At 48.2% G+C, this 140,392-nt stretch overlaps 6 protein-coding genes and 2 non-coding genes across 9 annotated transcripts; 3 read left to right on the forward strand and 5 right to left on the reverse strand.

Moving 5' to 3' along the window:
- The first annotated feature begins 39,650 nt into the window (after positions 1-39,650).
- ZNF629 (zinc finger protein 629) lies at positions 39,651-48,270 on the forward strand. The gene is made up of 3 exons (XM_052658628.1): positions 39,651-39,806; positions 42,215-42,322; positions 42,478-48,270. Exons 2-3 carry the CDS (start codon positions 42,250-42,252, stop codon positions 45,006-45,008), a joined length of 2,604 nt encoding a protein of 867 aa, XP_052514588.1. The 5' UTR covers positions 39,651-39,806; positions 42,215-42,249; the 3' UTR covers positions 45,009-48,270.
- Positions 48,271-51,764: 3,494 nt separating this feature from the next.
- Positions 51,765-64,339, reverse strand: RNF40 (ring finger protein 40). The gene is made up of 20 exons (XM_052654966.1): positions 64,291-64,339; positions 63,979-64,182; positions 63,397-63,564; positions 62,837-62,978; positions 61,990-62,196; positions 61,343-61,464; positions 61,075-61,221; positions 60,902-60,976; positions 59,678-59,797; positions 59,402-59,581; positions 59,079-59,214; positions 58,140-58,261; positions 57,629-58,056; positions 57,425-57,542; positions 57,150-57,299; positions 56,749-56,961; positions 56,543-56,668; positions 55,318-55,458; positions 55,124-55,225; positions 51,765-53,038 (listed from the first exon to the last, which is right to left on the reverse strand). Exons 2-20 carry the CDS (start codon positions 64,108-64,110, stop codon positions 52,862-52,864), a joined length of 3,006 nt encoding a protein of 1,001 aa, XP_052510926.1. The 5' UTR covers positions 64,111-64,182; positions 64,291-64,339; the 3' UTR covers positions 51,765-52,861.
- A 528-nt stretch (positions 64,340-64,867) lies between these two features.
- CFAP119 (cilia and flagella associated protein 119) lies at positions 64,868-68,564 on the forward strand. Its single transcript, XM_052636133.1, has 9 exons — positions 64,868-65,071; positions 65,401-65,432; positions 66,006-66,071; positions 66,246-66,415; positions 66,935-67,005; positions 67,200-67,316; positions 67,397-67,466; positions 67,544-67,633; positions 68,386-68,564. Exons 1-9 carry the CDS (start codon positions 64,868-64,870, stop codon positions 68,562-68,564), a joined length of 999 nt encoding a protein of 332 aa, XP_052492093.1.
- A 133-nt stretch (positions 68,565-68,697) lies between these two features.
- PHKG2 (phosphorylase kinase catalytic subunit gamma 2) lies at positions 68,698-77,966 on the reverse strand. The gene is made up of 10 exons (XM_052661951.1): positions 77,831-77,966; positions 77,388-77,500; positions 73,822-73,997; positions 73,510-73,564; positions 72,288-72,353; positions 72,041-72,204; positions 69,792-69,882; positions 69,538-69,691; positions 69,340-69,465; positions 68,698-69,243 (listed from the first exon to the last, which is right to left on the reverse strand). The coding sequence occupies exons 2-10, from the start codon at positions 77,480-77,482 to the stop codon at positions 68,950-68,952; spliced, it is 1,221 nt and encodes a 406-aa protein (XP_052517911.1). The 5' UTR covers positions 77,483-77,500; positions 77,831-77,966; the 3' UTR covers positions 68,698-68,949.
- Positions 77,967-79,653: 1,687 nt separating this feature from the next.
- On the forward strand, positions 79,654-79,760 carry LOC128044118 (U6 spliceosomal RNA). The gene has a single exon (XR_008199086.1). It is a non-coding gene; the product is annotated as a U6 spliceosomal RNA (small nuclear RNA).
- Positions 79,761-83,153: 3,393 nt separating this feature from the next.
- On the reverse strand, positions 83,154-86,280 carry TMEM265 (transmembrane protein 265). The gene is made up of 3 exons (XM_052636307.1): positions 86,213-86,280; positions 85,005-85,175; positions 83,154-83,586 (listed from the first exon to the last, which is right to left on the reverse strand). The coding sequence occupies exons 2-3, from the start codon at positions 85,170-85,172 to the stop codon at positions 83,425-83,427; spliced, it is 330 nt and encodes a 109-aa protein (XP_052492267.1). The 5' UTR covers positions 85,173-85,175; positions 86,213-86,280; the 3' UTR covers positions 83,154-83,424.
- Positions 86,281-86,796: 516 nt separating this feature from the next.
- On the reverse strand, positions 86,797-117,779 carry SRCAP (Snf2 related CREBBP activator protein). Of its 2 annotated transcripts, XM_052636300.1 has the most exons (34): positions 117,506-117,779; positions 116,000-116,073; positions 115,179-115,441; positions 113,749-114,000; positions 111,487-111,672; positions 111,109-111,249; positions 110,115-110,337; positions 109,722-109,999; positions 108,998-109,088; positions 108,768-108,857; positions 108,091-108,279; positions 107,672-108,000; positions 107,391-107,568; positions 106,387-106,523; positions 105,998-106,167; positions 105,550-105,742; positions 103,912-104,048; positions 103,637-103,823; positions 102,450-102,619; positions 101,817-102,082; positions 101,316-101,603; positions 100,607-100,771; positions 100,147-100,332; positions 99,666-99,932; positions 97,827-99,331; positions 94,680-94,945; positions 94,341-94,543; positions 92,399-92,568; positions 92,041-92,237; positions 91,830-91,944; positions 91,502-91,621; positions 90,227-90,421; positions 89,993-90,076; positions 86,797-89,884 (listed from the first exon to the last, which is right to left on the reverse strand). In XM_052636300.1, the coding sequence occupies exons 3-34, from the start codon at positions 115,230-115,232 to the stop codon at positions 87,194-87,196; spliced, it is 9,723 nt and encodes a 3,240-aa protein (XP_052492260.1). In that variant the 5' UTR covers positions 115,233-115,441; positions 116,000-116,073; positions 117,506-117,779; the 3' UTR covers positions 86,797-87,193. The 2 variants fall into 2 exon arrangements, with proteins under 2 accessions (XP_052492260.1, XP_052492261.1); XM_052636301.1 differs by lacking the exons at positions 100,147-100,332; positions 117,506-117,779 and adding an exon at positions 117,212-117,340.
- LOC128044062 (small nucleolar RNA SNORA30/SNORA37 family) lies at positions 109,175-109,305 on the reverse strand. Its single transcript, XR_008199041.1, has one exon. It is a non-coding gene; the product is annotated as a small nucleolar RNA SNORA30/SNORA37 family (small nucleolar RNA).
- Positions 117,780-140,392: the final 22,613 nt, after the last annotated feature.

Raw genomic sequence — 140,392 nt, forward strand, 5'->3', positions numbered from 1 at the left:
AATCCACCTGCTAATGCAGGGGACATGAGTTCAATCCCTGGTCTGGGAAAATTAGACATGCTCCAGGGCAACTAAGCCCCTGCACCACAACCAGTGAAGCCCATGCTCTGGAGTCCATGCTCCGCAACAAGAGAAACCCCTCCAATGAGGAGTCCTCGCACCACAACTAGAGAGCAGCCCCCGCTCGTCACAACTAGAGGAAGTCCACATGTAGTAACGAAGACCCAGCAGAGCCAAAAAAAAAAAAAAAAGATTCAGGGGACTGTCACTCCAGTGAAGTTTCTGGAGATTCAGTGGCCTAGAGTATGTAAAGATATCTCCTCCAAGGTGAAAGACCAGTTGCTCCTCATACAACCTACTCTTCCTCAAAGAGGAACAGTGCTTGGTAGGCATGTATGGATTTTGGAGGCAATGTAGCTCGTTAGTAAAGGCCCCTGGGAGATGCCAGTTTTGAGTAGAGAGCAGGGCAAGAGAAGGTTCCATAACACTTTCAAGGCGCCCTGTCTCTGTACCAATGATCCAGCAAAGCCAGTGACATTCCAGCAGGCACCAAGAGCAGAATCAAAGCACAGACTCACAGGATTTTCGATAAGTGTAGGCTCTTTCGTATAGACAACTGTTCTACTTTTCAGAAACAGTCTCTGCGGAGTTCTTTGCTGGTCCAGTGGTTGAGAATCAATCAGCCTTGCTACGAGGGGACGCAGGTTCAATCCCTGGTCAGGGTAACTAAGATCCCACATGCAGCAGAGCTACTGAGCCCACGCACTCAAGAGTCCGTTGCACAGCCCCTGATGCAGCCAAATAAATATCTTAAAAAATCTGTAGCTTAAGGGACTTCCAGGTGGTCCAGTGGCTAAGACTCCAAGCTCCCAATGCAGGGGACCTGGGTTCGATTCCTGGTCAGGGAACTAGACCTAAGACCCAGCGCAAATAAATATTTTTTAAAATTCTATAGCTTAAAAAAGAAACAGTCTCTGGCTTGCTCTTAGGACATGGTAGGAACTGAACACGTAGCCAGCAGATATCGGGTGGCCAAGCAACCTGAGATACTCATCATGAAAGGGTGTTGTCTGACCAACCCAGCTGTGAGATTGGGTGTACACGGCAGCAATCCGTCATCACCTGAGATACGAGACCAACCTTGGAAAGGTCCAGAAGTTACAAGCCATTTACAGGAGCAGGTGGTTTCTTGACCTCTCCCTCCATCCCTGGCTGTGCCTTTCTAGGGTGTCCTGTTTACACCCAGCTGACTGACAAAGAAAAGACTCAAGCCTGTTTACAGGTGACTCTGGCTGATAGGCTGTTATGAGCTGTCAGTGGACAGCCACAGCTCCCCCCACCAGCTGGGTGAACCTGAAGGACGCTGGTGAAGAAAAATCCTCACCGTGGACAGAGCTTTGAGCTGCGTCTTTGGCTCTTCACTATGTCTGGTGGGTGAAATGACCAGAAGTATGGACCTGTATTAATTGATGGACGGTTGCTAAGGTTTGGCTGGCTGGTCAGGAACTTGAGAGGAACAGAATTGGAAGATGGGTGACAAGAAATTTGAGTCCTTATAGCCCTTCTATTTTTTGCACCGGTTCTTATTTGCAGCATGTGGGTGCTTTGTTGCAGCACGGGGAATCTAGTTCCCTGACCAGGGATTGAACCTGGGCCCCCTTCGTTGGGGGCATGAGTCTTAACCATTGGACCACCAGGGAAGTCCATTATAGCCCTTCTTTTAACAATCTTCCTCAATCAGTTGTACTTCAGTTGGAGTCATTTCATTCAGGGGTCCAGCTTTGTCTTCTCTCCTCTGGTTTCTTAGTCCTCATTGGGTTGTTAGCTTCTCTTTAGCTGTTCATGAGTTTATTTCCTCTGACCACTCAGAACAGCATTTTAGCTTCTCTCAAACAGCTGCTGCTGCTAAGTCGCTTCAGTCGTGTCCGAGTCTGTGCGACCCCAGAGACGGCAGCCCACCAGGCTCCCCCGTCCCTGGGATTCTCCAGGCAAGAACACTGGAGTGGGTTGCCATTTCCTTCTCCAATGCATGAAAGTGAAAAGTGAAAGTGAAGTTGCTCAGTTGTGTCCGACTCTTCAGGACCCCATGGACTGCAGCCCACCAGGCTCCCCCATCCCTGGGATTCTCCAGGAAAGAACACTGGAGTGGGGTGCCATTTCCTTCTCCAATGCATGAAAGTGAAAAGTGAAAGTGAAGTTGCTCAGTTGTGTCCGACTCTTCGGGACCCCATGGACTGCAGCCCACCAGGCTCCTCCGTCCATGGGATTCTCCAGGCAAGAGTACTGGAGAGGGGTGCCGTTGCCTTCTCCACTCTCAGAGGCAAGGAGCATAAGAGAGCAATGTTCCCCTGAACAGGCCAGGGTGTTAGTTTGCTTGGGCTGCCATAACAAAGTGACCACAGACTGGTGACTGAAACCACAGAAATTTGTTTTCTCACAGCTTTATTTATTTATTGGTGATGCAGCAAGGCACGTGGGATCTTAGTTCCCCAACCAGGCATCAAACCCATGCCCCCTGCAGTGGAAGCAGGGAGTGTTAAAACCACTGGACCACCTGGGAAGTCACTTAATCTCCTCTTCTCTTAAGGATACCAGTCATGTTGGATTAGGGCCCTCCTTCATGACCTTATTTTAACTTCATTACCTCTTAAAAGACTCTATCTCCCAACAGAGTCATATTCTGAAGTAGCAGGTGTTGGGATTTCAGCACATGAATTTGAGGGGGGTGCACAATTCAGCCCTTAAGAACCAGTACTGAACACATTTGAAGACCCTTATCCTGCTGCTAAGACATAAAGAAGAGGAAACCTCACTGACAGGGCTCCTCGAGTGACGGCAGCCATCTTCTTCAGTCAGTCTGTCTCTACAGATCCCTTCCAGGTCCTCAGAGGTGAGCAGACTAGAGAGGCTCTTCCGGGGCTCTATGTCAGGGGGGAAAGAGGGAGCCCCCATGACGCCCCTCTTCCTGAGTTCTAGGCCATGTTACTAAACCCCAGAATTCATGATTTATCCATCCACCGTCGCTGGTAGGATGGGACCATGACAGGCCTCCCCTTGTAAAACCTGGTTTATAGAGGAGTAAAGCAGAACTCTCAAGTGGAAAAACATCAAGAAACTGGAATATAGATAAATTTCTCTTTCCTAAAGTGAAAGTGGCTCAGTCATGTCTGACTCTTTGCAACGCCATGGACTCAGGCCAGAATACTGCAGTGGGTAGCCTCTTCCTTCTCCAGGCGATCTTCCCAACCCAGGGATCAAACCCAGGTCTCCCACATTGCAGGCGGATTCTTTACCAGCTGAGCCACAAGGGAAGCTCTTTCCTTAGGAAGGCGGGAAAGAGGGAGTCCTTGAAAGGATTCCCACCTCTTTAGTCAGGCTTTATTTAAAGATTTTGTTTGTTTATGTGGAGCATTTTTTAAGTCTTCATTGAATTTATTACAGTACTACTTCTGGCTTATGTTTTGGTTTCTTGGCCTCCAGGCTTGTGGGATCTTAGCTTCCCCACTAGGGACTGAACTGCACCCCCTGCGTTGGAAGGCAAAGTCTTAACCACTAGACCACCAGGGAGGTCTCTCTGGCCAGGTTCTTTCATGAAACCAAGTGTATTCATTTCCCCTTGCTCCGTAACAAATGAGCCCAAACTTAGAGTTTAAAGTGAGACTTATTTATTATCTCACGTTTTTGTTGATCAGAGACTGTGGGCTTGGCTGGGTTCTTAGCTTAGGGTTTCATAAAGTGAAAGTAGTTCAGTGTCCGACTCTTTGCGACCCCATGGACTATACAGTCCATGGAATTCTCCAGGCCAGAATACTGGAGTGGATAGCCTTTACCCTTCTCCAGGGGATCTTCCCAACCCAGGGATCGAACCAAGGTCTCCTGGATTGCAGGCGGATTCTTTACCAACTGAACTATCAGGGAAGTCTAGGGCCTCATAAGGCCCAAGTCAAGTTGCTGACTGAGGTGGGCTCTTACCTAGAAGCTGTGGGGACAAATCCACTTCCATGTGAGTTCCATTTGTTGGTAAATTCAGTTCCTTACAATGTAGGATGTCTCCATGCTGGCTCTCGGGGTGGAGGGTGGGTGTCAACTCTCAGAGGCCACCACAGGGAATTCCTTGGCGGTCCAGTGGTTAGGACTCTGTGCTTCCATTATATGGGGCCTAGGTTGGATCTTTGGGCAGGGAACTAAGATCCCACAGGGACAAAAAAAAAGGCCACTGCGTTCCTCATCACACGGGTCCCTTCCTCAGCAAGCCAGCAAGGGCTCCAGTCCTCCTCATGCTTCACACTCTGACTTCCTCTTCCGCCACCTGCTGGAGAAACCTCTCTTAAACAGCTACCTGATTGGTTGATAATCTCCATATCTTAACCTCAGCTGACTTGGATCTTTAATTACACCTCCAAAAATCCCTTCACAGCAGTACCTAGATTACCATTTGATTGAAGAACCAAGGGGCAGGAATTTTAGAGGGTTATCTTTAGAATTCTGCCTACCAGACAGGAATCCCCATCTTGGCCTTGAGAGAAAGCCGTCCCCCTCTGCCAGAGGCTTCTTAGATCCTTGTTGTTTGTCGCTAAGTAGAGAACTGAACTGAACTGAACTGAGTGTCTGACTCTGTGTGACCCCATGGACTGTAGCCCACTAGGCTCCTCTGTTCAGGGGATTCTCCGGTCAAGAATACTGGAGTGGATTACCATTTCCTTCTCCAGGGGATCTTCGTGACCTAGGGATTCAACCCACCTGAGCCACCTGGGAAGCCCTCTTAGATCCTAGCCTGGCACCAAACATAAGAAAATGTGGGCCATGTGCTCCTCTGGAGAGACCAGTCAGCTCCTCAGCTGGTTCATAAATTCTTAGCAACTTGGTGTGAATTAGGAAAAGGTGCCCTTTCCTTATACAGATCTCTGTTCACCACAATGTGAGTGGCCCTCCCCAAGAGTGATACAGTGCACGTGTACTGCTATGAGCGTAGCCCTAATCCCAGTGGGATCAGATACACTGCACTTCCCAACCACCTGCCCACACTAGCTGTTGTCTATAGAGACATTTTTTTCCCCAGAACACTTCTGACATTCATTGTGTGTTTGTTTTTGTTTTTTAATTTTTGGCTGCACTGGGTCTTTGTTGTTGTTTGGGGGCTTTCTCTAGTTGCAGTGCATGGGCTTCTCATTGCAGTAGTTTCTCTTGTTGCAGAACACAGGCTCTAGGGCACACAGGCTCAGTGGTTGTGGCACACGGGCTTAGTTCCTCTGCGGCAGGTGGGATCTTCCTGGACCAGAGATCAAACCTGTGTCCCCTGCATCTGCAGGCAGGTTCCCAACCACCAGGGAAGTTCCACTGGCTTATTTTTATCTGTTGATGATTTGTGGGAAATACAAAATAAAATGGTCATCAGTTGATTTGAATAGGGTGATGAATTAGTACTCAGAAAAAAAAAAAATTTATCCACTGGTTGGATCTCAACTGTTTGGTCATATCTAAGTAAATAGCCAAGAACTTCCAAGGAGCAAACCCTGAAGTCAGCAATATTAAGGTAAAAACAGAAGCCACCATTACTCAGAGCCCATGTCTATATACATATAGATAGATAGAGATTGGATATATAAACACAACATGTATGCACCCATATATACACATAACCTCATTTAACCTTCACAGGAACCCTATCAATTAGGCATGACATTATTCTCCCCACCAGACAGACAAGAAAACTGAGGCCTGGTTACTTGCCCAAGGTTAAGGATGAAAAGAAGCTGAGTCAGAACTCAGATCTATGCCATCTGATTGATGCAAAGCCCATGCTCCTAACCACTTAGTGGAAATTAGCTGAGTGTCTATGCCCTGAATCGAGGCCTCTGCTCTCTGCCTCTTGCATCAATGCCAGGGATACCCTCTGGTGAGCCCAGTGGCCCAGTCTGGGACAGGGAAGAGGCCAGGTGGAATGTCTTAGTTGTATCATAGGAAGGGTTTCCCAGGTGGCTCAGTGGTAAAAAAAAAATTCCTGCTGCTAATGCAGGAGATGTGGGTTCAATTCCCTGGGTCAAGAAGATTCCCTGGAGAAGGAAATGGCAACCCATTCCAGTATTCTTGCCTGGAGAATCCCATGGACAGAGGAGCATGGCAGGCTACTGTCCACGGGGTGGCGAAGAGTCAGACACAACTGAAGCAACTTAGCATGCACACACATATGTATTCATGGGGATGACCTGCAGGGAAAAGGGTGGTAGTGAGTAGTTTGTGGCTACAAGAGAGAGATGGCCAGTGGGACTTGGTAGGAGGAAAGATGGTGGGCTTTGTCTTGTTCACCAGGGTACCTCCCATGCCTGACACCTTGTTGGCCCACAGTTAGTGTCTGCTGAATGACTGAAGAGCCACCTGTGACAGCAGGCCTGTGATAGTTCCTCGCTGTGTTCTGTCTCTCTGGCGTCTGCTCCTGCTACCAACCTCTTCCCTTTCCAATAAGTTAGCATGTGAACTGGATCTGAAAGCGTCCTAGATTGCAGGCCCTGTGGCAAGTGTTTTATCTACATTTTCTCCTTTAAAGTGACACAAGAACCAGGAAGTTCCCTGGTGGCCCAGTAGTTAGGATTCCAGGCTTTCACTGGTGTGGCCCGGGGTTCAATCCCTGGGTGGGGAACTAGCTGTGTGATGAGATTACTTCATATTTCAGGAGGCTTCTGGGCTGGCAGAAATATCTACTACTTTAATGCTCAATTTATTAGACTCCATTAAACAAAAAAAGGGAAAAACTGAAAGTCATTTTTTATGAGGGATTTAGGCTTTGATTATAAATTTAACCAATTAAATTACCTTAAGTAATTTAAACTGCAAATACAAATTCAGTAGTCAAAAGATTCTTTTGATTACTTCATATGCTTTAAGGATACACAAATACAATAACAACAGAATTTATTAAAACCCATCATCAGGACTTCCCTGGTGGTCCAGTGGTTAGGAATCTGTCGCCAATGCAGCGGTCATGGGTTTGATCTCTGATCCAGAAGGACCCCACATGCCACTTGCCTAAAAAGTCCACCATCAAATCGGGTTATAAAAGGGCTAAGACTATGGATTTAACTTTGCCTTATCCTTATTCTGACACCTTCTTGAGGTTCCAGTTTTATACCTTTCTAGAGTTTCAGTAATTCTATCAGTTATTATTTTTATACCTTCTTGGAGTTTGGGTAATCCTACTCGATCCAAAAGAAAAAGGCAACTGTCTCAGAATCAGCTAAGGCTGCAAGTTCCGGTCAGACATAGGACCAGGATACACTGTTCCAAAGAGGCAAACCTGAGCTGACCATTCATTGGCCCCAGCACCTGTTCACCGTAAAGATTTTCCTGTTTCTTATGGAGCTTCTAGGGCTTCCCTGGTGGCTCAGACGGTAAAGAATCCACCTGCAGTATAGGAGACCCAGGTTCCATCCCTGGGCCAGAAGATCCCTGGAGAAGGGAATGGCAATCCATTCCAGTATTCTTGCCTGGAAAATCCCATAGACAGAGGAGCCTGTCCATGGGGTCCTGAAGAGTCAGATATGACTGAGCGATTAAGCATGCAAGCATGTACAGGGAGCTTTTAAGTCCCTCCTTTCCTCCATCCCTCTCTCCTTCCCTCCCTTTCTATCTTCTTCCTTCCTCTCTCTTTGTTTTGTATGCTTTTAAAAAAACTTTTCATATGGAGATTTTTTTTTCCCCTCTTTTGGAGATTTGTGTAGAATCTTACTTCCCTGACCAGGACTCGAACCCAGGCCCTTGGCAGTGAAATTGCAGAGTGCTAACCACTGGACAAACAGGGAATTGCCCTTTACAGGTTTATATTGATCTTTCCAGTTTAACAAAGGTGTTCTAGGCCCTGCCTTCCTGAAGGCTTGTGGCTCCCAAGATACTTCCCGTACTATTGTCTCCACCTGATTGCTGAACAAACTGAGGCTTTGTAAAAAGTTATGTAACTTGCCTAAAATCACACTGCAAATAAGTGTGGAGCTGCCCGGTTCTATCCGATTTTAGAAACAGCTCCCACAGGACCCAGCCTCACCCTCTGCCTGCTGTCAGAAATGGGTCGTTTACAGACTGTCCACCAAGTTGCCCAATTTAGGGCTCCCAAGGGAAGGTCTTCCTAGTCTCGGGTGGGCTGCGGAGAAAACACAACAGATTCTTCTTTCCTCCCTGCAGGATTCGGGAGTGAGGGTGACCAGGAGAGCCCTTCACGAGAAAGGCCTGAAAACAGAGCCTCTCAGGCGGCTTCTTCCCAGGAGAGGCCTCCGGACAAACGCCCGGCCCAGTTCCTCGGGGCCGCCGCCGGAGCCCAGAGCTCCCGGGGGAGGAAGCAAGGCCCCGAGGGCACCCCGGACGATCCCCCAAGGGAAGGGGAGGTGAGCCGGCTCCCCAGGCAAGGCAAGGCCCCGAGGCTTCCCTTGGCCGCCCCAAGATCCAGCCACCCACCCGCTCCCCCCGAGGGCGCAGAGAGCTTCCCAGCTCCACGGCCACCGTGGGATCATCGGGGGCACGCGACCCCAGCCTGCCCCGAACCTAAGGTCACAGCACCCGTCTGGCTCGCCACCGACACCCGCACAGAGCAGGATCAACGGCCCCCCAAGTGCGGGAAAAGCTCCGGGCACAATCTGAGCGCCTGAGGACGCATCGCAGCCAGAGTGCGGGCGGGGCGCTGGGCCTCCACCCGGGGAAGGGCAGCCCGGGACGCGCCCCCTCTGCCCCCGAGGCCGGGCGCGGAGACCTTGCACCACATGCCCTCCCCACTCCCTCCCTCCGGCCTCCCCGGAGGCCAAGCTAGCGGGTGGGTTCATCCCTCACCTGACGACCGACCTGCAGCAAGACCTCCCCAAGGGGCCAGCCTCCCCGCAGGCCCCTGTGGGTACGAAGAAACCGACCTGGGCGGCCGGGGAGCGCCCAGAGCTTCTGGCACAGCCCCAGCGGACCGGAAAATCCCCACCTGGAGAAGGCCTAGGGCTTTTGAGCGGCTCACTCGCTGCACTGCTGGGCCTGTCCTAGGAAATGTCGACATCTCCGGTTGATTGAGGGCTTACCCCGTGCCAGGCCTTGCGATTTATGAGAATGATCTCATTCAATCCTCACCATATCCCTGGGCCATTGCTGTTTTCATTACATTTTACAGAAGGAGAAACTAAGTCTCAGAGAGGTTAAGGCATCAGCTTAAAGTCACACAGCCAGAATGTGGCCGAACCAGCATTCAGACCCAGGTCTGCCTGCCTGACCCCACAGCCCTAAGGAGGGCTCTGCTTCTTCTGCTGGCACATGAGTGAGGGGTGCCCGTTTGACAGGACATCTGCTTGTGAAGCATCCATTTTTCTCCTGGTGATTATGTAAAACACTTTTTATACTAAAGTGAGCAGATACTCACCGGAATGCAAGTGAACATTTGCACCAGCGATTGAGATGCAACTTGTGACATCATAGGAATTTTATGCCAAGTCCAACGCTTCAAGCTCAGCCCCTGGCTACCTGAGGTGCCCTCTTCTCAGACCTCTGCCTTCAGAGGGATGGTGACCAGGGACGCTCTGCCCTGGACCAGGTCCTGGATAGAACCTTCATGGAGGCCAAGGAAGATGGCCTTTCCCCAGTTTTTCATCCCATTGAGTTGCTTAAGGACATTCATCCAGTTTCTCTGCCCTAAAGTTTCCAAATTTCTGACAGATATCAATCTAGGATTGGGGATTGGAAACCTGGAAATCTTAGGAACTCCTGAAATCATATCATTCTGTGTATTTCCTAACTTTCTATATCTTTTTTTAATAAATAAGAAATACACTTTTAGTAGCAGTTCCAAAGAATTATAGGCTATAGCAAATATTCAAAACCAGGAAAGTACCAGAAAACATTACTGGGTAGGGTTAGGATAACAAAATGTTTTAAGCCTTCAACAAGATCAACTGCACTACACAGAATCATGTGTTGAAATTGCTGATTTAAAGACTTGTGTCTAAAAGTTTTTCTCAGCACATCATTCATAGGATTTGTATAGGGATATACAATACATTTAAACACATTAAATATTTACTTTAATTTGTGAGAATGTCTCACTGATAAGAGTAGATGGGGGCCATGAATACCTTTTTTGGTTTGTTTGCTTTTAGTGACTTGTGGGATCCTAGTTCCCTTGCCAAGGATCAAACCCAGACCCACGGCAGTGAATGCATGGAGTCCTAACTACTGGGCCGTCAGGGAATTCCCACAAACATGTTTTAATATGGCAACAACTACCCAAAAAAAACGTCATTAGACTGTGACCCATTCTCTCCTGTGTACTCCCATCCTGAGTTCCAGAAATGTCTACCTTAACCTTGGACTCTGTCAGAGTTACATTCTCGTGCTTTCTACTTGACATCAGTGGAGTTCTTCAAACCAGGAATGCCTCGATGTTTATTGTTAAGCATTTGTTCTCACGTGATTGGGAAGGACTTCTGCATCAAAATAACTCTTCTAAGCTGAGCGGGACTGGCAAGGCAGATCTGCTGCAGAAATAATTATCTCATATACAGTAAAGTCCACTCATGAAGCTTCACCCTTTCAGGAGTCTTAGGGCCGGAAAAGCCAGTTATGGATTCCAGCTCTGCCAGTTCCTGGCTGTGAGACCTTGGACAAGTCACTTTACCTCTCTGAGCTTTGGTCTAATGGATAGAACGATACCTGGAAGATAATGTACTTGCCTTGTGAGGCAGTACTGAAGATGGAGGGTTAACAATGTGGCTTTGGAGTCAGGCTGAGGTTTGAATCCGTCATTTACTACCTCTTTGATCCGGGGCAAGGTCTAACCACTCTGAGCCCCATTTTTTCCTCTTCTGTAAAATGGCAAAAAAAAAAAAAAAACTGACGGAGCCTGTTTCATAGGATTTTGGTGAGTTTCAATGAGATCATCTATGAAAACACTTCACACAGAGCATGGTACGCTGTGAATGCTTGATGCGTGTGGACCGGTGTAGTTATTATCTGCTGTATCTACCTCACAGGGCAGTTGTGAGGATGAAAGGGAGGTTACGGTGTGGAAGTGCTTCCTAAGCTGTGAAATGGTCATCCACTTGCCTCTCCTTCAGAGCTGAGATGGCCAGAAGCTACTGGCAGACCTCAGTGGTTTCTCCCAGGAAGGAGCCTGAGAATATCTACCTGTACCCACAGAAGGTAGCTGTGTTGAGGTGGCAATATCACCATGGTTACCTGAAAAAGAAGGTTTAGTTGCAATCAGGTAGGCAAACTCCAGCGTCATCTGATAGGGAATTGGAGGGAAAGACAGTCTTCAGAAGGAGGCTTTGGAAGGAGGACAGTATATAAGCCTCCCCACCTTAGGTTTGTTTAATAGGGATCAAATCAAGAGATGGGGACATGTAATAGAAAGTGGTGAGCGGGCTATTTGACCATTGTCTGAAGCCCTGTTATTGGCTGAACTTAAGAAACAATCCTATTAGCCAGAACCACCCACCCTGCTCCTGCTGTATCTGTACTTTCATTCATTCCTAGACGGCAGACCAAACATGGATCAAAGGGCTCTCCAAAGATGATCTTGGGAAATTCTGAGAGCAGCCCCATAAAGTAAATACTAGCATGAGTCCTGTTCTGCAGCTGAGGGCCTGGAGTCTGGGAAAGTTAAGTCTGTCGCCCAAAGTTACACAGCCGTTGTGGAGTCAGGATTCAGACAGTCCAAACCCCTAGCCTTCGCCAGGCTTCCTCAGCTCACCAGGTGCCAGATGCTGAGCCTGACCATGAAGAAGGAAACATAGATGTGTGGGATTCAGTGCCTCAAGGGGCCTCCTCTCGCCTTCTGTGACAGCTCTCACAATATTATGCCTATTTTTCTGGACACTGTTTCTTTGCTTCCAGAGATGGTTTCCTCTGCTTAGCCCTTAAGTCCAGGTTCTCTGGGCCCCATCCTTGGACTCTTTTTCTTTTGTACAGAACTGTGAGAGATCTTAAAGTCCACAGCTTCAACTGCCGATCGTATCTTCTTTTTTTTTTTTTTAAATTCTTTGGCTGTGCCATGTGGCTTATGGGATCTTAGTTCCCTGACCAGGGATCAAACCCGGGCCCTCGGCAGTGAAAGCGCAGAGTCCTAACCACCGGACCACCAGGGAATTCTTCATCTCCTTCTAATCTAGACTGCCCCTCTGAGCACCAGCGCAGTGTAGCCAACTGCCTCCTTGATAACCTCTCTGATGCTCCAGGCTCCTAACTGAATTCATCCTCTCCCCCTTACCCTGTCGCTCCTCCTGAGTCCCCCTTCCTTCTTACCATGGCCTCCTAGTTTCAAACACTGTTGTGGGGGTGAAGAACCCCAGAAGCCTTCCCAGACAAAGCCTCTTGAGTCAGTTCTTGGGGCTAGAGAGAGACTGTGAGGTGTGTTTTCTGAGAGCTGCCGATGGTTTGGGGGTGAACTTAGAGGGTGGATGGCATCACTTAATCAACTGTCTGCTAGTGCCTGGCAGTCGGCAGGGTCTAGTAACGGAAGTGGAGGATACATTCATGAATGAAACAGACAGGACCCCTAGCTTCAGGGAACTTTCAGGCCATAGAGAAGATGGACCTCACGCAGTCCTCCCCAAATACAGACTCTTAAAAACTGTGACAGTTATCATGAAGAAATTTTAAGTGTGCTATGAAAGAACCTGGTAACTCTATACTGGGTTGGAGGGTGGGGAGCTCAAAGGTCATTTTGAGAAAGGGACAGTTACTGTATTCCTGAGAATTGAGTTGAGGGAACAATTCCATTTAGAAGTTAACAGTAGGGTGCTGCACACAGGCCCAGAGGTGGGCAAGAATTTGGTGCACTGGGAAAACAGAAAGCAACTCTCGTCTATGGAGCTGAGTGTGCTGGGACATGTGGCTGACGCAAGACTGGCCTGGCTGACTGGGGACGGTGGCAGGTGCCTTGTGGGCCATGCAAGGAGGCTGGATTTCTTGGTTTAACTTTTTATTTGGAAATAATTTTGAAGTTACAGAAAAGTACGAAGAGCATCTGTATGTCCTTTACTCCAAACTTCTGTTAAAATTGCTTGTTCTCTCTCTATATATAGTATATACATGGGACTTTTATTCGGAACTATTTGAGACTCAGTTGCACACATCTTGTTCCTTTACCGTGGTGGTTGTTATTGTTTAGTCACTAAGTCTCCTCCGACTCTTTTGTGACCCCAGGGACTGTAGCCCACCAGGCTTCTCTGTCCATGGGATTTCCCAGGCAAGAATACTGGAGTGGGTTGCTATTTCCTTCTCCAGGGGATCTTCCTAACCCAGGGATGGAACCCACGTTTCCTGCATTGCAGGTGGATTCTTTACCTCTGAGCCACCAGGAAAGCCCTCCTTTACCCTTACATACTTAGTGTTTCCTGCCTCTGTGCAGTAAAGTTATCTGTTTCACTAAATTTCACATTGATGCAATATGGTATCTCATTTACCATCCACTTTGTCGATTGTCTCAATAATGTCCTTGATGTAGTATTTTCCCCTATAGTCCAGAATCCAGGTTAGAAACGATGTATTTTATTAAATTGTCATTTCTCTTTAGTCTCCTTTAATCTGGAATAGTAGTCTTGGTCTTTATCTTTAAAAATTCTTTTTTAATTAATTTATTTTTAATTGAAGGATAATTGCTTTACAATATTTTGTGTGTTTCTGCCCTACAGCAACATGAAGCAGCCATAGGTATACATATGTCCCCTCCCTCTGGACCCTCCCTCCCACCTCTAAGCCTTGTCTTTTATGATATTGACATGGTGGAAAAATGCAGTCTTCCCCTTTAATAGAATGTTCCTCATTTGAGCGTTGTCTACTGTTTCTTCATGATCATACATGGGTTAAGAATTCCTGGCTGGAAGACTGCATAGATGTTGTTGTTTCCTTCTCAGTGTGACAACAAGAGGCATACAATGTCTGCTCCTCCTTAGTGATTTTAATGTTGTCCTATTTCTCCAATCTCTAGTTAAAAAAATTTCCCTTGTAACTGATAAGCCGTCAGGGAGATATATGACTACCATACGATTGTTTTAGTTGCTAAGTTGTGTCCAACTCTTGTGACCCCATAGACCAGGCTCCTCTGTCCATGGGATTTCCCAGGCAAGAATACTGGAATGAGTTGCCATTCTCCAGGGGATCTTCCTGACCCAGGGATCAAACTCATGTCTCCTTCACTGGCAGGCAGATTCCTTACCACTGAGCCACTTGGGAAGCCTACATGACTACCATGCTGATGTCCTATTCCCTAGATTATTAAATAGATGAGATTGACTATCTCTTTCTGATTCTTACCTGAATCAGGTCAATCTTTATCACAATGGTTACAAAATGGTAACATCAACTTCAGGACTCCTTCCACTTGACATTCCTCTGCCTACTTATTTAATATTTATTATCAGTAAGGACTTTAAGATTTCTCTTCTTTTCCAATAATCTTATAGTTATGAGCCTTACTTACCTTGGTGCTCAGATTGCCCCAGATTTGGCCAGTGGGAGCCCCTTAAAACTAGAAGCCTGGTTGTTATCCCCACTGCACTGGAGTAGCGTACTTCTGTTTACACAGTTGACCACCTTTGAGTGTGTGACTGTGTGTTGTAGGGGCTCAGACATAGGGAGACCCTGTGGGGAAGCTCTTGTGTGATCCAGGAGGGAGATATTGCTTAGACTGGGGCGGTGACATACTGGATGGATGAAAAGAATAGATGGATGTTTGAGAAACTTCGTTGGTAGAATCCACAGGACTTAGGGGTGTGGGGGTGGGGTGAGCTGAGTGGATGGTGGAGTTTACTGTTGCAGGGAAGACAAGCTGCGTAAGGGGATCAGGTGGGAAGGGTGTTTTAGACAGTCAAGCTTGAGATGTGTTTGACATCTAAGTGAGGATGTCAGTAGACAGTGGCTTATACTGTTCTGGAGCTGACATGAGCAGTCCAGACCAGAAGAAAATCTGTCACTGCTACAGATGGATGATTTCTGAATCCATGGTCCTGGATGAAATGCTTAAAGGGGAAAACGTGGAGGAGAGAAAGGGACCAGACCGGGGAATCCTGAGGGAGTTTGCTGTTTGGGGGCCTGGAGGGATGCACAGCCAAAGATGGCAGTGGACGGCTCCTTGGGGTCAGATCCCATGGAGGCTGGAATGTCAGGCCATATCCTGAAGGTTCCTGGGAAGCATTGAAGGGTTCCAAGTAGGGGATTGAGTGACAGGGAACGATCCGAGTTTTAGAAAGTTTGTTCCGAGAGCCAAGTGGGAGTGAGTTGGAGGGTCGTGACTGTAGCTAACGCTGTGGTTCTTTCTAAAGTAAATTGGCTTCTCTTTTGCCCCTGGAGCTCACTCAGATGGAGACCTGTGCCTGAAGGCCCTCTCCTTGCCCATCTGGGCACAAACAAGATGATCTAAACATCTGCCCAGCTGCTCTGAGCAACCCCCGGCTAATGTGATGGCAAACTCCCATCTCCTTGCCTTGTTTTGGCTGGAGAATTTTTCTTGCTGGGGGGTGAGGGTGGGGGTCAACCTTTTGAGCCAGACGCAGTGTAGAATGTGCAGGGCATGGTCCCCGAGGTTTGTGGGAGTCTGCTTTGAGTTTAGTATGGTCTCTGTCACCTAGGCAAGCTGCCCATTTAAACCGGTGTGTTGTCCCCTCCCCACCCCCGCACATGCAGGGCAAGGTGGGTTGCGCCAGGAGGAACATCTTAGTGCATCCTCTTCTTACCAGGGGTGGTGCTGTGTGGAGGACCTGCAGTTCTGCCTAGATGGTGTCGGCTGCCCATTTGGATGGAGACACAGACAACCAAAGGCGGACATTTCAAGAGACCAGAGGGAGGGGCAGGTGCCCTGGAAGCCCAGAAAAGGCAAGACTGTTTCTGGTTGGAGAAGTCAGGAAAGGTCCCCGTGGGGAAGATGGTGTTTGAGTCGGGCCTTGAGGATAGAGGATTATGCAGTGAAAAAGAGGAAATAAGAAAAACAAAATCAAAGCCCCACATCCTCATGTTTTATTGACAGTGTCAGTACAGTCATTATTGGTTGCCTAACTAGCTCAGCAGGCAGATCCTCCTTTGTTAGTTCTCTGACCATGGGAATAATTCATTCCAGGCCTCATGATATAGGCTTGGGGCCTGTGACGGGGCAGTGCGGGGAGCAGAAGCAGCTTGGGACCAAATGCAACTCGGGAATCCGTGCTTGAGCCCCCCTGCTCACGCTTCCATTCAGCCAAGGACCCACCACATCCCAGGCCCTGAGGATGTGACGATGAGGAGGACATGCTCCTGTTCTGAAGATCTCACATCTGCTAGAAAGGGGGTCTCGGGTGGAGAGACTTTACTGTAGGGCACGTGTAGGTGCCACGAGAGTCACAACACTAGGAGCTGCGGTGCTGACACGGAGAAGGGGCTGAAGGGAGCTGAGGCCTTGGGAGTGGATGAGCATGTCAGGCGGAGTGAGAAGAGGGATGTTCAAGGGCACAGGTCAGAGAACCAAGTTGACGTGGAGCACCAAGGTGCTTCCCTGTCCACAGGCCAGAAGGTACATCTCTTTTCCTCTTAGGCTTCTGGGAATTCTTTTTTTTCTGTTTTCTATTTTAAATATTTCCCATTTGGGGAGTAGGGGAGTATTCTATACTCTTTCCAGAGATCTCAACTTGCATGCTTAATTCACTCGTTTTTTTCTCTTTTTTTGACACTAAAAGCATTGAATGCTATTAATTTCGCCTCTACAGGTAGATTTGACTGTATCCTTTTATTATGATTATCATTATCCCGAAATAGTTTGCTTTTTATCCTTGATTTACTTCTTGTCCTAAGGGTAATTTGAGATGTTATTTATGGTTTTCAGTTTCTGAGTGGTATGTTTTATATTACTGTTAGTTGTACTGCATTTTGATCCGAGACTGACTCCTAGAATTTCGACTTTTAAAAATTTACCAAAATATTCTCTGTAGTTTAATATTTATTGCAGTTTGTCACTGTCCATGAAACTTGAAATGAAGGTACACTATTTGTTTTCAAGGTCAAAATTTCATATGTTCCTATCTTTTTATGTCCTTATTTATTTTTTGATTATTTGTTCAGAAAACGTGTTAGAATATTTCCAATAAAATTGTTTTTCATGTTTCTTCTTGTATTACTAAATATTTTATTGAATGGATCTTTGTTGTTATTTAACACAGAGGAAATTAAGCCCCTTCACTGTGAAATACACCTTTTATTTTTTATTTAATTTTTTATCAAAGTATAGTTGATTTACTATGTTATATAACTATACCTTTTAAAAACTTCTCTGTTTATTTTTGGCTGCTCTGAGTCTTCGTTGCTGCACGCAGGCTTTCTCTAGTTGCAGTGAGCAGGGGCTATCTCTAGTTGTATTCTGTTGGCTTCTCATCTTGGCGGCTTCTCTTGTGGACCAGAGGCTCTAGGGCTCACGGGCTTCAGTAGTTGCAATGTGTGGGCTTAGTTGCTCCTCTGCATGGGGGATCAGGGATGGAGCCCGTGTCCTCTGCCTTGGCAGGCAGATTCTTAACCACATGACCACCAGCGCAGTCTGAAACTATGGCTTTCAGAGAGTGACGTTAAGCGCTCACATTCTGGAGTCCAGACAACCTGGATTCACACCCCAACCAACATCTCTCAGCTTAGATTCCAAACCCACAAAATGGAGCTAATAATGGTATCTTCAAGTTCAGGTTTTTTAAGCAAAAGCTGCCTGTTCTCTTTGGTTGGCCCTTCAGTAAAGAAAAGAAAATAAAAAAGGTATTTCCCTGTCCCTTGTATAGTTGTTGGCTTAAATGAGTTGATGAATAGAAAGTATTTCGAATGCTGCTTAGAAAAAGGTAAGTGCTCAATAAAGCCAGAAGTCAGTGTTATAATCATTGTTATGTTGCCTGGCTGACCATTCCTGGCATTGGAGGCCTTTCTTGTTGAGAAAAGGTCTCTAAGAACCTCTTTCTTTTTCTCTGTCCAGTAAACATTTGGTAAACAGGATGCTTCTTCATGCAGAACTTTAGAAGGCATTGTGGGGAATTCCTTGGTGGCCCAGTGGTTAGGGCTCCCATCCCTTGATGGCCAAATTCCAACCTGAGGGAAGGAAATAGTTGTTCCACAAGACAAGCTCTTTACTAGAGAGTAGATACCCATCCCTCCTTCTGTCTTATGAGCCCCAGTCTTTCCTTGCTGGACTGACTGGTAGCCACCACTCCTTCCCCTGCCCTTCACCATAATCAAGATTTGGTGGAGTAGACTGCCTTGGTGGTTTAGAGCGAAAAGATTTCCCAAGTGATCCTAATATGACCTCATCGTTCATTAGAGAATCACTGGGGTGAGAGGAAGCTTTTTTCCCCCATAGGACATTCTTTAAATATATATATTTTATTGAAGTATAGTTGACTTACAATGTTTCAGGTGCACAGCATGGTGATTTAGTTATACAAATATATATATATATATATATATATATATATATATATATAAAATTATTTTCCATCATAGGTTATGAGAGGAAGCTTTTTTGACCCTTGACTTAGTTAAGGAATTCTGTTATGTGCTTTGGTCACACCTGTTTCTCTGACTGAAAAACCCAATCTGTAAATACTGATTTTTCCCAAGACCCCAAGTCTGTTCCACCCCAGGCTTTTTCTATGTAAACTGATGGCAAGTCCTCCTTCAGTCATTCAATCCAAAATCCTTAGAGTGATTCTTAATTCCTGTCTTTATCTCATATTCCATTTCTAGTCTTTTGGGAAATCATTTGGGCTCTACCTTCAAAATACATCCAGAATCTGACCACTAGTCACCTCTTGTGCCACCACTACCCTGGTCCAGACCAAACTGTCATCATCTCCTTCACACGAACATTCATTATTGCAGTTACCTTCTAGCAGATCTCCTTGCTTCCATTCTTGCCCCTTCAATTGGTTACCAATACTGAAGCCAAAATTGTTTTGTTTTTTAAGTTTTTTTGGCCTCTCGGCTTAAGGGATCTTAGGAATCTTATTTTCCCAACCAGGTATTGAACACTTGCCCTCAGCAGTGAAACCTCAGGACCCTAACCACTGGACCACCAGGGAATTCCCCAGAAGGGTTATTTTAAATATAAGCCATGTGATGGTACTCTGCTGCTAGAAACCCAGAAGTGGCTCCCTATTTCAAAACAAAAGCCAAGCACACAAGACCCTGTAAGATCTGCACTCCTTTGCCCCTTAATCTTTCCCCCCAACTCTCCTGCCACTCACACACTTCAGCAACACTCTTTTCATGGCTGTTTTTCAGTAACACCAGTCAGATGTTCCCTCTTGCCTTCGGTGCTCTCCCAGATAACCCACTGGCTAACCTTCTTGCTTCCTTCAGTTCATTGTTCAGATCTCACTTTGGCACCGGTGTCCAAACTGGCCACCTACTTAACGATGTAATCTGCTTCCTCTTTTTTAAAATATAATTTTATTTATTTAAGTTTGGCTGTGCTGGGTCTTTGTTGCTGCCAGGGCTTTTCTCTAGTTGGTGTGTGGGCTTCTCACTGCGGTGGCTTATCTAGTTGCAGAGTACGGGCTCTAGGGCGCAGGGGCTTCAGTAGTTGCTGAGTTACTGAGCCACCAGGGAAGCCCCAACCTGCTCCCTCTTAACTTGCTCTACTTTCCCCCCACATTACCTTGTCGTTATCTTCGTTAGCATACAAGCTCCAAGAAGGCAGGAAACTGATTTGTTCATTTAGACCAGTGTCTGGCACCCGGCAGGTGCTCAATAAATGTTAAATTTAAACATTAAATCCCTATATTCCTCGCAATACAACCAAGAAGTATAACTAACAATACGGGGTGGCTGTTGGACTCCCACTACCTTCTTCTACACCTAGGAGAGTAGCTACCCGAACTGGAAACATCGAATTTTCAGTTATCCAAAGCTCATTCTCTCCTAGCTCAAAAGTGTATGTCCCTAGCTCACCTTTTCCAAATTGGGCGAGGTCCCGGAGCCTCAGCCCCAGGGTCACGCCAGAGATTGTACTTGACTCTTCCAATTAGCCAATCAAAATCGCCGTCCTTTTTCTTCTTTTGCCCCTTAAAGGACTTTGTTTTCCGATTGGTTGTTCCAAGAGGGGCGGGACGAAGCGGATTTGGCTGGTGGGCGCCAAGCTAAGGCGGTTGCCTAGGTCACCACCCCGCATTCCAGCAGTTGAGAGGAAAATGGGCGGGGTGGGGAGCGGACCTCCCGCCTCTACTTACGGTGGGGCCTGGGATTGGTTCGCAGCTGTCGGGCCACGCCCCCAAACCAACTATGCCGCACCCCAAGCTGGGGTTACGCGGGGACCTAGAAGACGCCTGCCTGGGAAGGGGACCTCAAAGGCCAGGACACCTAATCCTCCCCCGGAGTAATCGCCCGGGCCTGACGCAGGGAGAGGTGCCTCTGCTGGCAGAAACACTACGATCACATTCATTCATGCTACAGTGCAAGCCCGGAGGTCTGGATCCGGATCCAGTAAATTTCGAGAAAACTGGCCGGGGCTGCACCTCTTCTAAACCCCTGTTAAAAGAGGGAGTGGACTCTAGGTGATCAACGAGCCTGCCTCGATTGATAGGCCCTATTCTTCATAGAAGTCCCTGGGCTTCGACTTCCTCTAATGTAAATGAATAGGCATCGGAAAGCTACAGAACTGGGCCCCGCTCTAGCATTCATTAGTTATATCCTATTTCTAGGCCTGTTTCCGTACACTGAAGTGAAGGGATTAAACTAGATGTTCTCTAAGGTCCCTTTTAGTGTTCCTTACTAGCTGTGAAACAGCCCAAGTAGCACGTGTAAAGTTCTTCATAAAGGTTTGACCTAGTATATAAATTTTAAGCAAGTTACATTGCTATCTTCTCATCCTCCTTACATTCTGTACCTAGAAATTCCAGGAATGGATGAAAAGTCTATGATGGCACCTAAAAAGAAAATAGGGACTGTCAACAGATACCAAAAAGGCTGATTGCCTGCCACTCAGGAGATGATGCTGGAGAAAAGGGTGAAATAATCTTTAACCCCCTCATTTTACAGAGGAGAGAACTTGAGAGTAGATGAGTCAGGCTGCTAATAGGAGGAACCAGGTTTCCTGACTTGACTCCATGATTGGTCTCTTTACATGTTGTAGTATTGGCAAAGGGAAGGCATAACTGTGCAAAAACAGGTAAAGAAATTGTTCACAGAAATAAAAGCAGACAATTTAATTTGTAGCATTCCTCACTTTCATTTACTTAGGTTTTCTCTCTTCCCGACATTTGAGGTGACTTTAAAAAAAAAAAGAGAGAGAAATAGAGCAATAAAAAAAATAAAACAGGGCTTCTCTGGTGGCTCAATGGTAAAGAGTCTGGTTGCCAATGCAGGAGACACAGGTTCAATCCCTGATCCTGAAAGATCCCACATGCTGAGGAGCAACTAAGTCCATGTGTCACAACTACTGAGCCTGTGCTGTGGGGTCCAGTAACCCAACCGTTGAGCCCACGTGCTACAACTACTGAAGCCTGTGGACCGTAGAGCCTTTGCTCTTCAACAAGAGAAGTCGCTATAATGAGAAGCCCTTGCACCAAACAACGAAAAGTAGCCCCCGCTCACTGCAACTAGAGAAGAGCCAGCGCAGCAACGAAGATTCAGCACAAAATTAAATAAATAAAATAAAAAAAAAAAAAACATATGCAAGTTATTTCTCTCTTCTGCTTTTCCTTTCTGTCACCTTTGTCTCCCCAAAAGAGCTTCTCAACTTCTAATGTTCCAAACCCACCTTTGTAAGACTCTTCAGTGGTCACCCACCCACCTTCCAATAAATAAAAAGGTGGGGAAAAAAAAAAAAAAGCCAACTAAAACCAAAACCAAAGTGGGCCATTTACACAAAATGTCCAGACAAGGCAAATCTACAGAGACAGAAAGTACATGAGTGAGTGCCTAGAGTGGAGGGGGTCGGGGTGGGCGTGAAAGGGCAGGGCGGGAGATTTAGCGGGGCCTCAAGAAGTGACTCGTGATGGATATGAAGTTGATTTGAGGAGTGATGAAAATGTCCTAAACTTAAGGTGATGGTTGCTCAACTTTGTGTTTGGACTAAAAATCACAGAACGGTCCACTTTCAGTAAGTGAAGTATATAGTATGTGAATTCTATCTCAATTCAGCTGTCGGAAGAGACATACCAAGAAAAAAAACAAAACAAACCAACATGTGCCTTTGTTTCTTCTCTAGGTTCTGTGTGTTTAACCCACTCGCTCTGAGGGGATCTGGGCCACTGTCCCAGGCCATCTGCCCTGCAGATGTTTCCTGAATCTCCAAGCGTGTCACCTCCAGGGTTGCCTGCCTCCTGCCCCCACCTCCCTTCACGCTCTGCGTGGCTCCCTATCATGGAAGGAAGCAGGCTAGTTCCCCTGACCACTTGCTCACCCACTGCCTCTACCGCCTCATTCCATGGCCACTGTGGGTGGAGTTGGCCAGGCAAGGGAAGGACAGACAAGGCGGAACAGAGGTGAATCTTGCAGGAGATTGGAGAAGTGAGAAATGATCTACAGCAAAATCAGAAAGAACAAGGGAAGGTTGAGAAGGAAAAGAATCAACTTTGGGACTTCCCTGGTGGTCCACTGGCTAAGACTCCACACTCCCAATGCAGGGGCCCTGGGTTCAATCCCTAGTCAGGGAATTAAATCCCACATGCCACAACTAAGACCCAGCACAGTCAAATAAATATATATATATATATTTTAAAAAGAATCAACTTCACCCCTCCTGAAAGTTGTTTTTTCTCCCCTCCTGGAATGCTTGAAGAATTAGCAAATAGCACCTGAGTCCATTTCCTCAGTCTAAATTGTCTTCTTTCTGGAGTTTTTGTAGGGAGCAAAAGACAGGCAGTTTTACACATCTGCTTCCTATCCGTTTTTTACATAAAAGCTCATCTTCTCGGAGAAATACCCCTGGCCTCTCTCTACAAAACAGCAACATGTTCCCTGATGAGGACACTTCCTAGTTTCCCTTCCTTACTTTCTTATTTTATTTCTTTATGTCTTCCTTAAGACTTTAACTTCTGTGAGGGCAGGTTTTATTTTAATTAAAAAATTTTCTTTGGTTGCACTGTGCAGCATGTGGGATCCTAGTTCCCCGACCAGGAATGGAACCCATGCCCCCTGCAGTGAAGTGTGGAGTCCTAACCACTAGGGATGTGGTTAGTGACCTAGTGGGTCTCTAACCACTAGGGACTCCTAGGGATGTCCCTGGTGTTCCTTTTCATCTGTTCAAGTCCCTGGGTTCCTCAATTAAAAACTGTTAAAATACACATAAGATACAATTTACCATTCTAACTATACTGAAGTGTAAAGTTCTGTGGTATTAAATAAAGCCTCAGATGTTTGGAAGGAGCACAGTGCTAAGCTCAGAAGCCCTGGAATCAGCCCACATGGACTTAGCTCCTGGCTCAGCCTGTTACCGGGTGGCTTCAGGTGAGTTAAAACAGGCATTAGAACCTCTGCCATCTCTCTATAAAGAGGAGATACAGTATTGATGCCATGACCCTAGTGGGGCTGGAAGGACATGGGTGTGAAGCGAGAGGCAGGGCTTGACTCATGGGGAGCTACGGTACCTGTGAACCATTGTTGTTAATTCTAGAGCTTGGAATTCAGAATCAGAATCAGGTTGGGTTTCACGCACAAGGTCACGTGGATACAGCTCTGTTAGACATGTAACTTTGGCTGAATTTCGAGCAAAGCCTCCTGGTCCAGGGGTCTGTGACGCACTCCTGTCCGAACTGAGTAAGCTTCTGTTCCCTCTTCTCTGGGGCTGCCTCTCCATTCTTCCGCAGCACTAGGACATGGGGAGCAGGGGGTGCTGCTTCCAGTCTTGGGACTGGGCTGAAATTTGATACTTATTTTCTGTCTGGAGCATCTCCTTATGGCACTTACTTCCTTAACCATAACCACGTGTCTGCTGTGTGCCAGGAACAGTAATGGTTGCTAGGGCAGTGAAGATAGATCCCATTTGGATCCCATGCTCAAAGATCTTACAGTTCAACCAGGGGAATAAGACATGTATGACTGGGCCACCTACTAGCTGATAATTACTTATTGGGGCTTCCCTGATGGCTCAGCAGGTAAAGAATCCACCTGCAATGCAGGAAACGCTGGAGACTCAGGTTTGATCCCTGGGTTGGGACAATCCCCTGGAGGAAGAAGTAGCAACCCCCTCCAGTATTCTCGCCTGGAGAATCCCATGGACAGAGGAGCCTGGCGGGCTACAGTCCATGGGGTCGCAGAGAGTTGGATACGACTAAACACAAGCACAGTTATTTATTGACTGCCTAACATGTGTGAGATGTTGATTCAGGAGCAGCCGTAGAAGTCTCCAGGGGAGCAGAAACAGCGGTGGCTTAGTCATGCTCATCTAACCTGGTGCCCAGCCTCCAGAAATACTGATGAGATGGATGCAGGTGGTTGGATGTTTGGTTGTTGGGGAAGGTTTCATGGAATAGGACTAGCTGTGGACAGTGCTAAACAGAATCTACTCACTGGAGGAGATACTGCAAAGATATGGTTCATCTGAGAGGCTGTGAGGCAAAATAGCTGGATATGAGTGTTTCTGTGGGGCAAGTGGAAAGTTCAAATGGAAATGGAGTCCAAGAAAGAAAAGGAAAAGTGTGAAGGAGGCTGGGCGCATACTTCCTGTTGTCTTTATTATTTTTTGGCTGTACCATGTGGCACGTAGGACCATAGTTCCCCCACCAGGAACTGAACCCATGCCCCCCGTATTGGAGCAGGGAGTCTTAACCACCAGACCACCAGGGAAGTCCCTCTCTGTGTTCTTTGCACACAGATCCCTCTGGGTTTACTTTCGATTTGAGTCCTTTTGATAGAGACCTGGTCTTCCTTGGTAGCTCAGCTGGTGAAGAATCTGGCTGCAATGCTGGAGACCTGGGTTCGATCCCTGGGTTGGGAAGATCCCCTGGAGAAGAAAACAGCTACCTACTCCAGTATTCTTGCCGGGACAATTCCATGGACAGAGGAGCCTGGCAGGCTACAGTCCATGGGGGTCGCAAAGAATCAGTGGCTTTAGGTGCTATACAGTGGAAGTGACAAACAGATTCAAGGGATTAGATCTGATAGACAGAAAGCCTGATGAACTATGGACGGAGGTCCGGAGGTCCGTGACATTGTACATGGGGCGGGGATCAAGACCATCCCCAAGAAAAAGAAATGCAAAAAGCCAAAATGGTTTTCTGAGGAGGCCTTACAAAGAGCTGAGAAAAGAAGAGAAGCTAAAGGCAAAGGAGAAAAGGAAAGATATACCCATTTGAATGCAAGCTCCAAAGAATAGCAAGGAGAGAGAAGAAAGCCTTCCTCAGCGATCAGTGCAAAGAAATAGAGGGAAACAATAGAATGGGAAAGACGAGAGATCTCTTCAAGAAAATTAGAGATACCAAGGGAACGTTTCATGCAAAGATGGGCACAATAAAAGACAGAAATGGTATGGACCTAACAGAAGCAGAAGATACTAAGAGGTGGCAAGAATACACAGAACTGTATAAAAGATTTTCATGACCCAGATAACCACAATGGTGATCACTCAACTAGAGGCAGACATCCTGACTGTGAAGTCAAGTGAGCCTTAGGAAGCATCACTATGAACAAAGCTAGTGGAGGTGATGGAATTCCAATTGAGCTATTTCAAATTCTAAAAGGTGATGTTGTGAAAGTGCTGCACTCAATATGCCAGTAAATTTGGAAAATTCAGCAGTGGCCACAAGACTGAACAAGATCAGTTTTCATTTCAATGCCAAAGAAAGGCAATGCCAAAAAATGTTCAAACTACCACACAATTGCACTCATTTCACATGCTAGCAAAATAATGCTCAAAATTCTCCAAGCCAGACTTCAAGAGTATGTGAACTGTGAAATTCCAGACATTCAAGCTGGATTTAGAAAAGGCAGAGGAACCAGAGATCACATTGCCAACATCCCTTGGATCATAAAAAAAGCAAGACAGTTCCAGAAAAATGTCTATTTCTACTTTATTGACTATGCCAAAGCCTTTGACTGTGTGTATCACAGCAAACTGGAACATTCTTAAAGAGATGGGAATACCAGACTACCTTAGCTGCCTCCTGAGAAATCTGTATGCAGGTCAGGAAGCATCATTTAGAACTGGACATGGAACAACAGACTGGTTCCAAATCGGGAAAGAAGTACATCAAAGCTGTATACTGTCACCCTGCTTATTTAACTTCTATGCAGAGTACATCATGTGAGATGCTGGACTGGATGAAGCACAAGCTGGAATCAAGATTGCCGGAAGAAATATCAATAACCTCAGATATGCAGATGACACCACCCTTATGGCAGAAAGTGAAGAACTAAAGAGCCTCTTGATGAAAGTGAAAGAGGAGAGTGAAGAAGTTGGCTTAAAACTCAACATTCAGAAAACGAAGATCATGGCATCTGGTCCCATCACTTCATGGCAAATAGATGGGGAAACAGTGGAAACAGTTTATTTTCTTAGGCTCCAAAATCACTGCAGATGGTGACTGCAGCCATGAAATTAAAAGACACTTGCTCCTTGGAAGAAAAATTATGACCAATCTAGACAGCATATTAAAAAGCAGTCAAAGCTATGGTTTTTCCAGTAGTCATGTATGGGTCTGAGAGTTGGACTATAAAGAAAGCTGAGCGCTGAAGAATTGATGCTTTTGAATTGTGGTGTTGGAGAAGACTCTTGAGAGTCCCTTGGACTGCAAGGAGATCCAACCAGTCCATCCTAAAGGAAATCAGTCTGGAATAGTCATTGGAAGGACAGATGCTGAAGCTGAAACTCCAATACTTTGGCCATCTGATGCGAAGAACTGACTCCTTGGAAAAGATGCTGATGCTGGGAAAGATTAAAAGTGGGAGGAGAAGGAGACAACAGAGGATGAGATGGTTGGATGGCCTCACGGACTCGATAAACATGAGTCTGGGCAAGCTCCCGGAGTTGGTGATGGACAGAGAGGTATGGCATGCTGCAGTCCATGGGGTTGCAGAGTCGGACAGAACTGAGCAACTGACAGAGTCCCAAGAGCCAAAAACCTGCATCTCCATTCTAGGAAAACCATCAATGTGAGGACAACAGCTGATCCTCTGGCCGAGACAGAGAGGACTTGGAGTGGATGGGACTAGAGTAAACAGGGAACAGAGCCCTACCTAAAAGGGGGCAGGCACTGCTCGGTTCAAACCAGATGCTGGAGGCAAGAGCCTGGGCCGGCTGTTTCCAGCTCTACTGATGGATCATAAGCTGGAAATCTGTGTGTGTGCTTAATAAAGTCTCCCAATGTTAAAGTAAATATCAATTCGAATTTTGAAAAGAAACTCTGCTACTCAGAATTCTACTTAGGGAACCAAGAGAAATCAAGTGGAACAGAGGGGCTGAAGCCAAGTTTCAACTGGCCTTGAATGCCATGCTTACAGAGATCTGAGTCCATAGACAGCTTTAGTTTAATAGATTAAAAATATATATATTAAAAGTTGGTAAGTAGATGAGGGAAGCAGAGTGGTGTGGCAGGAGAAAAGATAACTGGGCTTCCAACTTGACTTAGAATGACCCAGCCATCTCGCAAATAGAAAGGACAAAGGGGCTGGTTTCAGACCTGCTTGGTTCAGAGAAGGTAGCCGGATGCTAACCCATCGCCCCAGCTGACCGGGTCCGGAGCCCGCGCGCCTGAGAAGGGCGACGCGCGTTCCTGCCTCCGTTTCTGATCCCGAGCGTCTGGGACAAGCCCGTTTATAAACTGACTTTATACACAGTCGCCTACATGATGGGGTCGATACCACAGGCTTCTCCGGGCAGCTGTAGAGTTAAGGAGGAGGGGGACGGGCCAGCACTAGGGAGCGGGGAGGAACGAGCGAGCGCTTTCTTACCCGGGGTTCTGGAAGGTTCGAGGTCTCGGGGAGGGGCCGGCGGGGGACCGGGAGGCTGGCGCTTCCAGGAAAAAACGGCCCCCCGCCCCGCGCCTCCCCGTTGAGAGCCTGCGACCGGCGAGATCAGAAGCCTCCCGGGGCGGCCAAGTTCACCGGCGTCTCCCCCCGCATGCCGGGGGAACCTCTGTTCTGCAGAGGCAGGCTTTCGCCACCCCAATTCAGAGTCCCCCCTTTCTAGACCCCAGGGGTCAGGGATGCCTTTCGGGGAGCCCTACCCCTCTGCCCGCCCAGGGCTCATCCGCCCCACCGTGGGGCTCCGGGCGAGGTGGGGCAGAGCGCCGCAGCCGGTAGCCAGGGCGCCGGATTCCCGATTCCCAAACCCCCGCACCGCCGGAAGCAAAGTTTCCTCCCGCCCCCAACGCGGCCTCTCTAGGAGCCCGGGGTGCGGGCGTCTCAGTGGGAATAACCCCTTCAACCCCGGCAGAAAGCTGCAACTGGAGGAATTAGTTCCCTTCCTCCCTGAAAGGGCCAAGTTGTCTAGTGTTCACTCTGGGGGACGTTTTGATGATTCTGGTGCCCAGATCAGAGGGAGGAGCAGAGCCCAACTGCCTGGGTTTCTAAACCAGCTCGGCTGTTATTCCTTTTCTCTGAGCCTTGGCTTTCTTTGCAAACATAACCAAGCTAGCTCAAAGGCTTTCTGTACGGATTCAATGAATTAACATATGCAAGCCCTTAAGTGCGCTTGACACAAAAATGCTTGTGTTTGTTTGTACTGCTGCCTTTTGTTGTGGCGGTGGTTTTGGTAGTGTGGCTTGTGGAATGTTAGTTCTCCGACCCAGTCTTGAACTGGCGCCGAGTTCTAACTCTGGAGCGCCAGCCAATTCCTTACTGCTTCCTTTTTAAAAATATCTGTTGGTAGAAGGTCAGTCCTGCGACAGGAACATCAGGAACACCATAGAGAGGATAGTAAGAGGCTGCTGTTGATTATGGACCTTCTTGGTTCCTTGTAGACCTGATCTCAGTGGCTGTGGGACACTTTTGTGAAGGGAGTATTCCTCCCATTTTATGGGTAACTGAGTGTATGTAGGTCAGAGGCTGATTTGAACTCAAAGCCCTCAAAGCCCTCAAAGCCCCAGGTCACGTGCCTCTTCTCCTCACACTGCATCTCTGAGTTTGAAAACTTTTTCTGGAAATTCCAAGCTAAAAGCATGGAAACCATTAAAACTAAAACCATGTGTGTGATGTCCCAGACATGAATATCTAGAGAGTCCAGGGCTGAGGAGGCTGTGCAAAAGCACCTCATTTCTCCCCAGGATGGACACCATTCTCACCTGAAGAAAAGGCTTTTGTGACCTTAAAAAGAAGCAAGTTTAAAAAAGCAGCAGCAGGAAGCTGCAGACATCCAAAGAGGAAAGGCATTGAGTATACATTTTAAGGATAAATAAAACCATGCTTTTACTTTCAAAAACTATTACCATCCAGCCCAACCTTTCACCCACCCTGTGGAAACCTCAGGGGCCAGTCTGATTGGCCATTTCTTCCTGCTCAGGGTCCCTCTGGGCAGTTTTCACTGGGTTCTAGCGCTTAGTCCGACTAAAGGTCTTTGGAGAGTGTGGAAGCCTGGAGGAAGTGGGCAGCTGTCCTTTCATTCCCTAGGGATGTAGCAACTAGACAGACGTGCAGGAGAGCAGCCCAGGAGAGGGTGGGTTGGGAAGCTGTGAGTGAAAGGGGCGAGGGGTGATGGGAGATGAAGATCCAGAGTTGGCAGGTGCCATCTTTCTTCCCCTCTCTTACCATGTCCTTAGCCACGCTGCTCCCTCTGCCTGGCTGAAGGTTTGAGAGGGCTGGACATCAGCGTCCATCTTGTCATTTCTGTGGGATCACTCTACGAGTCAGTGATTTAGTCAGGACTCTTCAGTCAGGACAGGATATGAATTCTCACTTCATGTACCCCAGGCAGGAAGAGGAGTGTGAGGCCACACTGGTTCAAAGACCACACACACTTTCTCCCGTGAGGAAACCAAACAGGATGCTTGCTAAGTCGCTTCATTCGTGTCCGATTCTTTGTGACCCTGTGGACTGTAGCCCACCAGGCTCCTCTGTCCATGGAATTCTCCAGGCAAGAATACTGGAGTGGGTTGCCGTTTCCTTCTCCAGGGGATCTTCCCCACCCAGGGATTGAACCCAGATCTCTTGCATTGTGGGTGGATTCTTTACCACTGAGCCACCAGGGAAGCCCCATTATATGGTTAGGCCATAATTTATTTAATCAGCTCCCCTATTGGTGGACATTTAGGTTTTTTTTTGTTGTTTTGTTTAGTTGTTTTTATTTGGCTTCATTGGGTCTTAATTGTGGCACGTGGGATCTTTTGTTGTAGCTGGCTTACTGGCTTCGTTGCTCTGCAGCATGTGGGATCTTAGTTCCCTGACCAGGGATCGAACCTGAGTGCCCTGCATTGCAAGGTGGATTCTTAACCACTGGATCAGCCAGGAAGTCCTGGACATGTAAATTATATACAGTCTTTTGCTATAGAAAAATTTCAATGCCTATGATTATGCCTACATTTTTGCATGCCGCATGTGTCTCCAAGTACGATCTAGAAATGGAACTGGTGGGTCAAAGGGTGTGGGTGTTTTGAATTTTGATCAGTTTAGCCAATTTCCCCTTCCTTCTAGGAGGCACTGAGATGGATCTTCTTACTAATCATGTTTGAGATGGCTTCTCCACAAATCATATAATCAAACTATTTATATTTGATGATTTCTTAGGTTAAGATTTCTTAGTATTTCATGGTTGTTTTTATTTGCATTATGAAATTTGTTTTATAACCAACAGTGGCAAGGGAAAATGGAAATGTGACACTGGAGGTGTGAGATTTTAAGAAAGCATTCTGCTGCTTTGACTAAGCCACATCTTCTGATCCCACTTGAATAAGGCAAATGAGAAAATCTGCCAGTGAGCTCTAAGCCACCTGATTCCTTGGAGAAGGAGGTACAAAAGATAGACAAATGAAATCACAATTTTCAAAAACGGGAAAAGATGTTAATAATACAAACCAAAGTCCAGCAGTCTTGATGTTTAACTCAGCTGGAATTCTCAATCAGACCATCCAGTGGATGACTTGTGAGTACAATGGCATGGTGTAGGGAAGACGAAAGACATTGAATCCCATCAGGCTGCAATAATCACAGCTCTTACCTAACCAGGTGACCTTGGGCAGCTACTTCATATATTTCTGAACTTTTACCTCTTCAGCATAAAATAGGGGCAACCATAGCCACCTGCCAGAACAATGGCAAAAACTAAAATAACTCATGGAAATACTTGGCGCCTACTCTTGGGAGTTCCCTGGCAGTCCAGTGGTTAGGACTTGGAGCTTGCACTGCTGTCAGTGGGTTCAGTCCCTGGTCAGGGAGATAGGATCCTGCAAGCCATGGCCAAAAAAAAAAAAAAAAAGGCATGTTAATATGGAAGTAAAGAGGTCAAACCTGAGCCCTAGACATCTGAGAAAAGAGGAAGAAGGCTGACAGATAAGCTGGAGATTGAGTAGCTGGAAGCCAGAACAACTTGATTGCCCCTGTAAAAGGCAGTCTTTCTCCAAATCTAGTGATCAGATCTCAAGTGTGAAAAATCAGACAAACAAACCTCCAAGGGACTTCCCTGATGGTGCGATTGTTAAGAATCTGCCTTGCAATGCAGGGGGTGAAGGTTCGATACCTGGCTGGGGAACTAGGTTCCACATGCCACGGGACAACTAAGTCTGTGCACCATAGCTACTACAACAAAGATCCAGTTTGCAGCAACTAAGACCCGATGCACCCAAATAAATAACTACTAAAAACAAACAAACAAACAACCCTTCAAATACTGGTTTTGTTTCAAGCCATCTTCTTATCAGCTAGGATTTCTTTTTTTTTTTTTCTTTTGGCCAAGCTGCATGGCATGCAGGATCCCAATTCACCCTCCAGGGATTGAACCCAAGCCCCCCTGCAGTGGAAGCGCAGAGTCTTAACCACTGGACTGCCAGGGAAGCCCTATATGCTAGGTATTTCTAGGGCCACCATTTCATTTTTTGTGTATGGCCCCTGGAGCTGACAAGGAAGAGATATTATCTACCAACCCCAAAGAGCCAAAAGGCACGTGTTGTAGCTAATCCCCTTATTGAGATTGTTTATGACTGGGATGTGTGATCTGTAATGGTGTCTTTAAAACTGGTTGAATTTACAATAGCCATGCTGCGTATCCTGCCCACTGGGGCTTTGTTTGCCATCTGTCTCTGTGTTGGACTGGATCCAGAATTAGGGGATGGGTTGAGGGTAATATGACCCTTGGCATCATAAAGCATCACCTTGGTGAGCACTCACAGGAGAACTTTCTCCCAAACCTTATATGAATTTTTAAATTATTTTTGGATGTAGTGGGTCTTCATTGCTGAATGCAGACTTTCTCTCTAGTTGCGGCAAGCAGGGGCTACTCTTCGTTGTGCTGCGAGGGCTTCGCATTGCGGTGGCCTCTCTTGTGGAACACAAGCTTTAGGTACCCTGGCTTTAGTCGTTGCAGCATGCAGGCTCAGCAGTTGCAGCTCGCAGGCTTTATAGCACAGGCTCCATAGTTGTGGCCCATGGACTTAGTTGCCCCGTGGCGTGTGGAATCTTCCTGGAGGAGAGATCAAACCTTTGTCCCCTGCCCTGACAGGTGGATTCCTATCCACTGTGCCACCAGGGAAGTCCTCATATGAATTTTGTAACCAGTATTTGCTGGGGCCTCTAGAAAGCTCAGCAAATCTATAACCCACTTTTAAAAAACATTTTTATTGGAGTAGAGTTGATGTACCAAAACCCACTTTGAGCAATTATACAAACAAAGCTTTATACGTATGTATTGTACACCAAGCCTGGATTCATGTTATCATTTCTCCACTTATTTTCCTTTTGCCATTTTATTTTTTATCTTGATCGTGATACTCTGCTACCACAGCTACAATTGGTAATGATGGCCAGCATTTTAATGGCTGGGAGGCTTACTAGATGCCAGGCACCTGTTGTAATACTTCAAGTCCTTTTTTGAAACCAAGCAAGGTACAAATAAAGAAACAAACACAACTGCCAGATTCCCTTATCTCCCTTATGGTTTGTTGTGATCCACACAGTTAAAGGCTTTAGCATAGTCAATGAAGCAGAAGTAGATGTTTTTCTAGAATGCCCTTGATTTCTCTATGATCCAGCATATGTTGGCAATTTGATTTCTGGTTTTTCTGTCTCTTAGAAACCTAACTTGTACATCTGGAAGTTCTCGGTTCATGTACTGCCAAAGGCTAGCTTGAAGGATTTTGTGTATAACCTTGCTAGCATGTGAAATGAGTGCAACTGTATGGTAGTCTGAACATTCTTTAGCATTGCCCTTCTTTGGAATTGGAATGAAAACTGTCCTTTTCCCAACCTGTGGCCACTGCAGAGTTTTCCAAATTTGCTGACATATTGAGTGCAGCACTTTAACGGTATCATCTTTTAGGATTTTAAAGAGCTCAGCTGGAATTCTGTCACCTCCTTGGACTTCAAGGAGATCAAACCAGTCAATCCTAAAGGAAATCAGTCCTGAATATTCATTGGAAGGACTGCTGCTGAAGCTGAAGCTCTAACACTTTGGCGACCTTATGTGAAGAGCTGATTCACTGGAAAAGACCCTGCTGCTGGGAAAGACTGAAGGCAAAAGGACAAGGGACGGAAGAGGATAAGATTGGTAGATAGCATCATTGACTCAATGGACATGAATCTGAGCAAACTCTGGGAGACAGGGGAGGACAGAGCATCCTGGGATGCTGGTGTCCATGGGGTCGAAAAGAGTTGGACTCAGTGACTGAACAATAACAACAACTCTTATGGTACCAACTTTAAAAAGATGTTTTAATATCTGAGGCCATAAATCTTAGAGAAAGGCTACATATCTGATTTCACAGTTCTCCCACATGAAGCAGTATTTGGAAATAAACAAACCTACAGAGCAAAACAAGGATCTCTCAGCAGTCCAAAGGCATCAGTTAGGGACTTTCACTTACCTGGTGGTCCAGTGGTTAGGACTCCATATTTCCACTGCAGAGTTCCTGCGTTCAGTCTCTGGTCAGGGAAATAAGATCTTACATGCCATGTAACATGGCCAAAAAAAAAAAAAAAGAGGGCATCAGTCAAGTGATAATAACTTTACAAAGCTCAACACTTAAGGTTCCCATAGGACAGTGGTGATCATTAGGAGCCCACAAAGAACCATAGAACCAGACAACACTCACGTCACTTACCCAGTGAATACAAGAATAGGGATTGACAATGACACAGTGCTCATTCATTCTGCACCCTGGTCTAAGAGGTGTCATGCATGGTCTTAGCAATATCTTTCTAGCTATGACTCCTCAGACAAGAAAAACAAAAGCAAGAATAAAGCAATAGGACTACATCAAACTAAAGAGTTTCTGCACAACAAAGGAGACCACTGATACAATGCAAAGACAACCTACACGGTTCAGTGATTAAGAATCTGCCTTCCAATGTGGGGGTTGTGGGTTTGATCCCTAGTGGGTGGCGCTAGTGGTAAAGAACCCGCCCACCAGTGCACGAGACTTAAGAGACATGGGTTTGATTCCTGGGTCAGGAAGATCCTCTGGAGAAGGAAATGGCAACCCACTCCAGTATTCTTGCCTGGAGAATCCCATGGACAGAGGAGTTTGGAGAGCTATGGTCCATAGCATCACAAACAGTCGGACACAACTAATGTGACCACACGCACACAGGGAACTAAGATCCCACGTGTTGCAGAGAAACTAAGCCTGCATGCAGCACTCCAGAGCCTGTGTGCCACAACCAGAGAGCCCACACCAGTCAATTTAAACAACGGGCAGAGGAGCTGAACAGATATTTTCCCAAAGAAGCCATACAGATGGTCAACAGGCACATGAAAAGCTGTTCAACATCACTGATTATTAACGGAAAGCAAATCAATGCAACAGTGAGCTATCACCTCATGCCTGTTTGTGGCTGTTATCAAAAAGGCAAGAAATAATATAGTTGGGATTTTGCACTAGAAAAGTAGTATAGCCATACTAAAAAAATATGTGAAAATCAAATCATACACCTGAAAATCACACAGTATTGTAAGTCAACTGTACTTTAGTTAACAAATTAACTCACTCGTTTTTTACCTGGCCCTAGTTCAACCATTTTTTGCCTATTATTATATTTCCTCCTTCTGTTTCTCTAAGCTTTAAAAACATAGTTGTCAGTTTTTGCTTCTTCATTGTCTTCACAGTCATATAGTTTAAAAATGGTTTTATTTATTTATTTTTTGTTGCTCTGGGTCTTTGTGGCTGTGCGTGGGCTTTCCCTACTTGCAACAAGTGGGGGCTATTCTTCCCTGAGGTGCACAGGTTTCTCACTGTGGCGGCTTCTCTTGTTGTGGAGCACAGGCTCCAAGCACACGGGCTTCAGTAGTTGCAGCATGCAGGCTCAGGAGTTGTGGCGCACGGGCTTAGTTGCTCTCTGCATGTGGAATCTTCCCAGACCAGGAATTGAACCTGTGTCCCCTGCATTGGCAAGCGGATTCCTATCCACTGCACCACACGAGAAGTCGTTCACAGCCACACTTTTAATAGCTGTATGTACAATTCCTTCCATACGTACCACCTATACCATATTGTGCTGAGTTATTTTTCCTGTGGTTGAATATTTACATTGCCTCAATTTTTTGCTCTTACACATAAAACTTTAGTGAACATCTCTGAGAATATATGTCACCCAATTTTTGTTGTTGTTGTTTGGCTGCATGACTTTGGGGATTTTTGTTCCCCAGCCAGGGCTTGATGGGGAAATAGGTCCTTGCTCTCAAAGCTTCTCATGAGTGCTTCTCCTCAGTCTCCGATCGCCTCCCTTTCCTAAGTAATAACTGCTTGAATCTGCCCACTGGAACCGAGGGAAGGTCATGGAGGCTGAATGAAAGCTGTTTGCTGTAATCAAAGAAGTGGGAGACACAGAAAGGCTTGGTGCTCAGGAGCTCCACAGGGCCCTGCAAGCCTCCAGCATGCATATCTTGGGGGTGGAAGGGCCCATCCTTTTCGAGTGGCAGCATCTGGCAGCCTTTCTGCCTGTGGCTAGAAAGGTGTCCTCACGGCAAAGTGCCTGGGGTGGTGAGGTGAGTGGCCTCCTCTGGCTTCACCTTCCCAGCCCTTGCCTCCTGCCTTGAGAGCATCCCTATCCACAAAGCAGGGGACTGGAGTGTCTAGTCATGGCTCCACATCCTCCCAGATGACCCAGGACATGGTTTCCTGATTCCTGGCTCTCCTGCCTACCAGGCTGAGGGCTGGGCACTCTGACAAGGAAGACTGAGGCAGACCTGGCTAGAGTGGTCAGCTCTGAATTCTTGCATCACCTCAGGTAACCCTCCCGTCCCTTGGAAAACAAGGCTCATCCTCTTTCCAAAGAAGAGGTAGCTAAATCTCTAAGAGGCAAAGTGAGTTGCCCAAGACCCCACTGGCAGTGAAGATGGAGCAGGGTTTGGACCAGGATCCACCTCCAGGGAATCACAGGGCGGCAGCAGTGATAAAGAACCTGCCTGTCAATGCAGGAGACACAAGAGACCCGGGTTCAGCCCCTGAGTTGGGAAGATCCTCTGGAGCAGGAAATGGCAACCCACACCAATATCTTTGTCTGGAAAATTCCATGGACAGAGGAGCCTGGCAGGGTGCAGTCCATGGGGTTGCAAAGAGTTGGACATGACTGAACACAGACACACACCTAACCACCTTCAGGACCTTACTGCTCTCAGCATAACCTGGGCCTCGGGGCACAAGGCCGTGTATTAAGGGGCCGCACGGGAGGCTGGGAGCTGCGGCCAAGAAGAACATGGCAGTGGGCTGTCCATGAAAGGCAAGGAGTCAATCCTCATCCTTCCAGATATTTCCCTGGCAGGAGGGTCTCCTTCATGGCTACTGTGCCAGCTGACTATAGGCAACAGAACAGCACAACCCCGCCTTCCGAGCACCCTTTGCCTCCCTAGAAGTGGGCCAGGGAACCACCCAGGGTGCCCTGCCCTTCCCAATTCCTCTCTCCAGCTTCTGGAGCTAGTGGAGGAGAGAATGGTGGGGTTGAGAGGTTTACCCTGTGGTTCCAGACACACACACACACACACACAGACACACACACACACACATACACAGAGACAACCTGAGTCCTGGTTAAGAGCCATGATGTTTCTGAAGTCAGTATGCCTGGGTTTAAATCCATCTCATTCCTAGAAAGTTGTGTCCCAGTGACTCACTCTATCCTCAAATAATAATAATAATGATTTCACGAGTTGTTGTGAAGGTTTGTGGAATTACTACATGTAAACCCTTGGGACAGTGCCTGGCATCATCAATGGAACCATGTCAGCAGATATCATCCTCCTATTTATTATTCTGAACCTGGTGAACCTAGAGCAAGGGGTACAGAATTAATAGCTACTATTATGTGGGTGCTGGAGCAACAATGAAAGATGATTAATATATTGAAACTACCTTTCAGTCTCACAGTTGGGGACACAATGGAGTGACAAGGACTGTGACAAACTGAAAAGTCAGTGTCCTACTAAAGAAGGACCCGACCACCCAGCCAGCTGTCGCCATGTGAAAATTTGGGTGATGTTGCCACATCTTTGGATTTTCCAAAATTCGAATTTTTATATGAAATGTACCAATTTGGGGGTAATCATTTAAAAGTGTATTTATTTTTGGTTGCACTGGGTCTTCGTTGCTGTGTGGGCTCCTCTCTAGCTGCAGTGTGTGGGTTTCTCATTACAGCGGCTTCTGCTGTTTGTGGTGCACAGGCTCGGGTGCAGGCACTTCAGTAGCTGCAGCACATGGGTTTAGCAGTTGCGGCCCCCAGGCTCTAGAGCACAGGCTTCAGTAGTTATAGCACACGAGCTTAGTTGCTCTACAGCGTGTGGGATCTTCCCAGATCAGTGTCTCTTGCATTGTAAGGCAGATTCTTTACCACTGAGCCACCAGGGAAGTCCTGAAATGTACCAATTTTTTAAAGGTAGCAATTTATTCAGTTAAAAAAAGAGAGAGAGAAAAACCTTGTAGGTCAAATTCACCTCTTTCTGTGAGCCTCTAGGGTACAGCTTTCCTGTCCACCACTGCCCCAGGGCCCGGTCAGACTTTTGTAGCCCTGGGAGGGCTGGAGAGAGCCTTGGAGGTCAGATCTGCCCACCAGCCTTTCTGATTCCATGTGGGCCTCCCTCTCACACGTCCCTCAGAGAGAGGGGGCGAGAGTGGGGACGTCTGTGAATGAATGTGACTGTGCCCTGGCGGATCTGCCCACCTCTGCCCCATCTGTCCAGCTTGGGGATTGATCCAGAAACAGATGGAAGAGGCAGGAGGATGACTTCACTTTGTGCACTGGGCACCTACTACCTGCCAGTTACTGCTCTAGATGGCAGTGATGACAAGAGGCCAGGCTCCTGCCTGGATGGAGCTGATCTTAACCCCCATGCGTGCAGGAGAGGCCGATAGTGTTGGGGTGAAACATGCTGTGAGAAACACAGGGGAAGGGGGCTCAGGAGGAGCAAAGACCCTGAGGTGACAGCGAGGTATCAAAGGTGTTGGAAGCCAAGGATAAGATGGAGATATGGCTGCTAGAGAAGGTGGAAGATGACAGTGCCGATAAGGAACAGAGGCAAGCCCAGCGGGGCCTCCTGTCCTGCTGGCCACACTCTCTAAACGGCAGACGTAGGCCCAGAGAAGCTGCATCCACTATAGCAATTTCTGACAGTTTGTTCCTCCTCTTTCTCCAGCTCACTCACGTCTCTGAACAGACAGAACTCACGTTCTCCTGTAATTCCTTTGCATTTAACACACAGACACACACACTCAAACCTTCTGAGTTCTTGAGGGTAGAGAGCCCAGCTTTCGTTCAGCTCCGAGGTCTCCCCACCTTTCTGTTCCCCACAGTGCCCAGAGGTAATAGGCTTCCATATACAAATGTGTTAAATTGAAATAGTGGCATGGCCTCACATCTCACACCTTAGTTTCCTGTCCTGTAAAATGGGGATGATCGTGGATTGGAGTGAGGAGGAAAAGAGATCAAGGCTATAAACATTGGGAGCCCACATAAACTGGCCTTGGGAGGCCACCTGGGTTTTTCTCTTGCTCTGAGCTGGGTGCCCCAGGAGCTACTGGGAAAGGCTGTGGCCCTCCTCCCTCCCGCCACAACCAGGCCTCAGTTCCCTCCTGTAAGGAGAGCTAATTGGGGCCAAGGGGGTGGGCACACACTTGCCAGGGAGGCACAGGTTGCCACAAATCCCTTCTGGCTGTGCTGGTCCCCTCAGCCCAAGTGCTTGCTGCTGTGACTTATTTCAACTAAGCCGTTTTTTTTGGTCTGTAGATGTTCCATCTCCAAGTGTGGCCGGCCAGCCCCTGCTCCCAACCCACAACCCAGGCATCCAAGCCCCTTTTGTGGGTCTGAGTCCCAACAAAGGCAGGCCCCAGGGGACTAGCAGCCACCAAATCAGAGCTCGGGCTTTCTGGGAGCGGCAGGCGGAGCCCCTGCGAGATGCAGGGTGGCCAGAAATCCGGAGCCCCTCACTGGCATCTCGGTTCCCCCGAGAACCAGCTCCCACTGGAGACGGAGAGAAGGGTGCCGTCTCTGCCACCTCCCGGCTTCCCCGTCCTCCTTTTTTTCCCAGGCTGTGGGAGGCAAAGGGTTAAATCCCATAGAGCTGATGCTCTGACTCCAGGCTAGAGGGGCCCGGGAAGCTGGGGTCACTTCCTGCTCCGTCCCAGTCACCCTGAACTGGTCCCCGGGTCCTCAGCTTGGGATCACCCCTTGAGAAGGACCCTAGAGTCCTCGGCATCTAGCCCGCCCCCCGAGGCAGGGCATTCAAGGGGTTAAGTCCCCTGGGGCTGGATCCTGCCTTCCGGCCTTTCCCAGACCCCAGAGCCGTGAGTGGGGGACGCCTGGGTTCCCGGGGGGGTGGCCTGGAGGGCCCGGGACGGCCGCTGGGGAACAATGGGGCGCGGGAGGCCGGGGGCCCGGGCCCGGGCGTGAGCCCCCTCCCCCGGGCCCCGGCCGCCCGGGGTAGGGGTGGGGGCCGGGCAGGGGCCGCGAGGGCCGAGGATTCTGGGAAGAGCGCGAGGGTCTGGCTGTGGGGGAGGGGAGGGCGTGAGCATTCTGGGAAGAGGGAATTCGGCCGGCGGGCCGGGGGCTGGGGCGCCGCGGGGGAGCCGGGAATCCTGGGTGCCCCCGGGGGTGGAGGGGAGGGGAGGATGCCGGGCTCAGGGTTGGAGAAAGGAAGGAGGGTCGCGGGGACCGGCTGGAGCCGGAGTCCAGGGTCTGGGCCGGTGCGGGCGTGGGGGAAACCGGGGCCAGGGTGGCTGCATTCCCGCAGCTGCCTCCATGTCAGGGTCACCCTGGGCCGCTCTCCACACCTCTCTGGGAGGCAGCCTCCTCCTCTTCTGCCCTCCCTCTCTCTTCGCAGTGGGGCTGGCCTGAGGTCGAGGCCCGTGAAGGCCCGAGCACCTCTCACCTCCCTCGGTTTCCCCACTTTCCTGCTCCATGTCGGTCTTGTCATTAACCCTTTCCCTTCTACCCCGGACCGCTGAGTTTGAATTTCTCCAGAGACATCAGGGTACATGAGTGCTCACCTGTCCTCAGCAAACACAGCAGGCCTCTTCAAAATAGGCAGGCAGCCCCCAGTTTGGCAGAGGTCCCGGCTGCCACCTCCCCACAGACGCTTACGGATGGGGGTGGGGGATTCTCAGAGCCTAAGAAGCGGCAGGGATGAAGAAATTCATTTACTTCCTAAAATCTAACTCCTGTCTCTCCTGGGTTCAGCTAGCTCCTGCTTCACTTTGGTTACCACCCCACAGCCTCTTCTGGGGTCTTTGCACATGACCACCCAAAGCCCAGGCCCCCACAGAGTCTCTCTTAAGGGTCTAAACTTTGTGGGGAGTTCTCCTCGCACTTAGCTCCTGAGGCCCTGTTCCTTCATCCCGGAATCTTATCACCGTTTTGGGAGTGACAGCTGCCTGTGTTTCACTCTGAGCTCCTGTTCCTCTGCTGCCATCCTCTCCAAAGCACTGGACCAAAGAGGTTCTGTAGGAGCAAGGGGCATCTCATTCATTCATCCAGAATTTACCGAACACCTAGTACGTGTTAGGGATGGAGTACAGCAGCAACAAAAGAGAAAATGGATTAGAAGAAGGGATGCCAGGATGGAACCATAGTGGAAGGCTTCAGCCGGGAGTGTTCTGTTTCTTGTTCAGAGCTCTGGGGCAGGATCCAACCCCTTCTTTCATAGCCAGGGAAACCTTCTGGTCCCAGGAATTTCTCCAGCCCTTTCCCATGGCCAGCAGGCTCTGACTGAGCTGTCTTTCCCCATCTGCCCACGTTTGTGAGTTTCACATGACTTTCAAGGTCATCTCCCTCTCTTAGAGGCCAGGACATGCCAGACACAGAATCTTGCATTTCTGGTCTTAGCTCTGCCACTTCCCATCCTGTGACCTTGAAGAAATCTCACTGGGCATTGGTTTCCTAACCAGGAAAATGGACAACCTGATTCCTGGGTCTCCTCACAGGACTTGGGGGTGAGATGATGAGGATCATATGGCAGGCACTGCGTCTACTGGCACATGCCAGGTGGTCTGCACGCATTCATCCTGTCTCTCTTTTCCTTTCCATTTCCCTCTCAAAGTAGTTTCTGCAGAAGCCCCTGATGGCTTTAAACTGCCCCTTCTCCCTACCTCTAGCTGGAGCTTCCCCTTTCTTTCTGTGCTTAGATAACGGGAAAGTGCTCCAGTCTTTTGGAATGCCCTGTCTGCTTGTCCCCTCAGGGAAATCAGGGTGGTTATTACTTTTTTTTTTTTTTAACTCTTTAAGTGTTCCAGCTAGTCTTGGTTCTCTGTTGGGCTCATAAGCAAAGTTTATTGGTCCCAATTAGCAGCCCTATTAAGGAGGAAAATTAGAGTCTTAATGAGCTTCCTCTGATTAACAAAATAACAGGTTTCCCAGCCTCTGGGCATCCGAGGGGTGGGGTGAGCGCCTCCTTTTACGTGGGCGTCAGATGCTTCTCCAGCCCCCAGTCTGGGTTCAAAGGGTTATGACTGACAAGCTTTTAATTACACTCTTAAATTCACCTACTTGCTTAGTGGTGGTCTTAAGCTCTGGAGCAGAAGGCAGGCCTGCAGGGGGAGGGGGTCGCGGTGAGAACCGAGGCGCAGAAAAATGGGGAGGTAGGAGACTACAGTTCACATCAGGAGGAATAAGGGCTGGGGATGGGGCAGATAGGGGAGTGGGGGTGGGGGAGTCAAAGCAGGCCGGAGCTCAGCTCCCTGCCCCACCCCACCCCCAGGGTCCCTGGAGCACTGCACAGCCCTGAGTTCCGGGATGGAACCTGAGACCGCGCTCTGGGGCCCAGATCTGCAGGATCCTGGACAGAGCCCGGATGATGCTCACCCAGGTGAGGGACGCAAGAAGGGACAGCGGTCCTGAGGAGAGAGTGGCCCCATTCAGGGAGGGGCGCAGGCTCTGGGAAAAACCCGGGGAGGAGGGAAGTGAGGCCTGCCCTGGGTTCTGAAAGGAGATGGGGCCTGGAGACTCCCTTTCTCTCTGTAGGTGCAGAGAGTGGGAACGAAGAGAACGCTCAGCAGGAAAGTTCTGGGGAGGAGGTCATCTTGGGAGATCCAGATCAGAGCCCAGAATTCAAGGACCCATCAGAGATGCCCCTGGAGACACCCTCCCAGGATGCCTCCGGCCCCCAGGATGCCCCGGCCCCGCTGGGTCACTCCAGTCCCTCGGACCACCAGACCCCTCTGGACACCCCTACTCCCGAGGTAGTCCCGACCCCGTCAGACTGGACCAAGGCCTGTGAGGCCAGTTGGCAGTGGGGGACTCTGACCACCTGGAACAGCCCCCCGGTGGTCCCAGCCAATGAGCCCAGCCTGCGGGAGCTGGTGCAAGGCCGCCCGGCCGGCGCCGAGAAGCCCTACATTTGCAACGAGTGCGGCAAGAGCTTCAGCCAGTGGTCCAAGCTGCTGCGGCACCAGCGCATCCACACGGGCGAGCGGCCCAACACCTGCTCCGAGTGCGGGAAGAGCTTCACGCAGAGCTCGCACCTGGTGCAGCACCAGCGCACACACACAGGCGAGAAGCCCTACAAGTGCCCCGACTGCGGCAAGTGCTTCAGCTGGAGCTCCAACCTGGTGCAGCACCAGCGCACGCACACGGGCGAGAAGCCCTACAAGTGCACTGAGTGCGAGAAGGCCTTCACCCAGAGCACCAACCTCATCAAGCACCAGCGCTCGCACACGGGCGAGAAGCCCTACAAGTGCGGCGAGTGCCGGCGGGCCTTCTACCGCAGCTCGGACCTCATCCAGCACCAGGCCACCCACACGGGCGAGAAGCCCTACAAGTGCCCCGAGTGCGGCAAGCGCTTCGGCCAGAACCACAACCTCCTCAAGCACCAGAAGATCCACGCCGGGGAGAAGCCCTACCGCTGCACCGAGTGCGGCAAGAGCTTCATCCAGAGCTCGGAGCTCACCCAGCACCAGCGCACGCACACGGGCGAGAAGCCCTACGAATGCCTGGAGTGCGGCAAGAGCTTCGGCCACAGCTCCACGCTCATCAAGCACCAGCGGACTCATCTGCGCGAGGACCCTTTCAAGTGCCCGGTGTGTGGCAAGACCTTCACACTGAGCGCCACGCTGCTGCGGCACCAGCGCACGCACACGGGCGAGCGGCCCTACAAGTGCCCTGAGTGCGGCAAGAGCTTCAGCGTCAGCTCCAACCTCATCAACCACCAGCGCATCCACCGCGGCGAGCGGCCCTACATCTGTGCCGACTGCGGCAAGAGCTTCATCATGAGCTCCACCCTCATCCGCCACCAGCGCATCCACACGGGTGAGAAGCCCTACAAGTGCTCCGACTGCGGCAAGAGCTTCATCCGCAGCTCGCACCTGATCCAGCACCGGCGCACGCACACGGGCGAGAAGCCCTACAAGTGCCCCGAGTGCGGCAAGAGCTTCAGCCAGAGCTCCAACCTCATCACGCACGTGCGCACGCACATGGATGAGAACCTCTTCGTGTGCTCCGACTGTGGGAAGGCCTTCTTGGAGGCGCACGAGCTGGAGCAGCATCGGGTGATCCACGAGAGGGGCAAGACCCCGGCCCGAAGAGCTCAGGGCGACAGCCTCCTGGGGCTCGGGGACCCTGCCCTGCTGACCCCACCCCCTGGAGCCAAACCCCACAAGTGTCTGGTCTGCGGGAAGGGGTTCAACGACGAGGGCATCTTCATGCAGCATCAGAGGATCCATATTGGCGAAAACCCCTACAAAAATTCGGACGGCCTCCCCGCCCACCCTGCTCCCAAGCCGCCTCAGTTCCGGTCCCCCAGGCTCCCTTTTGGAGGGAATTCCTTTCCCGGTGCTGCGGAGGGCAGAGCCGACTCGCCCGGACAACCGTTTAAAATGCCCGACGGGCAGGAGAGTTTCAGCCACAGGCTGGGGCTGCCCTCCTCCAAGTCCTACATCTGTTCGCACTGTGGCGAGAGCTTTCTGGATCGCTCGGTGCTCCTCCAGCATCAGGTCACCCACGGCAACGAAAAGCCCTTTCTCTTTCCCGATTATCGGATTGGCCTCGGGGAAGGGGCGGGCCCCAGTCCCTTCCTCAGTGGAAAGCCCTTTAAATGCCCCGAATGCAAAAAAAGCTTTGCCCTCAGCTCAGAGCTGCTGCTGCACCAGAAAGTCCATGCCGGCGGGAAAGCCCAGAAAAGTCCAGAGCTGGGGAAGAGCTCCTCCGTCCTCTTGGAGCACCTCAGGAGCCCCCTGGGGGCCAGACCCTACAGCTGCTCAGATTGTGGGGCCTCCTTCCTCGATCGCCTGGCTCTCATTCGGCACCAGGAGACCCATACCCGAGAAAAGTCCCCCATACCCGAGGACCCCCTCCCAGAGCCAGCCACCCTGTCCACAAGCCAGGAAGGTGAGGGAGAGGCCCCTGCACCCACAGAGAGCAGCAGCCATGAGGAAGGGGGAAGCCCCAAAACCAGCTTGGAAGAAAAGCCCTATTTGTGCCCCGAGTGTGGAGATGGCTTCACAGAAGTCTCAGCCCTCCTCCTCCATAGGAGCTGCCACCCCGGGGTCACCCTGTGAACAGGGTCTGGAGACCAGAGGCCTCTCTCTCCTGAGAGGAACACTGGGTCTCCCCAAAAGTTATGTGGGGAAAGGAGGAAAACCCTATCAGATTGTAGAGAAGAAGAGGATAAAGAATTGTGGGTAAAAGTAGTGCTTTTACATCAGTGATGAATAACCCTTTAAAATTGTTGGTGGGAACCACTTATAAGGCAGTAGAGAAAAACTGTTGGGTTAGAAACCCTATAAATAAGTAGGAAAAAAAGCCCTTTAAGTCTGTAGCAGAAAAACCCTATAAACCATAGTGGATAAAAGCCCTATTAATTGTAGGAAGAGGTCCCAATATGTCTCTAGACAACCCTATAAAACTGTATCGAAAACCTAGTGAAACTATAGGGTCGGGGAAGCACAGGGAATCCGACAATGGCGTCGACTTGGGAGGAGTGACCCTTAGAAGGTGTAGAAGGACCTCCCATGAACTCACTCCACAGCGTTCTCTCCCCCAAGAGTATGGGAGGGAGCCCGTCTGCCAGAGCCGTGGACGATGACACCGAGGAAAATGCTGGTCTGGGGGAGGAGCATGGGAATGAGGAGGAACCTTCTGATTCCCCAGAGGAGAAATGACCCAGGAACTAGGAAGAGAAGGTCCAGTTCAAGGCACTGGGGGTTCCATGGGGGACGAGGGAAGTCTTAGATGATTGTGTGTGAGAGAGGAAGAGGCCCATGGAACTCCTGATCAGAAAGAACCCCCAAAATGGGAAGAAAAAAACATGTCCAGCCTTTTTAAAGGCCAAAGTTTGGGGAGCATAAAAGTTTTAAGTGTAAGGAGACTAGGAAACCACCACAAAAATTAGGAGGGAAGAGCAGGGTAATTTGTTAGAGTGCTTTGAGGAAAGCGAAACAAGGTGGAGAAGCTGTCGAGATGGAACCCAACAAACCCCAGGCTGCCAGTCCTCCCTGTTTCAGAAGCTTGTCAAACTGCAAGTACAAGCAGATCCTAGCTCAGGCCACCAGAGTTCCCCACATCCCCGAGCCAGGCAGGACTCCCCTCCCCAGCTGGGGAACATCTTCACTGCGAGGCCTCCAGGGATGGAGGGTCCCTCCTGCCGCATTCTCAGGTCTCACTGTCGGGAGGCTTCTCCTGCAATCTAACTGCCATCAGTCCTGAGGCTGTGGCAGCCTGTTTCCTTACATTCTGTCCTCAGAGAGGGAGAAGCCTTGCTAGTCGTCCTCCAAAGAATAAATCCCTTCAGAGACACGAGGTCTGTGTGTGGTCAAATTCTGGCCAGACTTCTCTTAAGAGCACCACCTTTGATTCTCTGGCAACAAGGGACAGCAGAATGGCCAGAATCGAGAGCCTGGATTAGCCAGCAACCTGATTTTTAACCTCATTCTCTCATCTGAGCTGTTAGCAAGGCTGCGAGAGGACGAGCCAGCAAGAGGACACGTAGTGATGGGTGTCCAGATGCCCCACAGGCTGGACCGTGGATCCCTGAAGAGTACGCAGAGACCTGACCACCTTCCTCACCTGGGTACCTGGAGCCTTCTGAGGTTGCAGCAGCCCAGCCCAATTGTGGTCTTGGAAAGAAGACAAGAGTCTACCCCCTTGGCTCCTCTCCTCCTTAGCCAGAAACCTTCAGAGAGAGACAGAATGATGAGAAACACACTCCCTGGCCAGGCGCGTCTCCTGTCCTCACACACCACGAACAGTGACATACTTTCATTAACCCTGCCAAACCTGCTCCCGTGGTGGGGAATGAGACTGTTGTCCTCTGAAACAGTTGAAGAGCCAAAACTCTTGAAACATCCATAACAAGAACCCTACCCCCTAACCCCAGAGACCCTTAAAGGAGGACAGGACTCCCTGTCCAGAGCTGGGTCCAGAGGAAGTGCAAACTGACACCACGTTGGCCCCAGTAATGCGCTGTGGTACAAGTAGAACTGAGATGCCAGGTGGGGAGTCACGTCGTCCCTGGAGAGGGTGACCCGGCTTCCTACAAACCTGTGGAAGAGACCTCTGATTCCATTACCTAAAAGTTCAAAAGGTGAAAGTCCTTCACCCTTCGTCTGTCCTGTTCCCAAAGGGATGACCCTCAAATTCAAAGACTCAAATCTAGAACACTGTAGGAGGAAAAGCCTAGGCTTGCTGGGGAGAAGGAAAAGGCAGGTCTTGGGGGACTATGAGGAGACCTGATTAATACCTGCATAAAGCCCCACCCACCCAAGTGCCAGGTCAGAAAGCGCCACCAGGAGGGGAGAAGGAGCCTGCCTGCCTCTACTGACGGCATGGACCAAGGAGGCATCCCTCAGGCTGAGGAAGAGGAGACCATTCTCCAAGCAGGTTTTTTTTTTCCTCTAAGATGGCAGCAGAAAGAAAAATCAGTTGTAGAGACAAACCCTTTGTAAAGCTAGAAGCAGATCTTCTTGGAAATAGGCCTGAGGAATCAGTCTCCAGAAGGGTCTGGGAGAGCAGCTTTTGGGGCTCAGGGCCAGTCCAGGGGGAAGATGGGTGGTCAAGGCTGACCGAGGACCTTCTGAGGCCTCGGGTGTAGCATACATAGTAGGATACTCGCATGTCATAGGGTGAGGGCCAGGGGTCTTGGCTGTGGTACCGAATGGACGATGTGGACACAATTAGTTGGGGTCTGGGGTTTCATAGCAAGAAAGGGGGCAGAGTCAGAGACCTTTGGGGTGTGACCTGTTCTCTGTTGCCCACCTCCCCAAACTCCTTTAGCCAGCTGCTTTCCTCCCAGAGCGAGCTACATCTTGGGAGGAACTAAGCAGGGAGCAGGCTGGGTGGGGGAGGCGGCAGTGTTGAGTCCTTCTGACCAGGTCAGGCCAAGGCCCAGGGGATCGTGGCACTTTCCCACCTGAAGTGAGTCAGGAAGGCGGAGTGTAGCCAAACCCTCATGTCCAACTCCACGCAAGCCTGACTCTAGACAGGCCCTCATGGAGGAGCACAGCACAGGGTCACAGTGTCATTGGTGAAAGCAGAAGGGAGAGTAGAAACTGATCGAACTTAGGGTGAAACTTGAAACTGCTATGGATATGGAGGTCAGAAGGGAGCCCGGGACAACTTGCCGTGAATCCTGAATGGTGGGGAAGCTCGAAACCATCAACCAAGAGGTGGGGTTCCATCACACCTGCCCCTCAGGTGAGCAGCCCCGACTATTTTGCCCCCACTCATCTGACTTGTCCCCTTGGAGTGAAGAAAGGCCCCACTTTTGAGTATTGTGTGTCAATAGCAGTGTTGTGTCAGCGGTGGTCATGTTGATTAGTTGAAGAGAATAAAGGGAATAAGATTTCCCAGGTGTTTTCTATCTTCTCTTTCAAGCTCAGAGCAAGCTGAGAGAGCCTGTTCTCTGCCAGGGCAGGGTCCACATGTAACTCAAAAGCTCAGCTCAGCCCTGTTCCCAGAGGCCGGAAATCTCCATCTGGTGCTTGCTGGTGGGAGCCTGAGGGTTTACAGCTTTAAAATCTATCCTCTTGGGAGACAGGGTGAGAAATGTGCTGAGAAGGTGGCAGAGCCAAGCAGCACAACATGCCGACTTCTGGGTGGCAGCCTGGTGACTTGCACTGGGCTGGTTCAGGGCCAGCTGTGCTGCCCTAGGGAGCCCTCTCTGGCCACGGCGCCCACACCCTCTGCAGACTGCCACAAGGCACAGCGCCCAAGATCTAGTTCCAGAAGCTGGCAGCCGCCTCCCCTGGTTCTCCTGGGTCCTGGACTGGGTCCAGCCCTTCCTCCGGACCAGAGCCTCCTAGACCCTGAAGAGAAGTGGGTGGAGACCTAGCTCGTCATCTAACTCTCAGGATGTAGCCCATGAGCCCCCAACGTGTGGAGAGGCTGAGGCTAACAGAAGGCTGCCATTTACCTAAGATCTACTGCAAGGTGGTAAAGGAAACCAGAATGACCAGGAGCAAGCTCTGGGTACAACCAAGCCTCTCCTCCCCCACCCTGGGCCTGCCCGGGCCTGGCCTGGGCTCCACACTGTCTGGGTCAGGCGAGGATGCACCGCCAAATCCTCCTTGCAGGCTTGCCTCAGCACTATCTATCTCCTGGGCCTAGACCTTGCCCTGGCCCAAGTGACTGGTTGAGGCAGCTCTAACCCAGTGCCTGCCTCTGCCCCAGTCTGCTGGGGGCCTCCTGCCCTAGCCAGGAAGCTGTCTCCACACCTTCCCTTTGTCCCTCTAACCCCGACTCCCAAGGCAGGCTCAATTGTCTCTCCTTTCCCTTCTCCATCTGGAAAGCAAGGGATGGGGAAGGGAGAGAGAAGAGAGAATTGCATCTCATGAGAAGCGAGTAATGAAGGCTATTCTATATTTCCTGGAGACACGGAGGTCCATCAGTACAGGAGTCCTCTGTAAAATGAGGGGACTCCACAGGAAGAAGACACTGGAGCCCACGGATTCCTTTTTTTTCTTTTTTTAGTTTACTGGGGTGCACTGGGTCTTAATTGCAGGAGGTAAACTCTTGGTTGTGGCATGTGGGATCTAGTTCCCTGACCAGGGATTGAACCTGAGCCCCCTGTCTTGCGAGTGCAGAGTCTTAGCCACTGGACCACCAGGCAAGTTCCCCATTGGTTCTTACTTAGCAGAAGAGGTTGGATCCAGGCATAGTACCTGCCACAGCAGCGGGGCAGGAAACTGGCTAGAGGCAGTGACCTGAAGGATGAGGGCGGCAGGAAAAGGAAATAGTAAGTGTCGGGGTCAGGGGTGGGGTGGGAGATAGAGAATGCAGAACAGGTGTCAGCTTAAGAGCATAGTGGGGTGGGAACTGAGAAAAGGCAAAAGAGAAGAGGCTGGACCGTGCAGTACCTTGTTGGAGTAACGGGGATGACACCATTGGGGGAAAGGGAAATTAAGGAGTGACATGATCTTAGCTCCATCCTCCAACCCTGGCCATAAATGGTGGCAATTCGGTAAATGATATAGCAGACTGTAGCACCAGAGAGCCCAAGGGAAGTGCTGTTTTTTTTTTAAATCAAGTTTCAGAGCTTTGCTTTTTTTTAGATGTAAACATTTAATGTGTGCGTGTCACTCAGTCCCATCTAACTCTTTGCAACCCCATGGACTGTAGGCTCACCAGGCTGCTCTGTCCATGGAATTCTCCAGGCAATACTGGAGTGGGTAGCCATTCCCTTCTCCACCAAGGGAATTTTTAAGAAGAGTGATTGAAGTCAAATGCTCTACTGGAACCTGTGGCCAGTCTCACTGGAACCTGACTAAAACAGGTACCTTTGCCACTAAGGCCAACATCTGCTCACCCACACAGGCCAGCCAAGATCAGGACTGGGCCAGGAGGAGCTTTGACCTCCCCATCCCAAAAGCCTAGGGTGTCGCAGATACTGAGTTTACTGGTGCTTGGAAGGGATCAAGCACACTCCGGGGGAAGGGCCTGCCCAACTCCTACAGCAGATCTTCCTGGTATTGGGCAGGCTCATCCGAAAACCAACATTTGTGAAGAACGTACTGTTCCTCCTGCAGCATCTGTGCTTGCTCTTCCCACAATTCTGGGATTTTTATCCCATTCCCTTGGGCGCAAGCTTGAGAAAGTGGCTTGGTGTCTATTAAGCATGAGGACTCGGAGTTTTTAGACCCCCCTGGATATGGAGACTGCTTAGGAGAGATATTTGGGGAAGTGACGTAGTCATTTGGATGTGGTAAGCAGCCCACGTGGAGGTGATTCCTGGGAAAGAGGATAGAGCTCACAAAGGATTGGCTGACCCCGACCTGCAGCGCTCCTTTCTGAGCCAGACGGCATCTTTATGATGCAATATGCTGCGTGCCGCCCCCCCCCGCCCCCCGCCGGCCACCACTGCCGGCGGCCCCTTCCTCGGCGGCCCCATGCCATCCCCCGCCGCGGCTCGTGCTTCGGCGAGCGCGCCCACACCCGGCAGCCCTACACCGGAAGTCAATGTAGCCCGCGTCTCCGTCTCGGGTCCGACCTGGACCAGCCACTGCGGCCCCACCGAAACCTTGGGCGCCAGGTGGAGCCCGAAGGCTGACAAGGCCGCGAGCCCCAGCGAAGGTGCGACTCCTGATAAGGCCGTGGGGTCGCACAAGGCGCTGATTGCTGACACACCGGCGGCCGCTCCCGTGGCCATGGCTCCAGTTACAGCGTCAACGCCCAGCCTGGTCATCACCGTCCCGAGCGCGAGCCCCAGCACAGCCTCGGTGAAGGGTCCGGGTGTGGACCCGACAGCACACTGAAGCCACAAGCACCGCTAGACACGGTTCCCAAGAACGTGGCCAGAGGACGGTGCAAGCCCCAATGAAGGAAGTCACCCGCTGAGATGTCCTGTCTGTCCATCCGAAGGGGAGGGGTGGGCGAAGCCGCTGGGGAGACATGGCCCAGACTGGGTGTACAGGCCTGGCTCTCCTCCGAGGACCCGCCACCAGGTGAAAACAGGACTACATTTCCCAGGATGCAGCTCGGAGCTCCCGGCTTCCCTGCGGCCAATGATCGCGGGCGGGGCGGGGCGGCGGGATGTGGCAAGACGAAGCTGCGGAGATCCAAGGCGTGTCGGCTCTTCCCGGTGGGAACAGGAGAGCAAGCTGGCGGCTGAGTGCTGCCCACGACGCTTTCTCCTTGCAGACATGCCCCTCCCACGGGCCCAGTCTGGGCCACGGACGACAGTATAATAAGCAGGTGCCAGGAGTGGGGTCTGATCTGTGCAGGCCCTCTAGGTTCACTCTCCAGCCAGGGAGGTGCTGGGAGTAAGTTATAACAGCCAAAATCGGGGACCCGTGTTTACCGCAGGAAGCCTGGCTCCGGACTATAGGCTGAGGGTTGGACATTTATTCGAAACAGCCTATACAAGACATCTCTAGAGCAGGGGCTGTGGGTCAGAGTGGACCCTTGCACCTGCCAGCAGCTCCACCTCCCGGGCCCCCTCGGACTGCCCTTATAGCCCATAGAGTTTGCTTGGGCAGACAGCACAGGAAGCATCATATAGGTGCAGGCTCAGTCACAGGGCATTAGATGAAGCTCTTCTACCTGGAATGATTGGAAGTTGGCACAGCGGGCTAGTCTGTCCCTTTCCCCATGGGAAGTTCTGCCTCCACTAAAGTTAAGGCTACCCGGACGAAAGCAGGGTCAGGGTGAGGGACCCAGCAGAGACCTGGGAAACATGAGGTGGGTGTTAAGTCGGGCCTGGGAAGGGAGGAGAGATTGGGAGGGGTCTGATTAGGATAGAAACTGATGATCTTGGTTCAACCCCCAGATGAGTGCAAGGTGACTGCAGCAAACTTGGAGCCTCCCAGAAGAGGACAGTGCTCCCACCAAGGGGATGCTCTTAGCATAAGACCAGACCAAAGAGCCCAAGCAACTCCACAGAAGGGAAGGTCTGCTCAGGTCTGGCGAGCAGAGAGTGAAGTAAAGTATCCCTGGGTCCCAGGGCCCAGTCTCAGAGCAAGGAGCTGGGGACCTGACCCAACCCTTGTCCTAACATGTGGCTGTGTTAAGTAGGCAGTGAGCCTCCACTTGTGTGGGAGGTCATAGCCTGGGGAATTTCCACTTTTTGGCTGGGATAGGCCTGTAGAAAAAGCTGTTAGGGTTAAGAAAAAGGGTTACGGCCAGCTGCCAGCAAGTTTCGTAGAGTGCTCTGGGCCCCTCAGGGCTCTCACAGCAGACCTTTTCTGCAGGGCAAGTGCCCCCTAGGCTGGAGTTCTGACCTTGGGGAAAAGGTGGAACTGAGCTTGGCTAATCCCACACCCACTAGCATGCACTAGGGCCCCTGAACCAACCATGTGGGGAGGGGCTGGGCCCACAGGGTCCAGAATGGAAGGTGGGGGACACTGGATGTGGGGTGGGGTGAGACTGGAGGCACAGCCCCCAGGGTCCATGGTGTTCCAAAGTCCCCTGAGTTACGTGTTCAGCTGATGTAGACGCGGTGGAAGTCGTGGGCACCAAAGGCGGCGTTGCACTTGGGGCACTTCCTCTGGCGGGCCTCATAGCGGCCCCGCACACACTCAAAGCAGAAAACGTGGAAGCACTTGGTAAGGACTGCATCTTTCTTGCGGGTGTTACAGCAGGGGCAGGTCAACCGCGCCTGGGCCGGGCAAAGGTGTCAGCTCAGGAACAGTCCTGACAGTGCCCAGATCCCAAGCTGACAGCAAAAGGTGGTTCACACTCAGACCACCCCACAGCAGGCTGCACCTAACTCTCACGATAGCCCTGGCAGGTAGGGATAAGCACTTTCCACATGAGGAAACAGGCTGGGGAGCCCAGGTTTCAAATCTAGATAGTAACAGTCTAGACTGGAACCTGGTGGTGATGGCCAGTGGTAACAAGTCCCTGCTGAAGGTCAATCCCTGCTAAAGCTCAATGACCCACAGGCTCCAGCCTGAGCTCCTCCGCCCTGGGGCTTCATCCCTTGCCCCACTAGCCTTCTTTGGCAAAACCCCAATCCTGGCTTAAGCTGACTATTTACCTTCTACTTGCTAAGTCACAGCTGGGCATAGCAATGCCACTAGAAATCTGCTGTTCTCAACCCTCAACTGGGCCCATCCCTGGTGCTGCCCAGAGATGCTGCTATGGGCCACTTGATTAATTTCTCTCTATGGAGGTTTTATAAATCTCTCTTATCTTCAAATTTCCCACCTGTCGAAAGGTCTCACCTCCTACTCCAGATAGGAAATTCCCTCCACGCAGCATTCCCAATAATCTTTCTCTGTCCTGCCTGAAATCCCAGCCCAGTCCACTACGTCAGCCAGTCCCCACAAGTTATCACCTCTTCTCTAGCTCTCAGAATCCTACCCACCAGGATTTGACAGGCTCCACGGTCTGTAACTTCTCCAAAAGTCCTTCCCTTCTCCCCTTTCAGCTGTCTCCACCCCTACAAGGCCAAACTGCTCCAAAAGGTTGTCCTTTTACTGACTCACCCTCCGTCCTTTCTTCACTCCCGGTGAGTCTAGGTGATCTGACCTTCACCTCTACCCAATAACCATTCCCACCAAGACTGTCAAAGGCAAAAGGTGTCTTTCATCACTTGCTTCATGTGCGTTCTTGGCACTCTGACTCACTCACCCCTGCCTCCTCGAAACTTCCCCAGTCATCTCCCTCTACGTGGCTCTCCTTCCTTCTTTTTTAATAAATTACTTATTTACTTAGCTGTGCTGGGTCTTAGCTGTGGCATGTGGGATCTAGTTCCCTGATCAGGGATTGAACTAGGACCCCGGAATTGGAAGTGTGGAGTCCTAGCCACTGGACTACCAGGGAAATCCCTCCTCTGTCCATTATTCAAGCTTTGAGGTTGCTCAGGGAAAATGACCCGTTTCGTCTCAGGCCACAGGCCCTCCCTGAGTGACCAGTTCCACGTGGCTTCTGCCTTTGCCTCTGCTGACAATCCCCCAAAGCCTCTGTCTTCCACATCAGCCCTTCGCTTCGTCCTCCCAGACAGCCTCCCAAGAAGTCCCACGAGTAAGTACCTCATCCTCAATATACTTGAGACATAACTCTCCAGCCTAAAACCCTTGGATGTCTCCACACTGACTACTGAATAAACCAAGAATCTCAACCTGGCTCACTAACCTTCAGGATGGCCCCTCCCCACCCCCCAGGCTTGTGACTCATCAAAAGCTCAAGTTCTGTCCTCTTAGCTACCGCTGTCCAGCTGCGCCTCCAGCACGCCTCGCTCAACTAGGGGCCTCCACCTCCGCCTCTCCGTTTGCTGGACCCTTTCATCTCCATCCCTCATGGCCAACCCTGACTCTCTTCCGTTTTCCCCTGGAGGCTATGCCTTCAGGAAGCTGGCTGACCGTGCCCCACTCCCCACTGTGCCCAGGGGCTACTAAGGGCTTCCCCTGACTGCCCCCAACCCCTCTGGCCTTTGCCATCACACTGCTCATCACTCAGAGGAAAGAATTACTTGGCTGCCTCCTCCACCAGACTGTCAGTTTCAAGAGACCCAAGGTCAGGTATAGGTCCCACTCCTCCCACACTCAGCACTCTCCCTGGTATGGAGGATATGTGCACCACACTTGAGAGCTCTCTTGATTCTCCACAGTGGATTCTGCCCAGGTTTTGCTCTCCTACCTTATTTCTGGGTTCCCCGGACTACCCCCTGGAGCCCTCACCAACCCCCAATCTGAGATTTCCCAGGTTCACGGGGCAGAACTTAGCTCCACAGCCCTACCTTGTATTCCTTGATCTCCTCCTGGAGGATTTCATCAGCGTCTGCGTAAACTTCCACCTTCCTCTGCTTCTCCAGCTTGCGCCGCAGCCGGGAGATGTCCTCCTGGGGCAGGAGAGGGGGCAGGCTGAGTGCAAGGGTCCTCAATCCAAACCTGCTGGCCCCGGCCCTGCCTCCACCCCCTGCCGACCACACACCTGAGCCCTCTTGAGGTTGAAGCTCTCCTTCTCCCGTGCGGCCCGGCTCTCGGCCAGGCAAGGTTGGATCTCTCGCAGCCGTGTCTGCACGTGCTCCAGCTGCACCTTCAGGTCCTCGGCCAGTTGCGCTGCTTCCACGGCCTGAGGTGGGTGGAATGGGGAGGAGGGGCACAGCTGGCCTGAGCCTGGGGAATCAAGTGTGTGGAGCCATGGCCCACAGAGGCTTATGTCAACTGTCCAGTGGTTCCTGCTCTTGGGAGAAGTCCAATGTCTTCACTGAAACTGACTGTCTCCTGACCCCACCAGCCTCACCTCCTCGTCTTCCCCACTCCCAGCACTTCTGGCTCCTGACCTGCATAACCCTCTCTCCTGTCTCTGAGCCTCCACAGGGTTCTCTGCTCCCCTCAACTCCGCCAACACACAGACTTTTTCTCTGAAGTTCCCTGAAGCCTCAGCTCAAATGTCACCTCCTGAGAGAGGCTCTCCTGTTTTCCTTTCATACAGTTCTATTTCCTTCATAAGACATGCTGTGAGTTTCCTGGCGGTTGTGTGGTTAGAATTCCGGGCCTTCACTGCCGCAGTGCACTGCAGCCAAACAAAGACATGCTGTGATCTGAAACAGTGTTACTTAACCTGTGGGATTATCGGCTTGCTCTCTGCCCCTCCTAACTGGAAGCTCCCACTTCCAGCAGAGGTGATTTGTTCTTGTGATCTCCCCAGCACTCAGTGCAGTCCTGGTACACAGCAAGAGCATGACTAATGCTGCTTAAACGAATGGACCAAACAGATAGAAGTCCAGGAGAAGAAGAGAGATGAAAGTCCATGTTAAGCCTTTACCATGACCTGGAGGAGTGATGTCATTCCTAACTCTGTTCCCCTCAGAAGAACTACCACGGGCTAGAGACATTTCTTAGGGTTAATACAACTATGTAACAGAGACAGCTAAACAGTGCAGTGGTCATATGGGCTGTGGAGTCAAGGAGAGCTGGGCCCAAATTCCACTTCCACTCTTTCTTGAGCAAGTCAACTACCTCCCTAAACCTCAGCCTTCTCCCTCACAAAAAAAGAGATAACAATGAAAACTGCTGTAGGATTACTTTAAGGCGAAACATGACCCACCAGGGAAAGTCCTCAGCACAGGGTCTGGCACACATTAAGTGTCTGAGAGTGAACGGGGCTGTGCAGGGCAGCAGAGTCAGGTTCTGGCCCAGGTCATCTGCCTCACCTTCCTCTTGTTGAGCTCCAGGGCCTGGCTGCGCAGTGTCAGCTCCTTCTCCACACCCCCAAGGCTGCCCTGCAAGGCTCGCTCCTTTTCCTCCAGCTTCTGCACGGTCAGCAGCTGGGCATCCACCTGAGGACAGGAGTGGGGCCTCAGTGCTAGGGAGCCCCTGCCTCTCCAGTCCCACCCTAACAAGCCTGGAGCAGCCCTACCTGGGACTTGAGGCCAAGAACCTGCTCGCCCAGCTCATCCTTCTCCTCCCGCAGCAGCTTATGAATCTGGTTGGCTTTGATCCGCTCTGACATCAGCTTGAAGTTGGCGTCGTCCTTTTCTCGCAGCTGCTGGAGCAGCCGCCCGTTTTGTTCCTGCATGTCCTCAAAGGCTTGGCCCGTCACATCCATCTCTGACAGCAGGGCCTCCTCCTCCTGCAGCAAGTGGGCAGGGGCAAGATGGAACGTGGGAGATGGACAAGATCAACTGTAGGGAAACCGCAGGAAAACACGGCTGTACAAAGACCCCCAGAGTGGACCCAGGCCATGTGCTAGACCAGGAGGTTTAAGGAATGCCAACATTCAAAGCTGGGGGAGGGGTGGAGTGGGGTGGGGGGTCGCACCTGCTTGGTGGCACCCAACTTGCGCTGCAGGTGTTCGATCTGCTCCTCTGCCTGACGAATGCGCCGCAGGGCATCTTCGTCCGCAATCTTCTTGCTCTCCCTCCGATCCCTCTCCTCCAGCTCCCGGATGCGGCCCCGGAGTTCATCAACCTATAACCTCCAGGAGGGAGCTCTCTCATCACTGCTTCCTGCTAACCCAGGGCTCAACTCTGGTCACCGACTCCCTGCCCTGGGGCAGCCTTTCTGCACATCCCACAGACCCTACCTGTCCTCACCTCAGCCTTGGCCTTGCGTTCCGCTGCCATGAGCTGCACCTTATCCCGCTGTTCCTTGGGCGCAGACTTATACATGTCCAGCAGCAATTTCATCTCCTTCTGGCTTTCCTGGGCCTTCCTGGAGGAGGCACAGGAGGAAGGCTGGGTAAGTAGGGCTGGAGGTCACTGGGCAGGGGTGGGAGGGAGAAAAGAACAGGGCCTCACTTGAGCTCTACTCGGAGACTTTTGAGAAGTTCTGATTCCTTTCTCTTGGCCTCTTCCACTTTGGCCTTCTCCCGATCAGCCCTTGAGAGAGCCGAGGCTACAGATGGGGGCCCCAGAACAGGCCCTTCTCGCTCCCGAAGCTCCCGCTTGGGTCTGGCCTCAGGTTCTCGGCCCCGGGAAGAGGGTCCCTGGGCCCCCGGGGTCAAGGCCTGCGTCTCTTCCTCGGAGGGCACCAGGTCTTCCTTCTTCGCTGATGAGGTATTAAGGGCAGCGCCAGGCATGGAAGCCATCTCCTTCCTGGTGTCGGGAGCACCAACAGGGCCTGGCCCACCCTCTTCTTTCCCTGGGACTGGGGCACTGAGGCTGGAGTCCTCTGGGTGGCCCAGGCTGGGGATGGAGTGAGTAGAGCCACTGGCCTGGGCCCGGAGCTGCAAAGCAGGAGAACAGGGCTGAGGTGAGACATGCTCACTGGGGCCTAGCCACGGCCGTCCCCAGGCAGCCCGCTCCTCACCTTGGCAATTTCAGCCTGTACTTCGCGCAGTTTCCGCTTGTATCGCTGGGCATCCCCCTTTAGCTGGTGGTTGTGGTTCTGTAGGCTGCTGATCAGGTGGCGCATCTCGCGGTTGATGGGCCCTGGAGGAGCAAAGGAAACCAAGGTCAGACTGCTCCCTGGGTTAGGGGCCCAACCCCCCCGTGAGCGGAGAGGCAGGGCCAGAGCCATCACCCTCACTACAAAGAAGAGGACAACTGAAGCCTTATACAGACAGAGTGAGCTCAGCAGATAACTGAAGAAAATTCACTCAAATGTAATCTGATGCTGTGTGTTATTTTTGCTAATTCGGATTTCGCAAATATTTCCAGATTTCCTTCAAAGGAACACATAACTGAAAATTCACAAAAGTAAGTTAGTCCACTTCCTTTAGCTTTTTAAACAAATGTCATCTTCTTAGTTTCATGTCCCTGGCATTTCTCCTAATACCTCCTTATCTTCCCTGCTTGCTTTACTTTTCCTGGTATACTTGTCACTACCTAACATACATGTTCAATTTTCCCTTTGTTGTCTGTCCTCTCTCTCTGTAACACGGCTCCACAACAGCAGGGATTCTTTGTATTTTGTTCGCTGGTATAATCCCAAAGCTTAGAACTGAGCCTGGCTCAAAAGAGGTGTTCAATAAACCTTTGTAAAATGAACTAATAGAGAGGCACCCTAAAGGCCAGAGAATCATGGATGGGGCTGACAGCTCCTGTTCTGGCAGAGTTGGCACCATCAGCCACCTCAGGCAGCTGTAAGCCTCACTGCATCTTTGAGCCATGTGGTGGGGTCCCCATCTTTCACAGGGAGATGACGCTCTGTGAAAGGAAAGGACCTAACCTCTGGACAAGCATCGGGCCACATCAGGGCCCAGCAACCCCACAAAAGGCCCCACCTCAAAATTGTCCTCGCACATACCCGCCTGCTCATTGGCTGCCAGGTTCTGTTCAAACTCGATGCGCAGCATCTCGTACTCCTTGCGAACCTGGGCCAGCGTGTCCTCCAGCTGTATAACCTCGGTGCGTAGCTTCTTCTGCAGCCCCAGCTCATCACTCTGTGAGGTGAGGCATTAAGGACCCACACAAGCCCTGGGCTCATGGCAAGCCCACCTTCAACCTCAGAGGCTCAGGAAGAATTTATTCCCAAGAGATCTCTGGCAGGCACCCCGGGCTCTGACACACTTGACCCAGGAACAACCTGACCCAGAGGGCCTGACCCTTACCCCTGTTCCACGGGCATACCTCCATGTGCTCAATGTGCCTCAGGTGGGAATTCTTGGTGGCCAGCAGCAGCCCGCGGGCCTCATCCAGCTGGGTCTTCACTTGCAGAGACTCATTGTAGAGCAGTGAGAACTGTGCCTGCAGCATCCGGTACTCCCCTGTCTCCCGGACCACCTCCTCGGGAAGGCTCCGCAATGCTACCTAGGGGCAGGATGTCTGAGCTCACTCAGCAAGAGGAAGGAGAGCTCAGCGCCCACCCTACAGGGTAAGGCCTTCCCAGCCCCAAACACAACTCACCTTGAGGCGCTCATTGGTCCGCACGGCCCCCTGAAGTTCGGCCTGCAGCTTCTCTAGCTCTGCCATGCGGCTATTGGCCAATTCCTGATTTTCCTCCAACTCCGCATTCAGCATTTCAAACTGTGGAGTGGGGAGACCAGTGGGAGGCAGGGCCAGGGCATGAGGCGTGCATCCCTCACAGCCTCACCATATACTCTGCCCAAGCTCCCCTATATGGAGCAGTGATGGATTCTGAAGGCCCAAGGACAAACCAGACCCAGGCACTTTCCTAAGTGTTCCCAGTTAGGTAGGAGAAAATGTAATACTGCATGGTGAGTGCTGGGAACCAAGGCTTGTATCTGATAGGGGGTCAGGGAAGCCTTCCTGGAAGACCTGAAGAGCAAGCTGAGAAAAGGAGGACAGGGAACAATGACTTTGCAGCACCGAAAAAAGAAAAAAAATGTGCAGCGACAAAAGTGAGAGCAAAAGCAGGACATGGAATGGGACAGTGGCAGCAAGGCCCTTTTTCAGCTACACAACGAGAATGCCAAATGCCTCCAACACAACCAACACCTCTTTCCTCAGTGGTACTTTTAATCCCTTGGACAGCAAGGAGATCCAACCAGTCCATCCTAAAAGAAATCAGTGCTGAATATTCTTTGGAAGGACTGATGCTGAAGTTCCAATACTTTGGCCACCTGATGTGAAGAACTGACTCATTTGAAAAGACCCTGATGCTGGGAAAAATTGAAGGCGAGAGGAGAAGGGGACAACAGAGGATGAGATGGTTCGATGGCATCACTGACTCAACAGACATGAGTTTGAATAAACTCTGGGGGTTAATGATGGATAGGGGGGCCTGGTGTGCTGCAGTCTATGGAGTTGCAAAGAGTTGGACACGACTGAGGGACTGGACTGGACTGGACTGGACTGACTGACCGACTTTTAATCAACTGATATACGATTTACCTACTTCTTGTTAACTCCCCAACTAGAACTTAAGCTCCAAGACAGGTTTCTGTTTTGTTCTCCAAAATAACTGCTTTCTACACAGTAGCTAACATTCAGTATTCAGCAACTATTTACTGAATACAGATATGAAACAATAAAACAAAGAACACTGTGAGCGACAGGCAAAGACCTTCAAGACCCCAGCTGATGTTTGTCCTTAATTCTAAGGGGGAAGTTCAAGGGTAGAGTAGAGAAAAAGTTGCAGGAGGGACCAGGAAGAATGCTGCTGCTCACCTTCTGCATGCTGAGTGTGATCTGGCCCCCCTGGAAGCCTGAAGAACTCCCAGACACATAGTAGCCAGAGTTGAGCTGTGGAGAGAAGAGATGGACACGTCCGTGTGGAGAAGAGAAGTTAGGGCCCCAAGTACTCTGTTCAGGCTCCATCTGACCCAGCGCCTGAGCCTCACCTGCTCTAAGGCTTCTGCCAGGTGCTTATTAAGTTTTTGCTCTCGCTTCCGCAACTTCTCAATGTCCCACTGCAGGTCCTCTACTGTCGTCTCCATCTCCAGCACTTTGGTCTCTGCAGATGTCACTTTATCTTGGAGCTCAGAGTACTGGGGACAATGAAGGGGACAGAGGCTTAGATGACAGACTTGGCTCTCTGAGATCCTTGGGTGTCCAACTAATCCAAACCCTGTCCTGGTTCCAATCCCACCCCAAAATCCCAACTCCCACCTCCAATGAGATTCGGTGGTGCTTCTCCTGTAGTTGGGTGGCCAAGTCCTGCAGCCGCCGATTCTCACGGCCCAGTTCTCGGGTGCGTGCCCGAGCCGCCTCACCGGGGGGCTCACTGTCCCCTGGGAAGGCAGGGCTCAGGTAAGAGCCAAGTCCAGGGCAGTGGGTCAAAGCACTAACTCATTCTGGAGTCTGCTATATGCCCAGTGTGATCCACCAGCTGTCTTGCCACTTTCTCATGACAAAGCCAGGAGTCTTTATCCCCACTGTACAAAGGAGGAAACCAGCTCAGAGAGGAGAGCCATCTGCCCAGGACACCTGGGCAGGACTGACAGAACTAAGGCTGGGCCCTTGATGCTATGCCTTGGATGGATCAGTAACTGCCACTAAAATTTGTGAAAAGTGCTCCCAAGAGGTCTCCAGCCCTAAGGGAGGAGGACCCCCTCCCCCAGTATCAACAACTCCTTCCACCCATCTCTCTAGATCTCAACTCCAGAAATCAAAGACAGATCCCCCACTGACAGATTAATCCTTCTCCTGAGAACGTGGCTGATTTATCCCTTGGGGAACTGTGGCTGCCTCTGGGCTAGGAGCACTGAGGAGGGGATACCACGGGCACCTCGGGGGTGGGGGCATAAAGGACTAACCTCGGCTGTATACTCGCTGACAGAGTTCTTCCACCCGGCGCTGCAGGCGGTCAGAGGCCTCCACAACACGGGACACAGCTGCCTTGGAGAACTCCATGCGGCCCTGCAGCTGCAGCTCCACCTCCTCACTACTGCTTGCACCAAGGGCTACCACAAAAGCCAAGGCTGGCTCACTGAGAGGGGGCCGCAGCTGCATTGGCAGGGGTTCTGGGAGGGACGGACAGACCCTCGTGAGGACAACAGCAATAGTCACCACTACTCTGTACCAAGTTCCAGACTGAACCCTTCAGCACTCTACAGCTTACTAAAGCAACACAACCAACACCTGCAGGACTGTGTGATCCCCATCTCAAAAGTGAAATAACGGAAGTTCAGGGAGGCAGTGTCCCTAAGGCCAGAGAGCTACCACACCACTTCCTCAGGGAAGCCTTCTCTGCCTTCCCCTATCTAAACTAAAGTGCACACACACTAACTCCCTTTCAGCTTCCCCGCCCCCCCACTTCTTTCTTGTGGTTTTAATCACTTCCTTCGCTAATGGTTGGGGCAGTAAGTTATCTCTTTTTTGTTATTTTTGTCTCCTCCAAATCTACAGCAATGCCAAATACAGTCAACATTTAATACTTTTCTGAACTCTAGGTGTCAAGATGTGAACTGCACTCTTAACCATATCACTCAAATTTCAAAGCCTGTGTTCCTACCCACTGCCCTTTGTGGCCTAGATATGAAATCAATTGTGTGTGTTAGCAGGCAGGGAATTCAGCAGCCTAATAATATCAAAGTCCCCTCCTCTCCAGGACCTTTCCCAGACCTTAATTAAGCTTCCCAGATCCTAGGGCTCTGGCCCTACCCCTCAGTTCCGAAGTCCCTGGCTCTGTGAGAGGGGTCTCATCACGTGTCGGCCCCTCCTGGGTCCCAGGTGCCTCTGTCCCTGAAGACAGCTCCCCCTGGCTCTCATGGTGTCGGAGAAGGGCTTCCACAGTTTCATCCAGCTGAAGGGAGAAAGCACCAAAAATGTTATGAATCCCTCAGGTGCTTCCCAGCCTGATAGTCCTTTCCTAGTAGCTGCTGCTGCTGCTAAGTCGCTTCAGTCGTATCCGACTCTGTGCGACCCCATAGATGGGAGCCCATCAGGCTCCTCCGTCCCTGAGATTCTCCAGCCAAGAACAGTGGAGTGGGTTGCCATGTCCTTCTCCAATACATGAAAGTGAAGAGTAAAAGTGAAGTCACTCAGTCGTGTCGACTTTCAGCGACCCCATGGACTGCAGCCTATCAGGCTCCTCCACCCATGGGATTTTCCAGGCAAGAGTACTGGAGTGGGTCGCCATTGCCTTCTCCATTCCTAGTAGAGGGGTCTGAGGACTGGCAGCTGGATCAAGCCCAGGTCTTCGAAAGAAGAGCGGCATCCACCTGGGCCCAGTAGCGATTGACAATGAGGAGGGTGGCGTCATCTGTGGCCTGCCGCTTCTCCAGCTTCTCAATTCTTTCTCGGAGTTCGTCTTCACATGCCTGTCTCTGTTCCAGCCGCTCTGCAAGTTTCTTGTTCTTGAACTGCAGAACCTTGAGGTCCATCTCCTCCTACCAAGGAAATAAAGGGGCCAAGAAGAGGGTCAAGCAGGGCCCAAGGACCCAATCACAGAGAAAGACAAGAAAAGCAAATGCAACGGACAGGAGTAGAGAGCTTCCCCAGATGAACTGCCATTAGGATTTAACGAAGCTCAGTCACCCACAGAGAAAGCGTCTCGATTGTGAGGCGGATCATGTTCTGCTTCTGCCTCTTCCTACTGAAGTTTTTGACAAACCACACGCCCTGTGGGAACCCGTTTTCTTATCTGTAAAGGGAAGGCTGACGTTGTGTCCTCTGTTTCCTTCAGCAGAGTGTTCTGTAAAGTGGATCTTGCTAAGCTTGGGGAATTGGGAGTTAAGTTCAGGACGATGTGGAGGGAAAACAGATGAGAGTTCTAGCAAGTTTTGAGGCAGGAACCCACGAACCGTGGAAGAGATGCCTCCCAGGCGAATGGGCTCTATGAGCGTGGTGGTGGTCTTCTCCTCGCGGCTCAACTTCTTCTCCGGGGGCCCCGAACCCCCATCCCCAGCGGCGCGTTTGTTGCCGGGTCCAGACATGGCCGCGGCAGCGAAGAGAGGAGCAGGGTCTCCCGAGGGACGTCAGGCAGGTGGAGGCTGCACTCCTATCACCTGCAGAAGACAGAGCGCAAAGATGTGGAGGCGGCCGGAGCTCCGCAATCACGCAACTCCCCCTCACCTACCAGAGGGTCCCCGCCCCGCCGGCCCTAAGCCCCTCACCGGCAGCAGGATCAGCCCACGGGCGCCATCTTGGACTCCACCGGACGTCACTAGCCTCCCCAGCACAGAGCGCAGGCGCCAGGGGCAGTCCCGGATGTGGCGAAATAGTCTTAATTTCCTGTTTCTATTGGTCTCGCTTTGTCCCGCCTCTCGGGTCTGTTTGGGTTTCTTTCCGAACCCTCTTCTCTCCGTGATTGGCCAGTAAACAGTTGCCATGGTAACCGATAACACAGGTTTACCTTCCAGTCCTAAAGACAACGCCTGCCCCAGATTAGCAACTTTGAAAGGAGGCTATGAGGGCGGGGCTTGCATCTTATTACGCACGCGCACTCTCTTCTCACTGATTGGAGAGAGCCATACACTTTTCCCCGGCCCCAGGAATTCCCTTAGCAACGGTCACCGTTGAGACCAGGGAGACGCCGCCAGCGGATTGGCTGCCCCGGGCATCTCTGCATCGCAAATTGGCTGGAGCGTCGATAGAGGGCCAGGCCTTGGCAGTGGCTGCCTGAGAATCGGCTGTCCCAGAACCGAGACAAGACAGATTCTGTGGTGACCCCCAGCACAAAAGAGCGACAAGATGATCCGCCGGAAGTCCAGCCAACTCCAGGGACTAAAAATGCAGTCGGAGCTTGTACAGCACTACGAATTGCGGCGAGAACCCGAAAAAGACCTCAGCTCATTGGATGAATCGGCCACGCGTATGGGAACAGGTGTGCGGACCGAATCCGGGACCGTGGCTTCGGTGGATGTCGATATCGATCCTGCAGCCAACTTGTTCCCGGTGAGGACGGGACAGTGATCCGATCATGGATGTTTAAAGAGGGTTCCCCATCTGGGCGCCACCCGACGTTATGTTTACTAAAGTTTAAGAAGTTTCCCCGGGCTGCTTTGGTGAGGAGGCAGAGGTGTGTGACCCCGCTTGTTAATATGCTCGTGAATAGTACTTAGGGATCGCTGAAGCCCAGCCCGCCAGCATTGCTCCTATCTAGTCCTCAAGATGAGAAGGCAACTTAGCACGTTCTTAGGCCGATAAGAGATTCGCAACTTGCCAAGAACTAGGGGCCAGAAACAACACAGCCCTGCCTTTCCCAATTCGCTTTCTCTCCGCAGCCACCGCTGCACCAGCCCCGGATCTGTATATGGTGAGTATAAAGTTTTGGGGGAAAGTTACCCTTCACACTTGTATTATTACTTTAGGGCTTCCCAACAATCCTGTCAAACAGCACTGCTATCCCCATTTTACAGATGAGGAAACTGAGGCCCAGAGATGCAATTACCTAAGATGACTATAAGCCAGGTCTCCTGCTGTCCCAGTCCAAAGACAGAGTGTGAGAAGAAGGTAGCCAAAGACTGAGAATGTAAATGTATCGTTGCCTCTATGGAGCATTGTACAAATGGGGACAGCGAGGCTCACAGAGGGAAATCTGCCCAGTTAAACAGCACGGGAGAGGCAGAACCCAGAACTCAAGTTTCCTAACTCTAGGTTTTATAAATGAAGAGGATTCTAAAAGTTCATTTAAGCCATTTACAGATGGAAAAAGTGAGGCCCAGAGAGGAAAGTGACCTACTTAAAGTGACACAGCAAGTCAGTGGAAGGGCCAAACCTCTAACTCAGGTCTCTTGGTTCCCAGTCCAATGCACTCACCACCACAGTCGTATCATCAAACTAATGCATGATGGACACCAACACGTTTTTCCCTCTTTTCCTATGACAGGAAGTACCTGGACATCCATTCCATGCACATGCTGGAGAAGACAGCCAGCACTGAGGAGATGAGGGAGTATGGGGGGGGTGGCGGGGAGTAGGGAGGGGAAGAGCTAGCTTTGGGGGACAGCTGAGGGGGAGGTGGGCTGGGAAGGCATGAGGAATGCCTGGCTCCAAAGCCTGTTGTGCACTAGTGTGGAGCAGGGAAGGGAGACTCTAGTTGTCACTGATTCCGTCTCTCTCTCCCAAGGGTGCTGGCTGAGCTGTTGGGACTAGGTTCCCCTGAGAAGAGCCTGCGGGATGCCATCACTCTGGACCTCTTCTCCCATGCACTCATCTTCTGCCGCCAGCAGGGCTTCTCCCTGGAGCAGACCTCAACAGCTTGTGCCCTGCTCCAAGATCTTCACAAGGCCTGTATTGGTAAGAGGAGGGGGCTCCCCGAGGGCCTGAGTCCAGGGCAGAGGAGGAGGAGGCTGGCACAAGTGATCAGGGGAAGTAACAGCAGGATTACCACCTGGAATCTTTGTTCTGTCATCACAGAAGTTATCACCCACAAGTTACTTCACCTTTGAAATCCTCTATCTCCTTATCTGTAATCAGGCTACGACACTAAAGTTATTAAACTGTTCCGAGAAATGTTGTGTAATATGTGTAAATATATGCACAGTGCTCAATAAAACAGCTCTTTATTCCTGAAACCCATTTTCTACAGAATGTTTAATGAGAGCTAAATTATGCTTTCCTGTCACTTCCACTGGAATATACACCTCTTAAGGGCAGGACCTTGTCTGTCTTGTTTAGTGCCTAGAACAGTGCAGAGTGGGTACTCAATATTTGTTGCCTAGATCCTAAAGCTTAAGATCAGCAAGTAGCTGCTGAGTGAGTAAAATGTGATTATCAGGGAGGGGACTCAATGTCACATCTTGCTTTCCCTCCCAGAAACCCCCTTGGGCAACGTGGAGGAATGTTACCGCTACTTCACCAGTGTTCTTTTTTGCCACGGAGTCAGGGTCAGTTTCACTCTCCCCATCCCCCCACCCCCATAAGGTCCAGCCCAGCCTCCCACCCTCTCTCAAACTCATTACCCTTATCTTCCTCTGAAGGCCCCAGTGGGCTCTTCCTGCTCCTGGACCGCCAGGCACTTGGAGAAAAGGTGATGGTTTCGGGAGGTGGTCAGTCCTCTAACTCCCAATCATCTCCACAGCGCCCCCCTTTCAGTATCGACCTCTTTAAGGAGGAACAGCTGCTGGCCCTGGCGGATTATGTGGTGAATACCTACTTCCGCCATTTCAAGCTCTACAAATATGTCTTCACACCCCAGGTACTGGGCTAGGGGCTACAAGAGGCCGCTCCTCGTCTCTCCTCTTTCCCCAGTGCAGTTGATTTCCTCCCTCTTCCCAGGTGCGGCTGGATCTCTCTTTGACTTACATGGGGCTAAAGCCACCCAGCCTCTGGTCAGAGGATGAGACAGGTAAGGGAGAATGCCGGGGCGAGAGCTGGACTGCACTGGGGCTGGGGCTGAAGCCTCCTCCTGCTTCTGGCTTACAGAGAAAGAAAAGGGAGGAGAAGTGGAACAGCAGGCAGTCATCACACAGGAGGTGGAACCAGAAACAGTGGTCCAGCCAGAGCCAGAGCCAAGTGAGGACCTGGAGGGGTTGGGGCTCCCTGTGACTTTGGGCAGGTGTGAAATGAAGGGTTTAGATCACATCAGGACTTCAGCTTTTTCGTTTCAGTCATGGTGTCCTTTCTCCAAATGATTCCTTATGGAGAATGCATGTTCCAAGATGTTCCAAGATGCAACAAAATAAAAGCACAGCTGCTGCGAGTGAGGCAGAAGCTCCAGAAAAGGATTATAAAACCAACGACAGTAACAGCCAGCACACATCTGGCAATACTATGTGCTAGGCAGGCCTTGTTTTAAGCATTTTATATACATATATTGCCTGTGCCAAGTGGCCTGTGGAATCTTAATTCCCCAGTCAGGAATTGAACCTGTGGCCCAGGTGGAAGCATGGAATCCTAATCACTGGACCACCAAGGAATTCCTGCATTTTACACATATTAACCCGTTTACTCCTCTCTCACTCCTAGTCGCTAAGTGTTATCACTGGATTTTACACAGGAGGAAACTGAGGCATAAAAATGTTCAATCACCTGCTTGAGGTCACACAGCTGCTAAAGGAGCAATTGGGAAATGCAGCATACACAAACCCTCTGCCCATCTTTCTCTTCTAGAAGGGCTGGCTGACATTTCCTGAATTGAAGAAACACTGCCAGCTGGGTCACTCCTGGGGTAGTCCCCCTTGAAGGTCGTGCATGCCTGGCTAGGGGGCAGTCCCTCAGCCCCATGGCCTCTCCCCTGACCCGCCCCTTCTTCCCCGCCCCTGCAGGCCAGGTCTCCATCCTCCGAGCCTACATCAAGACCCAGATGAACAAGGAGCTGCGGCAGCTCCAACAACTGGTAGAGGAGCGACTCAAAGCCAGTGAGGAAAGGCTCAGCAGCAAGCTGACCACCCTCGAGCGGCCCCTCCAGCTACCTCCAGGCAAAGGCAAGAACAGGACCAAGTGACTCCCTGCGTTTTCCCCAATAAAGGCCTGGGCCAAAGTGGCCCCACCACGCCCCACCCCACCCCCTCCTGAGCACCTTCTGAGCTTCCCTGCTGAAGCCAGACACCAGACACAGGGGACTGGCTCTCTCTGGCATGTAGCAGGTTTTATTGCATACGTGGTGCAGGCAGCACAGATAAGGCCAGGCGTGGCACCCTGGTGGCTCTCTTCCACCCCAGCTCTGATCTCAAAGCCCTGGCTGGCGGGGACAGGTGTACCACACTGGTCTCTATGATAGTATGATTGGTGGTGGGCCTGGCCAATGGTGGCCTGTGGCCAGAGCCCAGAGGGGCTGGAATGATAAAGAACCTTCTCCTGGAGAGTTCTGCATCCTCCAGGATGACGTGCTAGCCCAGCACTAGCATGGCCTCATCCTCGGCGATAGCAGCCGAGTCCCCCTCCTCTTCAGGGCCCATCATGGGAAAAGGCCCTGGGGGCCGGTGCTGGAAGAGGGCTGCCCGGTTCTGCTGCTCACCCTTCTTCACCCAGTGTCCATAGAGCCGGAAGGCACAGTTGTCGATCAGGCGCCGCACTGGCCGCAGCGCGTAAGGGTCCCTCAACAGCGCACTCTTGGTCAGTGGCCGGATACGGTGGGCACTTAAGGCCACCCGTCCAGCGGCCAGCACGGTCCACACTGCCACCTAGGAAGGGGGTGGTGTGAGCTTCCCTGGCACAGTCACCATAAGAAAAATCCTGGGAAGAGGAGCAGGCCTAGACCCTGACACGCTCAGGCTTACCCGAAACCGCTGGCGGGGGGTGAGGTTCCAGGCTTGGCTGCCTTCACAGCGCTCAAAGAATGGGTGCTGTAGGGCTTGCTCAGCTGTCAGGCGCTCCACAGGATCCACCTGCAGCAGCCTGGAGATCTAGGGGAAACCCCAGAGCGTGAGGGGCAGCTCTTGGGCCTCTCTCCTCGCCCACTCGCAGCCCCAGCTCACCAGGTCTTTCACAGTGTCTGAACGGTCGTCCCACTCGGGTGAACTAAACTGGTACTGGCCCTCCATGATCATACGTAACATCAGGATCTGGCGTCGGTGCCAGAATGGTGGGGAGCCCGCCAGGAGTGTGAACAAGATCACCCCGCAGGCCCAGCTGGGAAAGAGGAGTGGGGAGGTGGGGACCAGGTGATAAGCAAAGGTGTTGAAGAACAGTACACAAAGGAGGAGGGAAGGGCGGGGAATGGGAAACTCACAGATCGACCTCCTTGCCGTAGCCTGGGTGAGTTTCATCCATGGAGCACTTAAGGATCTCTGGTGCTAGATACCCTGGAGTCCCACACAACTCTGGGGAGAGAGGCCTGAAATGGATGGGGTGTCACCAGCCCCCTCAAGGACCCTTCACACCAGACTTCTGCTCAAGCCTCACCACCACCAGGGCCACAGGTGTTTCCATCCTGCACCTGCCAGCCTTCTGCCAAGTCTCAGTGTTAGAGCCTCACTTTGATGAACAAGTACCTACCAAGGCTCCTGGTGGCCTTCCTGGGAAAACGTGGTGTTTAGGTTGACTTCAAAGCACTATCCAACTGTATCATTTGCCTCCTCCACCAACCCTCACCTCACACAACTTATTACCATGTTTTATATACATACACACATAGAAAACGGAAATTAAATCTTTTTTGCATTCCTTTCTGCCCAAATCTAATCCTCCTCCTAGAATCTCTACTGCGGTTAGTGGAACCACCACTCAACTCAGGGGAGTGTGTAGGAATATGGGATTTCTTAAGGCACATTCTGGGTGTGTCCTTTGTTGAAAACCCTTCTCCGGCTTTCCATCATGGCCTCAGGGTCAAGTCTAGATTCCTAAAGCACAAAGCCTTGCATGACTTGATCAAAGCTGGTATTTTACTTTCTTCTACCACTTCTGGCACCAGTTCTTCCACTCTAGCAGGTACACTGTGATCCGTGGCACACTGCCAAGAGGTCTTAAGAGGCCTGAACTGAGAAACTGACTTTCTCTTGGCAAATTCCTTCCTGGATAAACTATTTACTGAACACCTCCTGTGTGCCAAGCACCATACTAGACACAATGGCAAATTCAACGTGCCCTTAGTAAGCTCACCATCTACCAGGAAGCACATAAACAGCGTAAGACGTGTATCATGAAGGGGGGGAGGTCTAAGAGCAAAAAGCAGCGGCTCTACCCTGACCTGAAGCTTTCAAGTAAAAAAACTGAATTATCCAAGCCATGGGAGATGGTGGAGTGGGAAGGGGCAAAAATGATTCAGAATGGAGAAACGTGTGTGGGAGACCAAAGGGAGAAAAATACCTGCACGTGGAAGAGTAAGTCCACAGAGTAAGAGCATGAGCTCTGGAGTCATACTGCCCAAGTTCAAATCACACATGACCTTGGGCACGTCACTTCACCTCATTAAGCTCATTTATAAAAGAGAGACACAGATACGATTTCAGAGTTGTTAAGAGGATCTAGAGAAACAAGCCATATAAAGACTCCATGTGCTGCCTGATTCAGAGCCAGTGCCCAGTGAAGGTGGTGGTTCAGTTGCTCAGTCGAGTCCGACTCTGTGATCCCATGGACTGAAGCACACCAGGCTTCCCTGTCCTTCACAATCTCCCAGAGCTTGCTCAAACTCATGAAGGTTAACCAGTGAAGGTTAGCTGTTAAGAAGCCCAGGGCAGAGCCACTGAAAGAGAGGAAGTGGCCTATTAAAGGCTCTGGGGAGTCCCGCAGTTGAATTTTGTCTAGTTCGCCACTTGCCTTAGACATGGTTGTCACAACAAATGTGTCAATGTGAGGGGACCCTGAGTCCCAAGGGATCAAGTGAGCAGCACTGTCGGGCCACATCAGGCTCCTCATGGCATTTGAGCAGCACACCGTGGCCCTGCCTCTGCCAGACCCCAAAGGTGCAGCTGAGCCCTTCTGTCACTGAGTGTGTGCTAAGTCACTTCAGTTGTGTTCCACTCTTTGCAACCCTATGGACTGCAGCCCACCAGGCTCCTCTGTCCATGGATTCTCCAGGCAAGAATACTGGAGTAGGTTGCCATGCCTTCCTCCAGGGGATCTTCCCAACCCAGGGATCAAACCCATGCCTCCTGCATTGGCAGGTGGGTTCTTCACCACTGGAGTCACCTGGGAAGCCCCACTGTCCCTCTCTCCCCATCTTTTTCTTCCTATGACAAGCCCAGCCTCCCCAGGTCCAGGTCCGAGCCCCTTCCTCTGTGGGTCCCTACATCTGAATCGGTGCTCCTTCCTCCTGGCTCTCCGGCATGGCCCCCTGCCTGCTGTGTGCCATGATCTATTCACTCCATCCTCCCCAGGGCAGGGAACCCACTTCCATTTGCACACTAGGCTTTGCACCCAGTGGGTAGCTGGCAAGCGCTCACTGACTTTCCATGGGACCCAGTTCTCAGACCCAGCCAACCAGTCCCAAGCCTGAGCCTCCATCCCTCCCAAGCCTCTCAGAGCACCAGGTCCCTTCACCTCGAAGCTTCTCGCCTGGTTCCAGGTGGCAGGAGAACCCAAAATCTGAAAGTCGGATCTGCATATCGTCATCTAGGAGAATATTCTCAGGCTTCAGGTCTCGGTGTACGATGTTGTTGTTGTGGAGAAAACTCACTGCTTCCAGCAGAGACCTCATGATGGACCTGGGGGAGGGGCAGTCTCCTCTGCTTCTCCCTGCCCCGCCCCACCCCCTGCTCATCCCACGGGCTGCAGGCTCAGCCATTACCTGGTTTCTTTTTCTGAGAGGGCCACCTTCTCTGTGAGATAGTCAAACAGCTCTCCCTTCCGCATCCTAAGGGACAGGAGGGGTTGGGAGATGGGTGCAGCTCACAGTGGAGGCTGAGAAAATAAGCCAGTGCTCACAACAAATACCATGGAAGAGGCCAGTCAAGGAAGATCCCTCTGTAAGCAAATGAGAGGGCCTCGAGACAAAGCACTCCAAGAGTGAACCAGATGTCAGGGGCAGTTTGGTCCAATGTGCCAGCGGTCATAATCTCTGCACTGTGGGATGTCCCTAGCAGTTCAGCGGTTCAGAAACTGTGCTTCCAGTGCAACGGCTGCAGGTCTGATCCCTGGTCAAGGAACCAAAATCTCACAAGCTGCATAGCGTGGCTACATTACAAAAAAAAAAAAAAAAACTGCATTGTGCCACAAGGGGGCTATTTTAGCAATAAATGATCATTTACAGGAAGTCCCTGTTATCTGACAATATATTAAAAAAAAAAAAGCCTTTTGAAGTGAACCTGTTTAGACCATGGGCCAAAATTTCACAGTTAATAGTAGCAAAAAAGTTGAATAGGACTTTACTTTGAATTTTGCTTACTTTATGTCTCTTTAAAAACTGAGGTTATAATTGCAACTCTGTATCAATTCTTGAAATAAAGAACACATCAGATTCTGCAACACTGTTGCATGGTGGTGAAGCAGACACTTCCTACTTGCCCTCCACTTTTGCAGAGGTCATTTCTGTCTGAAGACTTCGTAAATTTCTCCCAAGTGCCTTTCTTAAACATCTGGTATCCGAACCATTCTCCTTTGAATTTCCTTTGTAACTGGTTTGCATTATAGCACCGTATAATATCTGACCTTCAGATTCAGACCAACCAGAAAAAGAATTGATGGGCAGAGAGATTCCAGTGGTGAGTGTTAAAGATTGAAAGACGGGTGAGGGAAAAGTCTGTTTATACGTGGTCAGTTCATGAATGAACACCTTCCTCTTAAAACAGAGTCTCATGAAGACCCTTTATATTTAGTTGGTCACTAAGACTCTTGAAGAACTTGCCTCAATCAGGGCACCTAGGAAAAAGGGCCCGCACCCTGGGCTGGCAGGTCTGAGCCGGAGCAGAGGAAGGTGTGAGCAGGGTGGTCTTCAGCCCACTGCGCTGTAAGGCTGGGGAAATGTGAGGAGGAGAGGAAGAGGCTTTTTGGTCAGGGAGGGGGATACTCACAGGTCAAACACCAGGAACATGAAGCTAGAAGACTCGTAGGAATCGATGAGAGTGACTGGGGAAAGAGGCAGAGAGGCAGAGAGACAGAGATGGAAAGGAGCAGCTGCACACCAGAGGGCCTCTTCCACCCTGAGGCAGCAGGGGGCCGTTCCTGGGAAGGAAGGAGAACCGGAGGAGGCAGGAGGGGCCCAAAGGCTGGCCACACTTTGATGAGGTGCAGCAGAGCCAGGAGCAAGGGAGCAGAGTGTGGAGGCAGTGCTGGGGCAGGTGGGCGGTGGGCTGGGCTAACAGGAGTGGGGAAAGCAGCCTCACTGATGTGGGGGTGGCCGGCGACCTGGCGAAGGATATGCGTCTCCCGCCGCGTGGCCTCTCGCACCTCCTCCAGCTGCTCAGGACTCAACCGCTCTGCTGTCACCTCCATGATCTTCACCGCAAACTCCTGGCCAGTAGCCCGATGAACACAGCGGCGGACCACAGAGCTCACTCCTCTGCCAGAGTTGGACAATGCACGAGTCAGGGCCTCCTGCCCTCTCGTTTCCATGCAGAGTGGAGCCTCGGCAGCCTCACATCCTCTGCACCAGACTCCGGAGACCCAGCTAGACAAGGTGACTTCCTGAGGCGCTCACCTTGGCCTACTGGAGCTTCACAGCAGCCTCAGTCAGAGACCTGGGCACAAGGAGCAACATCGAGCTCACAGGGCAGGGAGGCAGGGGTCTAGGCTCTGCCACTCCCTCTGGAGGTGAGCCCAGACACTGAGCCCCTAAACCTGCCCCATGCCCCTGAACCCCACAAGGAGAAGGCAGGAAGAAGTGGCCTAAGGCCCCCTCCAGATTTTACCCACTTCCATGGTTACCCCATCTAAATCCCAAACTTCCCCTACAATACCTCAGGTGAAATAAACATTGGGCCATTGACTGGAAGACCAAAGTTGAGAAGAAGATCTTGGGTTTAGGCCCCAAATTGCCACTAATTAACCTCTAAGTGACTCCCTGACATAAGGTCTCTGGGCTCCCACTTCATCAGCTCTGAAATGTAGCCAACAGCATCCTTAAGGGATGCTGAAAGGCATTAATGAAGCACAGACAGGAAAGCCCATTTGGCTTTGTAAAGACAAAGCCCTAGGAGACTTTCTTGGTGGTCCAGTGGTTAAGAATCCACCTGCTACAGCTGGGGACACAGGTTCGATCTCTGCTCTGAGAAGATCCCTCATGCCAAGGGGCAACTAAGCCCAGGTGCCACAACCACTGAGCTCATGCTCCAGAGGCTGTGCTCTGCCACAAGAGAAAGTCTGGGTGCAGCAATGAAGAGCCAGAGCAGTCAAAAAAAAATAGACAAAGTCCTAGGGAATTCAATGGTGGTCCAGTGGTTAGGACTCCACACATCACTGCAGGGGACTCAGGTTCCATCCCTGGTCAGGGTACTAAGATCCCGGAAACCGGATAGCACAAACAAAAGAAAAGAGAAGAGACGAAGTCCTAGACAGGGATTTCCTGGCTTGGGATCTGTTACCAACTCCGTATGACCCTACAAGTACTTCAGGCTAAGGTGCAAATCTCTCCAGAATCTGTCCTCATACCACATTTCACATTCTGGTTCCCTGGCTGCCCTTCACATAATCTCATTTCTGTGTTCCCGGGGCCTCCTTGCATTTATGGAACTCTTTTGCTTGAAATGCCTCTCACCTACCTCTCTGCTTCAATCAATGGATACAAACTATTGGTCCTCCAGCTTAACACAGATACATTACACTGTGGCAAGGGCACTGTTCTCTACAAATCTGAATTCACATCTCTTAGGTGGCTGAGAACCCTCCAGCTGCCACAAGACTCAACCACTTTCTACTCTTTTACTCTTGGCCACTTCACAGTTTTAATTTCCTGCCCAAACAGTAAGGGCATTGGAGTTTCAGGTCCTTGGTCTAGTTATTATTCATCTTTCAATGAACCTCTGAGAATTTGTGAAAAGCTGCAGACCTCTGCCACACATACCCAACATTTTTATAATTTCAGGGGATGAGTCAAAGATCCTCTGAAGCCATTCCTTAAAGAATCTCTGCTTTAAGACTCAAAGTAAATGCAATGTCAACCAATTCTTCATTTATTCTCCAGGAAGAAGGGAGCACTCCCTTCTCTGGTATCCTACAGTATTTTACCTGTAGGAGCATTCCCTTTTAATTAAGCCTTCCTATTATATGTCATGACCACCAACTTGGAAAACCTGAGTCTTTGGACTCAAACTCCAAACTTTTCCTACTGATACAGCCTAGTATCTTGTTCTCTGAAAGTGTTAGTCACTGAGTTATGTTCAACTCCTTGGAACCCCACGGACTGCAGCCCTCTAGGCTCCTGTCCATGGAATTCTCCAGGCAAGAATCCTGGTGTGGGCAGCTACTTCCTTCTCCTGAGGGTCTTCCTGACTCAGGGATTGAAGCTGGGTCTCCTGCATTACAGGCAGATTCCTTACCATCTGAACCACCAGGGAAGCCCTGCCCACGCCTTAAATGTAAAGACTTCCCCAAGATCCCTTGGCCCTCCTGTTCTCAGGCTACGTACACTCTCAGTAATCTTATCCACTTCCATGACTTCAACATTCATACCCAGATGCTACCCTCCCCTCCTTTTCTTTAGCTACGTCACACAGCTTGTGGGATCTCAGTTCCTCAACCAGGGATTGAACCTGGGCCATGGCAGTGAAAGTCCAGAATCATAAACTAGACCACCATGACTCCCATCAGGCCAACATATCTTACTGAATGAATTGCTTCCCAAGGTCCTAGAGACATCCCTCTGTCATCATGACCTTGTGAGTATAGTCTTAACGACTGAACTGCCAGGTGGGTAGTCCTTCTTCCAACTTTTCCCACTCTTTACACACTCTGGCCACTATAATCTTCTATCTATTGCTTTAATTGGCTCTTTGCTGTGCTGAGCCTTTGCACTACCCTTCCCTCTGCCTGGAATATATCCTGCCTCAGTGTATCATCTGTTCATTCTCATTCTTCAAGTCTCAGCTCCATTAATTACTCTTGTTCCATCACCTTATTTATTATTTTCTCCCTAGCACTTACACTGAACTTTAACTTGTTTTATTGTCTCTCTCCACCACTCGAATATAAACTCCAGGAGAACAGAAATTTTATAAGATGTAGGATGTGGGTCTCACATCTCCAGGGCACCCAGCACATTGTACATGCTTTGGAAACCTTGATGAATAAACGTATTAGCCACTGCCTTTACAGGTGAAGCTTTCCTTCTATGTGATGCCTGCTGAACTCCTAGTCATCCTTCAAGACCCAAATATCACTCCTGGGAAGCTGTGGTTTTCTAAGACCCAACAGTACTTTTTACACAGCCTAATGCTACTTGAATGTTCCTGTGTCTCTTTCCATCACTTTACTTGGAGTACCTCCAGGGCATATATGGTCCATGGGGTCACAAAAAGTCAGACAGGACTAAGAGACTTTCAGTTTCACTTTCCAGGGCATAAACATCTCTTCTAACCTCCCCATGTTTACCTTTGTGTCTGGCAAACAGTAGGTGCTTGAATTATGTTTGTTGAACACATACATGAATGAACTGGTGAAAAAATAGGGGCTGACTCAGAAGAAGAGTCTAGTCACCAAATGCTTCTCCACTCACTACTGAACTTTCCCATTTAGAACTTTCAAGGGAAATGTGTTGGAGCAGGAAATGGCAACCCACTCCAGTATTCCTGCCTGGAGAATCCCATGGACAGAGGAGCCTGGCAGGCTATATTCCATGAAGTCGCAAGAGTCGGACACGACTTAGTGACTAAAGTAAGCAAGCAAGCATGGGAAATGTGTATCCTGGCTAGGACCTGATCTTTCTGGACCTCTGTTTCCCTAGACGTGGCCTTACCTGCCAATGACGTCTTTAGGATCGTACTTCTGATAAAATTCTTTGGCCGCAGCCCAGTCGGGCAGCTCATCCTCTGGCCCCACGTCCAATGTCATTCTGAAAGAGGTGGGGGCCTGTGAGGAGGAAACAGAGGGCAGTGAGGGCAAGGAAGCCCACAGGCTCTGAAAGGACGCACATCGCGGCTCGCGGAGGCGCAGCCCTTGTGGCTGGGGAGCCAGGATCCTGGGGGATGGGGACGGGGTGGGGGAAGGTTCGGGATAGAGGAGACCCCAAGAAAGGGCCTTAGGGATTGGGATGGGATGGCAAGGCAGGGAGGGGACGGGGGAGGGGGAGGGAAAAGGTACGGAGGAAGAGGGGAAGGGGCACCCGGACGGGAGGCTGTTGCTGCGCAGGCGCACTTGGGCGGGAGCTGGGAGGGGGCGCAGGGTCTCGCGCGGGCTCACCAGCGGGGGCGGAGAGAGAAGCCAGAGTCGATCAGAGGCCGCCCTGTCGCGGGGTTCGCCCCTAGCCTCCTACCTTACCCACAGGCTGTGCCGGCGAATACCTCAGGCCCCGCCCCCAGTCTGTCCGCCAATGGATAGAGCCACCCAAAGACTGAGGTTCAAAAATCCTTCGGATTGGAAACTGGTAGTCCAATAGGAAGCCGAGAGTCCCGAGGCTGGCCCCGGAGGTCGAGCTCTGAGTTACCTAAGGCTGCGACGCTAGGGCGGGGCTTCAGATACGGCCAATCAGGGCACTGTATCTGCCAGGACCAGCTTGTTCAGCAACGGGCCTAGTGGCCAGAAAACAGACCCGGAAGTTAGGTTTACCGGTAAGTGTCACCTCCTGGTACCTGGTACGTTGGCCTTTTTGGCCTTCCGATTCCCACCCGGACTTGGGCATGGTCTCCTCAGTCGCTCAAAATCACTGTCTGAACTTGGGTGTTAAAAATATTAGCAGCCTTGTCCAAAGCGCCTGCTTTAAGCATGCAGCCTGGTGCTGAACTTGGCTGCTTGTATGAGCCACGGCCTTTCAGCCAGAAGAGGCTTTCTCATCCTGTGGATGCTCTGACTCGGATACCTCCAAATCCCTTGTTCAGGGTCTCAGTCGTGTCCGACTCTGCGATCCCATGGACTGCAGCACACCAGGCTTCCCTATCCTTCACTCATTTCTTCAGTCGGTGATTCCAAAACCCTAGTGCTATCTGGAAGACCATTTTTTCCGGTTTCCCACCAACCCCGCCCCAAAGTCTTGAGGAATATCACCCTTTAAAATATATTTTTTATTTGACTCCGCTAGATCCTAGTTGTGGCACGTCCGATCCTTGGTCTTTGCAGCATGTGAGATCTTTGTTCTGGGGCATGTGGGATCTAATTACCTGACCAGGGAATGAATTTGAGCCCCCTGCATTGGGAGTATGAAGCCTTAGCCACTGGTCCACCAAGGAAGTCCCTTGCTCTCTGTTCTAAGCTTACCAGGTGATCACTTTGCCAGGAGCGACTTGCTCCACAAGTTTTCTTAGTGCAGCTCAACCCTGGCATTCACTTAGTCATTCAATAAATATTTGTTGAGCATCTAAGAGTTAGACAACAGCAACAGAAAAAAATTAGGTCCCTACTCTCATGGAGGTTATATTCCAGATAGAGGCAGAGAATTAACTCATTTAATTTTTTAACACCTATCTTATTAACAGAAATATAACTTTCGGATTGCAACCAAATGAAGAGAAAAGCGAATCCAAGTAACTTTTTAATGGAGTACTTTGACCTTATAGCATTTAAAGACAGATAACTCAAAGAAATCTTGTATTTAACTTGGTAGATTTGCTTGGTAGTATATAATGGGACGATTATTTTGAAACTGAGCAAGAGAATAAACACATTGATGTAGTTGGCAGTCTAGGTTCTTACTGTGGGAATATTTGGAATGGGGAGAGAAACTTATGACTGAAATTGGAGGTTAGATTTTAAGAATGATTTAAGTTAGATAACATTAGCTATTTTCTAGCTCTAATCTGTGAAAGGGTCAAGGACCAATAGAGCCTGTCCAGTAGTGAGCACAGCTAGTGTCTAAATACTGATTTCAAGGCTAAAGCAGAGAACATACAAGATGAGCTTGGAACAATTTGTGCCAGAAACTAAGTGAAGAAAGATGGGAACTTAAACACAAGAACCAGGTTGAAATCAGGGACGAAAAGGATAATGACACTGAGAGAGCTATAAGGGAGCCTTCTCACGTGCTAGAAATGTTCTATTCACCTGATTACACAGGCATGTTCATTCACCTAGTGCTTGCTTCAGCAGCACATATACTAAAATTGGAACGATACAGAGAACATTAGCATGGCCCCTGTGCAAGGATGACATGCAAATTCGTGAAGCGTTCCATATTTTTAACAACAAAATTCAGTAAAGCAATTATCCTTCAATAAAAAAATTAGAAAGAAAAAAATACATTCACCTATTGGCACAATAAGATCTGTGTACTGTAAGTAAATCATGCCATTATACCTCAACAAAACTATTTTAAAAGTTTAATGGTAGTAATGGGTATAATAAATTGAATTTAAAAACAAATCTGAGGCCATACTAACACTAAAAATGACGGGACTATGAAGAAGGCTGAGCACCGAAGAACTGATGCTTTTGAACTGTGGTGTTGGAGAAGACTCTTGAGAGTCCCTTGGACTGCAAAGAGATCCAACCAGTCCATTCTGAAGGAGATCAACCCTGGGATTTCTTTGGAAGGAATGATGCTAAAGCTGAAACTCCAATACTTTGGCCACCTCATGAGAAGAGTTGACTCATTGGAAAAGACTCTGATGCTGGGAGGGATTGGGGGCAGGAGGAGAAGGGGACGACCGAGGATGAGATGGCTGGATGGCATCATGGACTCAATGGACGTGTCTGAGTGAACTCCGGGAGATGGTGATGGACAGGGAGGCCTGGTGTGCTGCGATTCATGGGGTCGCAAAGAGTCGGACACGACTGAGGGACTGAACTGAACTGAATAAAATGCCAACTAATAAGTGTAGAAAGAATGATAAAGTTAAACACCAACATTTTGTAAGCTTTGTAATAAATGACTTGGGCAAAACAGGCATTAAAGTTACTGGGAAAAATTTGGTGAGGTATTTAAACAGATAACTTTAATTACAAAGAAAAGAATTATCTTTACCTTGCAGAAATCTGACACTACCTTAGAACCAAGTTGTTAAGTGTCACATCTGCCATAAAAGAGCCAACTGACACATGCCTCTTGATGTATTCAGGGCTTACAACTTATGCAATATTTCAGCCAAAAATGTGTAAGCCTGAATTCAATCACAAGAACCCAAATTAAGAGCCATTCTACACACTGGCCTCACCTCAAAAATGTTATGAAAAATGAAAGAAAAGGATGAGAACCTACTAAAAATTGAATGCTGAAGAGCTGACAAACTAAATGCAATCCATGTTCCCACACTGGACTCTAAAGTAGAAACTGCTATAAAGTATGTTACTGGGACATCTGGCAAGTTTGAATATAGACTATTAGAAGATAATATTGTACTGATGTTAAACTTCTCTGAATTAAATATAACTGTACTATAGTTGTGTGAGAAAGTATGATACAGATCACAAGGTATTTCCCTCAGTAGTTCAGCAATAACGAGTATTTAGAAAGAGGCTTCCCAGGTGGCACATGGGTAAAGAATCTGCCTGCAGTGCTGGAGATGCACATTCAATCTCTGGGTTGGGAAGATCCCTTGGAGGAGGAAATGGCAACCCACTCCAGTATTCTTGCCTGGGGAATCCCCTTGGACAGAGGCGCCTGTGTCCATCGGGGCATAAGAGTTGGACATGACTTAGTGACTGAACAAGAAATTTAGAAAGATACAAAGCAAATGTGGTTGAGTTGTTAAAAATTATAAATCTGGGTTAAGGCTACACAAGAGTTCATTGTACTATTCTTTTATTGTTCTATAGACTTGAAATTTTTTCAAAATAAAGAGTTAAAAAGTAGCAAGATCTCATGTAATCAGTTTGGGGGAATGGGATATTCTAGTAAACTGAAGCTCTTCAGCTGATTAATCAAATACTAGATTTAAATTTTTGTGTGTGAAAAATCTCCTTAAAATGAGTTCTCCTGATGCCCAGGCAGTGCCTCACATGAATTAATTCAGAAATTCAGGACTGGGGCTGGTGTGTGTGTGTGTGGGGGGGACATGGGGGAAGGGAGCAGGTGGTAAAGCTCAGGAATAAGTTACTTTTGAAGGCTGCCCAGATTACATTTTGAAGGCAAGGTTCAGAACCACTGCTTGTCTATATAGCTTCTACCCATTGTTACAGTCCTAATCTCTGGACAATGGAGTTCCTTTTCTTTCCTGAAACACTTTGGAACACTGAGAAACACAATCATGTGCCCCTCTTTCCCCTTTAATCTTCAGTGTACAACATCAATAATTCCTGTAGGTGTTCTGCTGGTCTCTATTGGTGAAATAAATTCCATTCCCAGGGTATATGTACTTCAAAAGACATGTATAAAATTGTCTATAGCAGCATGATTCATAATATCCTAAAATGGGAAATGTTCTGAAAGTTCACTTACAGAAAATGTGTTAATTGTAATATAGTCATATAATGGAATGTGTTAGTTGCTCAGTCATGTCTGACTCTATGCGACCCCATAGACTGTAACCTACCAGGCTCCTCTCTGTCCATGGAATCCTCCAGAACACTGGAGTGGGTTGCCATTCCCTCTTCCAGGGGATCTCCTTGACCCAGGGACTGAACCTGGGTCTCCTGCATTGCAGATGGACTCTTTACCACTGAGCTACCAGGGAGTCATATAATGGAATACTACAGAGTAATAAACACTACAGTTACACCAAATATGGATGAATCTCACAAGCAGTGTTAAGTAAAAGAAGACATAAAAAGAATACATTTAATTTCATTTTTATCCTATTCAAATGCAGGCAAAAGCAAATGACATTGTTAGAAGTCAGAATACCTGTGGATAACAAATACAAAGTTACCTGTGGAAAGAAAGGAAGGCAGAGTGATGGGGAGGGGTAGAAAGGAGATTTTGGAGTTTAATTTCTTGACTGAATAGTGGTTTTTTCAGATGTTTTGTGTTAATTTACGAAGTTGTATATTTGTTTTGGATCTTTTATGTACCTCACAATTTTAAAAATGTTTAAAATATTATCATGAGACCCAAGATAAAGGGTATGAAAATTCATTATAATCATACAGGTCTCCACATACTGGGTGGTGGTTGCTGTTATCCAATCCTTTCACGCCTCTCTCAGCTCTGGAACTAAACTGTCTACGTTGAATTCCAATTATGCCACTTACTAGCTGTGCGACCTTGGAAAATCCATGCCTGTTTCAACTACAAAGTAAGAACAAGAGTACCTACCATTGAGTGATTTTGAGGTGTGAAGAAATATAAAATGCTTAGAACACAGCCTGGAATATAGTTAGCACTTGATAAACAGCAGCTGCTGCTACAACTCTTGCTTTCTGGCCTCACAGTCTGTTGACAGGTAAGAGAGAAGTGTGGGGCTTTCCAAGAAGGGAGACTTCTAGAAGAAGGAAAAAGTTGGGGGAGGTGGGAGGATCCTTTCCTCCTCTTGAAACTCCTAGGTAAGGGGAGATGCAGGCTTCCACCATGATCACATGTTCAGTCTGGCTCTCACCAAGGGCCCAGGGAAAAGCAGGGGAACAACAATTAGACAGGAACATTTCACCACTAAAAAGATTTTTATTACAAAACAAATACTAATAAAATCAGGCCTGGTCTTCAACCTCCCCTCCTAGAGGCCCCTAGGATGGAGTAGACTGGGGGGAATAGGGGTTGGTGGGCACTGAAAGAACAGAGCAGGCTGACCTCCCCTCATCAGTCTCAGCTGCTGCCTTTTAGAAAAGGCTAAAGAGCTCTTCCAAAGCCCTTTTGAGAGAGGCACCATCCTTCCAGCCAGGAAGTAACCACTGTTGGCACCAGACCCTCACAATACTGCATTGGAGGATCCAGGATGTCTCGGCTGACTCTCAGCAAAGGCCACCCAGGGTCACTCAGCCTGTGCGATGGCGTAGGAGACCAGCCATAGGAGCAGGGGGCCCAGAACGAGGACAGTGAGCCAGACGGCAAAGCTGGCCAGGATGAACCTCCGGGCCCGGGCCCCCCAGTGCACTGCCTCCTCCAACCGGCCTGCCTTATGCCGCTCTTCCGCCTGTGGGGGCAGGTTTTTGGTTAGGTTCTCCCCCTGCTTCTCCCCGCAGAATGCCCACTGCCCCATTCCAATCCTACCTCCTCATTATGGCTCAGAATCTCACACCCATGCACTCAACCTTCCTTTCCAGTTTCTCTCCCTCATGTCTCAGCTGCAAAGTAAGGTACCCAACTTTACTCTGCCTCCTTTTCAGGATGGCTGTTGTTAGCTCAGATCACATATGGGGAAGTACTTTTTAATCATTTTATTCCTCATCCTTTTCTACTCATCTCAGTTTCATTCAGAATTTGGAATTCTTGGCAAGAAACAGTGAGCAATCTTATGAGTATTTCACTCATGTCCAAACAAACACTCCATTCTCACTAGCCCAAAGGCTAATCTCATCTTTTCATTAAGGATTCTTTTTATGATTTTGCCCTAATGAAACCCACAAATTATTCTGATAAGAAAACAATTTCTGATAAAAATACAAGTGGGATGGAGGAAATGCCAGTATGACATTTAAGTTAGCCTGTGTGGCCTTTCAAAAAGTACATGTGCGGTTTCTGTCAGATGTTTTTGAATGGCGAGGCTCATTCTAAAACTTCACAGCTTCTTCTGAATACCTACAGATTGTTCCAATTACTGCTCAGCGGCCCTGAGTCTTGCCCCTTCCAATTCATTCTCTTATAGGCCTTGAGAGTGGATCTTACTGCAACACAAATCTGATCATATCATTTTCTTTTGCAAGAATCCTTGAGAGGCTCCCTGCTGCTGCTGCTGCTGCTGCTGCTGCTAAGTCACTTCAGTCGTGTCCGACTCTGTACGACCCCATAGACGGCAGCCCACCAGGCTCCCCCATCCCTGGGATTCTCCAGGCAAGAACACTGGAGTGGGTTGCCATTTCTCCCTAGTACTTCACAGATAAAACTAAAACTGCCAAACACAGCACTGGAGGCTCCTGGGAATCCGGGTCCTCTGGCTTCGTCTCTTACTATTTCTTACTGGTTCAGTCATACTGAACTAACCATCCAGGTTGCCTTTGTATAGGATGTCCTTTTATCCTTATTCACTCATCCTTTAACATTACTTTCTTTTCACACCTGTAGGATGCCTTTCTGTCACCTATTCTCTCTTATACACGTACATGCAATCACATACATATATCCTCCTGGTGCCCAGAATACCCTGTGCTTCCTCTATCATAATACAGATGAGCTGCATGCTATTAATGATTACCCATTTTCACAGCCATCTCTTTCGCTAGACTGTGGGCCCTTTGATGGCAGGAACCATGTCTTATTCTTATTTCTGGCACCAGGCCCACAGCCAAGCTCTGGCAGGTACTTATTTACTCATCATTGTAGACAGATCAGGTATACAGAACCACTGCCTTTCTACATCCACACCCCTGCTCCCACAGGAATTGCATTCCTCACCTTGATGGCAAACACAAGGGCCACTATTCCCAGGCAAGAGCAGCCACATATAATGCTAGTAGCTGCTAAGCAGCGGAGGCGGAGCCAGCAGCAGCGAATGGGGGATGGAGAACAAGCAGCTTCCGTGTTGCACACCAGGCTCTCTGCTGCATTCTCCTCGTCCTCCATCACCTGTGGGCGATACAGTCAAGATCCTTGTAAGCCCAACAACTGAACTCTTGGCCTGCCTTGCTCAGACTCTTCCCCTCTCCCTGATCATGTTGTAGCCTAGCCAAACTCTCAGGAATGCTGCCTTACTGGGGAATTCCCCTAGTGACCAAGAGAGGAAATGTGTGTCTGGAATCTTTTCCTCAGCCTAAGGTTCCCAGCCTTCAAAGGCAAAGTGGTGTCAACATAGCATTATCTGTATTACTTACTGTTTTGACAAGTGGGGAAAAGCAAAATGACAGGTACACACTGAGAGGCAGCAGAGAAACACAGTATCTCAAAAGACTGCTAGGTATCTAAGTCTACCCCAGTCAGTGATTTTAAACTGTATTTCAAAGGGCCCTGAAGTTCCTTAGAGGCTGCCCTCAAATATTTAGGAGGAATCAGAGAATGGCACCCTAAACCCTGTACTCCACCTCAAGGAAATCAGTCATTTCACATGAAAATATTATCCTGACGTTGGGGGAAAGGAGAGGAAAAACATCATTTAAGCTGTCTTTATAGCTAAGGAAACTCAACACCAGAAAGACCTCACCTCCCCAAATCAGAGCCTCCCTTGCTATGCAGACTCCCTTCCACCTCCTCTCCCCATTTTAACCCAGGTTACACAACACAGTTAAACACTGAGTCCAAATGACCTCATAACCCACACAGAAACCTGCATAACGATGCCCTACTTAATAATTTCTCATCTCCCTATTTCCCCAGCTCCCAGAGCTCTGGCATCAAACCCCCTTTCTACCTTCACCCCCAACTATTCCCCACACCCTAGACAGAATGAAACCATTTGGAGTTCTCTGAACACAAGTAACAAAGGATAGGAAGGATGAATGAGAGGGAAGACAAGCAAAGAGCCAAGAATGCCATGTACCACAAAGCTGCAGAATGGATGTGAGGGAAGAACTCAGACTCAGTATACACAGATAGTCATCAAAAAACACAGAGAGAGGGTCCAGTGAATTGAGATCAGAGAAAATGTAACAATGAACTGGGTCTCTTACCTGGCTATAGACCTTGAGGAACTGTTTGAGTTTCGGCCTCTGCTTCAGGTTTGGTTTGGCTTGGGTGGAGATGGAGCTGACTCAGGGCTCCAAGCCAAGCCCAGGGGTGGGGCTGGGTGGCCAGCCACCATCTGAAGATCCCCAGAAGCTGGAAGGGGGTGTGGCTGATTCAAACCAGTCTGGCTAGATGGAGGAAAGGCAAGGGAAGGCAAAGGATGGAGTAACTGGAGGTAGGGTGCCTGCCTTCTGAAGAGGGGGAGGAAGCACCTGAGCAAGAGGGATTAAAGCAGGGGAAAGTCTGAGGCATCAGAGAGCCCCAAAGGAAGGCCAGGAACCAAGGGAACAGAAGGAAGAGAAGTACGAATCTGAATGACTTAAAACGGAAACCTTAGGGAAAGGTACCCTACCAGATCAGATTTGCCATTCTTCCCTCTTCTTGGGTGGCGACTTCTGCCTCAAAGACACACAATTCTGGGTTAGAGATCAAGTACTAGGGTCTTAGCAAGAGAGGAGAAAAACGATACCCAAGTTCCCACCCAACCCTCCACCAGACCAGAAAATCAGAAGCCTCCTTACGCGGATGCTCATACAGAAACTAAGTTTATTATTTTTTTCTTCTTAAAAAAAAAAAAAAAGAAAAAACTCATTGTAGAGAAGCCCCTCCCCCTTCCCCTAAGGGTGGGGGGGCCATGAAAGATAGCTGGGGACATCAAGTACAAAGGGGTGGGGACAGAGACTATCTTGCCACCCTTAACACTGCCCAGCCATGTGGGGTGGAAGGGAAGGGGATGTGTGAAGAGCCCCGTTTCCATGACAACCAGATGCCTACCCCCTACTTTGGTGGAAAGAAGGGAGAAGGCCCCTATGTCTCCCTGGAGGATATCCCCCTCAAAAGACTTCAAGTAGTGGTTAACAGAGTCAGGCCTGGTCATGGAGAGAGAGGGGCTGTGGCAGAAAGCCTAGGTGAAGAGGGCAGCCCACTCACGTCTTGGCCTTGCGGCCTCTGTGACTAATGGTAGGACCAGCCAAGTGGGGAGGGGCGCTGCTGCGCAAGATACGGTGGTCCCCTTGGGTGGTGGCCCCAACAAGCCGGCGGGGGCCAGGCCGGCGCCGTGGGGTCCCATCCCCTTCCTCCTCCTCACCTGAGGCTTCCGCCTCAGACTCCTCTACTGAACCCTCAGGCCCCAGGGGACTTGGGGGCTGTAGGCGGGTCCGCTTTGCCAGCCCAGGACCACTGCCGACTGGGGCCCCTGCCCGTTTGCGAGGCACCTTCTCAGTCTCTAGAGGGGGAACTAGAGACCCTGGACGCAGCCGAGTCGAGCGCAGTTTTGGAGCTAATGAGACCACGGGAGATGTCAATTCTAACCCGCCTGGCCCACTATCCGCTAAATCCAGGTCATCCTGAATTACAGCCACCACCATGGACCCTTCACTCTTTCGTCCCCGCATTCCCTCTGCTTCAAGACGTAAGCGGGCCAGGCGGGTGAGGGGGCGGCTTCCATCCTCATCAGATGAACTACCCTCACTCTCCCCCTGGCCCTGGGTTTGCCGCTGCTTCCCCAATCCACAGCTCTCGAGGACAGAAGAGCTGTCGCGGTCCAAGACAGGGAGCTGGCTGGGCCGAGGTGATGGTGGATTCTTGGGAGGTCGGCCCCGCTTCCGCTTGGGTGGGGACGTTGAAATGGTGAGAGTGGTGACAGTGCTGGCGACCGCAGCAGCGGGACAGGACAGGAGTGACGGGAGTGGCGGCAGGGGTGGTGGCGGTGGGAGTGACTGTGTCCGGCTCTCTAAGTTGCCATCCCCTGGAGAGGAAGTGGTCCCAGGAAGGGGCAGATCTCGGGCCTTAGGGGGCCGCCCACGCCTTCTTTTCTCCACAGGTGATAGGACGATGGGCTCGGGTCTGTGAACTGGCTGGGGTCCGAGAGGCTGGGGCCCAGGAATAAGCTGGGGTGCACGGACAGGCTCCGCAACAATAAGGGTCTCAGCCCCAGGGACTGGGTCAGCCCCATTGGTTTTTCCCTTAGAGGTGGAGGAAGGTGCCTCATCCACCCCTCGCCCAGCATCCGCTGGAGACCTGTTCTTCTTGGGGGGCCTCCCCCTCCGACGTTTCACAGCAGGAGGGGTGATGGCAAGCAGTGCCCCTTCTCCATTTTCTGAGCTGCCCCCACCAGTTACCCCCAGCTCAATGCGACGGCGAGCTATGAAGGGCTGCTGGGTTGGAGTGGGCAGTGTGGATGGGGGAGCAACTTCACAGGGACCGCTGGTGGGAGGTGAGGATTCTGGCCCTGAAATGCTGGGGGCTGATGGGCTTCCCGGGCTGGTACCAGTCTCAGAGACCCCAGGCACAAGGGTGCTGGCAGTACCCCGCTGCTGTCGCCGTCGCCTCACCAGTTCCTTTTCCTCTACCACAGTCACTAGCCGTCCTGGCAGCTTGCGAAGCACTTTGGGACCTGGAGGCTGCCCTGGCCGACCAGCCCCCTGACCCCTAATTTCTACATCTGCACTGGTGCGACGCCGAGGGGGCCGGGCTGGTGAAGAACCCTCAGGTGTGGAGGTGGCCGAGGATGAAGTTGATGGGGCTGTGGCCTCAGCTGAAACAAGTTCCTGTGGTTTCTCTGGAGTAGAGGTTGGGGTCTGGGCCTCCACCAGCTCTTCTGAGTTCTTATCAGTCTCCAGTGGCTCTGGAAGTAGCTCATCAGATGCTGCTGAGGGTGGGAGCTCCAGCCTACGGCTCTCACTCAGACACGTGGGCATTTCCTCACCATCAGGCAGCACTGAGAGGATGGTCGCCTCAGCAGGCTCGGGCACCTCCTGCTCTTGACCGTTGGGGACGCTGCCAGCCGCCAGGGTTGGGCTAGGTGCAGAAGAGGTGAGAGAAAGGTTCTTCTCTGACACAGGCAGGATCTCAACAGCAACTGGCAACAGATCCTTAGGGGGCACAAGAGTAACTGGGGAAGTCTCGGAACTGGCCATATCAGCCAGCTCCAGGGACTCAGTAGATGCCATTGCTTGTGCACACAGCTCTGCCTCAGGCCCCAGGCCCAAGGGGAGGTTGGTGACTGGCGGCGAAATGGGCACAGAAGGTAGGCCAAGCAGAAGAGGTGAGGAAGGAGTTAAGAGAGAAGTTTGGGCCGGAGGTGGGGTTTGAGCTGGTGGAGGAGTACAGGCAGGAGGCGGGGTACAGGCAGAAGAACAAGAGGGAGGAATCTGTGCAGAAGGGAGAGGGGGAGAAGGCAAGATATGAACAGGAAGCATGGTTACTGGGTTTGGGGTGGAAATGGGGATTGGGGCAGAGATTGGCACAGGGATTGGGGCAGGAATTGCAGCAGGAGCTGAAGCTGGAGGGGGTCGAGGCCTAGGTGCTGGCCGGGGAACTCGTTCCCTGGCAGGGCTGCAGCGAGGGGGTGTGGAGGTGCTGCGGGTATGATGCGTGGATGTGACAGGAGTGTGGTTTGCCCCTTGAGTTTCAGCCCGGGCTCCACGAAGACGCTCACTGACGCGAGTCCCTGGCCTTTCAGGGGCCTTGGCCTTCTTACTGCGCCGGTGGCTGCCTCCACCAGTCCCACAGGAAACCTCATCCCCAGCCCCTGGCCCCTCCTCCTCCTCTTGGGGTAGGCGGAACACCTCCTCCTTGGCTTGGTCCAGGTCCTTGCGGGCAGCTTCCACTTGCTCCTATCAAAAACAGAGCCCAAGGACTGGTCATAGGGAGGCAAGCAGCACGTAGAATAGGTGGAAAGCAGTCACTTTCCACTTCTATCCCCACCCTGAAGAAATACTCACTTCTGCCTGCTTGAGCTCCTCTCGGCTCACCTCCTCCAGGGAGGCTTCCAGGAATTTCATGGCATAGCGCTCAATGGGGGTCAGCTGTGGGAAAGAGCAGTGGTGATGAAAATAGCAACCTGGTGCCCAGGGCCCATCACTCGTGATTATTTTCACCAAAGACAGACAATTCACAGAGTCCAGAGGAAAGGGCTATGGAGGGTAAGGCTGAGAACTAGTGGATCCAACACCAACCTGTTCTACAAGGGCAGCAATTTCCTGCTCAGCCCGGGACATTTCCTCATCTTCAGCCCCAGGCCGACCAGACTCCTCTCCCTCACCAGCAGGAAACCCATCATTCTCATTGAATTCTGCAAGCTCAGCCACCTGCTCAGCCTTGGCCTGGGTGGCCGCACGAATATCCTCTTCATCCTCTGCTCGACACAATGCCTACAAGGGTGTGGGGAAGAAACACCATGAGACGTTCTTTCTTTACATCCTGTGATTTGATTCTGGCAAATGTTTGAGGCCAGATTTACACCAAAGCAGATTTACACCATAACTCAACTCTCTTCTGGGTCACCCAAATTACCAAAGCAACACAGTAGTCCACATAGTATAGAACAGATTCAACCAGGAGTCCCAGCAGGGACAAAATAACTGTTTTTGAGACCTCAAGTTCTACTTACTTTCCATTCAAGTCAGCCTCATATCTTTTTAAAGCAGTAGTTTTTTTTAATACAAATAATCCACAATTCTTTTTTGCACTGAGATGCCTCAGGACAACAGACTAATATCTGATCATTCCCCTGAGATGAATATCCAGAGAGATCACACCAAACTCACTGAGGGAAGTAGCCTAGAGCATGAGAGGAATGCACTTGGTAGGGAAAATTTTCTCCATGATAATCCACACCTGTAGTTTCTAAACATCTGTCTACTTCCAAATAACTGTAAACGTCTCACCTTTAAAAATCATGATTTAAGTAGAAAGACTGTGAAACAGGGCCCAGGAATCAATCTTTTTCAAAACCTTCCAAATGATTCTAGTATACTTTAATGTTTGGAAAAAGAGTTTTACACTATATACAAAGCACTTTTTAATCCGCTATGCCATTTAACCCTCAGTTACTTCCTTCTAATTTAGCATTTCAGAGAAGTGAGAATTGAGGCTCAGAGGATTAAATGGATGTAGCTTAACAGACACTATTAAGAAGCACTGCTGGAATTCAAACCTAGAACCATGGTTCTTTCTATGAAATCAGGTGAACCAATAAGCAATCTTCTCACAAGTATCAAAGGTGAACTGTAATCTGGGAAGCAGTAGTAAGAGTTCCTTCCCCTTGGACAGGCTCAAGAGACTGAAAGATGACACACACTATAACCATTAGCTCTACTCTAGGGACTGTCAACTCTTTTTCTGCAGGGCAGGATCTCAGTTCCCTGACCAGGGACGGAACTTCTGCAGTGGAAGCGTAGAGTCTTAATCACTGGACTGCCAGGGAAGTCCCTGCCCACTCTTTTTTTCACCTGCTCCAGGATATGGGTCTGCTTGCTGGCCACAGTCTCCTCCTCATCATCAGGGGCAGAGGGTACAGATGAGCCAGACGGCTCCTCCAGAGGCATATCAAACAGCTCTCGGATGGTCTGCTTTGGAAAGAACATACACAGAGTGTCAGAGCCAAAGGAATGCTGGTCTCAGGTCTATAGCTATGAAGCTGGTAGCTATCAGTGGTATCAGAAGCATCACTGGTTGAAAAGGCAGGTATGTGGAGGTCAAAACATCCTTTCTAATAAGCAGCAGTAATTCCCATACACATAGCAGTTCTCTCCTACACAGACTGGAAGATCTTAGTACCTGTTTAAAATAGGCTGTAGTGAAGTTGCCTCCCTCAATAGCCATATCTCCCAACATTCTCTTCTGATTTGCCTTTTTTAGGATGTTCTCTTCCACTGTCCGTTCACTGATAAGCCTAGGCAGGTGATGAAGGACATGTATAAACAGTCAAATACATCAATAAAACCCTATTAGCAAAGGAAAAGTAAGGTAAGGGGAGACAAGGCAACACCTATATATGTGGACATCTCGGGTCTGGCCAATTCGGTGACAGCGATCCTGGGCCTGAGCATCCATGGTAGGATTCCAGTCGCTGTCATAAAAAACAACAGTGTCTGCCCCCGTCAGGTTCACGCCCACACCCCCACTCCGAGTTGAAAGGATGAAGCAGAATATGCGTTTGTCTGCATTGAATCGTTCCATCAAAGCCTAGAGAAAAAAGGGAAAAAAAAAAAAAAAAGAACAGTATTGGGAGACATATCTCCAAAAACAGACCAAGGCTTAGTGGGACCCCCTCATGAGACTCTTGAGCCCTAGAAAAGGAGACTGAGCTGAGGCGAGCCTCTAAGGGTTGCAGGTGCCTCGGTTACCTGTCTCTGTTCAACTCTAGTTGACCCATCCAGACGCAAGTAGAGGTGGCCGTGGTAGGTGAGAAACTGCTCCAATACATCCAGCATTCGGGTCATCTGGGTGAAAATGAGCACCCGGTGGCCCTCTGCCTTGAGCTGTCGCAAAAGCACTGCCAACGTTTGCAACTTTCCTGAAGAGATATGAAGGGGTACATGGAACGAGCTATAAGCTGGAGTGAGGAGAACACTTAGCACTGGAAGCCTATGTACTTGAGAGATAAACGTTTTACGCCAGGGTTTTGGTTAACCCAGAGGATCAAAAATATTTAACATATATTTTCTTCCCTTAAGGGTTCTTCCTCTTAAGTCTGCTCTTGTCTTGGACCTGACTTCTTTCAGTCTAGGGGAAGGGTAATACAAACCCCTCGGGGTAAAAAAGAAATCCTTAGTGGTGTATGAGCAAGAGACCTTCAAGCACTACACTGAGTTATACCAACTGAAACACAAAAAAAGCAATTCACAAGATAACAAATCCGCTGATGTCATGAAGGGGTACAGGGAATGGAAGGTCACTAAGATCAGACCACCGAGGCAGGATCTTATGAGGTTATCTGGTTCAACCTACCAAGCAGAAAATAACTTCTGTAACATTTCTGATTCAGTCAGTTTAAACACTTTCAACAAAGACTTTCATTTTACCTATTCTGAATGGTTTCAAATGTTATAAAATTATAATTTTTTTTACTAAAATAGCTACTAAATACGTATTATTAAAAATTCTGCTGCCTTTCTTATGTTCTAAAACATTTACGAAATCTCCAAATTTTATGTTACTATAGAAGTATCTGTGCACAACTGCAGCAGAAACTATTCACTATTATCATTCATGACTAACAGAACCCAACTAATCCTATGAACACCTGGCAGAGATCCCTTGATTCCCAGGGAAGGCATGCCTCAAACCAACTCCAGAAGATGAATCATTATAAATAAGCCACAGTTCCTCTGTGACTTTCCTGTGTCAGTGATTACTCTAGGGATCGGCATATGGTTCTATCTGAGTCAATGAATTCTGAATCAAAGTCAACTGGGTGGGCTTTTTTTTCCCAGAAGAAAAAAAAAAATCAAAGTGTTGCTAGGAGTATTTTGTCTCAACCCCTTGCTCTCTGCTTGGATTACTAGTGTGCTCCCTGGAACATCATCTTAATACCACAAGGAAATAACCATGAGAATAAAAAGATACAAGCTAAGGATGGTAGGCAAAGTCTTGAGTCCATGAAGACACCAGTAAACTGCTAAACCAATTATATACCATCTTTCTCAGCATTTCTGACTTGGTAAACAATAAATGATTTTGAAGCCTCCTTTGGTTGGTTTTATTACCTGCAGCCAAATTCCTTCTAAACAATAAGATTCTAACCAAAAGAAAAGGATCCTCATCCAACTACTTTCCCAAAATGAAATCTGCTAAATTTTTTTTTGGCCATGTGGCTTACAAAATCTTAGTTCCCTGACCGACTGAACATGCCCTTGGCAGTAAAAGCCATAAAAAAGTAAAAAGAGTCCTAATCACTGGACCATCAGGGAATTCCCCTGAATCTACTATTTACTGTGCAGTCCTGTACTAGCACACACCTTTCCCCATAAATCTAAAAACTCCATGCTGTACTATCTCATTTGCCATTGTATACTAAATGATACACAATATAGTAGATGGTCACAAAACAATCACTGAATAAATGAGTTAGCAAACACTTTCAACTTTCATCAAAGTCAAATTTACAAATGCCAAGAATCCATCATAAGGCCTACATTTCATCTCACCCATAAACATAACCTAACAGACCAGCTAATGTTTAATGAAACCCACGGAAACTTTATGTATAGCATCCCTCTGATATAACCGTCTTGAGACTAAGACAAGAAAAGAGATCAAGGGACCCTCACTGGCCAGTGAACTCACCACAATCATACTGGATGAGCCTCAAGTCAGGAAACTGGGTACGCATGTTACACACAATACGGTGCAGAGGACGAGCCCGAGGCCAGAGCTCACGAGCCAATTGCTCTTGGAAGGCTGCCTGACGTGGGGCCAGCCAAGGAGGTGGGTGGCAGGCATGCAAGGAAGGGGGAGGTGCCTCCACAGGAGGCATGACAAAGATGAACCTGTAAAAAGAAGCCAAGCTGTAGAAAATATGGAACTCTGAATGGCCCCAGAAGTCAGCACCTTTAACAGCCCTAACCACTATATCCACTTAGAGGCCCCAAGACCCATTTCCCATTAGCACTTAGCCCTGCCAACCTCTCAATGATTTCTGACAGCTGGTCTAGTCGTTGCTGGGGAAACAGTACAGCCTGGCGGGCAGCCTCGGTATAAGTCCAAAAGGTGGGGTGGCTGGGGCCAGGAGAACGAGGGCCGATCGGGCTGGCAACAGGTTGGGGCAGGGTACAGAAATCCAAGACTTCAGTCCCATACACAGGTGCCAGGGCCCCATGAGCCTCACTAAGTTGGAAAATCCGTTCCAGGCGTTCAGACCGCTGCCGCTTCCTCTTTTCCTCCAGAGAGTCCTAAAAACATAGAAAAAGTCATCAGCATCCTTACAGAAAACCTGGCAGTAACTCCCAGAATTAAAACATAATTTATGGAAACCCAAAGATTCAAGAACACACTATTTTAGCTTTCCCAAGTTGTCAATATGGGAATTATTCTTTTCATCAGATTGAATGAAATGACTTCTCTGAAAAAGAAAACTGATCTTCCCTGTATGCTACCAAAGCAAATGTCTGAATACTCAAAATTAAGATCCATATATTCGATCAACTTATAGAATGGATATGTGGATTTTCCCATAAAACACTTAACTCCAGAATACCCTAATTTATCTTCTTGCGGTAGATCCAAAACAATGACTAAAATCCCTCCTCAAAGCACTGAGCAGGATGCAGGGATGCTAACCAAATCCATGGCAGGTCTCTGTCAAAGGTTAGACTGCAATGGGGTGGGATAGGAACAGCTAACCAGACATCTAGGTACCATCACCCTGAGAGAGAAAAGGGGAGGGGAGATTTTTCCCGGTGGCAGAAAATCTATATGATTCTGACCCAATCCTTTCCCATCTTTTGTGCTTCCAGTTTCACAGGCTATCAAGTCACCTAACTCTTGTAGCACTTATCACTCTTGGAAGTTTTACATGGCCATGATTCTTTAACATCTTCTATCCACTAAACTGTAAGACCTATATAACACGAAAAATATCTGATCTTGCTCACCGTATTCATCTGATATTCAGCTTGTTATCTGGCACAAAGTAGGCTCTCAATAAATATCTGCTACTGGAATGCACAAATAATGAAGACGACTAGAATCTACAAGATGGTCCTGAAAAAAAGCAGTGTCCCACATTTCCCTTCCTGACTGCTATCTTAAGCTTGACCTCTTGGCTTCTGGTGGTCTAAGTGAGGAAGGAAAGCATCTTAGAGGGAAAAATCATTAAGGCCAGCTTTCAACAGTAGTAGCAAAGGAAACAGTATTTGCAAATCATCTATCTGAAAAAGGACTTGTATCCAGAATACATAAAGAAATCTTACATATCGGTAACAGAAACAAAATAACCCAAATAAAAAAGGGAAAGGATCTGAATAGACATTTCTTTGAAGAAGAATATACAAATGGCTAACAACCTCTGAAAAGATGCTCAATATCATTAACGATCAGGAAAATGCAAATCAAAACCACAAGGCACCACTTCAAACCCACTAGGATGGATATAATCAAAAAGACAGACAACAAGTTTTTGGCAAAGATGTAGAGAATCTCGAACCCCCACAAGTGCTAGGGAATGTAAAATGGTACAGCCACTTTGGAAAACAAATTTGTCAATTCTTCAGTCAAACACAGTTACCATACCCCAGCAATTCCACTTCTAAAGTTACATCCAATATAAATGAAAACACATGAAAAGATACAAAATCTTATACATGAATGTTCATAGCAGCATTATTCATAACAGCCAAAAAGAAGAAACAAACCAAATGTCCCCCAATCAACTGATGAACAGATATATAAAATATGATATACCCATACAACAGAATATTATTCAACAATTTTTTTTAAATGAAGTACTGTTGTATATACACATATAACTCAGTTATAGCATAACATGGATGAACCTCAAAAACATTTAAATAAGTGAAAGAAGCCAGTCACAAAAGACTATATATTATATGACTCAGTAAGTAGGACATTAAGTAGGCTAGTGGTTATTTAGGAGAAAAAGAAAGTATTAAGGATGATGGCAAGTGTGGGGTTTTCTTTACAGAACATGCAAACGGTTCTAGAGTTGACCATGCTCACAGCTGCACAACTCTGTGAATATACTACAAGTCAATAAACTGTATGGTTTAAACAGGTGAACTGTATGGTATGTGAGTTATACCTCAAACTTCTTTAAAAAAGTGTCAAGAAGCTGCTACCTATTAATACTTGCAGAGCAATGAAAACAAAACACAGATTATGGGGTTGCACTCTTGGGCCAGGATCTAGGCTTTCCTCTCTACTTCCAAAAAGCCAGACCAACCTGGCCGCATTAGAGAAAGACCAAAGGCAGAGTCAGTGGCACTGATGGAGGGTGGGGGACTGGGGCTGAGGCAAAGAATAAGTAGCAGCTCTACTATGAGCGGGAGAAAAAGACAAGAGGACCTGGAAAGACTCCCTAGATCTTTCTCCTTATTAGGTCCTGGGTTACTTACTCTGTGTTGCAACTTTAACTTAACCAAACATACATAGAACTATACACATTACAGGAAAAAAATGGCTACCAGAAAGCTCATGAAGGGATAGAAAAAAGTCATTTTTATTGCCCACTTAATCACCATGAAGGTAAAGCACTACAGCAAGGCTCATGATCTTTAGGGAACTATATTCCATGGTGTCCTTTATCCCTTACAAGTTCAAATATCGATGGTGATCAACTGAGAAAAATTTTCCTGTCTCTGAGACTGCCTCTTGTGCAGAAGAGAAAGCAGTAGTAGAGTCAGCACATCTGTATTCTCACAAGTTGTGTAAATTTTAAAACATCATTTAATGAGCTAGTTTCATCTGTAAAATGGGGCAATTATATGCCAACACTAACTCGAGTAAACAAGAACCAAAGAGACCAAATGTAACAAAATAGCCTTGAACACATCAGTAATAGTTTTAAAAGCACATTATGTCCTCAACTACTCCTCTGTGAAAAGTAGGACCTGAATTATTATTCCCATTTTACAGATAAGAGCAAAGGCCCAGGGGAGGGCTCTGTCCAGTGGCCCTCAAGTATTAGGTCCAAAAAAAACAGGCTTTGTAATTTACCAAGATAAAAGTGACATTATTTTGTTCCATCCACTCTATAGCAACACTCCAAAAGAATTCAGTTTCCTGTCCCCTCTCCTTTGAGGCAGTAAAACTTACCAGATAGAAAGGGGAACGAGGTGGTGGTGGGGGCTGGCGTCGAGGTCGGGGACCACTGAACGAGGTAGCAGTGGAGGGAGGGCTGGGGGGACCAGAGCGTAATGTCAGTGTCTCGGGCTCATCCTTGGAAACAGGTAGCCGGGATACCATGGTGACAGGCAAGGGAGCGGCGCCAGATGACGAAACCACAAGGGAAGATGCCTGGGAAGCTGGGCTCTGTGTTGAGGCTGGGGCCAACGCCAGAGTCTGAGCTGCTACTGGGCCCAAGGTGGGCACTGGAACTTGGGCAGGGCTCAAAGTCAGTGTCTGCACTGAAGCTGGGGCCAGGAGTGAAGCAGATGATGATACTGGAGCCAAAGTCAGCGTGTGAGCTGGGGCTGGGCCCATCGGAGAAACTGGAGCCAGAGTGGGTGCTGGAGCCAAAGACAGCGTCTGAGATGGACCCAATGGTGGTCCTGGTGCCAAAGACAGTGTTTGGGCTGGAGCTGGTACTAGGGATGATGCTGGAGTCAATGACAACGTCTGAGCTGGAAAGGGACTTTGAGGGTTCCCAGTGCCCAAAGAGAGTGTCTGAGATGGAGACGAGCCGCCAAGAGTGGATGCTAAAGCAGGGGGTAAAGCCAGTGTCTGCGTAGAAGCCGGACTCGGAAGAGGTGATGGAACTGGGGCTGGTACCATAGTTTGAGCTGATGATGGAGTTAACGCAGCAGCTGGGCCTGGCCCCAATGAGGAGGCTGAGGCTAAAGGTGTTCCTGGAGTAGACGATGAAGCCAGAACTGGAACCGAAGTCTGCGATGAAGCCAGGACAGAAGCAGGACCTGGTGATGGAGCCAGGACTGGAAGAGGAGCCAGAGGAGGAGCTGGAGGAGCCAGGATTGCTGTCTGTGGAGCCACCATGGGAGCCAGAGAGGTGGCCAGAGCCTGAGATGCAGTAGGTGCTGGAGCCAAAAGGGAAGCCTGAGCTGGAGCTGGATTTGGTGTTGCCGGAAAAGGATTGGCCAGAGCAGAAGCTGGCACCAGGACAGGTGAACATGCTGGGGCTACGGCTGAGTTCAACCCTGGAACATGTGAAGAGGCCGGAGCCAACAATAGAGGGTGACCAGGTGCCTGAGATGGGGACAGGGATGGAGTTGAGGCCAAACCTAGAGTCAAGGCTGACGCTGATGGAGAAGCCCCAACTGGTGCCAAAGAAGGAGGTCCAGGGGCTGCTGAGACAACAGGTGCCAGTGTTGGAGTCACATTAGTCAAAAGAGTTGGGCCCGAAGCCGAAACAGGCAAGGGGGCTGAGATGGGAATGGTGAGTGGAGCTGAGGCTGGGGAAGGAAGAGTTGTGGAGACAGAGATGGGGAGTGAAGATGACACTGGAACTGAGACTGTAGAGGACACAGGACTAGCAAGGGGAGAGGAGTTGGGAACTGGCACTGGAGAAGAGGCTGGTCCAGGAAGTGAGGATGGCACAGGAAGAGGAGAAGAGATGGTCAAGGGAGCAGCTCCGGGTGCTGAAGCTGTGGAGACAGAAGGGAAGTTAGCCCCCACATTCTTTTCTTGCTCCTTCTATTACCCTGTCCCACCCATTCCCCTACCCCCAAGGTTCACCTTTTCCCAGAAGACCTTCACTCCCACACCATGAGGTCAAAGATTCAAGGAATCTAACAATTTAACAGTTCTTTTCCTTCGAGATTCCAACCAATGTATCTTAGAATCAGACAAGGGCTCAGCGGGGGCCACTGCAAACCAGTATGCTGATAATGACAGCATCTACTGTGACTTAAGATACCCTCTGGGCCACCCTATCTCCATTCCCAGCAAAAGATTCTGGCATCAGCCACCCTGACTCACCACTGACTTCAGGTGAAGGACCGTGGACCAGCTTGAGAAGTGGCCTCACGAGAGTGGATGTGGGTATGGGAGCCCGGGCAGTACCCAGACTAGGTGTGGGTAGACGGCCAGGGGGTAATGTGGGGCGTGGAGTCAACACAGCCGGAAGCCCAGAGCTTGGAGGCCGGGGTGCTGGGGCCAATGGAGGAACAGGAGTCAGTCCATCCCGAGGGGCCTGTCTCACTACAATCTTCACCACGCCTGTATTATTCACCATGGTTGGTGGCACTGCAAGAGGAAGCTACATTGAGGGGAAGGTAGAAAAGAAACAAGAAACCCAAAGGATGGAAGAAGTCCAAGGGCAGGAGAGGGTCGCAGACAGATATCAGAGTTACTGGCAAGGGAAAACAACACTGGGGGAAGGCTAGACAGACAGTAGCCCAGGGCATGCCTGGAAGGACCAAGGCCAGCAAGGGCTAAGTAGGAAGGCCAGAAGCCTCACCCTGGTTAGCAGCAAGCGGAAGGCTGAGGCCAGTGGGGGCAGGGGTGGTGCTGGGGGTCGAAGAAGGCAGCACAGAGACAGGGGTGGGGCCAGGGGTCGGGGCCACGGCCTGGATGAGGGCCACATGGGCAGGCTGGCTGATGAGGTGGTGCTGCCCCCCTGCTGACACCAGGTGCACCACATTCCCTGGGTTAAGGGAAGAGAGAAAGAGAGAAAGAAGCAGCTATCAGCCGGAGGGGGCAGGGGCCAGAGAAAAGAGAAAGAACAGAAAGGGAGTAACTTCTCCAGAATAACCTCATACCTATCTTGATCTAAAGAACCCTTCAACCATTCCCCTTGGCCACACCCACCAAAAGCTAGGGGGAAAAAAACATAAAGGCTGACATCTGGAAAGAGCCACAAAAACAAAGGGACAAGGAAGAGGAAGAAAAAGGCAGGACAGGGGGTGGGTTTTACCTACTTTGCAGCGGGCGGGGCTGCCCCACAGCAAGCTGGCGCACCTGGGCACCAGTCAAAGTCAGCTTGTTGCCCTGGATTTGGAAGGTGAGAGGTTTGCTTCCCCCTGTACTAGCCACTGGACGTTGTGTTAGTGAGGCCAACTGCCCAATGCTGACCACTTCACCTGCTACAAATAAAGAAGAGGCTTAATGTACATGGGGCTCATTCTGCTCAACGTCATTTCACACACCTCCATGAGGTGCAAGTCTCCAGTTTCTCCAACCCGTCCCCCACTCAATTCACCATGTTCTCAGAACCTCAGCCTCCACCTACAGCCTCTGAGCTTTTGACATGCTACTCCTTCCAATCCTGCTTGTTTAATCTGCAATCTCCTTTACATCCTCTAATAGCCTTCCACCATCCTGAGCTCATCACACACACATACACACCTGCCCACTGTGCTGCCCTTTTACCCCAAATAATTATCTACTATCAGGCTGACCATTATTTACTCATCTATGGGTCACCTCCCCAGCTAGAGACTGTGAATTACTTCAGGGTTCTTATTTGATTATGAATTATCAATGCCTGGCAAAATACATAATATACGTTAGCTACCTAGAATCTGACACATGCCTGGCCCCCAGCTTTTCTTGTCTTGCTCCGTGGTACACAGACAGGCCTTCCTCCCAGCTCAAGTCCTTTACCCTCACAGAGCCCTGGGGACTTACAGGGCAGGCGGGCTTGCATGTCAGGAGACAGGATGAGGCGCTGTGGCGCAGGAGCAGGAGCTGGCACTGCCGTAGTGGGAGCAGTGACTGTGCTGGAGGAGGTGGTGGTGGCAGCAGCGTTCGGGAAGGCATAGCCTGGGGGCACTGTAAGGGGCTTCAACAGGTTGGAGGAGCCTGGTGGTGGGGCAGGGCTCAGGCGAACAGGGGCAGGTGGGGCCGGCTTCAAGGACAGGGTTGGTGTGGGAGGCCGTGAGGTCCCACTTAAGACCCCCAGAGGGGATGGTAACACTGTAAACACAAAGCAAACGCCTGTCAGATACAACTTGACCAATTAAGCTTTAGCCTGCTCCTAGAAGCCTCCATACATAATCCCTTGTAGCCCATCAAACGCTATACCCGTCTCCAACCCAGCTCCTCAAACACTAAATTTCATTACTTCTCCCCCAATCCGAACAATCTGCCTGAAGTACCCCCCAGCATCCTGGCTCCCTTGCAACTCACCCTGGGGGAGAGGCCCACTGTTTGGCTGCAGTGGGGGCAAAAGAACAGGGCCAGGAGGCCGGGATGCTGGAATAAGTGGGGGCCCAGAAGGCGAGGCTGACACCATCAGTGGTGCTGGCAGCACTGGGGGGGTTGGGCCAGGGGTGGGCTGGGCTGAGAGTTCAGGGCCTGGAGGGGGTCGGACTGGGACAGGGCCCAGGGGGGTCCGTGGACTGTTCACAACCACCACTGTCCGGCCTTCTTGCTTGGGCACTGGTTGCAGCATCCTATGAGGAAAAAACAAGGGGATGGGTAGGGAAGGAGGGAGAATAAGGAACAGGAAAAGAAATAAATAAGGAAGATGAGGCAGAAAAACCGACAGATTATAAAAGCAAAAAAGGGAAAGGTAAGACCCAAAGGAGAAGAGAAAGAAATCCGATAACCAAAAGGCACCAAGCAGAGGGAGGGCGGGAAATGATCAGTGACAAACACAAGGGCCTCTCCCAGGACCACCTTCTAGTTATTCTCTCCCCCATTTTTCATCCATCCATGTAAACAGTCGAGCCTAGCCTCCAACTTTCCACCCCCACCCGCCCAGCCAGCTGTAGCCACTTTTTTTTTAGGAACCCATCCCTTATTCCTCATCCTTAGTACCTGTTGACTTTCATCTTGACTGGCTTGGGCCGGGGTGGGGGGTCAGGAGCAGTAGCCACTTCTAGAAGAACCCGACGGGAAAGGCGGTATTGGGGTAGAAATGTGTCAGCCTCATATCTAGAGACACGACCCTCCAGGCCAATGAGGTCAAACCGACCCATGTCTATCCGCTGACATAAGAAGGAATACAAAAGCACAGTGTCAAAGGATCAATGATTTGGCAACGATTTGGAAACTTGGCAACTGTTTCTTGGATATCATACCAGACAGCAAAAGCAAAGACCTGATAAACTGGACTGCACCAAAGGACACTATTAACAGAGTAAATGGCAACCTATAGAATGGGACCAAAATTACAGTATTTGCAAATCATGTGTCTGATAAGAGCTTAACAACCAGAACACACAAAGTCCTACAACACAACAAAATAACAACGTGCATAAATGTGAACATACACAGGCATATACACAAAAACATGTACAAAAGAATATTACCCAACTTTAAAAAGGAAGGAAATTCTAACACATGCTTGAAGACATTCTACTAAGTGAAATATCCAGCAACAAAAGGACAAATACTTTGTGATTCCATGAAACATGAAGTACTAGAATAGCAAATTTATAGAGACAGAAAGTAGAATGGTGACTGCCAGGTGCTGGGACTAGAGGAAGAATGAGGAGTTATAATTTAATGAATATGGAGTTTCAGTTTAGGAAGATGAAAAAATTTCTGAAGATGGATGATAGTGATGACTATATAACTATGTGAATGTATTAATGAAATTGTACCATATGCTTAGAAAAGGTTAAAATAGTAAAACTTTTTGTGTATTCTACTGTAATAAAACAAAAATTTGGGGGGAAGTGGTCAAAAAGAGGGAAGGAGCAGGAAAACGAAGTAATATTTAAGTATTAACTATTATGCAAAGCACTTCTAAAAAATACTAACACAATTCTCTCACATATACTGCAGAATAGGCCTTACGACACCAATTTTGAAGGGCAAGCAAACTCAGGGTTAAAAGTTAATAGTTACCTTGCCCAAAGAGACACCGTTATTAGAAAACAATGAAGCTGGAACAGTGCTGAGGTGACAGGGGAAGTAAGGATGCTAAAGGTCAGACTCCAGCCTAAAGAAAAGAGGTGCAGGGTTGGGTAAGGCCAATAATCTTGGGGACAACTGCTCACCTGGAGCGGGTGGACATCAGTGGCCCTTAGCACCAGAGAGGCGGTGCTGAAACAGATGCCTGGAGTGATGAAGGGGGAGGTAACAGGTCGAGGATCAAATAGGTTTGGATGATTACAGACTTTTCGCAGCTGCATCAGAATGTTGATGACACTCATGAAGTGGCCTGTGGCTAGCGTCTCCTTAGTTCTGAGAGAAAGGAGAAATAAACTGGGCACCTTAGCAGTCACCCCTGCTCCAGTCTGGGGTCCCAAGCCCACCCGCAGTCCTGCCTTACGTGGTCTGGGCCATGAAGTCATCATAAAGACAGCGCTGGCGCTTGGAGAGCCGGCAGCGGATAACATGCTCATACTTTTTAGGCATCTGCTTCTCAACATCCACCTTAACTCGGCGCAGCAAAAAAGGCCGCAAAACCTGAAAGCAAATAAGCAGGAGGCTGACAGGAGAAGAGCGGGCACTGTGTCCCAGCTGAACCCTCTCCCTGGGTCTTGGCCTGATGACCAGCAGAGTGCTGGCTTAGCCCGTTAGTAAATATCCATGCAGCCATGCAGCAAGCGGGAACCAGCCACCCAAAATGAGTCAGATGTAAGCCCTCCTCTCAAGGAATTTACTATAATGAAAGAAACAGACATAAAGATGATAATCACAATATACGTGACAAAGGAAGCACCAAGGACAGAGCAACTAACTATGCAGAAGGGATGAGTCAAACTACGTTCCAAAGGAGTAACTGTAAATTCACAAGATTATGGAAGTAAATCCAGCCGAGAAGCTGAGAATAAATCTGTGACACTGACAGAAGCACAGAAAACAAAAGGCAAGTCTGAGACCTCAGGAGGGAAAATGTGACTAGGATATAGTCATCAAGTTGACATGGAAGAAGTTCAGAGAGAGATGAAAAGAAGTGAAGAGTGATAGTGTCACTAAACCTAGTGTGGTAACCATTTCATGATACATATACGTCAAATCATTACGTTGTACAGCCTAAACTTATACAGTGCTGTATATCAATTATAACTCAATAAAACAAGAATAGTTTTTGAAATATTCCAAGATTTTAAAAAGGAGGAGGTATAGTTAAGGAAAAACTTAGTGGTTTTTTGATTTACCAAAATAACGATATGACTGACCAAAATGAACAGAAATAACAGGCTATAAAGCTTAAGATATTTGGCTTATAATGGAGTGAGTTCAAGAGGAACTTTCAGGCAGGGTGGCAAGAGCTACCCAGGCGAGGGGCAGGGTGGTGAGCCCTGGGGGCCAAGGAGAGAGGGAAATCCCTCTTGCACTCCAAAAATATCAGACTAATGGCACCAAGCTGAGATGGAAACATTTATTGTTTTCTGAAAAAATGTCCACGAGACGGGGATCATCAAGGGGTTGGGGGCAGATAACAAAAATACAAATTTTAAAAAAGAGGAACTTTCAATTAAAAACGTCATTAGAAATTTAAATACAGGTTAAGTGGTCTAGAGAGTCAAGGAATTACGAGTATGCAAAGGAGATAAGTAAATTGAGAGACAAAAAAAAGTCTGAAGATCAGAATGCTGAGAAGTGTTATTTAAAAGCTGGACATTGGACAAAGGGAGAAGAGCCAGAAAAGACCAAAAAGGAAAAAAGGAACACAACAAAAATATGAAGTTGTGATAAGTCATGTAAAGAGAAATCCAAGCCAGAAACTGTTCAGCATTATTCTACTCAAGGAATAAAAAGAGAAATGCGACCGTTAAAAAAAAACAAGCAGAATGATGCCTAAGATGAGGTCACTCAATCTGGCCATGGGTTAGACACTGGAACACTGCAGACAACTGAGTATACTCAGCCCAGCACTGCCGTCCCTCTCCCTAAGGGTTTTCCGGCTGTTAACCTTAGTTCATTATTTCCCATGCCCTCGACAAACTGGTATAGACCCTACCTTGTGAAGGCGTTTGACTAGACCTTCATTGTACTCTTGGCTGCCCTCAATCATGCCAGTTAGGGGGTTAGAGAACCATTCTTTGAACTCGCGATGAGACTGGAAGACATGGGGCATCAAAAAGTGCATCAAGGACCACAGTTCCATGAGGCTGTTTTGCAAGGGTGTTCCTGTCAGGAGCAGGCGTCTCTGGCTACAAAGAGGAAAATGGAATGAGGAGGAGGATGATCAGCAAAACATTCTCCAAGCGTTCACCTTCCAAGCATCCCACCCTTCAGGACAAGTCTGCTGCTGCTGCTAAGTCGCTTCAGTCATGTCCGACTCTGTGCCACCTGACAGATGGTAGCCCACCAGGCTCCCCCGTCCCTGGGATTCTCCAGGCAAGAACACTGGAGTAGGTTTAGGACAAGTCTACTCTCCCACAAATTCTGGACATCTCCATCTTCACCTGTTGAAGTTGAGCAATGACTGCCAGCGCTGTGACTTGAAGTTCTTGATGTTCTGAGCCTCATCCAATATAAGATAGCGCCAGTTCTTGCGGCGGAAGGCCTGGTGGTCCTGCAGCACCAGCTTGTAAGATGTGATACACACATGGAAGGCGTTGGGCTTGGTCCAGCCCTGTAGTACGAAGAGAAAGTAGCAGAAAGTAGGGTGAAAAGAACGAACAAAAAGAAGACATCCTAAGGTCTTCAAGGGACAGCAGTCAGGTTGGGAAAAGAGTCCCAGGAGCAGAACAGGGTAACAGAAAAGGAAGGAAAAGAAATTCATTTGAGGACAGGACCTAAAAGTATAGGAGGCATCAACAGTGGAGGGGAGTGATCACATGGGGGAGCAAACCTGTCGCTTGAGCTTCCTCTCTTTCTGGGCTCCATAGTAAGTGAGGATTTTAAAGCTGGGGCACCAACGTTTCAGCTCCATCTCCCAGTTCAACATCACGCTGGTGGGGACAATGATCAAATGGGGACCCCAGTTACCTGTTTAGCAAAAGAATTAAGAGATGTACAGCACAGTGACTTCAGTTAATAATACTGTACTGCCAAGAGACTAGATCTTAAAAGTGCTCATCACAAGAAAAACCAAAATGTTTTATAACGATGTATGATGATGGATGTTAACTAGTCTTACAAGATCGTCATTTTACACTGAATATACATATTCAGTCATTATGTTGTACACCTGAAACTAATATAATGTTATGTTAATTACACCTCATTAAAAAATAAAGACTTGAAGAAATTTGGGGCAAAGGAATTTTTTAAATGATGAAAGATGGTTAAGAAATACAAACTTTGGAGTTCTGGTTCTCACATATAAACTGTGAACATTCTGTCCCAATGTTCCTTCCTAAGAATCATAGCACCATAATATAAATAAACCCACTCACAAAACAGAAACAGACTCACACACAAAAAACAAAATTATGTTTACTGAAAGGGAAACAGGAGGAGGGATAAATTAAGAGTATGGAATTAACAGATATGCACTACTACAAGTAAAACATATTAAAAGGATTTACTATATAGCACAGGGAATTACATTCAGTCTTATAATAATCTAAAAGGAAAAGCATCTGAAAAAGAATTATGTATATATGTATAACCAAATCACTTTGCTGTACACCTGAAACTAACGCAAAATTGTAAATCAACTAAATCAAAATCGAAGGAGAAAATAAAAAAGAATCCCAGTGCCCACACTAACCTCTCTATACAATTACTGATTAGATTTCATAAAGCTACTTAGCAGCAAGAGGGTTTCATGGTGCTACAGCTGAAGTCATTAAACAAGCTTCTCAGGAAATTGGCCAGGGAGACCCAAGAAGAAGGGCCCTGCCTAATTACCTTTCTCACAGGCCAAGTGGGCAAGCAGGGAAATGGTCTGGATGGTCTTGCCTAACCCCATCTCATCAGCAAGAATGCCATTAAGCTTCTTCTCATACATAGTAACCAGCCAGTCCAGCCCAATGTGTTGGTACTCTCGGAGCTGGCCCCGCAGGAGCAAGGGAATGGGTGTCTTCACCTGGTGGGGAGGAAGAGAGGTATCACAACAGAACTGAGGCATCTGTCACTGAGAAACAGGAAAGTGAAGATTCGAGAAGGCAGAAGCTTGGGCCTGGATATACCTGGGTAGTGGCCAAGGTATAACCCTTGGGCTGGAGACTTTCAGCTGCTGCAGCGATGTCAGTAATTTCTTTCTTAGGGCCTAGCGTGGTGGTGGGCCCTGGGGTGGGAGGTCCACTGCCCCCATCTGCCTCACTCTGGTCTTCATCCCGGGCAAGCAAGTACTCCACCCCAAAGTCATCATCTTCCTCCTCTTCCTCATCTGCTTGGCTCTGTGATTGGGACTCCTCAGATTCCTCAGACTCGGATTCCTCTGATTCCGAGCTCTCACTTGTTTCTTCCTCTTCCGAATGTTCCTCATCCTCATCCTCACTCTGTTCCTCAGCAGAGTCTAAAGCACAAGACCAAGGCTTAGTGTTCACCATACCTGCTCCTCAAGTACTTGCCCTTCCCAGTTCGTCCCTCATGACCACACATTCACCTGATTGACTGCTACTATCCTCCTGAGGAGCCTCTTCAGCTTCTGCGGCCCCCTCTGGTTCACAGTCAGAGCTGTTAGCCTCAACTTCATCCTCATCTTCCTCTTCACTGCTCCCAGAACCTGGGGCAGAGGCATCAGACGCATAGGCTCCTGCATACCGCTGCAGTAACTCCTCCATAGACAGCTCACCTGGAAGAGAAGTGAACAGTAAGCCTTTAGGTGCTTCATGAGGAAAAACAGGAGGTCTGAGTGGCGCTAGTTCATTTTACTTCAGGCTCTGCAGACACTGCTAGGCCCAGGTCAGAGGAGAGGCAAAAGAGTTTACTTTCAGCACCAGCTACTTTCAGCTAAGTCCCTTAACATGGGCCAAAACAATGGATGGCACTGCCTTCACTGGGAAGGATGGTATCAATCTGATGAACCTCCCTTTTAAGGTTCAGGTTAAACAAGGCCACTATCATATTCCCATAGTTCTTCCCTTCACTTGCTCTCACATCACTATGTTCAAATTTCCACTATAACCAGTCATAATTTTCTATTTATAGCTATTCACTTATAAATCTGTCATTAGATCTGGAGTTCCTCCAGGAGGGATAAAAGTGTCTTATTCATCTCTTTATCTCTGGCATTCTGCACAGAAAGACCAAGTGGATACTCAGTAAAACATCTGGTGTCACCTTCTCGAGCCAATTCGCTCAGCTCCATGGCATGATCCACCTCCCCTTCCAACTGCTCTTCAGCTGCTATGGTATCCTCTTCATCCTCCGCTAGGAAAGAGAATGAAACAAGATCAAGTGGGACAAAAGTTCAGGTCATACAGTCCAAGTAGAAGAGGTGAAAAAGCCTGAAACATCAGGTTCAGATGATTCAAGGGATAAGAAGCAACAGGACTGAGAACAGGTCTGACCTTCATCCTCATTGGCAGTAAACTCTTCATCATCCTCATCTGGATGCCAAGGCTGTTTGTTGCGCTGTGTGACAGAGGGTGGGGGCTTTACCTGAATAGCAAAGGGTAAGAAAAGAGAAAGTCTATGGTTAGAGTAGCAAGAGAAAGACCCAACACTGAGTAAAATGTCAGAATACTCTCTGTCCCATCAATTGACAGTTGCCACTGACACAATCTCAGGGCAAAGATATCATCAAGGGTTTTCAATTTTAGCACCAGCTACCAAATCCTGGCCCCACGATCTGGGGGAGGACCTGTGAAAGTGCTAGAAAAGAAATACAGGCCCCAACAACAACCCCGTGCACTCAGACATATGGAAAAACAGAGCTTAGGTCCAAAAGAGACTTCAAGGTTACCATCCCAGGTCCAAACCAGCAAGTGAGTATTAGGGACATTTCACAGAAGTGACAAGGGCCAAGGTATGTATTTTTTCAAGGTCACACAGCAATCCGAAGAGTGCAGAGTGCATATATTCTTCCACACATCAGAAATATGCCCATCTCAAGCTGTAACTTGCCCAAACCCAGATTCTTTCCTATCCATCCTCAAATGAGAGCCCAATTGCTCAGACCAGGGAGAACGCCTGAAAACCACCACGAACTTTACAGACCAGAAGAACTCAGTCCTTTTGAGGCTCTCCCTCTGCGCCTACTCTGAATCCACCTTCTATCCCCTTAGGCCATACCTTCAACACCTGAGAGGGTTCTTCTTCACCCCCTTCTTCAGGACCATCTCGGGTGTCACTCTCGTGAGATGAGGGAGTTCCTGAGGGGCTGGAAGGCCCTCCTAGCAGCTGAGGGGGGAGGGAACGGAGCAGCTCTTCCAGTGGCAGTTCACCCTCACGACGAAGTAGCTCAATCTCACGCCTCTGGGTCTCTGCATCATTGCCTTCCTGCTGTTCTTCAACCTCAATGGTCTCCTCATCATCCTCTTCCTCCTCCTCTTGGGGTTGGAAGTCCCCATCTATAGCAGGAGAACAAGGTCACAAAGTCCACGGGGCCCTGCAAGCCACAGGGTGGGTTTTCAGCTCCAGAAAGGGTACATGAGGAAGAGTAACAGAGCTAAAGACGACACACACCTTCATCATCCATCCGGGCACCTGGGGGTGGAGGACTAGAGGCAGCCGAGGAAGAGCCAAGGCAAGGGGAAGAACCAGCCTTGCTGGAGGCTAGCGGCTGGTTGAGGCTCTGTGACAGAAGGTCTGAGTACTTTTCAGTTTGCCCCACAATGAAGTCCAGGTGCAGGTCCAGGGCTTTTTTCCTCTTTTCCTCAAGCCGGGACTGTTGCTTGAATTGCACCACCTGCCACAAACAGGAAATGGAGGGATCACCAAAATAACCTTTTACTTTGTACTATTACTTAACATTTAGAGAAGCCTCCTGTATGCTAGGCCCTGGCTTTTCAGGAGGGAAGAGCTAAACGACCTTAAGGATGCTTCCGAGGAAAGCAGAAAGGAAGTACAGGAGAGAGAAGAGCCACCTTAGTCTCAGGCAATGGGGAAAGACTTACAAATGTATCTGGAGCTGAATCATAAACATTAAGTAGGTGTTCCCTAAGTGAAAATGAGGAGAAAGACACTCCTAGCAGCAGGAAAAGCATGTGTAAATGGCCATAGATGTACAAAACAACGTCTGAAGTGGAAAGGAAAGGAACTGGCAAGACACAAGAATGAAAATATGGACAGAAGCCAGATAATACTTAAGGAACAATTACAACTTAATGTTGATATATGGGAGCAATTCAATTAATGAGAACTTAGATGTTATTTAAGCAGCTAAATGGCACAGACAGGTTTTAGAAAAAGCATGCTGAATGCCCTGCAAAGGACAGATGACCTAGAGAAGTCAAAAAGTCCTATTAACAATCGCCAAAGGCAGGGCTTGTATTTTTCCACTGTAATTCTCTTTCTCATAGCACTCAATGCTTGAAAGGTCCAACACACAACAGAAACGTCATTAGCGTTGCAGGAAATCATAATTACTCTCTCAAGGAGAATTTCTGATCATTCCTGTTACCATACTACCCACCCATTAAACCCAAAGCATTTCCCTTTCCCAGTCTCTGCTGCCTACCTTCTCCACATTGCTCCAAAACTGCCTAACATCCTTGGCCATGGCAGAGGCGATTCGGCGCAGTTTGGCCTGCTCCTCCCTCCGGGCCCGTTCCTCTTTCTGCCGCTGCTCCTCATGGTGCCGGATCACCATTCGCACCACCTGTGGGAATGAAGTGAAAACACTCCAAGGCCAGACCCTTGGCCTCTCCCCAAGTCAAGAGCAAACAGAAAAATCAAAGCCAAGAATCCAGTGGAGTCAGAGCTTGCCTCTTGAGACTAGAGGCATTTTTAAGCACCCTACACTATTATGTTTGGTTCCCTTCCAACAAACCTAACCATCAAGGAAAAGCAACCCTGAAACAAAACTGGAAGGTAGTAGGCCCAGTTGAAGACATACCTTACGGGCAACACCCCGTTTCCAACGGCGCTCCTGAGCGAAGTCAGCAGAGAGCCACTGCATCTCCTCACACAGATAGTCCCAGTGGCCCTTGGGGCGGGGAGGTTCCGGCACTTTAGGCAGCCTCTTCAGTGACCAGAAACCCTCCTTCCGCAGCTCAGCAATTCGAGTCTCAATCTCAGCCTCCTAACAAGGGAGAGTTAGATCAATCAAGTTACTGGACATATACTTCATCTCATGACCATGGCTGAATCCTTGGGCTATGACTACATATAAGCACTGACTGGACTGAGTATTATATGCTTGTCTTGAGTCAACATTATCAACACCAGCTCTAAGAGTTGATCTTATATGCTCTTCAGGTGACTAAAAAAAATTTCAGAAAGATGAAGTGATTTATTTGAGACTACACAGGGCTTCCCTGGTGGTGCAGAAATTAAAGCGTCTGCCTGCAACGTGGGAGACCTGGGTTCGATCCCTGGGTGGGGAAGATCCCCTAGAGACAGAAATGGCAACCCACTCCAGTATTCTTGCCTGGAGAATCCCATGGACAGAGGAGCTTGGTGGGCTACAGTCCACAGGTCTGCAAAGAGTCGGACACGACTGAGCGACTTCACTTTCACTTTCACACAGGTAGGAAGTGATAAGGACTGAGAATTAAAAATAGGTCCAGTGACGCCAACCCCACTCCAGTACTCTTGCATGGAAAATCCCATGGATGGAGGAGCCTGGTAGGCTGCAGTACATGGGGTCACTAAGAATCAGACACAACTGAGCGACTTCACTTTCACTTTTCATTTTCATGCATTGGAAAAGGCAATGGCAACACACTCCAGTATTCTTGCCTGGAGAATCCCAGGGACGGGGGAGCCTGGTGGGCTGCTGTCTATGGGGTCGCACAGAGTCAGACTGAAGCAACTTAGCAGCAGCAGCCAATGACTCCAAACACCAGATTTCATGCTCTTTCCGTTAATTCACACTTCACACTTTATGAATATAGGCAAGACTTGGGAAAACAAAACCCAAGGGGAGGTTCCCAGAGAACCCGGGACAGCAAGCTTCCTTACTAACTCTAGCTACAAGGGCTTTTCAAGGCTGGTAAATTCTTACACAAGAGTAATCATACTTATGCTAAGAGTCCAATTGACATGATTCTGTTTTTTAAAAACATTATTTTATTTTGTAGAGATTACTGCAAAATTATACACAAAAAGATTAACAGTGATTAGTGTAACAAAATTATGACACTTTCTACACTGATTATATCTTCTAAGAAAAATGAAAGCACTTGAAATTTTTCTTTAATAGAAGTGACCTAGGACAACTCAGGACAACTGCCCTCATTATTTTTGTCCTCTCCTGACAAAGTTAAAGCAAAGGAACTAACAGCAATATATGAGACAGGGAATTAAATGGCCTGATGTTCACCAAGGAAACACCAAGAAAGACATGGATATTAGACCAACAACTCTCAAAGCTGAGCATGCATCAGAATCATCTGTACTGCTTTTAAGAGTATTGGACCCCATGCCTAGAGTTTTAAATGGGTAGGAAGAAAAGAGATGTGAAGAATTTGCATTTCTAGTATGTTTCCAGGTAATAAGGCTGATATTGCTGGCCCAGAGATCACATTTACCTCTGCTAAGTATAACAGAGATTATAGGAGACAAACATAAAGTGGAAACTAGTAAATTTTAGAAACCAGCTAAATTTTTTTTTAGCTTACAAAGCACTTTCATGTCTATTTTCTCTTTTAACTTAACTCCTTTTTTTAAAATTAAAAATAAATGTTTTTAAATTACTTTTATTTATTTACTTGGCTGCACTGGGTCTCAGCTGCCACATGCAGGATCTTTACTTGTGGTATGTGGGACCTAGTTCCCTGAACAGGAATCTAACTTGGGGCCCCCACACTGGGAGTGTGGAGTCTTTTTTTTTTTTAATTTGGCCAGGCAGCATACAGGAACAAAGTTCCTTGACCAGGGATCACCCCCTGCACTGGAAGCTTGGAGTCTTAACCACTGGACCCCCAGGGAAGTGCCAACTTAAACTTTTAAGTAGCCCATTGGCTATTACACCATCCTTATTTTACAGAAAAGAAAAGCAGCTCAGAGTTCAAGCAACTTGCTCAAAATCATGTAAGTCAAAGCAGAGCCTATATTCTAAATCAAAGACAAGGAAAGAAGTGTTAGGTACTCATGGGACACAGGAGTTCAGGGAAGATGACTCCCAAGAAGCTTCACAGGCCTTTCCAATACGTACATGCTTGGCCTGCTCTGCAATTTCAGCATGGCTCTTCTCCCACTTTGGGCCCCTGTTAGCCAGGTCAGTAGGCTGGGGTAAGCTGAGCCCCTCCAAGGGCACTGTGGCACCATCTGGGGGCCCTGGAGGTCCATCCAAAGAGGAATCTTGAGCTATATGCTGGGGGGAGATGCCACCTGCCCCACTAGAGGCTGGGGAACTGGATGAGGCAGGGGACACGGGATTGCTGCCTGTCATGCCGTCCGACACCATCTAGAAAAGACAGAAATGAGAGATAAAATGAAAGCTTAGTAGCACTCTAAGGGGTTTTAAGCACATTACTTCATTCTATCTTCCCATGAAAAAACTCTGGAGTAGGGTATCAACCTTATTTTTATAAACACAGCATTTGGGATAGTTTTAATAAGGTATTCAAGATGGCAAGTCCAAGTTTCCAGTAAACACTTATCATGCAAGAGGAATTATAGCCTGACATTTACATAATTCCTCAATTCAAAAATTCTAAGATAGCACATGACTTCAAATCTTAATGATTTTTTCAGAACCTCCATGAGTTCCGCTCAAATAAACAACTCCCTATTCTTCCCTCCTTTGCACAGCAAGTATGGCAGATTCATCAATGCAAATAAATCTGAGCTACCACCAAATTTAAAGGGCAACAAAAAAGCCCCAAATCACCCAAACCTCTATATGTTCATCACTAGTCTTGTTAAAGTTTCCTTTACTGGAGAGGTGGGAAGGGAAAGGGAGGGTTGGTCACTGTTCTCAAACATCTACCTATTACAAGGTACTGCACAAACAATAATAAGTAGAGAACAAAGTCCGACTTAAATTGCGGATAGTGAGGGAACTCATGAAATTCTCTCTGGCAAACAAGCTTCACAGTATGCCACTCAAATTCCTACCTGAACTGAATTATGAAAGATATTATGCCACAGAATTTCCCAGGCAAATTATAAATATCAAACCCATAACCATCAAAAGTCTACTGTATAGAAATCTAGGTCTGTCCAGTTTTAAAAGTCATGATTTTTTTCCCCAATCTCCAACACTCCCTCAATGTAAGAAAAGATCAATACACCCCATCTATAAAGCTTACCTCCTTTCAGTTCCAAAAGAAACTGAGCTATTCTCAAAGCACAGTCTTGAAAGCATTTTGTCACAAAACTCATTTCCAACCTGGCCTAATTCAAACTTTTGCAGGTAATAAGGAGTTTCCATGCTCTTACCGATCAACAAAACACTAATGTAAAGAGGAATATGTGTATCCAACAGGCTTGACAGCCCACCTGAGTATCAAAAACTCTCCAAACTCAGCTACCTAGCTATCGAGGATCATGGAAACGTGGCTAAAACCTGCCACATTCCTTGTGCCTCAAAGCCAGCAGCCCAAAGCAGCAGCAGAGAAGGAATCTACCCCACTTTCTAACCTGTGTTTGCAAGATTGGGAGCTGAGGGTGAGCAGGGGAGGGGCAGCTCTGCATGGTCCCACTCCCAGGCTCCTCTTTGGATGCCTGAAGAACGACTGGGTCGTTGTCACCACTGCTGCTGGCCGAGGGGCTGGCGTCCGGCTGCAGGGCATGCTGGGAGCTGGCCTCATTCTGGGCCACAGGCCACCGGGACCCGCCTTCCAGGGCCCGGGGCCCACTAGGGCGTCCCAGCCTCCGCTCAGGTCCACCGGCCTCTGGAGCACCTAAAGTAGGGTAAAAACAGTAGAAAGTGGATTTAGAAAGATTAAATAATCTTTTTAAAACCCAGGAATAACACTAACAAAGATAACTGAACAGTGATTACAGCTTAAGTTTCTTGAGCATCTATTATGTGTCGAATTCTTTACTTAGTACTTACTTGATGTGTTCTATAATTCTCACATCTTCCTTATAAACCAGATACTTTTCAAGCCATGATAAATGTTTACGTAGTTCCTTCTACATGCTGAAAAAAAGAGCTATGCAGAAAAGATGGCTGACTTAAATGGAGCTTACATTCTAGTATTTCTAAGTTAGGAAATCATAATGCAAATAGAGCATATGACTTGCACAAGGTCACACAGTAAAGAAGTAGGAGGAGGAGAACAGACTAAGACAGTCTGATGTCAAAACCCAAGAATGTGCTACTCTCCCTGGTGGAGGCAGGCTGTGATTCAGATCTCTCTCTATCCATAGACTCAGTACTGTGTTGCACCACAATCATTATCTTAAAACATCTCTCCATTAGCATCAGTATATGGAAGTGGTATTTGAGCCCTCACCTGTGTGAGCTGAGACCACACCCCCTGTGAAAGTCTGCACTTCCACGGTGCCGCCGTACTGAGGGGAATCAGGCCTGAAACAGGGAGGAAAACAGCAGTGAGGAACTAATTCACATCTACCAACACCCATCAAAGCCTTCTTTACACCAACTTTTGAAGTTTTTTAATAAACCCAAGTCAGTTCAAAGGCTGAAGAGAATTAACAGTAGTAGAAAAAGATCACATTTCCAAAAATTGAAAACAAACCATGTGCTGTGAAAACAGAATTTCTTAGGGATATTAGATTCTGGCTGGGGAAGAGAAGCTGGCAAGTGAAGCCTCGACAACAAGTTTAAAAAGCTGAAGGGTAAAAGGCTCCAACCGCTGAAATTAACAAAGCCAAAAAAGCTGTCACATCCAGAAGCTCAAAAGACGCTGGCTGTCTGGCAGCCTGCTCTCCTTTCCAGTGAGGGCTGAACACAGGAGAATCTACCCTTCCTCAGGGGAGCCCTTCGACTCCTACACCTGCCCCATAAGACACTTCCTCAAACACCAGAACTAGAGCTACCTTAGAGTAGCACTCAGAGGTAAGGAAAGCCTAAAAGCAAAGAACCATACTCCGGAAATAGGCAGGGTAAACCCACAAAAGTCCCGGAAGTGTTTCCCCAGTGTTTAAGGAAATTCCTTAACCACGGCGCAGCCTTTGATTCACTCCCTGTTCCACAAGTCACTGGAATCGCGCTAACAACCAGAATCAAGAAGTATGAACTCCCGACCCCCGGCTTCATTACCGTCTCCCAGCGTGTCCCAACAGCCTGACCCGGCGTGACCCCTGACCTCTGCCCCAACTTGCCACTAGCCCTAAGATGGCCCCGCCCCCTCCTAGACTCCCACCCCACCCAACGTGAGCGACTGGGGGAGGGGCCCGCGCGTGCGCGCCTGGAGGCGGAGAGAGCCGGCTGCGCGCACCGCCCGGGGGCTCCCGCCAGAACCTAAACCCACGCACACAAGGGTCGCAAAGCTAGGCAGTCTTTCATCCCTGCCGGTCAGGGAGCAACCCCCCACCACCACCAGACCGCGAAAGGCTGAGATAAAGGAGGGCTAGTGCCGCCAGGTCCTAGCTCCTTACTGGATATGGTGGGCGCGCGCCCCGACTACTCGCCCCACGCCCCCCTTCCTCTTCCCGCGCGCCCCTGAGAGGGGGCTGAGGTTGGTGGGCGGGCAGGAGCGCACCTGGGTCCGTCCTCTCAGGGCTCGCTCGCTCGCTCAGGTACGCGTGCGCAGACCGGCGGGAGGGGAGAGGAGACGCGCCCGGGCCCAGCGCCGGCCAGCCTGGCCCCCCTGAGCCTGTCTCTATGGGCGCGCGCCGACAGCCTCGCGCACCGGCCCCGGGGCCCCGGCCGAAGGTGCGCGCGCAGCATCCCGGGAAGGTGGGAGGGGAGGCGGTGGCGGAAAGATGCGCGCGCAATCACCCGTCAGGGGAGGGGGAACTGTGAGGCGTCCGCCATCTTGTCTCCCTCTCCTTACCTGCGTCCTCGGGGGCGTGCGCACCACCCCCCCTCCCGCCGAGGAGGGGGGAGGGCCCCCTCTTGGCCGCCGCCTTCGCGGCCTTTAAATTCCCCTGGGGCCCGCGGCTACTACCACCGCCTTGCTTCCACTGCTTCCTCTCGCGGCACAGTGATGCGGGCGGGCGGTGGGAAAAATGGAAGACGCTACTCGCAGCGAACCGCCGCCGCCGCTTCTGAGGCCTCACCAAAATGGCCGCCGCCGTCTCGGCCGCCACCACCAACACCACCGCCACCACCACAGCTCACTATCGCTACCGCCGGCGCGGCCCGTCCTCTCGCGAGAAACAGTAACTGGAGGTTGGGGGAGCGAGGAAGCTCGCGTGCTAGCGTAGGGCGCTGCCCGAAGCGCAAGGCCGGCTGGGAGATGTAGTCCGCGCGGAGAAAGCGCTTGCCCGCGACGAAGCGTTTTTATCCACTACGGAACCTGCTGCAGGAGCTGCATTGCGGCTGCCAACTCGGATGAGTCCGCCTCACTTTAATAGATCACCCGGAGGAGTGCAAAGCAATTTCTCAGGTACTTTTAGTTAGTTAGCAGTGGAGCATGGGCTTCTGGATTCATATGGCAGTCCACTTATGTAGACCTGCTTCATTTTACACAAGGGTTGTTTAGTCTCTTAAGTTGTCACCGACTCAATACAACCCCATGGACTGCAGGACGCCCGGTTTCCTCGCCTTTCGCTATTTCCCAGAGTTTGCTCAGACTTAAGTTCATTGAGTCAGTGATGCTATCCAACCATCTCATCCTCTGTCTTCCCTCTTATCCCCCGTCCCTCAATCTTTCCCAGCATCAGGGTCTTTTCTAATGAGTTGGCTCTTGCCATCAGGCGGCCAAAGTATTGGAGCTTCAGCATCAGTCCTTCTAATGAGTATTCAAGCATTGATTTCCTTTAGGATTGACTGGTTTGATATCCTTGCAGTCCTAGGGACTCTCAAGAGTCTTCTCCGGCATCACAGTTCAAAAGCATCAATTCTTAGGCGCTCAGCCTTCTTTATGATAGTATTCCCAATAACTCCTAAGCATTTATGCTTCCTAGGTTGAGTACCCCCTTTAAGAATCTGATATCTTCACCCAGTTCATAGCCAACCAGCCTAAGTCACAAGGATACAAACACTCAAAATTTACCACCTAAAGCCTACCCTAGAAGCCAGGTTAGAAATCCAGGGTAAAGCTCTCATTCAACTTCTCTTCATTCACTCAGTTTAGGTCTTCCCCATTCTACTCGAAGAGTTGATGATTCTCTCTGTGTAAGTGATTTAAAGTACTGTTTTTCTTACAGTAAAGACCATGAGTTGAAAACAAAAACCTAGAAGGGCCAAGAAGGTAATGTAAAAGCAAAGAGAGCAAATAAGGAATACCAGGAACAGGAGACCATATGCTCTGTCCAAAAGTAATAACCTCTGTTCAAACCACTGTTCCTGTGGTCGCCCTACAGGAATGTAGGCCAAAATACATCAGATTCAGGCTGTCAGTTTGCTACCTCTGTTCTTTGCTGGAGCCTCAGGGCACACAGAAGCATACAGGATGGATTGATTGAAAATGTAGATAAATGCCCATCTATTTAGACCCAGTTCAAAGTGTTTTTTCTAAGCCAGGATTACATATTCTCTGAGACACCATCATAGAACTGCATTGAGCTTCCAAGAGTCTCAGATTTCTTACCCTTGACATATAATTTTTTTTAATCCTTTTTCAAGACTTTTCCTTCAGAATTTAGCTCAAAGGCCACAACCCTCAGGTGATCTCTCTTGACCACCATCAGGCTGGTTTAATACCCCTTCTGGTTCCCACAGCCTCCTGGGCTTCTTAAAACACTGAATTGTATCTGGATTCACAGTCTGTGCACCCCACCCCCAAAACTGTTGTCAACTCCTTGAAGGTAGGGCCACGGTGTATACATGACAATTCTCAATGCCAGTCTCAGAAAGATTATTCAGGAAATTTGTTAGTATTATCACACCTTATTTTAAAAATAAATAACTAATATTGGTTATGTGAGCTCAAGTCTAAAATTTGTCTTCCATTTCCATGACTGTAACTGTGGTCCAGACGCCATCATCTCGTGGCTTGAATTACTCCCGGGCCTCCCAGTTCAACTCCTGTTTTCCATTACTCTGTTCTCCACACAGCCACCAGAGTGACCTTTTCATATATATCAGATCATGATGCTCTCACACTTGAAATCCCCAAATGGCATCTTAGTCCTCTTACATGAAAATTATGTATCATGGCTTAACATTCCCATAGGACAGACATGTGGAGTTGAAGAATAAATACATGTAATTCAGATTATATAAGGTTTAAGAGCAACAAAAATTAACAAAAATCAGAACAATAACCAGTAGGGGAGAAGGGTTTTAACTGGAAAGATGCACAAAGGGGAAACTAGAAATGTATCAGAGGTTGGTAAACTATGGCCCAAAGAACAGGTCCTGCACACCACCTGTTTTTTGTACAGCTGACAAGCTAAGTGTTTTCTTAAATATTTTTATTTTTGGCTGCACTGGGTCTCCATTGCTGTGAAGGCTTTCTCTAGTTGTGGTGAGCAGGGGCTACCTTTCATTGCACTTTGTGGGCTTCTTATTGTGGAGGCTTCTCTGGTTGTAGAGCATGGGCTCTAGGTTCTCAGGCTTCAGTAGTTGCTCAGTATTTGTGGCTCCCAGGCTCTAGGGCACAGGCTCAGTAGTTGTGATGCATAGGCTTAGTTGCTCCACAGCTTATGGGATCTTTCTGGACCAGGGATTGAACCCATGTCCCCTGCATTGGCAGATGGATTTTTAACCACCGGACCACCAGGGAAGTCCTAGGAAAGGCTTTTATATTTTCAAATGGTTGAAGAAAAAAGAAGGAAAATATTTTGTAATATGTTAAAATTACATGTAATTCAAATTTCAGTGTCTGTAACTAAAGATTTATGGGAATCAGATCATGCCCATTCATTACATAGCAACTAGGGCTGCCTTCCTGTAATAGTGGAGCTGAGTAGTTGCACCAGAGACCATAGGCCTACAAAGCCTAAACTATTTTCTGTCTGGCACCTTACCAAAAATGTTTGCTGACTCCTGTTTTATATCTCGATCTAGACATCCATGGGTGAATACAGATGTAAACCTTCACTAAAATGTCCATGTAAAAATTGTATACTTGCAACTAATGCACCACAACTACTGAGCCAGTGCTCCAGAGCCCATGAACCACAGCTACTGAAGCCCAAAGTAACAAGAGAAACCACACAATGAGAAGCCTGAGCACCACCACTAGAGAGTAGCCCCCTCGCTGAAACTGGAGAGAGCTCTCAGGCAGCAATGAAGACCCAGCACAGCCAAAAATAAATACATCTTGAAAAATATATCTAAAAAAAAAAATTGTAGGACTTCCCTGGTGGTTCAGTGATAAAGAATCCACCTGCCAGCGCAGGAGACATGGGGTCAATCGCTGATCCAGGAAGATCCCACATACAGTGGCGCAACAAAGCCCATGGGCCACAAGTACTGAGCCTGTGCTCTAGATCCTGGGAGCCACCATTCCTGAACCCACGTGCCTGAGAGCCACGGCACTGAGAAGCCTGTACACCACAACTACAGAGTATCCCCCACTCACCACAACTAGAGAAAGGCCTGCACAGCAACAAAGACCCAGCACAGCCAAAAAGAGATAATTTTTTAAATTGTACATTATATATATCTCACAACGTGTATTTTTTTACTTTCTTTTTCAATAAAGTAACCCTAAAAGGATATGATCCCTTCTATTTTTTTTAACCTCATATACCTCTCCTTCACTGTGCTATAGCCACCACGCTCTTCTCCAAAACATCCATCACTTCTGCTTTCAGAGCCTTCATCTCCATTGTTCCCTCTGTCTAAAATCTTTTCTCAGAGTTCTGTGACGATCCAGCGGTTAAAACACAGTGCTTTCACTGCCACGGGTGCAAGTTCAATCCCGAGTCGGGGAACCAAGATCCCACAAACCATGTGGCTCAGCCAAAAAGTAATGATGATAATAATAATAAAGGTAAATAAAAATTAAAAATCTTTCTCATGGCCAGCTCTCCCTTTTCATGAAGGTCTTAGTCCAAATGTTGCCTCCTTAGAGAAATTCCCTGACATTAAGTAGCTCTTTCACTGCCAGTCACTCTATCACATGCCTTTTTCACAACCCTTATCTGAAATTATTAATGTATTTGTATGCTTGTTTATTGTCTGCCCCGTTCCCACTTAAAGATGAACTCCTTGAGAGCAGGGACATTGTCAACAGGGTTCATAGTCTCTAGATAATTAATCTATGAAAAATATTTCCAACAACCCTGTGATGAAGAGATTTTTGTTCTGTTAGACAAATGAGATTTCGGTTGAATGAAAAGTAAATGTTTCAAGATTTAATATTGTCAAGATGTCAGTTCTGCCCAACTTGAACTATAGGTTCAATGCAGTCCCAGTCAATATCTCAGCAAGTTGTTGTGTGCATATCCACAAGCTGAATCTAAAGTTTGTATGGAGAGTCAAAAGAACAGAATAGCCAAAACAGTATTGAGAACAACGTTGGAAGACTGACACTACCAGACTTCAGACCTCATTATAAAGCCACAGCCATCAAGATGGTGTAGTACTGGCAAGAGAATGGACAGGTCAATGGAACAGAATAGACAGCCGAGAAATAGACCCACATAAATACAGTCTACTGATCTTTGACAACAGAGCAAAAGCAGTACTATAGAACAAAGATAGTCTTTTCAACAAATGGTGCTGAAACAACTGGACATCCACATGCAAAAAAGAATTTAGACACAGTTCCTATGCAGTTCACAAAAATTAACTCAAAATGGATCACACACTTACATATAAAGCACAAAACCATGAAACTCCTAGAAGATAACATAGGAGAAAAGCCAGGCGACTTTGTATGTGGCAATGATGACTTTTTAGATGCAACAGCAAAGGTAGGATCCATGAAGGAAATAAATGATAAACTTGGTATTGAAATGAAAAAACTGCTCTGGGAAGACAACATCAAGGGAAGGAGAGCATAAACCACAGAGAGAGGGGAGATGTTTGCAAAAGACCCATCTAGTAAAGGACTGTTGTTCAACATATACAAAAAACTCTTAAAACTCGAAAATAAGAAAACAACCTGATTAAAAAAAAATAAGTCAATGATCTTTCTGGGTCAAAGAAAAACACCTCACCAAAAAAGATAAACAGATTACAAATAAGTGTATGTCCACATCATACGTCATCAGGGAAATGCAAATTAAAACAACAGTGAGATTCCACTAGATATCTATCAGAATGCACCAGATCTAGAACATTGACAACACGAAATACTGACGAGAATATGGAGCAGTGGGAACTCTTACGCACTCTGGGATGTGAAATGGTACAGCCACTGTAAAAGACAATCTGATGGTTTCTTTGGGCTTCTCTGGTGGCTCAGAGGGTAAAGCGTCTGCCTGCAATACAGGAGACCTGGGTTCAATCCCTGGGTCAGGAAGATTCCCTGGAGAAGGCAATGGCAACCCACTCCAGTACTCTTGCCTGGAAAATCCCATGGACAGAGAAGCCTGGTAGACTACAGTCCATGGGAGTGACTTCACTTTCTTTCTTTTCTACAAATGCAAGCATACTCCTACAATATGAACCAGTACTGCCCAAAGGATCACTTTAAACACCCAAAGGAGTTGAAAACCTATGTCAACACAAAAACTGCACATGGATGTTTATAGCAGCTTTATTTATAATTGCCAGAATTTGGAAGCAACCAAAATGTCCTTCAATAGATGAGTGGATAAATAAGCTGTGATACATTCGGACAGTGGATACTGAAAGGAAGTGAGCTATCAAGCTAGGAAAAGACATGGAAGGAATCTTAAACCCATAGTACTAAGTGAAAAAAGTCGATCTGAAAAGACTACATACTGTGTGGTTCCAACTATATAACATTTTGGAAAAGGCAATACCATGGAGACAGTCAAAAGATCAGTGGTTGTTAGAGACTGAGGGTGGGGAGATGGGACAAATTGGAGCTCAGAGGATTTTTGTATGATACTGTAATGGTGGTTGTTGTTGTTAACTCTCAAAGTCATGTCCGACTCTTTCACCACCCTATGGACTATAGCCCATCAGGCTCCTCTGAGATTTTCCAAGCAAGAATACCGGAGTGGGTTGCCATTTCTTTCTTCAGGGGTCTTCCTGACTCAGGGATTGAGCCCATGTCTCCTGCATCAGCAAGTGGGTTCTTTACCACTGAGCCACCAGGGAAGTCCATAATGGTGGATACATGTCATTATACATTAGTCCAAAGCCATAAAATGGACACCAAGAGTGAGCCATAATGTAATCTATGGACTTTGGGTGATAGTAATGCATCAGTGTAGGTCCATCAGTAATAACAGATGTACCACTCCCATGAGAGATGTTAAAGATGAGGGGTGGGGGCAGGGGGCTATATAGGAAATCTCTGTAACTTCCCCTCAATGCTGTGAACTTAAAATTGTTCTAGAAAATAAAGTCTTGGGGAATTTCCTGGCAGTCCAGTAGTTAGAACTTGGTGAGTTCACAGCCATGGGCTTGGATCTGATCCCTGTTCGGGGAACTAAGAACCCACAAGCAGAAAGAAAGAAAGGAAGAAAGAGGGAGGGAAGGAAGGAAAAAAATCTTAATTTTTTAAAAGGAGAATGATTGGGCTTCCCTGGTGGCTCAGTCCTTTGTTGGAGAAGATCTCACATGCCTTGGGGCAACTAAGTCCAGAGACCACAACTACTGAGCCCACGCACCACCACAGGAGAAGCCACCACAACGAGAAGCCTGTGCACTGCAATGAAGAGTAGCCCCCATTCTCCACAACTAGAGAAAAGCCTGTGCAGCAATGAAGACCCAGCACAGCCAAAGACAGAAACAAATAAAGCACAAAACTGTCAAAGTATTGTTCTTCATGTTATTAAAAAGAAAATGGTGAGTGATGCCCATCTTTTTAGACCCTCCCCCATCATTCTCAGGCCAGGCCAGAGTCTGAATGGGTTGAATCTATATGAGTCAATTCAGCTCAACTTTCTGAGCCTCACTCTCTTCATCCATACAGTGGGGATAGACTTGCTGATGCGAAATTGGCTTGAAACCTCCAAAAAACCAGCTAAATGCAAGGGTGTGTTTAAAACCTCTGTTTCAGAGTCTCAAACTCATGATTTTCAGGTTTAGTCTCCAAATGTGCCTTACATAATATTTTAATATTCTGAGAATTATCATTAATACTTTAGGCAGGAGAATGAAGGCTCTCACTTGCCATAAGCCCTGCCATTTCTTTTTATGTATAATTATTTATTTAGTTTTGGCTGTGCTGTGAACCTAAGTGTGTGTGTGAAGTCGCTCAGTCGTGTCCGACTCTTTGCGACCCCATGGACTGTAGCCTACCAGGCTCCTCCCTCCATGGGATTCTCCGGGCAAGAGTCCTGGAATGGGTGGCCATTTCCTTCTCCAGGGGATCTTCCCAACCCAGGGATTGAACCCGGGTCTCCAGCATTCCAGGCAGATGCTTTAACCTCTGAGCCGCCAGGGAAGCTGTGAACCTAAAATTGTTCTAAAAAATAAAGTCTTGGGGAATTTCCTGGCCGTCCAATGGCTAGAATTTGGTGAGTTCACTGCCACGGGCTTGGATTCTTGCGGGCTTTCTCTAGTTGTGGCAACTGCGGACTACTCTCTAGTTGCAGTGCGAGGGCTTCTCAACGCAGTGGCTTCTCTTGTTGTGGAGGACAGGCTGTAGGGCACACGGGCTTCGGTAGTTGCTGCACATGGGCTGGGTAGTTGCAGCTCCCGGGCCCCATAGAGAACAGGTTCAGCAGTTGTGGCGCACAGGATTAGTTGTCCCACAGCATGTGGGATCTTATTGGACCAGGGATCGAACCCGTGTCTCCTGCATCGGCAGGTGGATTCTTTACTACTGAGCCGCCAGGGAAGCCCTGCCGCCCATTTTTAATTGTCTTTTCCTGGGCAGTTTCACACATTTGTTATATATGCCTGGCTGCTGAAGGCAGCTGAACCTGTGACCGCTTGTTCTTACACGTGAGTGGGAGAAACAAGAACGAAAATGACACAGTCCTTGCTCTCAAGAACTTAGTCTCATTGGGGAATGAGTTTGTGAGCTTGTTAAAGTCAGGGCAAAGTGTTTTGATGCCACAGTGGTCGAGTCTTGTCAGATCCCATGGGGAAGGCTTCCTAGAGAAGTTGCTATTTGAGTCTGACATTGAAAAAATTTATTCACGAAGAGTAGGTACTTCAGGAAAATGACATGGCCTCAGTGAGGTTGAGGGTTAAAGGAGAATTGATCAGCTTATCTTCTTTATGACAGAGCAGATTGAGATAGATAGGTCAACTGGGGCCAGGCTGTCAAAGGCCCAGCATACCAGGCTAGGTAATAGGGGATTCGTTCAGAGGTTGCAGGGAACTACTGAAAGTCGTTGAGCAGGAATTGACATGGTTCATCCACCACTTTTGAAAGGACAGTCTAACAAAATGGATTTTGTTCCTCCTCTGTCCATGGGATTTCCCAGGCAAGAATAGTGGAGGGGGTCGTCATTTCATTCTCTAGGTGATCTTCCTGACTGAGGGATCGAACCCGAGTCTCCTGAACTCCAGGTGGATTCTTCGCCGCTGAGCCACCAGAGAAACCAACAGAATGAATGGGATAGCTGTAAAGATATTAATAGCTGTAAGACCGGAGATAGAGGCAGGGGAAGTGACCCGGTTGTAATGGGGGCTACTAGCCAGCAGGTGGCAGTAGAGATGGAGGGAGAGACTGCAGAGAAAATTCGCAGAACTTGGCAAGACGGTTGATTGCTAGTGATAAGGATACTCGAAACAGCCGTTCCTCTAGCCTTCTGTGAAGCTAGCCTTTCCCAGTCTCCTCCTACCTCCCTGGATGCTCCTTCTCAGTCTTTCTTACTGGCCACTTCTCCTGGACACCTCCATCAACTGTAGGGGGTCCTCAACATTCTTTGCTCAGTTGCCTTCTCTCATCCAACACGTTCTCAAGGGCAGAAGTGGGTATCCCAAAGGTAATGACCCTTGAAGCTTCAGGACCCCTCCCTTATAGGGAACCCTTCATTGTTCAAAGTATCTAGGGGTTATACAGAACAATCTAGGTGGGAAAGCCAGGTGGCAACCAGAAAGCATTGACATGTAAGCACCCCTGCTAATTTGCCTAGAGAGATCTCAGAAGAAAAAGACAGTAATCCCTAAGGCTCCAGTCATTTGCTGTGATTTCATTCTGCAGTCCAATGACCACCTCGGCTTTTATACCAAGGACTTGGGAGGACTATCCTTGGGTCTGAACTCCTGGATTCTTCGTGCAGGCATCCCAGGCACCTTGGATGCATACATTTAAAACTGAACTTGTGATCTGATGGGAAGACCTGGTGGCTCAATGGTAAAGAATCCTCTGCCAATGCAGGAGATGCAGATTTGATCCCCCTGGGCTGGGAAGATGCCCAGGAGGAGGGCATGGCAACCCACTCCAATGGGGAAATCCCATGGACAGAGAGCCTGGTGGGCTACATACAGCCCATGAGGTCACAAAGAGTTGGACATGACTCAGTGACTGCACGCATGATCTGAACCACAAAATCTGCTCTGAGGTACACCATTATCCACCCAGTTGCTCAAACCAGAGCAATCACTTTCTCTTTCCCTCACACCTCACATCCAGCCACCAATTCTTTTTCCATTACATCTGAGATATTTCTCTCTAATGGATAGTTCTATCCATTTCCCTCCAGCCCCACACCCGACTCTTAGCCCTTGATGACATAATCAGTGACAGTACCAAGAACTGGCTTGTTGAGACTTCTAGGACTTTTTTTTTTTAAAGACTTTTTTGGGTGTGGACCATTTTTTTAAATCTTTATTGAATTTGTTATAACAATATTGTTTTCATTTTACGTTTTGGATTTTTGGCCACGAGGCATGTGGGGTCTTAACTCCTGGACCAGGGATGAAACACACACACACCCTGCATTGGAGGGTGAATTTTATTTTTTACTTTACTTATATATCCATATGGCTGTGCTGGGTCTTAGCTGCAGCATGTGAGATCTAGTTCCCTCACAGGGATCAAACCTGAGTCCCCTGCACTGGGGACTTAACCACTGGGCTACCAGACAAGTCCAGAGGTAGATTCTTAACCAGTGGACCGCCAGGGAAGTCCCACTGCTGGGCCTTTAGTCCTCCCCCACCACTACCACTATCTCTAACTGCCTCCCCACCCTATTCTTTGATGCGGACAATGACTGTTTTCTCAGTCTTATGTAAAGTTATATGCAAATCAAGCTTCTAGACGAGAAGAGTCCCCTGGTCTCCTGCCCTCTACCAGCCAGACAGCTGCTGTTAACTCTCCTGGCGAGGGAACATTCCAGGGCTTGGGCTGTCTGCACCAGCCTCCTAAGCAGTCTGTATCTGTGGCTGGTCTCTCCTCACACTGGAGACCCAGCTCCTGCAGGGTTTCTGTTCCAGTGGGGGCAAACCAAGGAGAAGCATGGGAGAGTGTAGGACGATGTCAGGGCCTCCTAACTTGGTGTAGCAGGCGGAGGGGTCAGAGATGGGGGCCTGGAAAGGTGCCATTTTAGTCTCCGGTGAGGTGGCAACTGGAACAGGGACCTATAGAGGTTTCTCCTCAACACAGCAGCTAGGGAAAACTTCTCTTAACTGCAAAGCTGACAGAGTCACTATTGCAAATCCTTTTATGTTTCCCATGATATTCCTTTCTGAGTTCCACAATGCCCTGTTTGGTGGCTTTTGGCAAATTCTCCAGCCTCATCTCTCCCAGACCTCCACACTCCAGCCACACCGGTCTTCCCACTCATGTCCCTTTATAGGCTCTTTCTCCACGCTGGGCTTTCTCACATACGGTTCTTTCCTTTCCACCTACTCAAAACCCACAGGGGAGGGGGCTTCTCTGGTGGCTCAGTGGTAAAGTATCCGCCTGCCATTGCGGAAGTCACAGGTTCGATCCCTGATCCGGGATGATCCCACATGTTGCAGAGCATGTGTGCCACAACTATCGAGTCTGTGCTCTAGAGCCCGGAGCCACAGCTGTTGAGCCCATGTGCCACAACTACTGAAGCTTACACTCTTCTAGGGTCTGTGCTCCACAACAAGAGTAGCCCCTGCTCGCTGCAACTAGAGAAAAGCCTACACAGCAAGGACAGGCACAACCCCCAAAATAGATACAAACAAAACCAAACCCACAGAGTACATCACTGCCTCCGGAATCCTTCCCTGGTTCTCTGACTACATTATATCTCTTGAACATTCTGTGCCTTTTTTTTTTTTTTTTTTGCCTCTAGGCACTTTAATGTTAAAAGAATTACTTGATTTCCTGAAGGGTCATGGTAAGACTGGAGCCACATAGGCCTTGTTCACTTACCTGCACTTGTCTATGCCCATTGTCTGGAGAGTGACAGACATATCAGTTCAGTTCAGTTCAGTTCAGTTGCTCAGTTGTGTCCAACTCTTTGCGACCCCATGAATCACAGCACGCCAAGCCTCCCTGTCCATCACCAACTCCCGGAGTCCACTCAGATTCATGTCCATCGAGTCAGTGATGCCATCCAGCCATCTCATCCTCTGTCGTCCTCTTCTCCTGCCCCCAATCCCTCCCAGCATCAAAGTCTTTTCCAGTGAGTCAACTCTTCGCATGAGATGGCCAAAGTACTGGAGTTTCAGCTTTAGCATCATTCCTTCCAAAGAACACCCAGGGTTGGTCTCCTTCAGAATGGACTGGTTGGATCTCCTTGCAGTCCAAGGGACTCTCAAGAGTCTTCTCCAACACCACAGTTCAAAAGCATCAATTCTTTGGCACTCAGCCTTCTTCACAGTCCAACTCTCACATCCATACACGACTACTGGAAAAACCATAGCCTTGACTAGACGGACCTCAGACAGACATATACTAAATATCAAAAGATAGGGACTGGTTGATGTCTACATGGGTACATGATGGCCATGACCCAGATGCATAAAATTCACTCAAATTATAACAGTGACAGGACTTCCCTGGTGATCCATTGGCTAGGACTCCATGCTCCCAATTCAGGGGCCTGAGTTCAATTCCTGGTCAGGGAACTAGATCTCGCATGCCACAACAAAGATCGAAGATCCCATGTGCCAAAATTATGACCTGGTACAGCCAAATAATTAAAAAATTATAACAGTAACAAACACTATAAGCACCAACCTTTGTTTTTACACGTTAATTCACCTATTTCTCACAATAACCTCATCAAGCAGATCATCATTCCCGCTTTTACAGATGGTAAAAGAAAAAGATGGTTACCAACAAGGACCTATGATAGAGCACAGGGAACTCTGCTGTGTGCTATGTGGCATTGTTGGATGGGAAGGGGAGTTTGCGGGAGAAAGGATACGTGTATATGTATAGGTCCTGTTGCTGTCCACCTGAAACTATTACAACACTGTTAATCAGCTATACTCCACTATAAAATAAAAAATGTTTTTTAAAGATGGTTACATAACTTGTCCCACATGACACAGCTGGAACGCAGCAGAGCAGGCACTAGAACCCAGAGAGACTGATTCACACATGTGCCCTCAACTGCTGTGCAACACAGCCTATCGAAGCCAGGTCTATGAGGCTCCAGGCACCATTCTAGGCACCAGGGAGATGGTATTGGGAAAACCAGTAGAAAACTCAACAGTCAGGTTCTTATTGAGCTGATATTCCTGATGGAGAAAGACAAGGAACAAATATATAAGTAAATAAAAGTATAAAGTAAAGATGGGTAAAATGTGTTATGAAAAAATAAAGCAGGGTTGGATAGAGCGAGTGAGGGGCAGGAAGGTGCTCTTTTGAACAAGGCAGTCTGGTAAGGCCTTTCTGCAGTGCAGACATTTGAACAGAGGATGCTTTGGGGGAAGAACATTCTAAGCAGAGGTAATTAGTACAAAGAGGCTGCCCAGCTTATCCTGAAAGGAAGCAACCAAGAGGCTCTGGAGGCTGCACGGGACAGCAGTAGGAGATGAGACCAAAGAGGAGGGTCAAGCTCGGATCTTTTTGAAGGAGTTTAGATGGAGTTCTAAGTGTGGCAGGAGGGCTCTGAGCACAAGCCAGTGTTGAGAAAGAACTGTGGGTGTGAGATGAGAAGCTGATTGCTGTAACCTCAGTGAGAGGTTAATGGAGATCAAAATTTTTAGATAGAACAGGAACCTGGGGATAGGATTGCCATATTTAACAAATAACTCTTCTGGGAGGAACTCCCAGAGGAACCTCCAGAAGTCAATTGTATAGTGGTTGAGGTCCCAGGAGGCTAGGAGAAGGTAGTGAGCTGCCTCTCTCCTCTCTGGGGGGACTGGAAAATTATGAGAACACAGCCAAGCACAGAGGCTTTACGGATTGATTCCAGCACATCTTAACACAGCGATCAAAAACATCCCCAACCTGGGTAGGATGAATTGGGAGATTGGGATTGACATATACACACTGTGCTAAGTTGCTTCAGTCGTGTCCAACTCTTTGTGACTCTATGGACTGTAGCCCATCAGGCTCCTCTGTCGGTGGAATTCTCCAGGCAAGAATACTGGAGTGGGTTGCCATTTCCTCCTCCGGGGATCTTCCCGACCCAGGGATCGAACCTGTGTCTCTTAGGTCTTCTGCACTGGCCAGCAGGTTCTTTACCACTAGGACCACCTGGTAAACCCCATATATACACTGCTATGTATAAAACAGGTAACTAAGGAGAACCTGCTGTATAGTGCAGGGAACTCTACTTGATGCTGTGTGGAGACCTGAATGGGAAGGAAATCCAAAAAAGAGGGAGTATGTGTATGTATATAGCTGATTCACTTAGCAACACAGCAGAAAGTAACACAACATTGTAAAGCCACTATACTCCAATAAAATAAAATAAAATAAAACCCTAAAAGACGGAATCTAAAATGATGCCCAATTCTAGGAAAGGCATGGGAAGACAGGCACACACATGCTGCCCCAGGGTGGAGGGGAGTGTACATGGGCATAGTCTTTCTGACTTGGATCTTTTAAAAGACTTTTTTTTAAGTATTAATTTTAAAAATATTCTTTCCTCCGGAAATTATGCTTTTAGAAGTTTATTTAAGGAATCAGTCATAAAAATGAGCAAATATGCATGGACAAAGATGTCCAGCACAGCACTGTTTATAAAGGCCAAAAAAAAAAAGGCATGACCTAAAGTCTCAACAAGAGGAAATAGAGAATTCCCTGGCAGTCCAGTGGTTAGGATTTGGCACTTTCGCTGCCCGGGGTTCAATCCCTGATCAAGGAACTAAGATTCCCACTCCACCCCACCCCACCTGCCCCACACATACATGCACACAAAAGACAAGTATATGAAGAAGTAGTTGGGAGATAAGAAACTCAAGTCATCAATAAATATACTGAAAAAATGGTCACCCTCCTAAATAATCAGGGAAAGGTAAAAGTGATAACATTACCATTTCATTATCTGTAAAGTTACACTTTATTTAACGATTCTGCACACCAACAGTGCACCTTAGAACCCAGATTTATGGTCTCTAACAAGGGCTGATTGCAGAAAAGGCCAAGTCTATGTCTAGGACTGAAAGGTACAAGGCAAGCTTGGAACATCCTGTAGAGCCAGGAAGAAAGAAAGTTTTCAAAGATTAACGTAGTCTTGTTGGAAAGACATGAGAATTTTGGAAATGGGGCTCCCACTGGCTGACGCTAAGACCATTAAAACCTCCAAAGGGAAATGTTCGGCTTGTTACACTAAAGTAGTCGCAGAATAGTGAACAGAGTACTGTAATCTTTTTAAAAAGGTAAATAAAATAAAATATATCCTATTTTGTTGTCTTGTTAGTGAAAAAAGAAATTTAAATGGAAGCAAAAAATGAACAGAGTGTGTGTTTGTTAATTCTAAGAGATGGTACACAGGTATTTATTATACTTTTCTGTTTTTAATTTTAAAACAATTTTTAAGTGTGTCTAGGATAGAGGTAACGCAAATGTTTGCTTTATAATTACTTCTTAAGAAGTGCACATGCTTTTTATATTCTTCTGGTATATGTTGCATTTTACAATTTAAAAAAATTTAACAGCAAGGGATTGGTTGATTAAGTTACAGTGTAGCAGTTATGTGGCATAATGTGCAGTCATTAAAATGAAGTACTGACATGGAACATATTGAAAACAGCAGGGTACAGAGTAGAGTATTTTGTATAATCGTAATTTAAAAATTTAGAGGATGAATATATTCTTATGGGCAGAGAAGGAAATGTGAGCTTGCTCACCAGTATGTTAACTGAGATTATCTCTGGGTGGTAGAATCTGGAATCATTTCAACTTTTTGTGAGCTTGTCTGAACTTTTAAAAAGATTTGGTCCCAGGCATGTATCATTATTATAAAAGCAACATGCTGTAAAAATCCATACCACCTCAATCCAATCTCTCCCCACACAAAACCACTCTAAACAGAGCTTAATGGCTATTCTTGTCCATTTTTCAGAGTTTAACGCACTCTTTCCCTTTAAACAGAAATGAGAGGATCCTGTACATGTTGTTCTACAACCTACATTTCTTATTTAGCAACAGAGTTACAGAGATATTTCCTTTGTGAATCATGCTTTTACAATCAGAAGAAAAAGTACCATTATCTATGGTTTTGGAAACAAATGATGCTGTTGGTGTATATTACTAACTTGGTAAAATGTAGAAAAAAAATCAGCCTATATAGAATATGATTCCATTTCATAAGAATCAGTTCAGTTCAGTTCAGTCGCTCAGTCGTGTCTGACTCTTTGCAGCCCCGTGAACTGCAGCACCCCAGGCCTCCCTGTCCATCACCAACTCCTGGAGTTTACTCAAACTCATGTCCATTGAGTCAGTGATGCCATCCAGCCATCTAATCCTTTGTCGTCCCCTTCTCCTGCCCTCAATCCCTCCATCTCATCCTTGGTCATCCCCTTCTCCTCCTACCCCCAATCCCTCCCAGCATCAGGGTCTTTTCCAATGAGTCAACTCTTTGCATGAGGTGGCCAAAGTACTAGAGTCTGAGCTTTAGCATCAGTCCTTCCAATGAACACCCAGGACTGATTCCCTTTAGAATGGGCTGGATGGATCTCCTTACAGTCCAAGGGACTCTCAAGAGTCTTCTCCAACACCACAGTTCAAAAGCATCAATTCTTCTGCCTTCAGCTTTCTTCACAGTCCAACTCTCACATCCATACATGACCACTGGAAAAACCATAGCCTTGACTAGACGGACCTTTGTTGGCAAAGTAATGTCTCTGCTTTTGAATGTGCTATCTAGGTTGGTAATAACTTTCCTTCCAAGGAGTAAGAGTCTTTTAATTTCATAGCTGCAATCACCATCTGCAGTGATTTTGGAGCCCCCCAAAATAAAGTCTGAACTGTTTCCACTATTTCTCCATCTATTTCCCATGAGAATAAATAAATCTAAATAAGCAAACAAAAAAGCAGACAAAATTTTAGAAGACTATAACAAACTGTTAAATGTGATTATCTTGTTGAAGATGAGAAGGCAAAAACTGTTGATCTTTTCTTCTTTATAGCCTTCTTTATTTTCTTTAAAAACTTTTTTTTTTGCAGTGAGCATACATCGCTTCCTTTTAATATATTAACTTCCCCCCTAGCTTTATTGAGATATAATTGACATTGTGTTTTGAACTCTGAAATTTTTTCTTAAATAGCAGTAATACATGTTTGCTTTTCATCAAACATAAAATCCAGTATTCCAAAGTATAAATCAAGAGGTATGTCTTCCCTTTACCTTCTTAATTCCACTGCCCAGAGGCAACCAATGTTAAATTACTCATATTTCCTCAGGAATTTTCCATGAGTATGTGTCTTTTATACCTACAAATGATATCATACTGTATATATTTTTCTACATCTTGCCTTTTTACACTTCATCTATGTGTATCATCTTTCCAGGTCAATACATACAGATTTACCTCATACTTTTGTTAGCTACCTAATAGTCAGTGGTATGCATATAACATGGTGTCTGTCTAACTTTGTATCATGCTGTGATGAACAATCTTGTTCATTTATATCTTGAGTTGTACAAGTAAACTCTCAAAGTGTAAAAGAATTGCTGGGTCAAAGAATATGTGAGAATATGTGAATGTGAATGTAAGATTTCCGTAGATAGCTAAATATTACCCTCCTAAGGTGCTACACCAATTGCTAGTGCCACCAACAGTGTACGAAGGGTGCCTGTTTGCCGCCCCCTCATCAATCTCACTAGTTGTCAAGTTTTAAAAACATCTGCTGTGAAATATCAATTCTAATGAATAAAAACCTTTGATTTTATTTTAATTTTTTAATCTTGACACAAACCCTTATTTGAAAGATATTCTATGCACAAGATAAAACAAACATTCCAAACGGTATACAAAGGTATACAATAAAAAGAGAGTCTCCCTATATGACCTCCTAGCCCATTACCCAATCCAATCTAGTTACCCTGTGAAAGCCTGTTGTATGAGAGTGAAATTCTGGGGAACTCCCTAGTGGTCCAGTGGTTAAGACTCCAAGCTTCAGCTGCAGGGCATGAGTTTGATCCCTGGTTGGGGCACAAGTGGCCAAAACAATAAACACATTTTAAAAACATCAAAACTAAAGTAAAATTTTCTAGGCATAGATAATATTTCTGTCACTAATGTTTCTTACACAAACAGTGGTATATGGTACATGGGTTTGTTTGTTTGTTTAGAAAAGACTTTATGCCTGCATGCTAGGTCGCTTCAGTCGTGTCTGGCTCTTTGCGACCCACTGGACTGTAGCCCACCAAGTTCCTCTATCCATGGGATTCTCCACACAAGAATACCAGAGTGGGTTGCCATGGCCTCCTCCAGGGGATCATCCCAACCCAGGCGTCGAACCTACTTCTCCAGCAGCTCCTGCATTGCAGGTGGTTTCTTTACCACTGAGCTATAGGGGAAGCCCAGAAAAATACTTCAGATACTAAGAATTGGATTAATTAAAATCCACAATCTGTGACATATGGTTATTATCTGTTTGTAGCCCTCTTCTATTTATTTACTTGTTGTTTTATGGTTTTATTTGTTTATTATCATATAAGTATATATTTACTTATTCATATTACAATAATTCACATCTTCTAATGGGCTCCCCCCTTTGTCCTGTTCATACAGCAACACCCTCCCCAAAGCAGGAAACCATTATCTAGAACTTTGGGTTTATTGTTTTCTTGCTTTTAGTTTTATAGTTTTGTCCTTTCTATGATGATTAAACAATACACTGTTTAATTTTAACCATCTTTTCTTTTATTAATTTATTTGGCTATGCTGGGTCTTAGTTGCAGCATATGGGATCTAGTTCCCTGACCAGGAACTGAACCTGGGCTCGAAGTCAGGTGGGCTACAGGAAGAATTACTACAAACAAAGCTAGAGGAGGTGATGGAATTCCAGTTGAGCTATTTCAAATCCTAAAAGAACTCAGCAGCTGCCACAGGACTTGGAAAGGGCAGTTTTCATTCCAATCCCAAAGAAAGGCAATGCCAAAGAATGCTCAGACTACCACACAATTGCACTCATCTCACACGCTAGTGAAGTAATGCTCAAAATTCTCCAAGCCAGGCTTCAACAGTATGTGAACCGTGACCTTCCAGATATTCAAGCTGGTTTTAGAAAAGGCAGAGGAACCAGAGATCTAACTGCCAACATCCGCTGGATCATCCAAAAAGCAAGAGAGTTCCAGAAAAGCATCTGCTTCTGCTTTATTGACTATTCTAAAGCCTTTGACTGTGTGGATTGCAACAAACTGTGGAAAATTCTTCAAGAGATGGGAATACCAGACCACCTGATCTGCCTCTTGAGAAATCTGTATGCAGGTCAAGAAGCAACAGTTAGAACTGGACATGGAACAACAGACTGGTTCCAAATAGGGAAAGGCATACATCAAGGCTGTATATTGTTACCCTGCTTATTAACTTCTATGCAGAGTACATCATGAGAAACACGGGGCTGGATGAAGCACAAGCTGGAATCAAGATTGCCGGGAGAAATATCAATAATCTCAGATACGCAGATGACACCACCCTTATGGTAGAAAGTGAAGAAGAACTAAAGAGCCTCTTGATGAAAGTGAAAGAGGAGAGTGAAAAAGTTGGCTTAAAACTCAACATTCAGAAAACTAAGATCATGGCACCTGGTCCCATCACTTCATGGCAAATAGATGGGGAAACAATAGAAATAGTGACAGACTTTATTTTCTTGGGCTCCAAAATCACTGCAGATGGTGACTGTAGCCATAAAATTAAGATATTTACTCCCTGGAAAAAAAGCTATGACCAACCCAGATAGCATATTAAAAAGCAGAGACATTACTTTGCCAACAAAGGTCTGTCTCATCAAAGCTATGGTTTTTCCAGTAGTCATGTATGGATGTGAGAATTGGACTATAAAGAAAGCTAAGTGCCGGAGAATTGATGTTTTTGAACTGTGGTGTTGGAGAAGACTCTTGAGAGTCCCTTGGACTGAAAGGAGATCCAACCAGTCCATCCTAAAGGAAATTGGTCCTGAATGTTCATTGGAAGGACTGATGTAGGAGGTGAAACTCCAATACTTTGGCCACCTAATCCAAAGAACTGACTCTTTGGAAAAGACCCTGATGCTGGGAAAGATTGAAGGCAGGAGAAGGGGACAACAGAGGATGAGATGGTTAGATGGCATCACCGACTCTATGGACATGAGTTTGAGCAAGCTCTGGGAGTTGGTGATGAACGGGGAAGCCTAGGGTGCTGCAGTCCATGGGGTTACAAAGGGTGGGACACGACTGAGCAACTGAACTGAACTGACCCTCCTGTAGGTAGTCCTCAGAGTCTCACTTTCTGTTTTTACACTCGATGGTTCATTCATGATATCCATACTGTGTAGCTGTGGTTAATTCCAATTTCACTCTTGTGTAATATTTCATTTTTATCAAACTGCTCTAATGTTTTTATCCATTCTCTTATTGAAGAGCTTTTGGGTTCTTTCTGGTTAATGACTATTGATTCACTCCTGTTATGAACATTCATCTCCATGTCTCCTGGAACACTTGTGCAAGACTTTTCCTGGATATTTGCCCAAGAGTGGAATTGCTAAGTTTTTAAGGTGTATGAATTGGAGAAGGAAATGGCAACCCACTCCAGTGTTCTTGCCTGGAGAATCCCAGGGACAGCAGAGCCTGATGGGCTGCCGTCTATGGGGTCGCACAGAGTCGGACACGACTGAAGCGACTTAGCAGCAGCAAGGTGTGTAAATGTTCAATTTTATAAGAAAGAAATGATAAATTGTTTTCTAAAATGATCGTATGGGTATATATACCCATCAGCAACGCATCGAAGACCTACTTATCCAATACTTGGCGTTTTAATTCATGCCGTAGACTGGGTATCTCATTATGATCTTGATTTGTATTTACTTGAATGATGTTGAAAATCTCTTCAAGAGCTTTTTAGCCGTGCTTCCTCTTCTTTGAAATGCATGTTCAAGTCTTTCACCCATTTTTCTGTTGGCTTATTATCCTTTCTTGGCTTATAGATGGTCTTTAAATCATCTCAACATATATCTTTGAATGGTTATTTGGGTTTACACATATCTTCAAATTTGCGGCTTATAATTTTGTTTTAATTTTAATATAGTTCTATTTATTAATGTTTTCTTTTATAACTAACCTTTTTGTATGTTGTTTGAGATTCTTTATTACTCAAACAAGGTCAGAAAGAAATTTTCTTATATTTTCTCCTAAAACTTTTAAAGTTTTGCCTTTGATAATTAAATCCCTATATCTGGAATTGATTTTTGTGTATAGTGTGAGGCAATGATTTAACTTCATTTTCCCCATAAGGATGACATTTTTTCCAGCTCCATTTATTAAATAGTGCTTTGTTAGGTCTGCCACGCCACCCCTGTCATTTATCAAATTTTTTTATATTCATGAGTTCATTTTGCTGAATTTCTATCACTGCCAACACCATCTTGCCTTCATCACCACAGCTTTTTAACAATTCTGGTAGAACAAGTCTCTTCTCTTATTCTTCTTTAGAAATTTCTATCTGCTCTTAGCCCTTTGCTCCTCTGTATATCTCTTTTAACTGGCTTGTTGAGTTTCATGGAAAAACCCTGTTGTAAGCTTTATTAACATTGCCTACAGATCAGTTTCGAGAGACCTGTATCCTTATCATCTTCCTATCTGTGAACACAAGATAACCCCACTTGCCTATTAATAATAAAATCTTGAAGAGTATCCCAGATTTGGGATCTACTTTATATTTTTAAAGACCATGTGTGAATGTTGAATGATATATTTCATCCATCTCCTAATTTGGACACTCCAGGTATTTTTTCTTTAGCTCTAGAAATAATATTTTGGTGAACAAAGTTGTAGTGAATATCTTCATGTACATAAAGAACAAGTGTTCAGTTTTGTTTTCAGTCTCTGTCTATTACTAACTATATTTAACCTGTTCTGCACCCAGCATGATGGCTCTAGATGTTCTTGGTCTCTGTTTATCTCCATCTTCTTCCCCCTGTGTCTTCCCAGGAGACAAAGAGAGGCTTTGTGATCCCCAAGTATTGGGGTCAGGGTCCTCTAGAGAGTCTACAATTGCTTCCCCTGAAACTAGGGGTGAGCTGGGGGGATCTGGAGTTAAAGTGATTTTGATAGATAAGAAAAATTGCTTCATTTTTAAGGGGTGTCAAGTGCTTCCTGCTCATTTCATCACTGCCCCGCTCTGGCCCAGCCCTGAGAGGTGAGCATCATTACCTCGCTGTTGTTCTTACTTTATTCTGAGACGCTGAGGCCCTAGTTCACCCAGCATTTTAGAGACCTCGACTGGATTTCACACGGGGGTTGTCCCAGCCAGCCTCGGGAAATGTTTATTGACAGTAAAGCTGGCTCTGAGTATATCAACAAACACTTATTAACCAGTATTTCTCCTTTTTCAAAGTACTAAACTTTTCGATCAAGGGCTCTTTGTTTTGCTAGTGAAAAAAGTCAACACTCATTTGCATCACTGAAGACTTCTCTTCTTTCACAGTGGGGCGTGGGAGGACAGGAGCTGGTATTAGCGAGTTAGAGACCACAGGACCCCCGTCTCTAGTTCATCTGATCTAGGCACCTAACATAGAGTCTGACACCTGCTTCCATAAATGTTATTATCATTCAGGATATTTACAGAATAATTACCCTAATGGCTGCCATTTCCTGGGCATTGACTGCTTTCCCAGAGCTGCCGGAGACCTTTTTCTTTTGCAGCAATTTTTAGTCCTCCAGTCTTTTGAGGTCCAAGGCCTTGTCCCTTTTTTGGTAGGAGTGGTTAAAGCTCAGCTTCAGAGGGGTAACTAACCTAAAATCACAAAGCAAACAGCTAGCAAACCAGAAATTCAAGCTCATATTTTGTCTGATCCTAAAGTCTGTGCATCTTGAATTTTTCACTGAGTTTGGATAGGCCCTTTTCATCGTTGGGTTGCAGTATAAAACGGGGACACTCGGACCAGTCTTCTCTGCCTTGCAAGCTAGTTTTGTGGGCATTATATTCTTAGTATTAAATAACCAGCTCCAGCAAGTTGGTGCTAGAGGCAGCCTAACATTAGTAACGATCCTAACCATTTTTAGAACACCAGTAATTCTCACAACCGCTCCATTGAGATACGCTTTATTATGGCTTTCATTTTGTAGATGCAGGAACTAAGGTTCAGAAAGGTAAAGTCAAGGTCAGTCCACTCAAGGTTCCTGCCTCCTCTGGATTTGATGGGTCCTAAAGAAAAGGTGGGAGAAGCAGGGGGAGGGGGTGGAAGGCAAGCGAGGATGCTCTG

Source organism: Budorcas taxicolor, chromosome 2 (assembly GCF_023091745.1).
Source record: "Budorcas taxicolor isolate Tak-1 chromosome 2, Takin1.1, whole genome shotgun sequence".
NCBI classification, from domain to species: Eukaryota; Metazoa; Chordata; class Mammalia; order Artiodactyla; family Bovidae; genus Budorcas; species Budorcas taxicolor.

Excerpts from the sequence above, each read along its gene's own strand:
- ZNF629 (XM_052658628.1), top strand. The coding sequence starts at position 42,250 with ATGGAACCTGAGACCGCGCTCTGGGGCCCAGATCTGCAGGATCCTGGA. Across the intron at positions 42,323-42,477 it reads CCCGGATGATGCTCACCCAG|GTGCAGAGAGTGGGAACGAA; the intron begins GTGAGGGACGCA and ends TTCTCTCTGTAG.
- RNF40 (XM_052654966.1), bottom strand. The coding sequence starts at position 64,110 with ATGTCTGGACCCGGCAACAAACGCGCCGCTGGGGATGGGGGTTCGGGG. Across the intron at positions 58,262-59,078 it reads GGCAGCCAATGAGCAGGCGG|GGCCCATCAACCGCGAGATG; the intron begins GTATGTGCGAGG and ends TTGCTCCTCCAG. Across the intron at positions 57,543-57,628 it reads AGTCTCCGAGTAGAGCTCAA|GAAGGCCCAGGAAAGCCAGA; the intron begins GTGAGGCCCTGT and ends TGCCTCCTCCAG.
- CFAP119 (XM_052636133.1), top strand. The coding sequence starts at position 64,868 with ATGATCCGCCGGAAGTCCAGCCAACTCCAGGGACTAAAAATGCAGTCG. Across the intron at positions 66,416-66,934 it reads TCTTCACAAGGCCTGTATTG|AAACCCCCTTGGGCAACGTG; the intron begins GTAAGAGGAGGG and ends TTTCCCTCCCAG. Across the intron at positions 67,634-68,385 it reads CCAGCCAGAGCCAGAGCCAA|GCCAGGTCTCCATCCTCCGA; the intron begins GTGAGGACCTGG and ends CCGCCCCTGCAG.
- PHKG2 (XM_052661951.1), bottom strand. The coding sequence starts at position 77,482 with ATGACATTGGACGTGGGGCCAGAGGATGAGCTGCCCGACTGGGCTGCG. Across the intron at positions 73,998-77,387 it reads CCTAAAGACGTCATTGGCAG|AGGAGTGAGCTCTGTGGTCC; the intron begins GTAAGGCCACGT and ends CAACTCTGGCAG. Across the intron at positions 69,692-69,791 it reads TACGGCAAGGAGGTCGATCT|CTGGGCCTGCGGGGTGATCT; the intron begins GTGAGTTTCCCA and ends CCTCTTTCCCAG.
- TMEM265 (XM_052636307.1), bottom strand. The coding sequence starts at position 85,172 with ATGGAGGACGAGGAGAATGCAGCAGAGAGCCTGGTGTGCAACACGGAA. Across the intron at positions 83,587-85,004 it reads CCCTTGTGTTTGCCATCAAG|GCGGAAGAGCGGCATAAGGC; the intron begins GTGAGGAATGCA and ends CTGCCCCCACAG.
- SRCAP (XM_052636300.1), bottom strand. The coding sequence starts at position 115,232 with ATGCAGAGCTGCCCCTCCCCTGCTCACCCTCAGCTCCCAATCTTGCAA. Across the intron at positions 106,524-107,390 it reads CCACTTGGCCTGTGAGAAAG|GTAACTGGGGTCCCCATTTG; the intron begins GTAATTAGGCAG and ends TTTGCTAAACAG. Across the intron at positions 102,083-102,449 it reads GTCAAGATGAAAGTCAACAG|GATGCTGCAACCAGTGCCCA; the intron begins GTACTAAGGATG and ends TTTTCCTCATAG.